This window comes from Pteropus vampyrus, unplaced genomic scaffold (genome assembly GCF_000151845.1).
Source record: "Pteropus vampyrus isolate Shadow unplaced genomic scaffold, Pvam_2.0 Scaffold137, whole genome shotgun sequence".
Taxonomy (NCBI): Eukaryota; Metazoa; Chordata; class Mammalia; order Chiroptera; family Pteropodidae; genus Pteropus; species Pteropus vampyrus.
In genome coordinates, this window is record NW_011888918.1 from 1,626,161 (window position 1) to 1,770,339 (window position 144,179).

General features: G+C 37.5%; 3 protein-coding genes, 2 non-coding genes and 3 pseudogenes across 8 annotated transcripts in view; 2 read left to right on the top strand and 6 right to left on the bottom strand.

The window, feature by feature from the left end:
* The window catches only part of ATP6V1E1 (ATPase H+ transporting V1 subunit E1), a 21,012-nt gene extending 6,273 nt beyond the window's left edge, over nucleotides 1-14,739 (top strand). The window contains exons 3-9 of the mRNA XM_011367789.2: nucleotides 1,265-1,374; nucleotides 1,745-1,811; nucleotides 7,632-7,721; nucleotides 8,399-8,467; nucleotides 10,503-10,597; nucleotides 12,931-13,018; nucleotides 14,168-14,739. Coding sequence (XP_011366091.1) covers nucleotides 1,265-1,374; nucleotides 1,745-1,811; nucleotides 7,632-7,721; nucleotides 8,399-8,467; nucleotides 10,503-10,597; nucleotides 12,931-13,018; nucleotides 14,168-14,230 — 582 coding nt within the window. The 3' untranslated portion in view covers nucleotides 14,231-14,739. The remainder of the gene's footprint in view (nucleotides 1-1,264; nucleotides 1,375-1,744; nucleotides 1,812-7,631; nucleotides 7,722-8,398; nucleotides 8,468-10,502; nucleotides 10,598-12,930; nucleotides 13,019-14,167) is intronic.
* Nucleotides 4,434-4,549, bottom strand: LOC111744593 (annotated as a pseudogene).
* Nucleotides 4,559-4,631, bottom strand: TRNAI-UAU. Its single transcript has one exon. It is a non-coding gene; the product is annotated as a tRNA-Ile (tRNA).
* Nucleotides 14,740-16,349: 1,610 nt separating the features above from the next.
* On the bottom strand, nucleotides 16,350-40,720 carry SLC25A18 (solute carrier family 25 member 18). The gene is made up of 9 exons (XM_023535192.1): nucleotides 40,569-40,720; nucleotides 23,109-23,300; nucleotides 22,882-22,937; nucleotides 21,803-21,893; nucleotides 20,545-20,663; nucleotides 18,542-18,713; nucleotides 17,625-17,779; nucleotides 16,919-16,994; nucleotides 16,350-16,491 (listed from the first exon to the last, which is right to left on the bottom strand). The coding sequence occupies exons 1-9, from the start codon at nucleotides 40,718-40,720 to the stop codon at nucleotides 16,350-16,352; spliced, it is 1,155 nt and encodes a 384-aa protein (XP_023390960.1).
* On the bottom strand, nucleotides 39,383-95,405 carry LOC105297244 (cat eye syndrome critical region protein 2). 4 transcript variants are annotated; one of them, XM_023535186.1, is made up of 18 exons: nucleotides 95,314-95,405; nucleotides 80,318-80,501; nucleotides 79,045-79,184; nucleotides 78,230-78,334; nucleotides 76,281-76,330; nucleotides 75,138-75,307; nucleotides 69,885-69,968; nucleotides 61,551-61,704; nucleotides 53,620-53,749; nucleotides 53,069-53,106; nucleotides 52,895-52,986; nucleotides 52,549-52,675; nucleotides 51,499-51,803; nucleotides 50,698-50,826; nucleotides 49,669-50,506; nucleotides 46,401-47,820; nucleotides 45,080-45,191; nucleotides 39,383-44,207 (listed from the first exon to the last, which is right to left on the bottom strand). In XM_023535186.1, the coding sequence occupies exons 3-18, from the start codon at nucleotides 79,098-79,100 to the stop codon at nucleotides 44,202-44,204; spliced, it is 3,816 nt and encodes a 1,271-aa protein (XP_023390954.1). In that variant the 5' UTR covers nucleotides 79,101-79,184; nucleotides 80,318-80,501; nucleotides 95,314-95,405; the 3' UTR covers nucleotides 39,383-44,201. The 4 variants fall into 4 exon arrangements, with proteins under 4 accessions (XP_023390954.1, XP_011366093.1, XP_023390952.1 ...); XM_011367791.2 differs by having other exon boundaries at nucleotides 51,415-51,803; XM_023535184.1 differs by lacking the exon at nucleotides 95,314-95,405 and having other exon boundaries at nucleotides 46,401-47,817; nucleotides 51,415-51,803; nucleotides 80,318-80,445.
* LOC111744565 lies at nucleotides 75,672-75,790 on the bottom strand (annotated as a pseudogene).
* Nucleotides 95,406-101,105: 5,700 nt separating the features above from the next.
* LOC111744559 lies at nucleotides 101,106-101,175 on the top strand (annotated as a pseudogene).
* Nucleotides 101,176-109,243: 8,068 nt separating this feature from the next.
* On the bottom strand, nucleotides 109,244-109,316 carry TRNAI-UAU. Its single transcript has one exon. It is a non-coding gene; the product is annotated as a tRNA-Ile (tRNA).
* Nucleotides 109,317-144,179: the final 34,863 nt, after the last annotated feature.

Sequence of the window (144,179 nt, forward strand, 5' to 3'; positions counted from 1 at the left end):
TGAGCCAGAAGAGGAGCTTGCACAGAAGGAAAAGATGTCCCAGGAGAAACTGAAGAAACAAAAACTTACGGTCCAGGAGTAGATTCATCAAATAAATGTTAATAAAAGTAAAAAAAAAAGGAAAAGGTAAAAATACTAGCTTTACAGTGCATAAAGAGAACTTAACCAAGTGTTCAAAGTTAATATCACCAGTGATGTGGATAATTCATGAGGTTACCCCTAAATATGCAGGATGAGGACACCACCTCTGTGGTATGCTTCCTCAAAACCCGTATTACCAGCCTAATTATTAAAAAAAAATCTGACAAACACAAATTAAGGGACATTCTACAGAATATCAGTACTCTTCAGAACTATCTAGGTCATGAAAAACAAGGAAAGACTGAAGAAACTGTCACAGTTCAGAGGAAATTTGAGGAAACACAATACCTAAATAAAATGTAACCTGGATAACATTTTGAAACAGAAAAAGATATTAAGTAGTAATAAGGGAAACAATAATGTAGGAGTTTTTGTTAATTGTAATATATCAGTGTTAATTTCTTAGTTTTGACAAATTGTGTGTAAGATAAGATATTTAAAAATGGGTAGAGATACAGTCTAATATTTTTGCAACTTTTCTGTAAGTCTAAAATTTTCCAAAATAAAATAGTGAAACATATTAAAAGTAAAAAATGAAATAAAGACAGTAGATTAATTTTTTTCATGGAATCCAGCATTCAGACATTAGCATCTATGGCTAACTGCAATAGTTGGTTAGGGGAGGGTACAGTATTTTGTTTTTTTTTTATTAATTTGTGATTTTGCAAAAAAATATATAGCTTGGAAGTATATAAGGTATAAAATTAAAGCTCCTGTTGTTACAAAGATGATAGTCAGTATTTAGAAATTGTATAGATATTTCTAGTTGCGCATTGTTTATACACAGAATATCACATTGTTCTTTCAGCAGTAACCCAGATTTTCTAAACTCCAAATTCTGTGTTCTTTTCATTAAGCCTCTAGTAAACAAATGGATTCAATTTAGAATACATAATAATTTTTTTCAGACATAGACTATTTTACCTGATTATATCCTTTGTAACTTTATTGCAAGGTACTATTATCCTGGATCAAATTTTAAGTAATCTTTGAAGACAAGTCATAATAAATTTCCTGTTTTAGATAAGGAATAAGGTGATTATAAGAAAGTACCTGTGGTCACTAGCTGCTTAAAATAAAACTGTTAAAATCAGATGTCCTGAATTAATTAATTCTCTGGTAGGCAGAAGAAGAGTTCAACATTGAGAAAGGTCGTCTTGTGCAAACCCAGAGACTGAAAATTATGGAATACTATGAGAAGAAAGAAAAGCAGATAGAGCAGCAGAAGAAAATGTAAGTAGATCCTGGAATCTTTACAAAGTCAGTCGTTCAAGAGGACAGCAGGTACTTTGGAGTCAAGCAAATATGGGTTCAAGTTTTAAAATGGATGACTTACTTATCTGATTTTGGGCAAGTTGCTTAACTTCTCTTTCCTCATTTGTGAAAATAGAAGCCTCACAGAATTATTGAAAGATTAAATTGAAATAACTGATATGAAATTGCTTGGCACTTGGTAGGCACTTAATAAATATTTCCTTGTCTTTGAAAATAGGTAGGAACTACTAAATGTATTTCAGTGGAGTTCTCTTTGTGTTATGTACAAAGAGAAGTATTTGTAGTTTTCTATGCTTACTGATACACTATTTTTTTATTCTGTTTGCAGTAAGATGTCCAATTTGATGAATCAAGCCAGGCTTAAAGTCCTCAGAGCGAGAGATGACCTTATTACAGTGAGTAATTAGCCCCTATTACAAAATTATAAAATATTTGTTTATTTGCCTATTTTCGAGAATTCACTAGTTAATATTAGCTAATTAAGGAGTTAATGATTTTTAGAGAGAGAAATGATTTGGTCAGCAAATCATTATGCTAGGTATTATAATATAAAAATGATTAAGGTATGTGCTCTGTCTCCAAGGACCCTCTGATTTAACAGCTCATAGATTCTCTTGGATCTTACAGAAAACCATGGGTGGATTATATACAGTATATAAGAGTGATAGGCAGTACAGAGGCTAGAATGGTTGGCTGAAGTTAACACAGGGGCCGTGAGTGCAGGCCAAAGAGTTTTCACCTATTTTCAATAGAAAGCCAGCAAAGTTTTTGTTTTATTTTATGGGGACTATCATAAATAAGGTTCATGTATGAGTGTAGGCTAAATTTAATAGAGAAGAGGTTAGACACAAAACTGGGCAGTATTGTCATCCTAGGAAGAGAGCAGAAACCTACAGAAACATACTGTCTACTTGAGAAAGCTCAGAGGTATTTTATATTCAGGAATTAAAGAATTCCTGCTGCTTCCACTGTTATTCATTGTTGCAGAGGCCTTGGATTCCTTATAAAATGGGGAAAAAAGAGGAAGAAATATTACCATTTTTGGAGATATATTCATCTACTCAGAAAATAACATCCAAAAAAAACCAATAAGAACTAGTAATTAGTTCAAAAGGTGACTGGCTACAAAGAGAACATACAGAAGTTACTAGTTTTCTATATGCCAACAATAACCAATTAGCAAATCAAGTAAAAAGATCTCTTTATAATAGCTACAAAAATTATTAAATTATTGGGAATAAATGTAAGTGAATAAAAGACCTCTCTGAAAAAGCCATAAAACGTGAATAATTGGAAAGTATACCATTTTCTTATATCATTAAAGAAACAAACTAATATTGTAAAATGTCAGTTCTTAGATGAATCTGACATGGTGTCACAGTGTTGACACATTTTATAGGAAGACATTTCAGACATTGACTACTGATCTTCCAAGTTCAGTGTTAAATACTGAACTTCAGACCTGGCTAATGAGGAAAATGATGGTTCCATTAACAAAAATGGGAAAGTAGAAGAAAAAGCTGTATTAAGAAAAATAACCAGCTCAGTTTTGGACATACTTTAAGGGGCCAAGAAATCTCCAGCTGGAAATGTCTATCAGAATGTTGTGAGGGACTGACATTCAGAAGTATAATTCCCATAATACTTCAAATTTTAGTGCTTTTAAGTTTTAGGAATGTGGAAAAATAGGAAATCTGTTGCTGATTTGCCTTGCCACATGAGAATAGTTTATTCTGTATAAAATACAAAAGGACTAGAGCTTTTGTGGAAATGTGAAAAGCTCAGGACAACTGTTACCTAGTATCTTCATTTAAATGTTGAATTTCAGTAATCAGTAGGTGCTTTCCTTCCAGGGGAACTCAGATTTCTTTAGCATCCTGAATTGATTGACCTAATTTATAAGCCGCTCTTGGAAAAATATTATAAGCTTAAGGAATGTAGTTTTTTTGTGGAAGAACTTGAGTTTAAGAGTCAGTTTTCAGTTTAAATTTCAACTCTGCCATGTTAATTTGAGTAAATGATTATTTTTGACCCTCAATTTCCTGTTTAGTATATTATGATAGTTCAGAGGGTTCTTATGAGGATTAAACGAGAGAACACATTTAAATCCTCTAGCTTAACACAAACATATAGTATTTAGGAAATGTGAGCTCCTTTCCCACACCATCTCCTCAGGTGGTAACTCTTCTCATAATAAGCCTGGGGGATTAAAATAGTCTCCCAGCCTATTGGTGCCAATGCTGAGAAAGCCCCTTGACCAAAAGTTGCTGCTTTCGATATTAATGCCCAGAGAAAAAAATAACTGACAGCTACTGCATAGATGCTATTAATTATACAGTTTAAGAGTTTAGAGGCATATAGCTTAAATGTCTCAGCAGCATTCCTAAATATGAGTACCAAAGATTATAACACATACTGTTAAATGTTATAAAATTGACCAATTATGCTGCCTTTTTGAAGAGTAATGATATTAAAAATGGAAAAGATCCTGAGAAAGATCACCTGATATACTATAGAAACACTTTTGATGATATAGTCTCTGATGGCATACCAGTGCACCAGATGTAACCAGATGTAAATAACCCAGCGCTTTAGTAGATCTGACCTCACTTTTAATTTTTTATTGTTTTTATTTTTTTTTGATACTTTTCACCTATTTTTTATATTTTATTATTTTTTCTAACTTTTAAAAAATTAAATTTTTTTGTTGGATATGTTTTTGGAAAATGCTTTAAGTCTTTTTAAATATATAAAGAATTACTAGTTTGGCTTTAAGAAGGAAATATTAGGTGTCATGAATAAAAAAACTTGATACCTAAAATTCAAATCAGTCATTTATTTACCAAATATTTAAATGCTTACTAAATGAAAAGCATGATTCTAAATAGTAGGGATGTAATAAAATCAAGTCCTTCATGGAACTTAATATCCTAGCTGGTTGAGTATGAGTTGTGTTTTTAAAAAACAACAAAAATATGGATTTTTTTCTTTTTTTAATTATGTATTATCATTATTTATACCTACAGCACCTGGTCTTCCTAGGTGGTCTCCCATCCAAGTACTAACCAGGCCCAACCCTGCTTAGCTTCCAAAATCAAACATTGGACTTGTTCAGGGTGGTGTGGCTGTAGACCATGGACTGTGGCTCCACTGGGGCATGAACCCAGGACCTTCTGTGTATAAAGCAGACGTGCTAACCACTACACTATGGATCCGATCTTTTTTTATTATTATTATTTTTTTTATTTTTTACTTTTTCAATACCAGTGCTTTTCAACTTTTCTACTCTCCAGAATATTCACACAATTGTTTTACGTTTTAGTAACATCTCATCATTCACAGTGATTTTCAGATTTTTGAGGGAGAGGATATAGAAGGTGTGGTTGTATGGAATGAACATGTTTACATTTATAATTGGAATCAATCTGATATAATGGAGAGCTGTAGGAGATGAGGCCTGAGAGAGAAATTTAGGTTCAAGTAAAAGAACCTTGAATGCCTGCTGAAGAACAAGGAATTTATCCTTTGGCTAATTTTCAAAACTTAATGGGTATAAAAATGACCCGGAGGATGTTGTTAAAATGCAGACTCTCAGCTCCATTTCCAGAGATTTTTATGTTGCTGTCAGGAATTGGCATTTAAATATGTGGCCCAGAGCAATCTTGATGTAGGTGGTCTGGGAACACACTGAGAAATACTGCTGCAGGCTTAGATTTGTGTTAGAGAAGGAGAACTGGTGACAGCAAGGAGTGGAAACCAGGAGGTACTGCTTAACTTTCAAGTCTAGAAGTAGAAAGGCCTAAACCACCATAACAGCAAAAAAAGATGACAAAATGGCAAGAGCCTCATTCCAGAGATACTAAAAATGTAGAGCTCATAGGACTTGGTGACATACAGGTTGTGATGAGTGAATGGAAAGCAAGAGTCAAGAATGACTTAAGGGTTACAGGGTTATGCAACTGGGTAGATGGATGATAGGTTGAAAGTACAGGATGAGGAGCAGGTGATGGATGATGATAAATCTTGGAGTTTGAATTGCTGTGGGAATGCAAATGAACAGTTTTGAGTTGGGCTTAGGAGAGAGGTTGGGAAATAAACAGACAGCACATAGATCCCAGGTGGAGCAATCGATGTGGATATGTAGAATTAGAAGAAAAGAGGGCCAGGTAAACAAACTGAGGAGCATCAGATGTCATATGCAGGAAAAAAAAAAGATTGCTGAGAAAACATGGGGGAAAGCGGTCATATTGCGGGATAATAAGGAAAAGCCAAGGGAACAGAAAACCTGAAGAACAAAATAGTAATCTAATGTAACATCTAATGCTTCAAGGAATCAAAGTAGGAAGAGCACAGTGATCTTTAGATTTGGCAGTCAGGGTGTCATTTCTGACTTTTGCCAGAGTGGTTTCAGTGAATTGATAAAGGCAGAAAGCCAGATTATAATGGCTTGAAAAGTGAGAAATGAGTGTGCAATAAGAAACCAAAGGCAGTGTTCATGGCCTCTAAAGAAGCTGAGCTGTGTGAACTACTGGTGTTTTGATCTCTTGGAACGGATGTAAAGTATTCAATAGCATGGAGTTTGAAATCAGTATACAGCTGGAGCCTTAATTTTTCTAATGTATAATGAGAGTTTTGTGAAAATAAACATTTATATAATTTTAGTTCTAGAGATACTTGTTTCCTAGCCCTTTGCAGTCTAACTTCTTGCCATCCAGTAATTTACAGTTTGGCAAACCCATGGAGGGGTGATGAAACACTCTGAAATTATAGAAGAAACAGAGTTACCCATACATGAAAAGCACACATATGCTTTAAATGGATTTTGCCATTTTAAAAGATTTTATTTCCAGCTTAATCCACAGAGTAAAAAATTATGAAAGGAAGGTAAGTTGTCAAGCAGGTGGATGGAAAAGGATATTGACAAAAGATAGAAGGAAGGTGAAAAATAAGAGAACCAGGGTGAAAATGCAAAGGAAGTAGTCAAGCTTTTCTTCTACCAGATTTGGTCTTAGTTGCAGGCTGTTAGTTATTTTTCTCTATCCTTTTTCCTTGCCTGTCCAGATGCTTGCCAGGTTTAAGAGCTTTGGAATCCCTTTGAGGGTTGAAATTCTGTTTCACTACTATCAGCTGTTTGGTGGGCAAATTTTTTAGCCTCTTTGAACCTTCCATTTCCTATAAATGGGAAAAAAACATATACCTGAAGTTTACTTAGAATCACATTAGATGACCCAGGTAGAATGACTAGGGAAATGCCTAAAACAAAATAGGTGTTGGATAAATGATAGCTTTTTATCACTTCCCTAAATCTCACAATTTATGTTTGTTTTTTTTTTAAGGGAAATGAAAAACATTTAAATTCTGATTCATTGATCTTGAAATAGAGATTTCTAGTCTTGTGGTTTAAAGAGAGATGAAATAGAAATGTCTGATTTTTCCAACTAGACAAGACCCACATAGACATGACCTTGATGTTGACATCATAGTCGGCTTTTGATTTCCTGCTTTCCAGCACTAGAATCTTAATATTTTCAGACTCCTTAGAGGCTGTTAGGTTCATGTGGACAGAAAATGCCCTTGCAAACTTATAAAATACTGATAGGTAAGCTGACATGCCAACTGCAATAATTTATACATATCTCCTTGGAAAAGCTGCATGGGGAGCCGGATTATAATCAGAAAGTTGTTTAAATTTAGAATCAAAGATTGTCACTGGGATGTTAGTGATTTGTAACATTATTGATCATAATTTACCTTACAAATTAGCATAAAGAATGTTAAAATCGTTGTTAATCTAGCCTCCCAGAGGTAAACAAGGAGTATTTGTAGATAATTCATTGATGGTACTGTGATCTTTATCCAGACATATAGTTTTTTTTAATTAAAAATGGAATCATCTTGTATAACTGTCTTAATAACTTGCTTTTCAAATCTTTATCATGTAAATCCATGTTAGTTGTGTAGGTTTCTGAATTGATTGATAATCTGGGCTGTTCTTCTGGTGTGTGACCTCCCTGGGAGCCATGATGGTGCTTCCTGCTTCCTTGTATCAGTGTACTTAGCAAAGCATGTGATTCATCATAGATCTCAGAGACTGTTTAATGAAAACACAGCAATAAAATGTGAAGCAAGGGCATAAGCCAGTACTAGCCTCACAATGGGTTCTGTGCCAACTGCCCAGATGTGTAGATAACTTTTTTCTTTTCCATTCATTGTAGGACCTACTAAATGAAGCAAAACAGAGACTCGGCAAGGTGGTAAAAGATACAACCAGGTACCAAGTGCTGCTGGATGGACTGGTCCTCCAGGTACCCTTATAGGCCAGGTCTACTGTAGTCTATAGCCACAATTCTTTCAAAGTTAAGATAAATTAGAGGCCAGCTCTGTTTGTCCTGTTTTCTCATTTTAGCTTTTCTCCTTTTGTCCTTTTCCTCATCTAATAGAAATGTGTACTGCATGAGAGAACAGTAATGTTTCTCTGATTGGTTCAGAATTCTAGGCTTCCCTGTGTTTAAATTGTCTTGTTAATCCTTTGTAACTCAGGGGTCAGATTTGCTTACAACATTTAGTTTTAACTTTTAAAGCTTTAAATTAGCTTCCCTAATATGATTTCACCACTAAAATACTTGCTTTAGATATTAGGGTTTAGACCAAAAGCTATATACATTTTAACTCTTTACTGCTTTGCTATGAATTTTTATTTTACTCATGCTAATTACAGTAATATTTGACTTCAACTTAATTGATATAAGATAAGACTCCCATATAAATTTTGTTTCTACCACCAGAGCCCTGGGTATATTTATCTTGTTTGTGATATCAAGATCTTATTTCATGTTGTCACTGTATATGCTATCTTTTGGGGGAATTTATAAAGGGATATTTTTCAAAACTAGATGGAACTATCATAAAAACATTCTGTTTTGGCTTTGCTTTATTTTATAGTTAGCATTTCCTACTAATCATATCTGATTATGTCATACAGGGTTTGTACCAGTTGTTGGAGCCCCGGATGATTGTTCGTTGCCGGAAACAGGATTTCCCTCTGGTTAAGGTAAAAGAGCTTAGAGGAAGAGATATTTTCTTTTTTTAAGATCAAAAAGTTAAGAGATGAAATGTATGTTCTGATAGATGACAGCTCACCCATGGGAATTAGATGAGTTTTAACACATTGTAGATACTCATTTAAGTGACCTCAGCCTCTAATCTCTTTTCTTAAAGAAGTCAAATTGCCAGCTGAGCTAGTAACCCTCTCCCTTTCTAGAGACTTTGTAATGCTATAATCTTCTGAACACATACCCACAGAGGCAGCACCTACCGGATTGGAGCAAAGATAGGCAACACTATCTTAACGAGGCAGACTGGTCTCAGACTAGCAAGGCTTGGCTCTAACCTAATACATTCCTATACCTAGAGAAAGAATGTGGGTATCAGAAAAGAGGTTGATCAGCAGTGAAACATAGCTGTAGTCCCAGGGGCAAGTATTGAGGTGCTCCTCCATGTCCTATCTAAGCGAGAAGATTCCCTGGTCTAAGGGATGACCTGCTGGCCCCATGGCAGGTATATATAGGTTGTAGTAGTAGGTGGGTGCTCTGGACTAAAGGAGCCTGAGGCTGGTAAACCTTGAGTCATAGAATATCCTCCCCTAGCTCTGATTCTGTGGTATCAAGTAACTCTTCAGATTAAAATTTTCCATGTAGCTTCCTTTCAGGCAAGGATGTGTGTGCTTAGTTCCTTAGCAGTCACATTTCTCATAAATTAATACATTTATAATACATAATACATTTCCATTTTTATTATAATTTGTCTCCCCAAATAACTTGTCTTCTAGGAAAGAATTTGCCAGCTGGATTACTTAGGCATTCATTCCTTTTAGTTTCTACAACAAATTAGTAAATTGTGGTTCTTGTTTACCAACTCCGTCAGTAACGTGGATCTATGTTTGTGATGACGGCCTCATTTATGAACCTATATAACAGCTAGACATACAGAGAATTCACCAGAGCTATAATCCAAGCTGCCAGTTGGCCTTTTCAAGATGACATGATTGTATTGTTAGGTGTGTCAAGCAAATTTCTTCCTGAAACAGTACAGTGTCGGCATCCAGTAGAGAGCATGACTAGCTCTCACAGTGCTGCTAAATTAGATTTGAAGAGCAGGGAAGAGTTGAATATATGCATATAAATCTCTTCAACTAGTAATATTGTCAGAGAAAAATATGAAAGTTCCTTCAAGAAAATGTTATTTACATTTGTACTAAAGTGTGCATAATATTGTTCAAAGGTAGGACTTATCACTAATTATGTTTTATCACACTAATTGCACTATAGTAGTTAAAAACTCACTTGCATCTTTTTTCCCAATGAGCTCATTTCTTTTTAAAATTGGTAAAATGTATATAACATAAATTTAACCATTTTAAAGGTATACTTGCTCTAAGTACATGCACATCGTTGTGCAAACCATCACCACCATTCGTTTCCAAAACATTTTCATATTCCTGTTAAACACTAATTCTCCATTAAACACTATTTCTTCATTCCCTCCATCCATAGCCCCTGGCAACCACTATTCTTTCTGTCTCTGTGAATTTCACTACTCTAGGTACCTCATATACGTGAAATCATAAATATTTTTTGTGACTTAGTTCACTTAGCATAATGTCCTCAAGATTCATCTTGTGTTGTAGCATGTGTCAGAATTCCCTCCCTTTTTAAGGCTGAGTAACTGTCCATTATATGTACATACCACATTTTGTTTATCCATTCATCTGTCAAGAGACACTTAGGCTGTTGTGAATAATGCTATGAACATGGTGTACAAATAATCTGTTCAAGTATCTGCTTTTACTTATTTGGATGTACCCAGATGTAGAATTGTTGGATCATTTAGCAACTCTGTTTAATTTTGGGGGGAATTGCCATAGTTTTCCACAGTGGCTACACCATTTTACATTCCCACCAGCAATTCATCTATTCTCTTACTTGAAATAAATAGGAATATCTTTGCTTGTATAGTTTGTTGATTTTTTTTTTAATACCTGCTTCATAGTTTCTGCTAAAGCCTGTCATTATTTTCTGCTTTTCCAGGCTGCAGTGCAAAAAGCAATCCCTATGTACAAAATTGCCACCAAAAAAGATGTTGATGTCCAAATTGATCAGGAGGCCTACCTGCCTGAGGAAATGTAAGGAGTATTTCTGCTTTTAACATCTGGCTTTCTCTCACTGGGAGAACGTTCTTTATTCTGGGCCTTGTTTTCTCCAAGGCACTCATCGTCACAAGGATAGCATTATGTCTATATTCCACTTGCAGTGTTCCTTTGCAGTCTTTCCCTGGTGGCCGGGTAGATATACTCTATCTAAACCTCTATCTTCTGACGGTCAGTTCTTTATGCAGAGGAGGAGCACTAATTCTGTACCCAGAACTCAAAGCTGGGTCCACATCTCTGTATCACATGCTGAGGAATATAATCTCTATCTCTAAGTAGTTACTATTAAAAACAAGAGAAGTCATACGTAACTAACAGTTGGGTTCCTTGGATATAGAATTGCAAACATCAATGATACTTCTGTTGACGGTGAGAAAATGACAGATTTCTTCAGCATTCCTAGTAAACTTCATGCAATTGCGACTGGCAGCGGGAACTCCTGACAAGGGTAGAGCCAGGGTCATTTCTCTGTTGCACCTATCTGCTGCTGCCTAGGATCGCCACTGACTGACATTGCAGAGTCCTTGGGACACAGGAACTGAGTTGAAAGAGCACCAGACTTGAAGCTGTAAGACCTGTTGCCGGCCATAGGACTTTGAGGCTAACTTCTATCATCTGTAAAATGGAGTCTTTGATTTTGCTTTTTTGTTTCATAAAGTAAGGAAAGAGATGGAAATGCTTTTTAAACTGAGGAGGTTTGTAAGTAAGTGAAAAATGCTCGAGCATAACTGTTAAATTTAGGTTTGATTCTTGACTCAGCCATGTACTAACTAGCGAGGTAGTCTTAGACTAGTTATTTAATCTCACTTGATTTCCTCTTTCTAAATTGGGATAACAACACCTACCTCACAGAACTCTTGGAAGCTGAGATGAAATAATATCTGTATAGCACTTAACACAATGCCTGGTACATGCTCAGGGCTCAGTATACATAGTAGTTCAAATGATTATCTTGACGATTAAGCAGACGAGATGTAAAACACTTGGTTCATGCTCTGGTAAATAATAGGCTTCAGTCAAGACCACTGTTCCTGAAACTTTTGGGACCAGATGTTTTGAATTTCAGTGTTTAGAAAAGTTAATAAAGTACATATACCACATGTAACATAATATCCCCAACAGGGTGTGAAATAGCATCCCTGTAATCAAATATACTAATATTTCTGAATGGAAATATGAGGGATAAATAAATAAGTATAGATTTGTTAGTCACATACTGCGAAATGACTAGATGTCAATGCAGGTTTTGGTGTCACGTGAATTAAATTTTTTGTTTTCAGAGTTTTTTTAATTTCATGATTGCAGCTAAGGGACTGTGGGCTTATTCCAGTACAAATTTAAAGTGGAATTTTAAGTATTATTATTTTAGTCAATAAATTTGTAATTTTATTCAACCTTTTTAATCCTGTAAAATGGTGAGAATACCAAAACTCCCCGTAGAGTTACTGGGAAGACAGACGTTCTGGAAAGCTCAGGGTTTTATGTGAGTCCCTGACATACAGGAGGCGTTCTCCCATGGGGTTAGGATTTCAGCAAAGAACCAACTATGCCCTTATGAATGACAAAGTCTGTTAAGAGAAACCAAAGATAGGTGAAATGAAGAAATGGTGGGAGGAAGGATGAATAAGAAAACAATATTGTCATAGTCCATTAAAATTTTCCAAAGAAAATTGGCAAAACTTGACCCAGCATTTGTCTCATAGCCTGCTTATTTCAAGAAATATTTGATAAAATGAAATTATGTAGCAAAGGAATTTCATTCCTGAGGCTCTAAATAATAGAATTTTACCTATTTACCTAATGCCTCTAAGTGCTGAGAAACTGCGAGGAAAGAAATGATATAAGTGAGGTATGGCTAGAGGCAGGACTTTGTGAGCGGGAGTTTGGCACAAGGTTGCAGTGGAACCTTTTATCTGGTACACAACTTGGCCTTATCAATACCCTTGGTAATTAGCAGGATTGGACCTTGAGGAAACATTCAGATGAGGACTCTGTTGATTTGCAAACCTGGATCAAACCCCCACCCTTCTCATTTTGTTGGGGAGGTTGTTAGAATTAAATTAGGTGCTATAACAGAAAATCAAATTGGCAGAGCAATCACTTGGTAAATGACAGTTATCACCATACCTTAAATCCTAAGAAGCTTTCTGAATTAATTTTAAGCTTATTGCTTACGTTTATTGGTCCCTTGTAGTACTTAGACACTCCACATACCAAAATGGCTTTCCTCCAGGGAATAAAGTAATTGCAGCGTGTGTATCTGTCTTCTTCAAATCTATAAAAATTGTTATTTCCTCTGTTCTTTGTAGAGCTGGTGGAGTTGAGATCTATAATGGAGATCGTAAAATAAAGGTTTCCAATACCCTGGAAAGCCGGCTGGATCTCATAGCCCAGCAGGTGAGTGTGGGAACACTTCTCGTTAGTTGGTCTGTTACTCTGAAGTGATAAAGAGAACTCACATCCATTCACAAGTATTTGGGATTTGTTGCTCTCTTTCCACATTTTTTGACATTTTCTTTAAAGGAATGGGGGTTAGGTATTTAGTGGCATTTACTGAAGCAATGCCATTTACATGAGGGAAGATTTGGTGTCAGAACAAGTGTTTTGTTTATCTAGGATTTTATTGTATACATTTAGTACATGTGTTGCTGTCTGAAGTTCTTTTTCCAGCAAGAATGATGGGAACTAGCATACTTATTTAAAGTATTTTAAATAGGGCTGCTGGTTTTTCATATGTTCCCACATTTACACAAATAAACTCTAGGAAACAAGGCAGGAAAATTCAGTCGTTTAAAAGTACTGGACGTCTTCCAGTAGTGGTAGTTCACTGCTGCTACTTTGTCTTGAGCTAGAGCTAAAGCACTTTGTCATTGAGTATTAATCACCTCATAATTTAACTGTCGAGCTCTTGTGCCCTATAGAGTAGCCACTAGCTACAAATGGATATTTCAATTAAGTAAAGTAAAATTAAAAATTAAGTTCCTCAGTCTCAAGCCACAATTCAAATGCACAGTTACCACATGTGGCTAGTGGCTACTCTGTTAAACAGTGCAGCCTTAGAAGTTTTGAGATTAAACCCTAAGAATTTTTCAGTTGCCATAACGAGTGCCTTAGCACAAACTTGCATTATAAGTTTTGTGCTTGATACATAGTAGGCATTTAATAAATATTTGTTGAAAAAAGAATGTAGGTGATCAGAATATTATGATGAGGTAATATAAATATAGTTAATGGATTCTTCTCCCTACATCACAATATAACAAGCCTTAGATAGTAATGGCTTTAGTTTTTTTGGGTTTGTTTTTTCTTTGTCTTCTTTAAGCAGTTAGTCTTAACCCCAAATTTGTGATTGGTTAAGTTTCCTACCAAGGATTCCATAATAGTGTTTCAGATAAGTAAAGGAGAGATTTGATGCACTTAGCTTTGTGAATTCTTTCCTAGCCATAGAGGGGTTAATGACTTGCCACCTATGGTTCAGATGTGCAGTTCTTTCCAAGTTCTAACAGTTGACAACGCTTATTTATTAAAGATCTTATTTCTTCACAGATGATGCCAGAAGTACGGGGAGCCTTGTTTGGTGCAAACGCCAACAGGAAGTTTTTGGACTAAGCCTGTGGGAGGTGGAGTTCACGTACTGCTATGATGTGGAAGTTTCTGATATTTGAAGAAACAAGATTATCTGTGTAGCTTCCTTTTTGCTCTTCTAATATTCTGTATTTATCAGTGGATGCCCTTCTGTAGCTAATGCACTTAATATAATTGTTAACAATGAGAGGAAGTTTCGCTTAAAGTCAGGAAACCTACATTTAGCTTAAGGAACACAGTTTTCTATTGGTTCTGCAGCATGATAAGGAAATCAGGTGGCAGTTGCATGGACTTCACCCGGTCTTCTGCTCTCCCTCTGGTTCTAGTTATCTGTTCTAGAGGGTCATGTGTATGGTATTCTCTGCCATTATGTCTCTGCTCTTTAGGCTTAAAATGCATGTGGGGCATGCATTCTTTCTAGCTATAGTAGCTTCAGTGTTTCCTGTCTGGGCCTAGAGGTGTTCCTTATCTGTAAATGTGGTTTAAAATTTAAGCCATGATGCTCTATTTATTAAAACAAGGTTTACGTGAAATCCATTATAATTTATTATGCAAGGCACTGTAAGCTTATGGTTTGAGAGGATAAATGCTTACTAAAGTATCTAGAAGAAATGTCATTTTCCAAATCCCTGTAGCATTTGCTGGTTGACAGTTGTCAGTACTTGAAACCATTAACCCTCCCTGTGTCCTCTGGCACTTCCTGCTTATTTTTACCAGACCCTCACCCAGAAGTGTTCCTCCAGCCAGTTACGGTCTAACACACATGCCACACACAAGTATTCAATATTACCTGTCCTCTAGAAGTTTTGACAGCTTTATTGAGGAAATAGTTTTACTAGCTTTGGCAGAGTCAGAAAAAAAACTAGGGTTTTTTTTGTTTTGTTTTGTTTCTTGATGAAGGAGGAGGGGTTACTTTGTGTTAGGCCTAAACCCTTTCACAGATGTCCTTTTCTTCCTCCCACTCCTCATTCTTTTTTTCCTCAGGTAACTTCTAATAGCTGCCCAAGGTCTTGCAGGTAATAAGTGGAAGAGCTGGTATTTTAACTCCGGTCCATCTCTAGAGCCAGTACTCAAATGCAGTCCTCTTAATTAAGAAGGAGGCTAGTAAGGCTATTTTTTCATTAACATAAGTTTTATGTTAGGTAAGGACTAATGGAAATACCAACTCCTGGAAAGGTATTTTTTCTTAGGACTTGACCCCACATGTCTGATACCATTTCTCTTCTCTGTACATAGCAGTCTTATGGGGGAAGGATTGAGGTACATGGGAACTGTCACAGCATACTCAGTCCCTCAAGATGATGCAATTATGAAGTGATAGGTAGAAGCAAGACTTAAAACCCAGTGTAACTCATAAAGTAGCCACCTTGTGGCTGTTCTCTACCCTTTTGAGTAATAATTTGAAGAGTGAGTGATAGAAACGTGTAGCAGTGCACATTTTCATGTCCTTTGGTTCTGAAATGGACAGAAAAGTAGATGACAGATTATTCATTGCAGCCTGTCTGCTTTTCTCACTAATTACTAGATGAGATTTTGACTAGTCGACCTTATTTCAGTGTTCCATAGACATTGGTCTCTAAGAGCCCGTGTTCCAGACGGAGGATATAAGGCAGGGTGGCTGCCCTGACTTTGCCCAGGCTGCTCAGTTTGAGTTGGCCTTACCCCTCAGCCATCTACAATTTGAAAGGATTTGCTTGATTTCAAATTAGGTGCTTACTTTTAGGGCTTTCACGGTCCCTTGATCCTCCTTTTTTCCAAAACGAGTGCCAGGACCAACTAAGTTATTTAATACAAAGAATTAACAAAACAATCCTCCAACTGACTCACGTATGCTGAGTTTGAGTGAAATGTAAAATGTAGAAACAACTCTTCCATCTTTGCTGTCTGTTAAGGCCCTACAATTAATACAGCCAAAGCATTTATTGTTTTTGTAGAAAAGTTGGTGATTAGGGGCTGCTGAAGGGAGGACAGGACTGTAGTCAGCTTGCTTATTAGAAAAAGTTTGTTTCTTCTGAGACTGAGGTAGCGCTACAAGTTAGAGGACAAAATATAACATGATAGGTCAGCTTGCTTTCCCCCTCTAGTCTAAGTAGATTGGGCTAGCAGATGGCAGCCAGTGAAGGGACTTGAGCTCCAGCTATATCTACTCAAAACACTTTAAGATACGTTCTCCAATACCAATGAAGTAGACACCTTGGGCAATCCCAAAGAGCGGGGCTATGACGAGGGCTCGACAGCCTGCTCCCCTCACAAAGGCAGATGGTCCCTCCTGGATCCAGAGTTTCCTGGGAGAAAGAAGAAGCTTGTGATTGTACAGAAGCCCCACTGCAAGTGGTACTCAGTGATGTGCTCTCCAACATTGTATGTCTTCTTTGAGAGCATGTGTCACTTCCCACAGCAATAGCAGGACCCTGGGTGTCTGGGAGCTATACCTCCATTGTACATATGTGTTTGGTTATTAAGCAGTTGGGTTCTGGGTGTGGATAATTGGCTCAGTTTGCTAGACTCTGGGAGAAAGATCCCATAGGGATTCAAAGAAGAAAAAAGCTCCCAGTACAACCTGATTCTGTTGACAGGTGAGGGAAAAGAAAAGATTTCAAAGCAATCCAGAGCCCAGCGTAGTCCAGCGATAACCTTGTTTTCTAGACGGGTGTAGGTGGACAGCAAAGCAAGGGGAACTGTCCTAGGCGCACCTCTGTAAAGGGCTCTCACCTGGCACAGTCAGTGATCCCACTGTAGCTGTCCTCACCCAGGCCTTTCTTGAGGGTTTGGATTCGAGTTTTCAAAACTAAATCAAGCAAAAGTTAAAATAAGTAGGGAACATTTGCTTTTGGTGTTCTTCCTCAACATGAAATGGTCCTGTTTCCTTTTAGAACCAACCAGTATACAAAAAACTGAATCCTGAGGCCAGCTTTTTCATTGTGGGATTTGTAATTGAAGATCTTCCCCTCTTTAGGCCTCATTTAAATAAGATGAAGGAATTAGAAACCACATGATTCCCCAGGTCACGCATGCTATGGAGAGGTCTAGCTGTGCTAGAGGAGCTGGCTGTAACCCTAAAGGTAGGGGAAGCATTATCTTATGCTATTTAGCTCCTGCCTTTAGCACTGAGTTTTAAAATACCAGCACTCATTTATAACTGATGCTCACAACTTGACTAGGGGGTAAAACTAATGAAATCAGCACCTAGAAGTTGAGGATTTGTCAGTGATAAGAAATAGGGTGAAAAAAATAGAATGAAGGTCTCCGGCTCCACTTTACGTGGGAGGATCTTTGATGGGTTTCTGAGTTCTCAAGTTGGGGCTGTTTCCTCTATCCTAAAAGTGCAAAATTACTATTCATCCTATAACGACTATACAGGTGCCTAATTTGTAAAGCAAGTCAACACTTGAAACCCGTACATCTCCAATGCACTTACCATCCAGGGGTGTTACTGTGACAGCAGCTATGGAACCTGCAACACAGCCTGACAAAAAGGAATGAGCAAAGGAAGCCTTCCCAGTAAGCTCGTTGAACCCAAGGCTGTTAAGGTTGGCAAACAGTGGGAAGTAGATGATGGAGAAGGGAATATCTCTGCAGAAGAAGAAGAAACACCGAGCTACGTGCTACTCTGGGGCTTCTACCCAAGGTCATACAGTCAGCCCATGAACTAGAGGGCCCACCAGATGCATCAGAGACAAGCCTAAAATTCTGTATTCCTGCCTTAGCGCCCCATGATAATGCAGGGTGACAGACGGCATAAGCAGTAAGATCAATTTGCTTTCTCCTACCCTTCCAGCTCATTCTGTCCTCCCAGCACCTGCAGCTTCTTAATGAGCCAGATGCAAATTCAAAGACTGTTGACGTGTTCTATAAAAGTGGGTAGGCAGGCTAAGGGAAGAGTTAATAAGTAGAGTAAGTGGCTGGTAAAGAGCTAGCTATAAGCTAAGTGTTGAGAGGGTGAGATGGACAGGAAGGCGAAGTTCATTCATCTATTGCCCAAGTGGTAGAAAATTGTCCAGGGCCTTAGACACTTCTACTTTAAGCATTTTGGCCAAGTAGCAAAGTAAAATGGGGAGTATATCCACTCATTTACTTACAGATGATCCACAGTCCTTTGTACACAGGGCATTTTACCTGCGTTTGGGCCATAGAACGCCCAATACTCATGAGCTTGGCCACTGGAGAAGGCCTAAAACTAATCTTCCAGGTACCCTGCCCAATTCTGAGAAAAATCAGAAACAGTTTGAGTATTCTAGGAAGAACAGGCAAGTTGAGAAAGCAGTCTCTCTGGCCCTCTGTTCCCACTCCCTTTTCATTGGTGCCCTTCTGTGTCCCAAGTTCAGGAAGCCTCACCTGAGGAGAGTGGCACCAAGGCCCTTATAGAGACCAGGCAGGCCCTGAGTGTGAAGCAGCTCCCAGGCAATGAGGGTGGCAGATGGGCGCTTGTGTGTGGAAGCCTCGCAAGCCGAGCCAATAGCGTAGGACCTGGAGGAGGAAGGTACTGAGGCCGAACCCTGATGGACTGCTGAAAGGGAAAGAACAGACCCCATCACAACCCAGGCCTCACTAGACACTGCAAAAACACTCGCAAGAGTATGATTCCCAGTTCCTATCTCTGGGATAACTCAGACAAGGTGGACACTCCTACTAGAATTCTGAGGATTGTCCTAATTTTAGAACATTTATTTTTGACTCCAAGAAAACCTTTATAAGATCTATATTGTCTAACGAGCTGTCCCCACTGCATCGGATGGTTCCCCAGGGCACAGCCATTCCCTGCCTGGTTCTCTTTCTCATAGGAAGCTATAGTAGTGACCCTACTCCCCAGTTCCTTATCATCTTGTGAAAACTGATCTGTCTTCCATTTATAAACCGTCTCTGAACCTATTTCATAGTTCCATCCTATTAGCTCTTTGGGACATAGGAATCCCATATATCTTGTCTCTGATGTGTAAAGCAGCAAATTATTTTTGTTAAGAACTATCTGCTTCAGACCTATGGAGCCTCCTTTCTCTAGTATTCCAAGATTAGGTGAACATGCACTTTTTACCCTTCACTGTTTTACGGAATTTGATTCTTGAGATGTCAGCCCATTTTAGTTGAATAATTCAGAGCTCATAATATGAGCTCATTAATAAATAGAATAGATTTTTTTCCCCTGAGCATATTAAATACAAGCATGTCAAATGTGGATGAGTCCTGTTAATGACCACAAAATTCAATGCACTGAAATTGTGTGAAAATCAATTTTCTTAATTGAGAAAATTGATTTGAGAAGTGTTTGAGAAGCTTTGCCTAGATTATAAGTTCCTGCTGAAAGGAAGCTATTTCATGTTCCAATTTCGTTTGTTATCTAGCAGGGCAGCATTTCATACTAAGAAGCTTTTCTTACGGTAGTAATCTAGGCTTTGTGGGCTTCAAGCGATTAGCTTTAATCAATGAATGTTACTCTCCCCGTGTCTTCTTTAGATGCACATAATTCACCCATATCCTAACTTTCACTTTTTAAATGTTTTACGAATAGTAAAACTCACCCAGGTTGAAAAACAAAATGTTACAGAGCTTTTTACTCTTTGCAGATCAAAACAGTGCAGACTTTCCAGTGCCTGAACGTCATTCTTTCTGCAGTTTTATTTGCTTCAGGCTAATCTGATCCAACTGAGAAATCTTACGCGTACTTGGTCTGAGGAGGGGTGAGGGCACCCACATTTACTGAGGACCTCACCAAATGGTGTGCTCTATTAGGCACACCACACATTGGCTTATTAAATTCAGATATTGTGACTTAGCCCCGAGGAGAAGCCTTCTGTCCCGCCCCCCCCCCAGGGCTGGCCTTCTCCTACTAGACAGCCTTCACTGTTAGCATATGCTTTGGAACCTACACCACTCTGTATTTTTGAGAGGGTCAGGAATAAGCAAAGTGCCAAACTTCTCTTCCAGAGAAAACCAGAGAAGTAAGAATGGTTCTCTTCTCCATTTTTATGCCTTTCCACTAAAGCCCAGCTTCTGCAGAATAATATAGCAGAATAAAGCTTCTATAGACTGAAGTGTTCATGAGCAGGTGATTGACATTTCTTAAGATCTTTAAGAAATCAAGCCTAAACGTCAAGACAATATGATAGAGGTGTAAGGGTGAGTATTCTCTGTCCCTCCTGGATCAAGATTCTCATTTCTGCTATTTGTTCTAGAGCTGGAAGTGTTGGAATCTAGAATGATAATCATAAAATAAAGACATGTGCTGGCTGGTCTTGAAAGTTGATGGGGTCACACAGTCTGGCAAATGAGTATAGATTTGGGGAAATCTATTTTGATCACAGTCCTTTATTGATTCCATGTGAAGTTGGGATAGGCCTCACCCAAACGCCCAGCATCCTGCAGCTGAATCTTGAGCATTTCCATGGGACAGGTAACTACCACCTGGCACATTCCAGCTCCACATCCAGCTATCATCTCCATCTTCAGATTCTGCTGCTTCCTGTGGGAACAGGAGTCAAGATGATCCTTCAGTCACAGGCCAGCCCTGTTGTCCCACCTTGTCCCACCTACTCTTCCTTAGTAGTTGGGACTTTCCAGGCATGGTATTTAGCCTCATTCCCATTGTCTGCTACTCACCCAGCTCAGTAAATAATTACCTTGCCCTCAGGCTCTCCAAGATGTGACAGTAAATTTAAAACGGGCTGCCAGGGAGGTAGCATATGCATAGAAGTTGAAACTAGTACACTGAAACCACTCATTGCAGGAATTTGTTCCTGATCCCTTAAGTAATATCATTAAGGAAGTGGGATGCACAGAGAGAACTAGAAAGTAAATGCTGGCAAGGGTATGGAGAGAAGGGAATCCTCATGCACTATTGGTGGGAATATAGTATGGAGGGTCCTTCAAAAAATTAAAACTACAACTATCCTATGATCCAGCAATTTCACTTCTGAGTATTTATCCGAAGGAAATGAAATCACTATATTGAACAGATATCTGCACCTCTATGTTCATTGTAGCATTATTTACAATAGCAAAGACTTGAAAACAAAATAAAAAAGATCAAGTTTGTGGTTATAGGGTAGGGGGAAAGGAGTTGTGTAAAGGTGATCAAAGGTACAAACTTCCAGTTACACAATAATAAGTCCTGGGGATGTGATGTGCAGCATGGTGACTACAGTTAATACTGTACTGTATATTTGAAAGTCACTAAAGTTCTCATCACAAGGAAAAGAAATTTTTTGTAACTCTGAGAGGATGGTTGTTAACATTGTAATCATTTCACAATATATGTGTGTCAAGTCATGCTGTGTACCTTAAACTTATACAATGTTGTATGTCAATTATATCTCAAAACTGAAAAAAATTCATCAGCTAGTTGATGAATATATATGTATGTATATATATTCTGTCAGTCTGTCTGTCTATCTAGAACTTCCAAATTACACCAGCTCATTTTCTCCCTTCACTTTTTGTCTGCCAAAACACATACTAACCCTCAGCCATTTGTGTGCACATATTTATATACATGCGGACAGGTAAACTGAGGCAGAGTTACAATCCTCTCCCTGTCACCTTCCAAAAAAAAGTAGATATATAGTAAAAGATTTCCGTACCCCACCCAGCACCTGGCCATACCCATCTTCCATGAGCAGCTGCCGGAAGAAGTCATTGGCTGCCAGCTTGATGGCCTTTTCTGGAGTGACCAAAGTGAGGTTCACTGCAGCCCCTGGAAGTAAACAATGAAGATAAGTTAAAGGCCATCTCAGATGTAACAATGCCCTGAGTCTACTACTCACATAGACAACCTACTCTCAGCCCAGGCAGGTAAGTTTCTTGGAGTAAATGGAGTCTTGGGGTTGGGGGGTCAAGGAGAGTTTTTCTGCCTATTTTATTGAAACAAATTTTCTTTTATCTCCCTACTTCAACTCTCCTCCCACCACATTTTCCTTTTTATGTATGTGTTGCCTTTGTGGGCTCAGTAGTGCAGTTATTAGGAAGTTATTTTCGTCCTTGCTAGCGCTATCCATCTCAGATGATAAATGAACAGTTCCCCAAATTAAACCCCAATAATAAGACCCTGGGGGACAGGGATTGGTTTCAGTTACCCTGTACTGTGCTAGCTCAGGCCCTCTGGCAGCTCTGTTTTTACTTTATTTCTAGGATACTAGCATACCATCTTCTTCTCAAACTCAGCTTTGTATCAGTTTCCCAAGGCATAATCATGGTTGTACCACCCTGGATGGGGACACTGCTGGAGACGGGGATAGCAAGAGCTGTGTCAGGGAAGAGCCACCAGGAAGAGCCACCTTCCAGAAGCTCAAAACACTTTGCATTCTCTGTCCCTGTCAGCTTCTCCCTCTTCTATTATTGGTGGCTGGGTCCCCTGACAGTCCTGAGACAGGAGGAGAGGCTTCCAATATTGCATAGTGAGGTACTGGTGATGCCAGGATGGAGCCCAGGACTCTTGAGCTCCTCAGTGTGTTCATCAATGCCCCACCCCTAACCTCACCATAACTACGTATCTATCAAAGAACTAGAGGACTGTGAAAAGCAATGTGGTAGCACAGGCCCCTCCCAGGAGTTCCCTGGGCAGAAAGAACACCAATCTTCAGTGTCCTATAAACTTCCACAGTTCGACACCCTTGTGCCACACCACATCCTCTGTCCTCACTTGTCCCAAGCCAGGCCACCCCTGGGACACCTGGAAAGCCCACCTCGGTACATGCCCAGAAAGCCCTCCACCTTCACCGTCTTCATCAGGCAATCTATCCTAAAAGCGAAAGCCAGAAAAGGAAATCAGTGGTGAACAGGAGGCCGCTCCACAGCCCCTTTCCCCCACACCCTAATCTACACACTCCCTTAAGAAATTGGAAGGAATGAGGCCCCATGTCCCTCCTCTGGGAGCCCCGTCTCCCTACTCACTCCCCTCGCCAATACCTACATTCCCTTGTAGATATCTTTTCCATGCTGGTTCTGAAGTCGAGTCTTGGCCAAGTCGATGGGGAACACACAGGTCACCCCCACGAGCCCTGCCACACCTCCATTGATGAGTTTTGCTGTGACACTAGACCATGGGAAGGAGGAAGGCACAGAATGAAGGAGGCTGGCTGCAGAGAGCTGCACACAGTGAGGACTGGATAGGGAAATGTAGAGAAAAGGGCAGGAGGGCAGGAGGGCAGGAATGGAGTAGAGCAAGGGTAGGAATGGCAGCTCTGAGGACTTCAGCCCCACAGGTGTCCAGAGACTCCTCTCTTTAGCCTCCTACCAACCCCAGCAGCCCCTCTGGCTGACCCGGTGTGCCTCCCTCCCCAGGTCCAACGCCAGAGACAGGTTAGGGGCCAGGAGCCATGAGGGCCTGGCAACTTCCTTCAGGGGCACTGCCCTCACCAGAGCTGAAGCTTTTTGCCCTAACCCTAGCAGGAAACGCTCATGAAAGCTAGGATGCTGAAAGTGTTTCTGAGAAGGAGGCCAGAGTGCCAGTTATGTCCTCTGGGGCCCCACCGGGGTGCAGAATGCTCTTAGCTGGGCTTTAGAGCATTCCCTTCAGAGCTTCCACTGAAGACCTGTTTTCTGTCTTGTCCCCACTCTTGGAGACTCATGTGGATAAATTTTCAAACACGCTGAAATTTTATTTCGGACTTAAGGTCAGTCAGAATCCTGGCTATGCTGTTAGTTAAGCAAGTTACCTCACTTCTCTGATCCTTTGTTTTCCTCTCTGTAAAATTAAGTTAATGCATTTGGTAAATGACAGCTATTATTAATAATAAGAGAACATACTTTTCTGACAATGAGGGTTTTAATCAGCACAAGATAACCAGGGTTAAACTATTGAGATTATCTGATTCTGGCCAAAAGTAGTCTCACTTTATATGTGGGCCCCCTCATCCAGGAGAAGTTTTTAAAGTCTGGAAATAGAAAATAAAGCTTCTTCAGACTCGTTGGAACCTGGTAAAATTTTCTTATTTTTCTAGCCAGAGGCAGACTGTGAGCAAAATATTTGGAGGCAGATTAGCTGGAAGCGGTAAGAGTAGATAATAAACTTAAATTTTACAATCTGAGGAGATGCAGTCCAATTATAAATTATAAATACACATATGTGTGTATAAAAAATATACATATTTTTTGTGTACAGGAAAACGGGTCTCTCTCGCTATTCTCCAGGACTCAGCTTATACTTCAGGAACCTGGAAGAGCAGCTGAGGATGTGTCATTACACAGCAACTCGTCCCCTAGACCTGGCCCAGAGATGAGGGATGTCTCAGCCACAGTTTACCTCAAATCCTGTTTAGACATTCTGCAGGGGGCCGAGGACTCTGGTGGGTCCCAGGACACAAGGCTGTTTGTTTGCTGCTCAGAAGACCGGCTGAAGCAGAAGTGGTGTTCGTATCTTTGACTCTAGCCAGCAACTGCCGAATGGATAAAGTGCAGGTGTCGGTGGAGAGTGGCCCGAGCCACCTTCACAGCAAGTCACAAACTCCTTGGGCTACGGTTTCCTCCTCTATAAAGCAGTCAGAACGACCCTCACTTCATGGTGTGAGAACCATGTCTGTGATGGGACAGAACATTATTCATGTATTAACACTGCCAACTTGATCTGTGATCTTCCCTCCCTAGACCTTTGGGACTTTGGGAATTGAGATTAGAAGGAAGAGGATAAGAGAGAAGGAAAATGGACCAAACTAAGGCCTGGGCTAAGGTGTTCTGAGGCATTTTGGAGAGAGGCCTGGGAGCAGACATGAGGGAAGCGGATGGGATCCCAAAAAAGGGATTTTAAGGAGCTGCCGTGGACTCGGAATCCCTCACGATGTCCAAGAACTAACAGTAAAACACTTGAGATGTTCTGAAGCTACTCTTTTGGCTTTTAAAATGTGTTTTCTTAAACTTCCTGTGATCCTGTAGAAAGACTGGGCTGCATTAAGTCTCTGGATTTATTCATAACTGATGCATATGGAAAGCACCAGGGATAGTGTCAGAAAGTCAAAGCTACGATAACAATAGTTGTTACAGCTTCTGAGGAGGGTTCCCAGTTTAACCCCAGAGAGGCAGGGGCAAGAAAAGTTCTGATGCTCCAGTGGAGGCTGGAGTGAGCTCTGGGGTGGGGGTGGGGGGGTGTCTCTTCTCTACAGACTCCCTTCAAGTCGCTCTAGTGTTCCCTCTTTTTCCATGCTCCTTGTCGTTCCCTGGGGCTGCCAGCAATTCTTTGCTGTCTCCAGGTATTTTGTTTTGGGGAAGAAAAGAGAGATCAGACTTTTCCTGGTATATATTGATTCACTCAGAAAAAATTTCTTGAGTACCAGGCAATGACTATTGCAGGTCTAGGGATATATCAGTGCACAAAAGATGAACATTGTAGTTCTCGGGGACAATAAATGAAATAAGTAAATCCTAAGGATACCAGATAGTGATAAATACTCCAGAGAAAAACATTCAGAAGGGAAAGAAGATAGGAAGTGTCAGTGGGGGTGGAGGTGATGGTGACTTCACCAAGAAAGGATCCATCGAGGTAACTTGAGGATCCAAAAGAAGTAAGGGAGTGAGCCATGCAGGTGTCTAGGGGAAAAGCATTCAAAGCAGAGCAGAGGAGCTGAGAGCAGCAAGACTAGGAAACTAGAGGAACAGCAAGGTGACCAGTGAAGAGTGAACATGGGATGAGCAGTGAAGACAAAGTCATAGAGATAATGGGGTGGAGGCCTGACCAGGTATGGCTCATAAGGCCTTTGCCTCTTATCCTGAATAAAAAGAGACATATTGGGGCAGTTTTCAGCATAGAAGTGACATGCTCTTGACAGGACCATTTGGCTGCTGTGTTAATAGCAGACAGCAGAAGGTCAAAGGTAAAAGCAGAAAGACCATAACTATGGGAGGTGAACACGCAATGTAAATATATATATGCCTTACAGTTAAAATGTTTGGCTGAAACTTACTGGATTTCGTTAACCAATGTCACCATTAAAAAAAAAAAAAAATCCTGTAAAATTTACATAGTTTTTAATGAGAAAAATTTGAGAAAGTTTGAATTCATCTGTAAATTTTTAAATTATTAAGAACTCTTTGATTTAAAGCTACCTAACTAAAGCTATTATAGTATGAAAATCATATAGAAGGGATCTCTGCACTCAAAACAAAAATTCTGTTTGTAGGATATTGGGAAGTTAGAAATCCCCTGAGTAAAAACATCAGAGACGTTTTTGACTAATAAAGGAGTAACAGACAATAAAAAAAATTTTTTTAAAAAAGGCAGAAAGACCAGTTAAATTATTGTAGTGATCTAGGCAAGAGATGATGGTTGCCTGTCGTGGGTATGGTAGGGGTTGGTGGTGAGAAGTGGTTTAATAATGGATATAAGTTGAAGGGAAGACAAACAGGATTTCCTGATGGTCCAGCTATGAGAGAGAGGAGTAGTTAAGAGAACACCAAAGTTTTTGGTGAGAACTTGAAAAATGGGCTTGTAACATGGTGTTTGGCCCTAGAATATGTAAAACTTGGATCTGTTGGAAAAACAGGAAGCTGGTCTGAAGAGAAAGAAAAGTGAAGCAAGCATATCTGTAGGAGAAATAAAAGAGGAAATATTCCTAATGTTTAAATTCCTGCTTCACTGAATACCAGTCACATTCCTGTCCTTGGATTCTGTCCTGTCAATAAATTAGGTTGTTATTGATTAACTTGCTAGACTTGGTTTCTGATACTCCCAACCAAAAGAGTCTTAACTATCCGAAAATTAGCAAACAGAGTGAGAATTTGCAAATTGCAGACCCCAAAATATACGACTGGCTGAGAGAAAGTAGGGCAAAGGCTGGATGAACCCCTAGACTGGGTGGGGAAGCTGGCAGGTCTTGTGCAATATCATCTGTCATCTCTTGAGACACCAGCCATTCGCCTCCAAAAGGTGGAGTTTAGTGGCAAAATGTCAAGAAATTAAAGTGCGTTGGCTATTCTTTGAGACATTTAATAAGTTGTTATGAAAGAAAGACACACTGTAATTCCAGATAACTGCCTTAAAAGTTGATAGGAAACAACAGGACATGTAGGAAACCCGTTCTGTCCATAGATTCAAATAATTGAGAATCTTACAGTCATATTCCCTGCTTTTTCTACAACTGAATTCCTATTTTATAAATTGTGGTTCACTGGCTATTGGAATAGGGGTATTTAAGGGAAGCCAGAGAAATTAGGAATATCTCGATCCCAAGGCCACTCCCTAGCACCTCCACTAGACAGATGTGCATTTGCTGGTGGGGTGTGTGCGTACATCTCAGAGCCTCGGCCTCACCACCCCGAGACCGTGCCAAGCCGCTGTTAAGTAGTCCCAGGCTTGGCAGTTCTCTTTAACAGATTTAGTATTCAAAGACTATGACTTGACAAGGTTTCTGGAATAGGTAAATGTATTAGTACAGAGTCAACAAAGAGGAAACTGACAGTCAGCCAGCCAAGGTTTTAAAGGAGTCGTATCACCACGAAAATCCAAAACTTGGCAACAGGGCCTATATTTGCTCAGTCCCTAAGGCAGGCCACTGAACCAAGTGTTAGTCATTCTACAAATATTTTTTGAGTGCCTACTGTGTGCCAGTTGCAGTTCTAGGTGGCAGGGAGATAGCTGAAAACAAAAACAAGGTCCTTGCCTTCATGAATTTAAATTCTTTGGTTCCAACACTGACAGGAATAGGCTTCTAAAGTGACAGCCTGCTCTCCCACCGGGTATTCCTTTACACTGTTCTCTGAAAACAAGGGAAATTCTTCCAGCAAGCAGACCATATTGCCTGACCAAGGAGCTCACTACACTGCCCCAAATTTAGTAAACAAAGGACACTCATTAAATTATCTAGTCTTATCACTTAGGGTATGCTTCATGCTTTAGACTATTGGCCAAGAGATAATATTTTCCCTACTTTCTTTTCTAAATGGAATTTGGGAAAAAGTATTTTGTGAGTACGGGGGTAGTAAAACTAAGTTCTGGGAAGCAGAATTACAAGGAGCTACATCTGGAACTCTTTGGGACCAAAGGGGAGAAGGACTGGATATATATGAAAAAACAATCTTGACAAGGATAACAGAGGGTCTGTGTCATTGCTTCTGGATACAGTATCTGGTCATGACATTTAGTTGCCTCACACTGGGAAGACAGACAAGTGCATTTACATTTTTACAGGTGGTAACTGAACCATTGGTAACTGAACCATATTAGGAGGCAGAAATTTGGAAATAGTGTTTGCACGTCCTCAGGCATGAAAAAGTGGAATGGAGTAGACAACTGTTGTATCTCTTCATTACCCCATTTCCAGGATTCCCTCTTTCCCTTTCAACATTGCATCTGGTTGCAGTGGGAACTGCCATATTCCTAAAAGGTGACGCTGTTCCCTGGGTAATGTTGATTGTCTGAGTATGGGTGCCTGACTTAAGGTAGGTTATGCAATCTCCATCACAGGAATTTTAAAAGTGAAAAATTGTGTAGCTTCTTTTGAGTTTTTTTTCTTTCTATAATATATAAAATGTGGGCCCCAATCAGCAGTCCTGTTTACTGTCATGTGATCTGGGAAACAGAGAGATGATTTTTAGAGCGATGAATAAAGCAGAACCACAAAGATAAAGATGGACAAGTGAGAGTTCTGGTGGTATTTAAAACCCTGATTACAGTACCAAAGGTACTAAAGGGATATTCCACTATTCTAATAAACTGACTTACTGTCTTAAGTAAGTTAGTTTTGGTAACCAGAGTCCTTAAGTTATATACAAAAAATTTAAAAAAAACTTCACATTTCATTTAATAGTAATTGAGCTGCTTAGACAATGAGGGTTCATAAATGCGAGAGATCAGTATAGGCTGGTTTGCAGAAGGAGCTAGAAGTGACCTTAAGAAATAAGGGAGTCTATGGCCATGCTACTCTGAACAAGCCTGATCCTGCCTAATCTGGGAAGCTAAGCAGGGTCAGCCGTAGTTAGTACTTGGATAGGAGATCACCTAGGAAGACCAGGTGCTGTAGGTGTACAAAATAAAAAAATAACGGATTGTAAGCTGCTGACAAGGTCCTTGCAACCTGTGAGGTCAACCAAGGGTTGCCTCACCTAAAAAAAAAAAAAGGTAATAAAAAACATAAAAAATAAAAAAAGGGAAAGTTTATAAGAGGAAGGAGTGTGCAGCCTGGATGTGAGCACTGTGTGAGCACAGGTGGGGCCAAACAAAGGTTCGGGGGGCACAGTATGCCCCCTTGTTTACTCAGTAGGAGAACTGAGGAAAAGAAGCTGCAGAGGCCTGGAGAAGGCCAGTGTGGACCTTGGGATTGTCAGGTATGGTGCGTGTCTCCCAGCACCCAAATTAAGTAACTTTTTACAAATTTTGTCTTGTAGACAGTAACAAAACACTGAATCCTTTTAAGGGGAAAACTACCACGTTGAATGTGGTATGAAGACAATAATTCTGGAAGAATAGGTTGAGAAAAGGAAATTTCAGGTGAGAGGCCAGTTAGGGGGCCATTATGGTAAAGCAATGAAGGGGAGAAGAAAGGATTAGGTTAGGAGAGAGAGTGCAGAGTAAAAGGCTTGGCTGGGAGAGAACTTTTTTAAAAATAAAGGGCCTGGACTTGGTAACTGAGCAGGGCTGAAGGAGAAGGAAGAATTGGGGAACTGTTGGAGGTCTGAAACCTGAGGGGCTGAGGAATGAGAAAGGCATGCAAGGAGGGAGGGAACATTCCCGGGCACTTCCGGAAGTCATACCTGGCTTGGCAGGCAGAATATGTCAACTGTGGACACCATTCTGCTAGTGTGTGGTCTGGGGCTGGTCCCTCAATCCACAGGTGCCCAGTTTCCGAGAGTGCTGCTGCTGCTGGTGGGTGGGTGTGTGTGCGCGCGCGCGTGTGTGTGTGTGTGTGTGTGTGTGTACACAAAGGGTTGCTTGCCCCTCCCCCCACTACTGAGGCTCTATTTCGCAAACAAGGAGCTGGCTAAGAACAGTCCTAGACAGTTAGAAGCAGACAGGTCCTGGTGGGGCTGGGAGGAAGCGTGTGTGTCGGGGCCCAGCTATCTTACCCTCAGTCTCCTCACACTGAGGGCAGCATTCCAGGGGCTGCTCAGGTTCCTGGACCCAGATGGGCCCACTCCCCTAATACCAACACTACTCTGTGACTCACCCTGTCTGCTTCCCTAGGAGATAGCTAGTTAACAGATAGATTTAAATTTGTTCTATTTCTTAAAGTACTTAGAGTAATAGAAAAAACTTAGAAAACTCAGAAAGCACAAAAAACTGTAAAGTAATTCTTAATGCGTTGTTTCTCAGGACCATATTTTGAACAAGCTGTGCAGAAACAAATTTAGAGAAATGATTCTTAGTGATCCTCTACAGGGACCAGAGCAGGCCAGGGTTTTGTGAGCTGCTCAGATTACAACACTTTTCATTCTCTCCGTATTAAAACATTCTATTCCCTTGAATTCTGTGACTCCTCGAGTTCTCTCCAGTGGCTCCTCTGCCTCCTGTGACTGGGGCCCTTGGTCACTGGTGCCCACAGAATCCTGCTGATGGGCCTTGACTCCCTCCCCTCCACACACCAATCTGGAACAAGCCCGCCTTCTTCTGGGCTTTGGTTATTGTCTGCTCGGTCATGATTCTCAGGTCTGTCCAGCTCAGACTCTCTGCCCTGAGCCCCACACCATCATCTTAACTGTCTTCTGCTCATTCCCACCTTAGTGGCCCAGCCACACGCAACATGTCCAACATTTCTCCTATTGCTACTTGCACCCACTCCTCCAGATCTGCTGCATCTCCTGGCTCCCTAGCTCTTAAACGGCATCCAGGCCAAATCTGTGCACCATCCTTAACTCGCCCTTTCCCTGTTCTGAACCCAATTAATCAGTCATGTTCTGGCAGCTCTCTCTTCTTAACGTTGGTGCTGCTCAGGGGTGTATGGCTCAGTGCCAGTCTGACGATTTCAGAAATTGAGAATAAGTGTTCAGAAAATTTTATGGCAACTGGAGTAACATTATGTTTTAGACTCTATTAATGAAAATGTGGACTTATATTTTTAAAAAATGTTTTCCTAGTAATCCACTTTAATAGTATTTTACAAAACCATTGGTCCATAATGGACTGGGAGAAAAAAACAGGGCCTTCATCTTGGGTGGAAAAACTCTCTCCTAAGTCTCTCATGGCCACTAGCCACTGCTGTCACAGGGGCCTCATCCACTGCCCAGGGCACCTGCCAGCCTCCTAACTCTGCTCCCTGCTTTTAGCCTGGCTCTCCTCAAATCTGTTCTCTATAACAAGGCCAAGTGAGTAAAAGGGCACGTTTCCAGCCTGCCATTTAAGCACTTTCCTGCCTAAAGAGCTTTGCAACTTTCCCCCACTTTTAGGATAGTTTCCCAACTCCTCTCCCTGACCTGGCCCCTTTCCTACTGGCTGCATCTCCCAAATCACTCTACCCTTCTCCTTACCAGCCACTCTGAACTCTCATTTCCAGGAATATGGCACAGTCTCTTGCATCTGAGCCCTGTACATACTGTCCCCTTGCCTAGAATACTCATTTCTACCCGATGAATTACAAATTGTTCTTTGGGATCTAGCTTCCGTAAGCCCTTCCCAAGTCCCTCAAATCCTGGCTAGGAGCCTCTCCTGTGATTCCATTTAACACCTAGATTTAGCACTTACCACATTTGTATTACAAGTTTGTTTATTGGCCTGCATCTCCATCAAAATGATAAATCACTTGAGAGTCTCAGTGCTGTATCCTGGAGCCTGGTGCAGAGGCATTCCATACAGATGCTTGAATGAATGGATGAACCATGAGGGTGGCCGGTGCCTTCAACTTTGCAGTCAGTCTTATCATGACAGTCTTCCACTCTTCAGCTGCCATTATTTCTTCACGTTATGAGGAGCCGCTCCGGGAAGAGGACCATAGCCTCATCCCGCCCCACCCCCCCCACCCCCCCGCAACTAGCAGGGCAAGGAGAGCACTCCTGGGACGAGCCCTTTATAGCAGCAGTGCCAAGGAAATAACCTGCTTCCTGACTTAGGCGCTGCAAAGGTACCCATCGTTAGGCAGCGGCTGCTTCCTCTTGCTTACCCCTCCTCCCACTTGGTGTAGCAAAGGAGAGAGGAGGCTCTTTCCCATTGGTTTCTCTGACCTCTCCCCAACTATCTGCTAGAAGGTCTTCTCCTACCAACTGTAAGCTTGATACCAACAGACACACTTACCTGCTTTCAGTTAAGAAATGTTTGCCTTTTCTGGATGCCAAGATATAGGCTGGATTACGGCTGATGGGCAAGAAGGTTTGATTTACAGTTCTTGTTTGGTCAGTGGCCTCTCTCTTCACACCCACAGCAGGCCTTTCACCCTCAAACAGGTTGGGTTTGAATGGAACCCCAAAGAGACCCAGGCCAGCCCTTCCACCCCAGGTGGCAGCAGGTGGCTGTTGACTAAGCTGCTAGTATGACTGGGACAAAAATTCAGGCTAGGAAAAGATTTGCTTAAGGCAGTATTGGTGGGGGAAGGGTGTAATGGGAGACTCATCACCCACTGAGACCTGGAGGTCAGGGAGGAGGACAAACAACAGAAAATCAATGCACTGTAAACACTTCTGGCAGAAATTTGGTGCCAAAAGCTAACCTCAGCTTCAGCTTCTCAGACTCACACTTTTCTAATAGTGGGTTGCTGACTAGTGCAACCAATCTGTACTTTCAGTGGTCTATAAGGCCACTTTAGGGATGTCTTTTGTTCATCTGGCATGGGTTTCTCGGGGGAGCTGTGTTCAGCAGTGGGAGGGGTGCAGGTAGCTTTGGAGCATTCCCTGCACTTGGAATGTTGTATCTGAGGTCTTGCTTAGAGATTTCGGATAGGCAGCAGTAATTGATTTGGGGCTTGAAGACCAGAGGTGGGGGGTAAAACTGAAATCCAGCTTCCCCTCAGGAGCCAACTCTCTCATCTGGAGCATAGGATGAGGCTAGGTAGGAGGAGAATAAAGCTGGCAAGCCATTTTGGGTCTGCATAGTACAGGATCTTATTGTCTGGCCAAGGATTTGAAAGAGAGACTTTGGTGTCAGAGACCCAGGCTCAAATTCCAGCTCCCAAGTTAATAACTGTATCTTTTTAGGCAAGTTACTTTAGTGCTTTTTCTTCATCAAGGGGATTGAGATATCTACTTCATAGGATTGCTGAGGATCACATGAAGCAGTACATCATTGTGGCTAAGAATAGGCTTGGAGTGAGACTGCTTTTGAGCTGGTTTGAGTTCCAGTTTACCACTTACTAGCTGTGTGACCTTAAACAAGTTATTACTTCTCTGTGCCTGCTTCCTCATCTATAAAATGAAACTCAGAAGTAGAACACTTAGTATAGTGCCTGGCACATAAAAGCTGTTCACTAAATGATAATTATTTCCTTTCCTTCCTGGTGGGCAATGGGAAGCTGATACAGGATGTGGATGAAGTAGGGGCACAGAAGTTTACGGTAGCAAAGTGGTTTGGACAGGCCAGGGAGGTTACAATAATCCAGGCAAGACATAAAAATGAGAACATACACACAGGAGGGAAGTGATGTCATTTCTATGAAGAATCAATAGGGCTTGGTTGCTGATTAAATATACCAGGAACAGATAACAGACCTGAAACACAGATCAGCAGGAGAAAGCTATGTCATCACCCTCATTAGGAGGAGCAGGATTGGATATGTAAGGAAAGAGGGGAGGGAATAAGTTTGGCTGTTGACATGATTTTAAAGTGGCAGCCACGAAAGTGGACAGCAATGTGTACAAGACAGAGTGGTAGAATGGCATCACCTCGCAGCAGTGGTATTACCAAAAAGCAGAAAACATGTGCCAGTGAGGACGTGGAGGAATTAGAGCTCTTGTGTATTGCTGATGGGAATGTAAATGGTACAGTGGCTGTGGAATGGTACAGCAGTGTATGGCAGGTTTTCAAAAATTAAAAAGTAGAATTACTATGATTCAGCAATTCTACTTCTGGCTATATACCCAGAATTGAAAGCAGGGTCTCAAGCAGATATTTGTACACCCATGTTCATCTAGCCCAAAGGGAGAAACCACCCAAATGTTTGTCAACAGATTAACAGATGAACAAACTGTGGTACACCCATACAACGGACTATTTTTCAGCCGTAAAGAGGAAGAAAACTGATACACACTACAATGTGGATAAACCTTGAGGACATTATGCTAAGTCACAAAAGGACAAGTAGTGTACAATTCCATTTACTTGAGGTACCCAGAGTAGTCAGACTCATTGAGACAGAAAGTAAAAAAGTGATTACCAGGGTCTGGAGGGAAGTATGTTGAATGGGGATAGTTTTGTATGGGATAAAAGTTCTGGAGATGGATGGTAGTCACAGTTGCAGTATGTGAATGTAGTTAATGCAACTAAAGTGCACAATTAAAAATGGTTGAAATGGTAAATCTTTTGTGTATTTTACTACAGTAAAAAGGAGAGGTGAGCACCAAAGCTAGTATATTACATTTAAACAAATAGATGGCATTGGAGGGAGAGGGGATGGTGTCGGTATTAATGTGAATTACGATAAAATCATTAAGAAAGGATTTAAAAAATAGGCAAAGTGTAGGAAATAAAGTCTGGAAATAAAATTACAAACCATCTTAGTAATAAAAAAATTTAAACAGTGGTAAACAAAAACATGGGTGGATGCCAGTGTCCAGCAGGAATTTGGAAAGGGAGACGAGTGTGTCCAACACTGGTCTGAACTGAAGATGGAAGCGTGAGGCAACTGCAGAGAGAAGAAACAGACCAAGTGTCAGTCAGAAAGAGCATGCCTTTGAGAAGCAAGAGGTAAACCAGAGGACAAGGATGTGGGAGACCTGGGCGAGTGTGGGTCATGGCACCAACAAGAACCAGTTCCAAGGGGGGTTGATCCAACTGCCAGAGGTTACACAGAGATCTAAATGGCTGTGAAATGGAGCTAAGGCTCTATGTAGGGCAGTAGCTCTAAGAAAGTAGGGAGGAAGCCAAATTGCAGTGGGGTTGGCAGTAGAAAAAAAGAAAAAAAAAAAACAGGTTCAATCGTAGAGTTTGGACGAAGGTAGAGAAATAGAGGAAACTGGAGCAACATTTTATAGGGAGGGGAGAGGCTAATCGGGATTTGGTCAGGACAAAAGTAGAAGAGGTTGAAAACCACAGTACAAGAGCAAGTCAGCTTTGCTGAGGGGACATTACAGGCAGAAGAGAAAAAAGAGTGAAGATGTGGAAAAGCACATGAAAAATAGAGGACTATGTGAAGTGGCCTTCCTCCTTAAATAACGTGTTGGAAGGGAAGGATGAGTTTGAGGTCTACTACTACTCACTGCTGTCCTGCAACAAGCTAGTTAAAACTGCAGAATCTAGGGACCCACTCCAGACCTAGTGAACCAGCATCTGATTTTAACAGGATTACCAAGTCGATTCAGGTGCATGTTAATGGTTTGCAAACAACTGGTTTTGAAGAGTTTTCGATGTTGACTGCCCAACAAAATTACTTGGAATGATTCAGAAAATCCTGAGGCGCAGGCTGCATCCCAGACCAGTGAAAAACTCCCTGAGAGTAGAGCCCAGGTTTTTAAACCCCTCATGGGCAGTCTAGATTGGCAATCACTGGTTTAGGGCATTACAAAGCCAAACATAAGCTCACTAAAATTTGTTCAATAAATCACAATGCTAGCTGCAGATGTCACCAGGAATAAACAGGAGACTGTTAAACAGCAGGGAGGCCCTAATTATGACTGAATACCACCGACGCCAGCATAGCAGTGCTCTGTTGGGTTTAGACTCTCGCAAACACCCTATGTCCAGAAGATGGGACAGGAAACAAAGACTGAGAGATTTGATGGAGGAAGGTGAGAGAAGCAGGATTCAAGGAATGCAGGGCCAGGTTGGGGGGCAGGGAAGAGAATTTCCCCTTTGCAATCCTTCTAACTCTGCAACCTTTCCCTTAGCTTGGAATAGAGGAACACCCAGTCTTTATTGATGTTAACCAGCAGTGTGTGGGGCAAATTTCTGGCAGCTCATTAAGAGAGTGCTATGATACGCACCTGGTTTGAATGAGATATTCAGCTTGAATTAGGTGTGCCTCAGGGCTAAAATGTCAATGCTGGGGCCATTCCTGTGTCAGTGTTCTCAAACATCAGTATGCATCAGAACCTCCAGGAGAGCTTGTTAGGATAGCCAAAACTCACTTTCAGTGATTCAGTAGGTCTGAGATGGAAAGCCAGAATGTGCCTTTCTAACCCATTCCTAGGTGATGCTGGTGCCGATTTTCCAGACTGCAGAGATCATGTGACCACAAGATGATAGATTACTATGGAGACAGTGGGGACATGCTGTGGCCCAGGAAATGTCCCTTTGGTGTTGCACTGCAGTTAATTACTGCACTGTGTCATTTTAGCCTAGTGAGAGTAGAACTGGGGTGATAGGGGAGAGGAATTCCAGCTGGAACAAGGACTCGGGAAAATAGGTAGAGCCTACTGACATGAACGAACTATTAAACTAAAGGTTCCCAACTGACAAGGCCCTAGCTTTCAGTATCTGGCTTGTGTTTAAGTCTGTCCAAATTACACAGCTGAGAACCCATCCTCCTGCAGATTAAATTACAGGGAGGGGAAAAAAAAAATCTCAATCTACTGCTTAAACTACCAGTGTATTCTAACAGTCCAGTTTTTCTCCCTTTATTATGAAGTTTGAGCAGAGGGAGCTTTTTTCCTTATTAACTAGGCAAAGTGCTAGACACACAGTGGGCATTTAATACACTTACTGAGAGCCTGACTGCGTGTTAGTCAATCTTTACCTCGGGGCACACAGGCCAGCCATCTCTTGGGTATGTCTTTGCTTTCCTACTGTACTCAATTTCCTTCCCAGAGCAAAAACCTTGGATATAATCCAGGGAACTCCACTGCTTTAAAAAGAATTCTGTCCAGCTCTAACTGGCTAGAATAGGGCTACTCCACTCTTGTCATTTGCTGTCCAGAACGAGGTTCAAGTCCAAGCTTCTAGGAACTGGTTGTGCTTTCCCAAACCTGAGGACTCCAGGGCACCTAAATTTACATGCATGTCACAAATGCAGAAGGGGGTGGGTTTCAGGACACAACAGCCAAATCTGGGGACTTTCCAGCTGCCTTTGTGGCAAGGATTTCACAGTACATTTTGAACTGATGGTTTTTGCTACAATTAGGTGAGCCTTGGTGGCAGAAAGGGGATTACAATATACGCGCAGATGTTCTCCTTTTAAAAATCCAAGGGATAATCATGAGACCAGTGAAACAGATCTGCTGGGCCATCTGCAGAAAATCCAGTGTGGGGGAGGGGACAGCAGCCTGGACACTGAGGAGGAAGGTCCAATGGCAACTCTTGCCTAACAATTTAATGACATAGGCCATTCACCTCTCCAGGAAGATTTCAGGGTGAAGGTCAGCCTACAAAAGCACCAACCCTGGGTCATTTTCTCAATTCACTCTCAGAGAATGCAGAGATTACGGCAAAACTGAGCCCCTAGAGAGACTACTTGTTTATAAAATTAAGATATCTTTCCTCGCAATGACAGGAATTGGAGCCAGAAGACATTAATGTTGAACACGAGAAGCACCTTTGGATGCTTCCAAATGTCAAAATGTGAAGTTTCAGAATTTTGAAACTAATACCCACTGACAAATTCTTTTTCCTAAATATTGCCCTACTAGCTTTTTTATGCTCTTTGAGTACGTAATTTTTGTGTAAGGTATGTTACCCTCGGGGCTTAACAAGTGTAAATAATTCCAAAACTAGAGCTAGATTAATATTGCCTACTGCATCACGTTTGGAGACAAGAGCTGACCAGTGGAAGATACTTTGTCTTGGTCCCAAGCAGATAAATCTGGCAACACCAAGGTACTCAGATAAGAGCTAAATTCCTATTTTTTTAAAAAAGTTAAACCCTATTTGATAAAACTGTCAAAAAATTTTAGCTTTTGATAAGAAATTCACATCACAGGAGGAGAAGTTGCAGTTGAGCATCCAAAAGTTAGACATCAATTTTTGCATATATTCTAAGGGTGCGAAACTAATATGCACAGGAAGTGGATTTGGTGCCAACCGTAGCAGTGTCACACCTCGCCATGACAGTAAAGGAAGCCAGGTCAAAACAGTGTCCCACCCACCTTATCCCCTAGGGGAAGAGACATTGAGTCAAGTGAGATGAGCAATCTGACAAGCCATCACATCAAACATGGGGCTTACTAGTGATGTTCACTTTACAGTTAATTTTTTTTTCTCCAAAAATTATATGGAAATGCAACTCCTAAACTAGAAAATGTGATCGACACAATGTTTTACAGGAAAAATGCTTTCTATGGGAGAATGAACTGTGAACAGTTTTAAAAGAGCGACAGGATAAAAGCTCAAAAATGTTAGCAAATAATAATGTATCAATGGGGATAATTTGACTCCAAACAACTGGAGATCAAGATGGAAAGATTGGTCATTGCCCTAGAAATGGATAAACCTGAGTGAACAATAGATTTGGAAATTGTTATTGCCTATGGCAGAATTTCTACTGAATGCAATTACTTTACTAGGTGAATTATTTAAGGTTAAACCAGGCCAGGACATTTGGTGTCTTAAGACCAGCTGACTGATAATAAGGTGGCTACCTTTTATCTATTCTCTTCCTCCCCCAACAACAAAAACCTTCCCATGAACTAGAAATAAAAAAGAAATGAAATGGGCAGGTAGGAAACTACCTGCTTAAACTTGCGTCTCTGACTCTGGCCATGTGTAATTCACAGATGGCTCCAGACTGGGGCTGCCTCCTGTTCCTCCATTATCAACTATACTCTTTACCCACCAGGCCCCCAGTCCACCATAGGTTTTGGAAGGAGATCAAAATTAGTGTATTACAGATGTGTTTTAGATGGTGTACCAAGGACAGGGATGTATGGGTGGTGGAGGATGCGAGTTAAGAAGAGTTATTTTATCCCTGACATTATGTAGAATTGCCACTCAGCTTTATTATTGTTCTGAAATTCTCTACAGAGCACACACACTATGACCTGCACCAAGTCCCTCTGCTGCCACCACTGACCCCGACACCATCCGCCTTGGCTAATGGGGTTGCGATGTGAGTGTGCCCTGATGATAAAGGTGACACACACACGGATACATACAACTCACACATAACAGAGCCTTGCTATTTTAAGAATGTACTTTATACAAAATAACCAGTTCATATGGAAATAAATCTACAGACCTCCAAGGATCAAAAAGCTTTTTAAAAAGTTCTTTTAAAAAATTATCCAACACACAATATTGAACTAACTATTGAGGTAAGTATCGCTCTCAGTGAAACAGGGAATCAGCAGACCACGACAAAATATACACAATATAAAAATAAATAGCAGTCCCCTTTCCAGTACTGGCCAGTAAATTCACACAGCTTTTGCAGCAGGAGCAAAGAATCCCTGATCTTGTGTGTCATAGGCTGGTGGACACTGGCCTGGGCTCCCAGGTGCTGTGAGCAAGGCAGGAGGGTGAGGTACCCAAACCCCTGCTAGGGAAAAGGAGTCCCACAGAGTGTCTCAATGGGGTCAGCATCAGTGACTGACTTAATATCCACACCCCCGTTTCCAACTTTACCCAACCCCACCTTTTTCAAAAACACATGCAGGACAATTAGTTGGTTATCAGGCATTTCTACATAAAGGTTCTGTGAGTCTCCTGGTACAGAATGAGAGAAAGACTAGTCAGTTAAGCAAAGGCCTACAAAGCAGAGAGGGCTAAACACGCAGCCTGGAGACACAGCTTCATATGAGATAGGATAGAGAAGTGTTCACTCAAGTCCTGTTTTCCCAAAAGGAAAGCTGGATGAAGTGCAGTGTCCTAAGGCTGGCTGCATGGTGCTGAGTCCAATTCACGAAAAGAGAAAAAGGGGGGACCTGGTTTCTTCTCATAAAGTAAGCCACAATCACAGTCTTAGTTTCTAAACAGTGATGTGAGCCCAGGAGTAAAAGCCTCTGCAAAATTCCAAGTACCTTCACCGAAGTGTTGAACAGAGGGACACTGTATCCCAGAAAGCCCTCGACTCTCATGCACAGGGAACCAACTTCCGCAATGGGGGGGGTCCATGCAGAATCTGGCAGGGGGTGAACTGACAGGCACAAAGGAGGGTAATAATCCTCGAAAACTCTAAGCCTTTTGTTTCCTTGAAAACAGCTCCTCTGAAAGAATGTCAGGGTCAGGGTTCTGATACCATGCAACTGTCCCTGCCTTGGGGCTGCTGGGTTAACGAGGCTTCCTGTGACGTTTCAAATTAGCCTAAAGAGCAGTACGTTATGTATAGATTTGAACGTCCATTAAAAAAAGAAAAAGAAAAAAGTTCAACCAAGTGGTTGTTTCTGATATGGTATCTGTGATGACTGTCAACACTGGGGTTTTGTTTTGGACAACACCTACCATACACTGACTCCAGGAGCAATTAGCATGGATAACAATTCCGCAGATGAATGCCATGTCAGGATGAGCACCTCCAAGGCCTGAGGGCTACGGCAGGGTGAATAGACACTTACAAAGTTGAGGTTTGACTGAATAAGGAGCACAAACGACATGTCTTAAGGCTTCCAATAATCATAAAAATGAAGATGAGCATGGAAAAGTTTGCCCTCTGACAGCAACCAGACTGGGCTCACTGAGAATAGACTGTTAAGAAGCTCATGTGCACTATCAGAAGAACTAAGCCAACCTGGTTAAGGAGAAGAGGAGTGGCTTTTTAAAAAGTAGTATGGAAAAAATTATTTAAGAATATGCATATTTTTGTCCTTATTTATTATCCACATGCATCAAATGTAATAAACTTTAGCCAACAGCTACTTTTTAAATGAAGAGACTTTGAGGGGGAAAAAACCCCAAACCAGAAACCTTACAAGAGTTTTTCCTTTTCTTTCTGGATCTTTCATTTCTCTTGGGTCTTGGGGAAAGAGCTTCTAACTTATAAAAACTCTAATAAAGGTTAGCCATTACAGTAAAAATCAAATAGGTGTGAAACTATTTCTCATTATCCACGGAGTGTGTTGCCTCTCCTGGGGACCGCTGAGTCGGCACTCTGACCAGGCTGCAGTTATCCACAGGGTGCAAGTCGTTCTAGCCTGGGAGCACATCTCCTTCGGATCTCCTTATACGCTACTGTACATCACACAACTGTCTTTCACTAATGGAGAAGATGGCAAATGCATCTGCTTAAGACACTTGGAAAGAGAGTTCTAGAGGAGAAAGAAAAGAGAGAGAAAAGAGAGAAAAAAAGAGCCTGCTTGGAGAATGACTAAATTACCAATTTACAGCAATCCGCTGTCACGTGTTCCTACAATCTTGCAGCTCCTGACGGCTTCTAGCAGATCTGTACTTCAAGACCAGTAAAAGTTCAGGATGTACCAGACAAGGGCTAAAGCACTGATACCTGTAATGCATAACCAAATCTCCACACGGGATGCAACAAGGCTGACAATGTTTCTGTTGCCCTCGTTCACAGTGTTATAATACAGTAGTTCAATTTATTTTCTTCCTTATTTTCTCACCTCTCTACATACCAAGAAGGGAGATTAGGAAAAAAGAATTTACTAATTTTTTCCTATATTGTTCACAGCTTCTCTCTAACAACAGGTAATGGGGGTAAAAGGGTCGGGAGAGTGAGGAGAAAGGGTTATCTTGAGCAGTGTGTACACAGCTGCTCAAATGCCACCATGGTGGAAGGAAAGGGTACAGATCAACCAACTACAGCTTCTGGCCCACTCCTACTCACATCCCAGGGTGTTCAGCACAAAACAACCCATACAGCTTTAGCACCAGGGAAGAGGCCCTACAGTTACTGTGCTCTTAGTTGAGGAAGGAGCCCGGGGCCTCACTCTAACCAGCTTTAATGTGAAAAGAGAAAGGCTGTCAGTGGCAGAATGCTCTGGGCCTAGATAAGGTCTAGCTAGGCCCAAACTAGCTGTAAAGACCAGTGGTCTTTTCCTCCTCCCTGCATTTGCACATATACAAAAACAGAAGTAGTAATGCTTCCATCATGTTAGCTTACACTAACTAGCTCAAGGGCTGACTGAGATCTGTCCACAACCCTTTTAATTTGTTCTTCCTGCAGGGATAAACTGACTTCTTCACTCTTGTAAACCAAATTATGCCCATGATAGGTTTCTAACAAGAATGAGAATCAAATGAGAACATAGCCTCAAAACTCATTCCACTTAAAAGCACACCAAATTTAAAGTGTGTTAGAGAAAAATTCGTATCGTTGTGCATCATATCTTAGAGACATCGGTGTTCTCTACCCAATTCTCAGTCCTGCCTGAGCTGTGAGGCACACTGCCAGCTCAACAAGCCCTCACTTGCATGTATGAATTTCTATTATACTGGAGCTGGTAAGTCTTGGGGTCCATTTGTATAACATGAATGTTTCCAATTTGTTTCTTTTCCTACCGATAGCATGTGTTTAGCAAACTCTAAACATGACAGTTCCACATTTCATCAAGGATGCTGGAACTGGAGGGGAAGGTTCTACTGGCCCCTCGCACAGTTGAATTTATAAGTAACTAGAACAGATTAATAAAATATGGTAGCTTTTCTACTATCCCAAAGGCATGCTTAAAAGTATGCTATTCTTTACAAAAACCTGCAATTTTAGGGCATTTTCTTTGCTTTCTTTTCTTCTTTGTGGGATATTCACGAGTCCTAACTTTGGTGGCATCTCAGCTAAAATAAAATACAGAATGTTAAACAGGGCGAATCCAGTGTAATTTACTTCTAAACCTGTAAAAAAGTAATTTAATACTGTGAGATTGCTTCCTATCACATATACAACGAATGATTCCCGAGAACTTGTTCTTGACAGCTATTTTAAATCACCATGACTTATTTTCCTATGATTCACTTAAAATGAATAAAAACTATATATACCGAAATATTCCTAAATTCAAACTGTAAATCTATAGATTACATTTTCCTATTCAAAACTGTGCAATTTCTTTATTGATACTAACATATACAAACCTGAGTAGTCACTTCCACAAAATGTGATTTGTGCCAGAAAGCTGTGATTCCGTCCAGATCACAGTCCTGGCAGGTCTGTGAAGAGGACGATTCATTTTACCTTCTAATAAGCAAAACACTCTAGTGATTCCAATTCCTGATATTGGTTTACGACTATCTGGTAGGGCTGGTGGCAAATCAGGAAGGGCACTGCTCTCAGTCCAGAATCTGGGCCACCAGCTGAGAGGGCAGTCTGTCTTCTGGGCTGAAACTTTTGGAAGGTCATGAGAACACATTCTCTGAACTGAGAAACTAAAAACTAAACAGTCAGCAGGGCAGTGTGATGGTGCTCTCTTGGGGTGACTGGAAAGGACTTTAACTCTTAAAGGACAGCTGGCCACTGAGGAAATGCAGTGACATAAGAGTAAACCTTTCCTACCCTTTTCTCCAGCTCCAAAAGTGTTCAGTGTGATGAGACTGTAAACAGATAAGGATCACTCTGGTGCTGTGTGCCCACCAGTTAGGACTTCTGCTTCTTCTAGATCCCCACTTACCCTTTCCAGTCTATGTACAATACATTCACCACCAACAACAAAAATTATTTTAAAAGGCAACATGAAAATTCTGTAAACTGGACCCAGCTCCGAACACATTAATACTACAAGTAGTCCCTTCCCCAAATATATACCTGAGTTTAGCTGCTCATGAAAGTTTACAAGCACCGCCCCATTCTTAAGTATGCCCCTCCCCCAAGTTTTAGATGCTTTTTCCTGAACAAGGGTCTCAGGACTTGAAAAGCCATTACTAATTCCAATTCATTTGTTCTTGATTATTAGTTATGCAAGAGATCCCCAACCCAGGACCCTTGCAAGCTCTATGTTAGTTATCTATGGAGTGTGCTTCTGGGGCTCCGGAAATGGCTCGGCTCCTGGATGGCATAAAGCGGTGCACTTTGAAGGGGTGCGGCGGGTGACAGGGATAGAGATGGGTGAGGATCATTCACCCAATTTCTCCATGTTCCAGTCTTCATGTGCAGCTATCCGTTTCCTTGGGGGTTATTTCCTCCTTGGACTAGCTCTGAGAAAGGCAAAACATGGATGATTTAAATAAAATTCACATTTGTGTTAACTGTTAAAAAAATTAAATTAGTCAAAGAGCTTATAGTACATGGTTCCTCTCATCTGGGAATATGGCTTGATTTTGTTTAATCAGCCACAGTTTCCTTCCAGAGTGTGAACTCTACAGTTTTGGATCTCCCAAGTCAAACCTCAGCCCCATCACTCAGTAGCTGTAGGACTTCTTGCATGTGAAGGAATGATAATGCTGCTGCTGACAATTACTTCACGGAGGATGAGGAAAAAACTGAATAAGATACTGCATGTAGCAGCTCTTTAGCACAGTGCTTGGCACAGAAGCTGCATTCAAAAGCTCTTATTATTTTAAAATCCTGACTATCTAGTCTCCCTAAAACGAAATAGGTGGGAAGTATAAAAACAGACAAAGGATTGTATCAAATAAAAGATTTAAATAATTCCCAAACAGCTGGTTATCCTAAGAATGAGAAAAAGAAATGTGTGGCAATACTAGAGAAGCCACCTCCAGGCCTTATCTCTTGAGCTTTCCCGCTGCTGAATGAGCTGGGAGCACAAGGCCCGAGGGGCCCTTTTTACCCGACAGCCTGTAGGACATGAAGCATTTTCCAGGAAAAGTTCCTGCATAAACGGGACACCGTACAGATGTCCCCAGAACAGCAATGGAATCATATACAATTGTGACCCGTGAGCAACAAGGTGGTCAAGGCCACCAACCCATGATGCAGTCGAAAATGCACGTGTGGCTGAAGCTGGCTCTCCACATGCATGGATTCCCAACCACGCATCGAGACTACATATACTTATTTCCTACCACCCAGAGGAACAAAAGGAGCTGTAATTTTTGGTAATTTTTACCTGATCAAGAGAAAGTGTTGGGGGCTTATGTGGTGGCAGCTCTTCCTGTGATGCTGCTGGTGCTGGGGTCTTTGGGAAAGAGGGCTGTGACTGGACTGGACGCATCTGCATTCTACAGCCGCAAGGGACGGACAGGTAAGAATTAATGAAGACATATTAATTAGAAAGAAAAAAGATACTTCACTCATGAAAATCTCAGGCAGAAACCGCCTTCATTAGCCAGGTTATCAAACCTGGAATCATCGATATTTTGTCCCAACAAAACTGACATTATGTGCCTCTAGGTATGATGCAGTAAGTACACGACAACACCTACTATTTAGTGTTCTTGAAAAGTGTTTAGCTTGACTCAAACATGAAGAAACAATGAGAAGAATTCCAGAATTTGGGACACTACATGAGAACTGCCTGGACTCTTTGGAAAACAAATACAAAGAAAACAATACAATGATGGGGTGAAATGTTGTAAATTAAGAGACTAGACAGATAGAACAAGCAAATATAACTACATGAACCATAACTGGATCCTGGATGAGGCAAAAAAAAAAAAAAAAAAAAAAAAAAAAAAAAAATCAAAATAAAACAAAGAATATAGCTATAAAAGACATTTTGGGGACAAACAGAGAAATTAGGACTCTGTTAGATACTATTAATATTATTTTCTTGGGTGTGATAAAAAGTTTGGAGAATGTCCTTATTCTTAGGAGATGCATGCTGTAGTATTCAGGTGTAAAGGTCACAATCTACAATTTACTTTCCAATGGTAAGGAAAAAAGGCAAAGAAAAGAAATAAAACAAGCATTTACAGAGGTAGAAAACAAATATGACAATGTTAGATGGGGGGAGTGTTTGGAGGTAGGGTCTCCTTAGACTGGCACTGGGGAGGGGGACACACTGATGGTATTAGTTTTATGATTAGGCTTCATAATTTGATGAGGAACAAAACCTGAATATAATCTCCTATGTCCCCAGGGTTTGAGGGACCTATTTTACTTTGCCCTCAGCAGAAATGCTGAAGCCTCTGCCACCATCCCACAAACGGTGGCTATAGTGTTTCCAATACCAAAAGCTAATTAAAGTCGTTTAAATGACAATTTCCATTTGCCTTGGTGAGGGCAATACCAGAGGGGGTGGAAAAATGCCAAAGATAAAAATCAGACTCCAAGGCTAAATACATTTCCATTAAGTCTCCAATATTGATTCACAGGCTTTTCTTGGTCCTAGACCACTCAAGTTTATCTTTACTCCTGAGGACATTTTTCTTTTTAAAACTAACATCTATTTTTTTTCCCCCAGGGAAAAAAAATTAATGCAATCTTACCCTGATGGTCTGTATATTTCCTGGAAAGATCCCCTTATTCCACTTCCAGTGCCAATTTGTTCCATCATTACAGCCTGAAAGTGGCCCAGGCCCTCTTCCTGGCAGCGGTAGATGGGGCCCTCCTGAGAGAGGCCGTTGGGCTGGGCAGCCACTGGATGGTGAGGTGGGTGAGCAGCCACAGGGGAAGAATATGCCCTGGGCTGGAAATGACTGGCTGGCTGCTGAGGTGTATAAGGAGGCCCTGTTTGTAGCATCACACCATGAGGTGGGAAAGCAGATGAACCAAACCCCACCCCTGAACTCAGAGGAGGAGGAGTTCCATAGAGATACTCGTTGGCTGTCAATGAACTCTGTTGCTTGGTGGCTGCATTATGGTTGTCCAGGTCTAAAAATTCTTTGGGACTCTCTGGCCTCTCCATAGATTCATCCAGATTCTCTTCCTCTGGACCAGGATTCTGCCCGTCAGCTGAGACGACCTTAGCGGCCACCGCGTCCATTCGGGTTGGGGAAGTTAAGGCAGCATGCAGTGTCTCACAGCCTTGTAGATTAGCCACAGCATTCTTATCTGAGAAGAGGGGCCTTGGAGGAGTAGGCTGACTAGGTGGGGGCCCACCTGGGCTTCCTGGGGGATGGAGATGTCTCTGCCAGTCAGAAAAGCCCTGTGGACATGTGTAATAAGGAGTTCGCTGATAGTGATGGTAGGAAGGCTGAGGTGGTGGCTGGTAGGAATACCTCATGCCTTGGTGAGGGCGATACCGGGGAAAGACTCCAGAATGAGGGTTGTTAGAATGAAAGCTCCTAGGGGAAAAATGCTGAGGATGTGATACTGAGGGTTTACCTCCCATCACAGGACCCAAACCTTGCAGGCCTGGGTTGATGTGGTAATGTGTAGCTGAATTTGGGTATTCCAGGCTAGGCATGTACAAGGGAGAAAACTGGCTGACAGTGCCTCCCATCAAATTAGGGTCAGGATTGGGAGGCATAGCTGGGGTCTGTCCTGTACATGTCATTGTTTCCTGCAGTGTTTTGCCTCTGGGGCAGAGCAGCTTTTCTGTACCACTACCACCAAGGCCCTTCCCTTCTGATCCACAAGTGGGTGTTTCCATAATCACACCATTTTCCGGGAGAGCCCCTCTATTTGCCAGAGTGGAGAGGTCCCTCATACATCCCTGGGCTGCTGGGCTGGTGTAGCTGCTCTCCGAGGGCCAGGTATTCTTGCCCTGTATTGCCTGACAGTTGTCACCAGATGCTGAGGAGTCACTTTTGAGCTCTGTATGCTCTGCTTCTCTTTCTTGTGGCGAGCTCTGCCTGGTACAGTTGGTCTGCAGGGGAGGCGTAGGGTGAGGTAGTTGTTTGAGGTACACCCCCTCTGAAGCACCAACGCTTGGTGGCTTCTCCTCAAGCCCAGGCAAGGGATCTGCTGCAAGAAAAATGGAGAACAAAGTAACAATTTAGTAGGTGAAATGACAATACTGATGGAGGTGGCAATGAAAAGAACATAATAAGCTGCCAGATAAGGGGAGTCAGGGTTAAGGTAGATGTGTGGTCATTTATGCCTTGGCTAGAAAATTTGAGGGTCCCTGAAAGCGGTCAAGATGTCAAGGCCCTTGTACACTTACTTTCATAGACCAAGAGGTAAAACCTAGTACCTCTATAGCTACTCATAAGGTTTGCCAAAGAATGGAGATATCTTTGCCTCCCTCTTCCTGTGTTGTCACTTTCAGTTAGTGAGAGGGTGTGAAATGATTCATGGCTCACAGACTATAAGCAGATGCATGTGGAGTATGGCAGGAAGGTATGGTTGTCACTAGGATTGCAGACCAGGCTGGGAGGCTCTAAAACTTGACACAATGAGGAGACCAGGGCATGATGGGTATAGGAAGGCCGGTTCCCTGACTTGTGCCCCATCACAACATAAGCTCCACAGAAGCAGGGACTTTGTTTTGTCCCACAGCACACCCTCAATAACTGCCCAAAATGAGAAACAGATATTTGTTGAATGAAAACATTCATCTTGTCTGAATGTCTTGAAAACAAGATGCCTAGAACATAAAACTCAAAAACCATCTTTTACCTATTAGAGAAATTTAATAAATCCAATGAAATTAAATTACTAGACTCAAATGCTTAATTATAACCTCAGTCTTATTATTATATTCTTTCTAGTAGGACAGAGTAATTGTCCAGGTGTGGTCAAAATATAATTTTGGTAATAGATCTTAAGGACAAGATTAAGGATTCACAACAACTTTTAAAGATCTACTCTACTAGGATCCCAGGCTACTGATAAACTATAATTGGCTATAAAGATCAAAGGTGCGAGTTGACAATGAAAATTAAAATCTGCACTTTTTATCATTCATTCAACATAAAACACGGCAACTAACAAATCGCCTTTTCCAAGGTGTCATCAGTGGAACTCCACTGCTAGAGCCGATGTTCATAAAGTAGGCCTTTCCTCCAAAGAAACACTAAAAAGTCAGCTTGAGTTCTAGATGTACTGCCAACTTTATATGAAACCTTCATCCTATTTTATAAAAGTCCAGTCTCTATTCTTTAGTCATGTGCTGAAGAAAATTACATCCAATACATGCCAGGCATCTATCCTAGAAATAAACACTAATTACACATAGATGATTCTTCTCATCTTTTCTTCCAGATTCAGGTTTACTCTCTTGAATGGTATTTCTAAGAAATTCCTTAAAGATTTGCTAGATCTCACTGTTCTTCATTCTTAGTAGATACTGATATATATCCAAGGAATAAAAAGATAGAAATGATCAGACTTCAGGTGATATACTCTAAACTTACAACTTGCAAGGTAGGAAATTTTAAAGGCAGTTTGATGATACAGTGGTTAACAACAGGGATGCCGGATCCAGTCTGTCTGGGTTCAAACCTCAATTCCACCATTTACTAGGTAGATAAGGGCAAATAATCTAATATTTTTGTGTCTTGTATTTTCCATCTGTAAAAACAAGGCTAATAATAGTAGCTACCTCAAAGGCTTGTTCCAAGAATTAAATGAGTTAATATATGTAAGAGCCTCAAAAAAGAGTGCCTGGCATAGTTCTACATCTGTGTGGCAATTACTGTCACCAGAAATCCTTCTGGATCTTTGGACCAAAAACATCACCATGCTTGGACCACCCCTGAGTAGTTCAAGAAAGAGGCTAGAAATCAGTTTACATTTGGCTTGTGTAAAAAGATTATTCAGCAATGAAGCTTCAAGGGCTAGAAGTCATATAAAAGTAACAGTATAAATTACCTCGGTCATTCTCAGGCTCTTGTGTTTCACTGTTATCCTGTGTCCTCCCAGGGTTCCCCAAGGCAGGCTTGGGAGCTGGTACACTTGCTGATGTCGAGTGAGCTACCTGTGGAAAAGGGCCAGGTAAATGGGGAGGAGTAGGCTGTTGGGGGTGGTAAGGCACACCTGGCGGGCAAACACGGGAGGAGAGCTGCTGCATGGCGATCATCTCTGGGCTGTCCATCATGGAGTCCCCTCCTTGCACCCCTCGCAGAACCTGGGACGGTGCTCCAAATAGAGGACTTGGTGCTAGAGGTGGCTGTAACCGATGTCCACCAGATTTACAGGGTGTTCGCATATACCCTGAAGAAGGAACTCCATGAGGTAGAAAGCTTGACTGTTCAGTCCACTGGTTTGGAGGAAGAGGTGGTCTCATCACTCGGGAATCCATCATGTGACCAAGAGTACGAGTCTGAGAAGGCCCTGGCCCCATAGGGGGCTTCTCATCTGACCCTAAGGGTCCTGGGTTTGCAGCACCATGGTTTCCATTCCAGACAGCAGGGTGTACTCGATTCAGGTATTTGTATGATCGGTACATGTGGCTGGGAGGAATTTCTGAGCTTCCAGGAAAGTCTGGGGACCGGGCCGGAACCCCTCCGTGCCTGGGAGGAATAAATCCTGGTTGGAACTGAGTTGGTGGATACATATTTCCATCCTGACTGGGGCCACTTATCTGCCCAAGAGGCAAGGATCCAGGATGTGAGCCCATGTTAGAAAGGTGCATCAGCCCCCCACGCACTTGCTTCTCTTCGGGTGTGCCTAGCCTGGGTCCTCGGTGGCTGTTAATTCCAGCTGGAGCCTGGCAACAAGAAAAGACAGCAGCATTCATTAAAGCCAAAGCATAAGGTTTACCTTGTTATGTCTTTCATCTAAGTAACAGACTCTACAGAATAGGAGATGATGAATGAAATTTAACCTGGGAATAGACTGTACTGCTGAAATTTACCTGTGCAACCCTTTGTACCTCCACATTCTGAGTAGGCTGCTTACCTGCATGGCAAAAGGCTGATGCTGCTGTACAGGATCTCCGGGGTGTGGTTCTGGGACTCTAGAGGAGACATATAAGTTGGCAGGATCTGATCCTCGAAGGGGGCCAAAAGTTCCTGGTACTGTCGGCCTCTGTAGGGTATTGAGTAAAGACAAGGAGGAGGAGGAAAAAAAAAGAATGAAAATGAGGACTTTCCTGAAGATGAACATAACATAGACCACTAACACTCAGCAAAGAGTGCCAAAAAAAGGAAGACTGCTAGCACAGGGGCTCACCTGGATCAGGAATGACTTCCGAGCCCAAAGCAATCTCCTTCTCCAGGAGAGACAAACTGGTGTTTACCTCTCATTATTGCTCTCTGATCACCAAGAGCCTTTTTAGCCAATTTTTTCCCTTCATTGCCCCCCACCATGAAAATTTAAAACCACAGATACGTTGTATATCTTACGTATTGTAGGTACCTCTGTGCTTTATACATAAAAAGACTTGAGATTTTTTTAATCCCAATTTTTGCCCACATCGAGAATGTGCGGTTCAAATGACTAAGAGAAAGGAGGATTTAAAATAAAGGAAGAATAAAGGAAGGACAGATGAAGGGAGAAAAAAAAAATCATCTACACACAGTGCAATTATTATGGAAGAGGAACCAATTGAAGGCTTTACTTTCCTTTGAATTCACCAACTAGGGGAACCTCAGCAGAATTTCAGCTATCCCTTACCATCTGGTTTAAAAGGGGTGCCTGGTTAGGCATCCCACCATAATGCAGGGGACGAGGAAGGCCTCGGCCATTTGAGGAGCCCACCTCCCGAGGGAGTTGCATGGAGCTGCTGCTCTGATCATCCCCAGAAGAGGAAGCTCGGCGTGCAGGTGGCAATGACTTTCCTCCATTCTCCACGGGCTGCTGTTTCCTGCTGGGTCCTTCAGAGTCCCTAGACCGGGTCCAGACGTGGCTTCCACCACTTCGCCCAGTCCGACTCCGTCTCTTCTCCCGCTTTTCATCCTCTCTGATCCAAAATTCTTCATCTGTGTCTCCATCTTCGCCAGGAAAATGCTTCATCATCGCCCGATGGAAACATCTCTCTAAATTATCTGACATCTTGGTATACTCTATAGGAAGATATAAGGATTGACCTCCATGTATAGCTTTTACAGGCATCAAAAGACAATTATACTACTACTAAACAAAAGATGCTATCGGGGTAAACTCTTGAGCTTAATTCAACTTGAGTGCATATTATGTTGCAGAGCTATGTACACAAGATGAAGACATGGCTTCTGTCCTAAAAGGTTTCCAGGCTGTATGGCAGGGACAGTGACTCTAGGACCATTACCCTAAATCAGTAAAAATTTAATTAAGCTTCAAAATATTAAATATAACCACTGAATCTGCTTAGGTTTTAAACTAAGGCATTCAGAGTTCACACACAAATAGCTCCCAGTTTCTCTATCTGGAGCCACATATACTTTGTTATAGAGAGCTACTCTGGTATATACTTCTCAAGATGATTTAAGAATCAGCTCCATCTAGATTCAGTTTCACCTGTGGTTAACTGTCTGTATTAAGGAGGCACAGCACAAACTGGACCCAGACTGGTCTAATGGATGAGAAATAAACTGAGCAGTATGCCACAAGCTGCACTTTCCTGTTGTGTGGGATACAGGAGAGAGTCCTGGCACATACTGTATAAGTGGTTAGAATGGCCAATCCCATGGCTTTTAATACACATTCTTTTTATAGTCCTAAAGAAAAGTCTGAATCAATAGAGTGTATATTTCTAAAAACAGAAGGTATTTTACTCTTGGTTCTAATGGTACAGCCCATGTGCACGCACAACAACCCCTTCCCACGTACCACTACTTTCTCCATTATATTTTCGACAATTCCTGAACATAGTCTTCATGTCATTTACAAATTCCTCCTTGGTACAGTATAAACCTCCATTCAGTTTCTTCTCCATGCTTGAAATATCCATAGGAACCTAAAACAGGATTCATTGAATCACGATATGCTAGAGCAAATGTCTCATAGTCATTATGAGGCAAGGGAATCATGCTGTTACGAGCTGCTCAAAAGCCTGGTATATAACCAGCAATTCTGACTCTCAAGGAACAATGGATGAACTTAAAACAAAAAACAACAAAAAGCAAGAGAGCAAAATACACTCTGGTAGGTTTAACTGCATAGTAGGTATAACTACCTTAATAATCTGGTAATAGTTTGGGGCATACGATTCATCCACAGGTTCCAAAAAGGGCCAGGAATCCTTGTGAGCCTTTACCACATCTAGAACTGAGAGCCGAAGAGGAGAGCTTAACACACTCACATAGAAGTACTTTTACCAGAAACACGACAGTTGAGAATGGGAACTGACCTTTATACATGGCAGTGAAATCATCATCCAACTCAAAGCTGTAAATAACAACATAAGAAATTAATAATAACTTTGACCACCTTTTTCTTTAGCTCTCTTAATTCAAACATAGACACGGCTGATTACACCCAGTTTTAGAACAGTCCCAATAATTTTTTAAAGGATACATTTGTAACACTGATAACACTTCAGAAAATTATTAAAATGAGAGCACATTTCGGCAAAAAAGGGAATACCACTTTTCTCATCTATAAAATGATGGTGGTAGCTTAGATGATCCAGAACTTAATTTATGACCCTATAATGGTTATTTAATAGAGCATTCTTTTCCAGGTTTTATTTCACTCCAATGTCTATTTTTGTGATATAAAGAATAACAATCCCAAAGAGCACAGAGTAGAACAAGAAGCTCATGAACACTATTAGCTACCATACAGGGTTGTTTTAAGAATTAAATGAGGAAAGTACTATTAGCACAATTAGTACTATTAGCACAATGCCCGAATGCTTAATAAATGTTACAGGTTGCTACTGTATTATTAAATACTCACAGGTCTTTAGTCTTTTTTTCTTCTCTTATGGGGGAATTAGGGTCCAGATGGGAAAGTTCTGGGGGGAGCTCCTTCCCTTGAGCCAGCAGCCATGCCCTTTCTTCCCTGAGCTTTCTCCTCTTGGCTCGATCTACAATTAACACAAAGGATTACAGTACAAGTGAGTTAAGTACTCTCTACTTAACTAGACGCTGAGTAAATCTCCTTAGCAATTGTAATTGTGAGAGAAATCAAAGTAGTATCATGAAATTACTTGTGCTTCCTTTGCGAGCCTCTTTTCTGGTAATTAGGATAATTCCTATAGATGAATGCTTTATGAAACTCGTTTATAAAAACGAGTGGGATTGTTTCCTCTCAGTCATACTGAGTTCAACTTGGGGGATGAAGGCAGTAGGGTAGGCATTAGGATCGGGGGAGAGAAAGAGCAAGGCTGAAGAAAAATGGAATTAGAAGAAAAAAGAAAAAATATAAGATTAAATGAGGATTATCCTTTTTTGACTACTGGAGGCCTTTCCTTCCTTCTCTTTCAAAAAAGCAACACACATTTTTAGGACCAGCCTCTCAATCTAAACATACAGGACTTTATATGCATATCCAAGCTCTCAAGGTTCTGGATTTATAAAAGCATCCATGCACATCAATTGTCTTTGCTCTCCATCCCACCCCCACACTAGCAGCTGGCCCCTACCAAGCCAGTGGCAGTAATAAGTCTGGCTGGGAACAAGGCAAAGATGCCAGCTGGAACTGGAATGGAGCTGGAAGGCAGGGATGATTTTTTTCTGGCTCACAGCCACACCCATTACACACACTTGCCATTCTACTACTAACCTGATGGGGCACTCAATGCCAGTAGGGAACAGGAAGTTCAGGAGTAAAGATAAAAGGCAGGGAGATGAAGAACAGGTAAGACACAACGAAGGGAGAAGCTAGGAGAGACCTTGTTTTCTTTTCCTAAGGGATAGGTCCTGTGTTTTCCACTGCTATGAGCATATGATTCTGCACTGCTATGAGCATATGATTCTGCAAACTGTTTTCCCTGTCAAATTCCATTTGACTTTTTTATGTTTCTAGATTATTTTCATTTATAAATTTAGAGTAATCTATATCTGCTTTAACTAATCAAAAGCACTTTGCTATACACTTTATAAATTTTTTAAAAAGAGAACTATTAGCTTAAAGAAAATTATGACTAAATATCGTGTATCTACCAAATTGTCAAAGCTTAACATTTAAAGTTTTTAAAGTTTCTGCATTTTTTTGCATTTTGTAAACATGATAATGACCATTCTTTTAACATGTCTTCTTGTACATATGTGTGAAAGTCCTCTAAAATACAAACCCAGCAGTGGAACTGCCAGATAGAGTATATATGTTAACTTTATCGGGCATCGTCAACGTGATTTCCAAAGCGTTATAAGCCATGCTTTCAACAGTGATGAGTTACCTCACCCTTGCTTGGTATGATAAAATGTTAGCATTCTGCCAAACTGATAGGTATGACATGGAATTCTGATGATTTCGTTTTCATTTTCCTGATTGGAGTGAAAAATGAATACATTTTCAATTTACTGGCCATTCAGCATCCTCTTCTGTGAATTTCCTGTTATACACTTTGCCTTTTTTCCCCGTGGGCTTTGGATTTCTTACTAATTTGGAGAAGTGCTTTAAATAATGCTTGTTGATTATGTGTTAAAGTTATCTTTTTCTACCTGATGATTTAAAAATTTGTTTATGGTGTTTTTGCCACGTTTTTCAACAATTAATGTAGTAGAATACATCAATCTCTTTCCCCTTATAGTTTCAACTCTTTGTTCTTAAATTTTTTAAAATTTCAGTATCTTGAAGATAGTCACCCGTATTTTCTTCAAAAAAGTTTTGGCCTTTAGTCTATCTAGAACTTATTATCCGAGAAGCAAGAGATGTTATTTTTTTTACCCCTATCAGTAAGCAGTTGTACTGGCACCATTACTGAAGAATCCGCATTCTCCCCCAAGGTCTGTTTCTAGGTATTCTATTTAACTGCTCTCATCATCTACTCCATATGCCGATACCATGCTTTCATTCACTGTAACTTTTATTTTATCTGTTAGAATGAGTGTTCCCACCATATTGTTTTTGGAAATTATCTTAGCTATCCTTAGCCCTCTGCTTTTCTGTATAAATTTTAGGAACTTAAAATGACTAATTATCAAACACTGACTCAGGGTCCGATTTCTCACATTCAATATTTTTTTTTAGAAGTTGGTTTATTCGAAACAAATCCAGAAAGGTTCATACACTGCACGTGGTTGACACGTTTCTTAAATATAGTTGAATTTCTAACAGTGCTCCCCCCACCTCCAGTTTATATGCGGGAGAAACGTCATTTTGTCTTTATAGAATTTTCCACATTATGGATTTAGCTGATGGCATCCTTATTGTGGTGTTAATGTGTTCTTGTAAAACTGGCAGTTTTATCTAGAGGCTCTGGTCTGACAAACAGGTTTGATTATTTGAGGGGGAGCAATATTATTTCACAGATGATGCTGTATACTTTTTCATTATATCAGGAGACATAATTATCTGGTTATCTTCCTGTGATGTTAAATTAAATCAGTGTTAACCTGATCCTTCCCTTTCAGTCTTTAACCTAAAGATTAACAGAATTCCAAGACAGAATTAAGCTGCAGAGAACATTATTTGTGTGACTGTTTTCTCAATAATTCCAATGTATATATCTAGTACCTCTAAGGATGCACAGGAGAGAAGTTAATTCATTGCATGCAACAGATGCCTTAGGGCAGGGGTTTGCAAAACAGCCAACTACAGAATGTAGCACAACTAGCTGACTGCTTTCATAATAATGAAGTTTTATGAGAGCGCAACCCTGTATGGCCTCCAAGCCTAAAATATTTACTATCTGGCCCTTTACAGAAGTTAGCACATCTCTACTTTATGGCATTTAGGCTTAATAGTGCCCAGAAATAGCTTTGCTTAGACCCACTTTTTAATCATTTGTTATTCTATTTTTCCTGCTACATTCATTAAACAAATCCTTATTTTCCTCGGCAATTATTTGCATATTCTGAAATACCGTCTGTAAAGAAAACAAAACTGCTTCTTTCCTTCTATTTTATCAATTTTTAAAATACCAAGTTATCCCATTTAACTAAAATGATTGCTGATTTTTTAAAAAATACTACCATTATGAACTTATAAATTTGTTTACTTGATATTTTTTAAATCTATTGAGGTTTTATTTTTTCAACGCTCAAAATGTCTCGTTTTGGCAAGTGAAAGTCCCTTACAGTTGGCTTCTGTGTTTTTAAATACAACTTCCAGTAGTCTTTTATGTTTCCATGTTTTCTGTTTAAGGGTCTAAGTTCATTTTATATTTTTACTGCTAAAGTACTGGAATCAGTCATTTCTCCAGAGACTTGGTTCCTTCTGGAGGGGAATTATATTTAGAGACTACCATCTGAATGTTACAAATTCTCCTTGCTATGGGTTGTGCTATCTTTTTAAAACAATACATTTATACACATACATCTTTTTCCTTTCTAGAGAAGAAATCCTTACAGAACAATACAATGTGGAACAGAAGGAAAGACAGAGGAAATCTTTGCTTTCTTCTGGACTTTGAAAGGGAATAGTTCTTATGTCTCCCCATTAGATAGAATGTCTACTTAGATTTTTTTCTTACAGATCCTGGTTAAGGAAATCCCCTTCTCAGTTTTTAGAAATCACCACAGCCCAAGGAATGCCAGGCATCACAAGAAGCTGGAAGAGGCAAGGAAGGATTCTGCCTGAGCCTTCAGAGAGTGTGACCTTGTCAACATCTGGATTTCAAGTTTCTAGCCTCCAGAACTGTCAGTGAATAAATTTCTGCTGTTTTAAAACACCTACTTATGGTCATTTGTTATGGTAGCCCGAGGAAACTAATGAAGAATCCAATCACATTTTCTCCAGAATCCTATTGTTGCTTCTGACAAGTCTGCTATCCTCTCAAGGAAATGTCTTTTCCAAGCTGGTTATTTTAAATACCTGCGGCCATATGTTCTAAAATTCAGTACACCATGTATCTACACGTAATTTATATCTAGTTTACATCTTGTTTTCTAAATCTGAGAATTTGTTTTTCATCTAATCAAGAAAATTCTGAACTATTATGTCTGATTATTTTCTCTGCCCTATTTTTTTGATTCTTTCATTTTAAAACTTATAGTAGATCCACATTGGATCATTCATGCTACACACCACCTGAGTCCATTATTAAGCTATTTCCATCAGTTCCAAATCCATCATTTCTCCATTCTCTGCCGGTTCCATATAGTCTGTCAGAAGTAGGTACTAGAGGGAGAGTGGGAGGCCAGATGAGAGCAGAAGAGATTTCTTTCTTGTTCACTTGCTGTTGCTGTTTAGTAACATGCCAGCAATAAATACCAGTATCTTCATCGGAGGACACACAGTTGACCCTGATGACCAGGTTCTTTTTGTTAGTCTCAGACCCAGGCTTGATGCCTGCCTTCAGAGCTACCAGCAATGCCCCATCTTCCAATGTCTGGGATCCAACTCTGCAGAGCCTTTCCTCAACTTCTAGGTTCTGATGACTCCAATCCCCTTCCCTTTGTTCTCCTTGCTTTAGGGGGTGTTAACTCCCTTTCAACATTTTTCTCTAACTCCATTTAACCAAAGACTTTAGTTTTGTTTTCATGACTAGACACTGAATGATTAAAGCAAAAGTAACTTCTTTCATCACATCCATCTTTATCTCAGGGGATGTGTACCTAAGTTGTTTAATCCAGTTATTGAGTTGTTATTCCAATAAACATACTTTACATTTCTAGGAATGCTGTGTGTTTCTCTTGAATCTGCCTGTTATTTTCAAAGTTATTTTTTATGTTTACAATTCTTTTTAATATCTGATAATGCTAAATATATTTATTTCTTGTCTAGTACATGTACCAACTATTGTTCACAGTAGTGCTTCCTTGTGTGCTTTCAAAGTCTAATTTTCTATTCATCTTTTGCAGAGATTTATGTATGGTTATCATTCCTGGGGAGAGGTAGAGAATCCCTAGATTGACCGCAATTCAACCTAATAGTCTGTCCACTAACTTACTGTTGTTTTTAGTCTCCCTAAAAATAGTTCCTGACAAATTTCCTTCCTTGGTTAAGATTTCAGATGTATTCTTTAAAAGAGTATTTACACAATATTAGATAAAATATTATAACATACAGACAATATATTACAAAAAGAACCACCATGTATTTGATGCAAGAAGTTTTAGATTATGTATCAACCATACTGAGAATAAGAAAGTCTCAATAATGTCCATTTCCATATTGACTTAGCATGAATATTTGTTATAATCTAGTCTTGTGACATCCTTTTTATACAAAGATAATACTAATAAATAGCAGTATGTTTGGCCTTTCCTTTTAAAAAAAATTTAGTAAAAAATACGTAAACCTCTTGAACTATTTTAAGTGTACAATTAAGTGGCACTGGGTACATTCAAAATATTGTGCAATCATTATTACCATTATCCATTTCCAGAATTTTTATCATCCCAAACAGAAACTGTGTACCCATTTAATAGTATCTCCTTATTTCTCTCTCCTCTTGGCTTGTAGTATGTATCAGAATTTCATTCCTTTTTAAGGCTAAATAACCATCCATTTAAGGCTAAATAAAAACGTTGTATATACTTTTTGTGAGACGAACATGATAACCACTACACTTATGGAAATGTGGTACCATTCATTGTATGTTTATCCATTCATCTACTGACAGATATCTGAGTTGTTTCCACCCTTGTGATTCTTTCTACTTTTCTTAATCCATTTCCCTCCTTTCAAATTTCTTTAAACAAATGAAAAGCTGTGAGCCCTCTCCTTTGAAATATGTGCTTATATGTCACAACATTAGTTTTGTCAGCAATTTCAGGGAACCCCTATACTAGTGACTGACTGCCAGCACTGCATAGAAGCATATAACCAAACAAAATTAGTTCATAAGTTGTTTGCTTCCTTTATACAGACAATAAATGACAATATGAAAAAAGTTCTGATTCACTCTCACAAATATTAGTCATTATGGTAAAAAGACCCACATAATGAAATCCTCTTAGAATTTAATGTCTCAAAAAGTTTGTTTCTCTGTTAGCTGTTTTAAACATTAAAATTCTCCTATCAACACATAACTTATTATTTCCCTTTACTGAAACTTAGCTGCCAAGGAGTCAGGAAAGTTTATTGTCATAACCATTTTATACCTTGTAAAAATTCCCTCCACATTTCCTCCATGGAAACTATCATTTGTGAGCTTGCTGTGTGCCAGAGACTATCCCTTTTTTCATTTAATCCTTCTAACAAACAAGGTCGGCACAGCACTATGCAATATGACCCCTGGCTTACCTCTATGAACTCATTTATTGCCAGTCTTCTACCTGCTTTGCTCACTTTTGATCCAGGCATACTGGCCTTCTTGCTGCATATTCCTAATCTCAGTGCATTGCACTTGTTATTCCCTCTGCCTACAATGCTGTTCCCCATCAGATATTCATGCAGCGCCCTCACTCATTTCATTATTAAATGTCACATTTTCAGAAAGGGCTCTCTTGACAATCTTACTTAAATGCCACTTTTTATCTCTAAAGCAGTTTTATTTTTCTTCAGATCACTTACCACTATCTATGATTTGTTTACTCTCTGTCTTCCCACTATTAGAAGGTAAATTAGATAAAAGAAGTAACTTATTTTATTTAATACTATATTTCTACAGTAGTGCCTGGCACACAATGGGTGCTCAAAACTATTTTTTGATTTGAAGAACAATCTCTAACATAGGTATTATTAATCTTACAGGTACAGAAACTGAGCCACAAAAATAAGTTTTGGACCTGTCTGTATAAATTGAAGGTCAAACTGACAATAGTGTACCCAATAATAACTCCACTGAAAATTATAGAATCCCACTGAAAAATATAAATGAATAAGAGTTATAATTACTACGTTGAGGAATTTAAATCTAACATAGGAAATAAAACACAAGCAAAATTTTACAACTTGGATATGTTACATAATGTGGCACAGGCTAAATCTGCATATTAAATATGCTAAGGGATTTTAGAATGAAGAAATGATCAAAGTAGGAAGAGTGTTAACCTATTAAGAAACAGAAGTCACAGCTCAGGAATGGAAGTAAAAATGCACAGAGTAAGACTAGAGTACTTTAAATTTTATAGCCAAAATTTACTTAAATTTTTCATTGAAACACTGCATAATAATCAAAACCACATCATGCTATTTTATTAAAAAAAATTAAAAGTTCAATACATTTATTTAAAAGAAAATAAATATTGGTTGATATGCAACCAAGCCAAATGACCTGTTATCACAGGACATATTAGGTTCGGCTTATAAATATAACTGCTACCTAAGAACCAGAGATAGTTATTCTTTGCTATAACTACAAATGAAAGAAAAATCCCATTACACAAAGAGTAGGACCTGGATGGACCTAAACCTGAAAAAACTACTTGCCCTCTTAATATTAATTATAATATTCTAGATTTATATTGTACCATACTTGAAAAAAATCTCTAAGATTTTCTTAAGAAAATTTCATTTGTGTTTAAAATTATTCATGAAATTAGTTGTCATTAATAAGACCTCCCTCCATTCTATGCAAGGGACATAGGAGAGATAAGAACAACAAGCAAGAGACTGAAAGATCCAAAATGACAAATAAAAGTGTTGTAGTAGGAATGCAATGGCAATGAGATTGGATCCAGCTGAATAAACAAGACAGAATACAATTTATAAGAGAAAAATTGTCAGAAAAACCTTAGATAATGACAGAATCCAGTTTGATGTAGCCTTGGCTATAGGAGGGCTATTCCCATACCACATGTACCTTTCCTGACTATGTAGGAAAGACCACATACCTTCCACTGCCTTGACCTTTTCTTCCAACTCTCGTTTCCTTTCTTCCTTTAGCATCTGCTCTTGCTCCTTCTTCTGCACCGCGAGAAGAATTTGACGTTCTTCTTCCTCTTCTTTGCGCTTCTGTTTTTCTATTCTGGTAAGCACAGGCGTCTCCTGTGAGGAGCCAATAAGTGTACAGAGTCAATATACAACAATGTAAGATCAGTTCTTCGCTCTGAGTTAAGATTCAATTTTTACTGGATTCAATCTATTTAATATTAGATAACTAAGGAATTTACATCTTAACTATAAACTCATTTTATCATCTAAAGAATACATGTATGAATGTAAATGTAAACACTGACATTAAAACAGTGAAAATTGAAAACATGGTAAAAGTTTCAGGCCCAATGATTTACACAAATTGTAGTCTTTGGAAGATAATCCAATCCTATGAATATATTTAACCAGAGCAACTGAGGCAGTTGGGAGATTTAATATTTGCTATAAGGGAAATCTTAAAAAGTACCCCTATCTAAGTAAACTAAAATGATGAAAGACAGCTGCTAGACAGAATACAGGCTCACAATTTCAACAATGTGCATCATTTTGAAACCCTTAACTTTTATATTTTTCTTTACTAATAAAGTAATGAATAAATTGGGGGTTTGGTGGAAAGGGCCACCGTTTGCCTTAAATACACTGGGAATTTGCCTAAGAAATCTAAGAAAAGGTACACAAAAGAAACAGGACTATTATCATAATTTATGAAAGTTTTATTCTATATATTTTCCAGTATAACTAATTCTGAACCATTCTGTAGCCAGAACACTGTAGATATAACTGCAAATTGTTTATTTTCAATTTCTGCCCTTGACTTTTGTGATGTGAAAGCTAAAACCTTTTATTTTTTAAACTGTTATTGAAGAAGTAATAACTATTGCCTGCAAGAGAATGTATAAAAGTTGAAACTTAATCAGGAATGTGAAACTTTTCTTATAGGATCTTTTTAATAGGAAGACCTAAGAATCTTTAAGTTAGATAAATTTTTAAAAGTTTCATACTGGGAAAATTGCTCAAATGGTTTGTGGGGAGAAAAAAGGTGAATGCAGACTGCCATTTACCCAAGTCATTAAATACCGAAACGGCTCTGATAAAAATTTTATGTTATTTTCTTTATAATCCTTAAAACCAATTTAGATTCTCATTCGACTCAAATTTTAGAAGCTGTCTTGCCTAGATAGTAAACCTTTTCAAAGTCCTTTTTAATTATTCAAATTCTATAAGCCTGACTAAATAATTTGCTACCTAGAAGGTAAAATCTGGAACGAAAGAGATGAAAATGAAACAAAAATAACCATTATTACTGTATATATTACTGTACTCAAAGGAGCTTCAATAGCCCAAGTAGAACTAAAGTTCCCTAAAATCTGTATCCTATAATCAGAGCAGGCAGTTGGATATGTTAGATATTGTTTCTGAAATGGGAATGCTCCTGGCATTAAAGCAACAACAATTCTTCTGAAAAATACACCTGTAACTATGGCCTCCTAAATGCCAGTTAAGCACCTCTGCAATTTATAAGTACCACCCCCTCTAGCCTCCCCCACCCTCCAGGTCCTTACTTATTCCAACTTTTTGGCAACATCTTACTCGGTTGAGAAGTTATGATGGAACTACAGTTAACAAACCAAACATTATGCCTTTGTTCTTTGCAGCTGTATATTGACTCCACGCAGATAGCTTTAACATATCGATTCATAGGGTAGGGGAAAAAGGAGGAGATAGAGGAAAACTAAAGCCTTGTCGAAAGAATTATTGCATTCAAAGAAAACTGCAGTACTTTCTATAGGTTAGACACAATGAAAGAGAAGAGATAAAGTAGATGTGTATATATAACAACCAAAAGTTATTTACATATACGTAATGATGGTGTGTGTGTATTCTGCCCCTCTATGACAAAGGATAGCAGGTGAAAACATGAAATATTCTTCCTTCATTCAAACAGTAGAAGGGGATATTAAATAGAATCAGCATTTAGTGAAGACTAAAGAAATGAAAGCCAATGACTCGTGAACAGAAATATTAAGTCATCAAACAGTCATCTGGAAAACAAACATGGAGAAACATATTACTCAAGAAGTCAATGTAAGGAGAGGAAAAAGAAAAAGTAATTACATAAATCTTTAAAATATAAAAATATATAAATATTTTCATAACAAATATAATTGTTCTTAGTATGTAAAGATGTCTTACAAATCAATTAAAAGTAGCCCCTCACACAAAACAAATGATACGAATACAAAGTTCACAGTAGATAAAACACATCAGTAATCAAAAGCAAGAGCAAAAAAAGCCTTAAACTTTACAGATTATTGATGATAAAAAGTGATACATTTGTGAAGACGTGGTAAAATAAATGCTATTAATCTGCTGGGACACAAGTCTTCTGGTAGACAATTTGGATATATGTATCAGGAACCCTGAACAGAGTAATTACACTTCTGTGACTTTATCTTAAAAGTGAGATAGGCGAAATTTTTTCTACAAGTAGATTAAAGTTAACATTATTAAAAATAGCAAAAAGCTGGAAATATCCTAAATGTTTAATAATAGGTGAAATTACATAATCATCAATATGTGGTCAATAAAAATTTTATTTGAGTACTATTTAACAAAATATGAAAATTCTCAATATTAAATGAAAAGCACAGGTCACGAGTTAATATTCAATGATCCCAGTTTTATAATAAATGCACAGAGAAAGGTCCCAAAACAAATACATAAAAATGAAAATAGTGTTGAGTCCTGAATTGTGAGATTACTATGTATTCTATAGTTTTCTAAAAGTAGTCTCCCAAGTTTTCTATAAAAACATGTAAATTCTTTTGGACTCAGAACAACTCCTTCTCAAACAAACCGGGACAATCAACTGGTATTACACGTTCTAATAAGATCTAATTTTTATTAACTTTTTACTTCCTCCACTATGTGATCCCTTTTAAAAGTCTAAAGTTAAATTATGTTGAAGTACCAAAAGGTTAGAATTTGCAGATTTTTAACATGATTTATTAAAAATGGACCATAAACAGTTTAAGTATATTGGTAACAATGAAACAGGACTTTTAAAACTTAGGAAAATTACAGATGTAAATGATTACTGCTAAATGAGAGGCTCTACATCATTTAAACAAATATGCAAAAGATTCCTCACAGTTTTTTTTTTTACTTTAGTGAAATTCACATAACAATTTTAATGTGTACAATTCAGTGCTATTTAGTACATTCGCAATGTCATATAACCACCACCTGTGTTTAGTTGCAAACATTTTTAGCATACCAAGAGAAAATCCTGTACCCATTAGGTGGCCACTTTCCATTCTGCCTTCCGCCAGCATGGCAGCTGCCAATCTGCTCTGTCTCTATGGATCTACTCTCTCTGGATATTTCACATACAGAAATCACACAATATGTCTACTTAATTAGTTTGTTTAAATACACTAATATGTATGCTAAGTACATAAGATGTACTAATTGAGTTACTTGAATTTACAGCATCTTAAAAAAACAACATCCTGAATCTCACAATTCAGGAGAAAAACTGAATCACAAAATGGGTAGGAGAACTGAATAGACATTTTTCCAAAGACATACAGATGGCCAACAGGTATAACAAAAGGTACTCAACATCACTAATCATTAGAGAAATGCAAATCAAAGTCAAAATGAAGTATTATTACCTCACACCTGATAGAATGGTTATTATCAAAAAGACACGATATATGTGCTGGCGAGAATGTGGTTGGAATATAAACTGGTGCAGCCACTACAGAAAACAGTATGGAGGTTCCTCAAAAAATTAAAAATACAACTACCATATAATCCAGCAATTCCACTTCTGGGTATTTACCTGAAGTAAATGAAAACACTCATCAAAAAGATATCAGTATCCCATTATTCGGTGCAGCATTATTTACCATAGCCAAGACATAAAAGCAACCTAAGTGCCCTACAACAGATAAATGAATAAAGAAAATGTGGTATACATATAAATATTGCTTAGCCATAAAAAAGGAAATTCTGCCATTTGCAACACATGGACCCTAAAGGTATTATGCTAAGTGAAATAAGTCAGAGAAAGACAAATACTGTATAACCTCACTTATATGAGGAAGCTTAAAAACAAAACAAACAAAAAAAACAAAACAAACCCAAACTTATAAATAAGTCATGGGGATGTAATGCACAGCATGGTGACTATAGTGAGTAACACCATATAGTGACTATAGTGAGTAACACCATATATTTCAAAGTTTTTAAGAGAGGAGATATTAGAAGTTCCCATCACAAGGAAAAAAAACTTGTAATAGTGATGATGTTAGACTTATTCTGGTGAGCATACATACACATATACGTACACATACACATTTACACATACACACACATATATACACATACATATATGTACAAAAATATACATATACAAACATACTATATATACAAATATCAAGTCATTATGTTATATACCTGAAACAATTAATTATATTCCCCCCCCCAAAAAATAATAATAAGATTTGAAGAATTAGGAAAACTCAAAACAAGAACAAAAAAACAATTTTAAGGTCCCAGAATGCCCAGTAAGAAAAAAGGTCAAGAACCTAAACTGGCATTGGTTTGACAGCTTTTGCCCACTGTGACCCTTTCTTCTGGTGTTTTGATCCCTACCCTCTATTTTTTATTCCACCTATTTACTGGTCACTTTCTCCAGTCTCTCCCCTGTCATTTGAAAACCCCTCTTCTTAGTTGGGAACCTCTTTTTCTCACATCTCTCAAGCCCTTTCCTCTTTCATCATGTATAATAATTCAGCAGCTGCCACCTGATGAATTCCCGACAATATTGTTTTAAATAAAATGTATTAATCTATGGCCATGCCACCCTGAACACGCCTGATCTCATCCGATCTCAGAAGCTAAGGAGGGATGGGCGACCACCTAGGAAAACTGGGTGCTATAGGCATTAAAAACAAACAAACAAACAAACAAACAAGTATTGTACACATCTGAAAAAAACCATCTATGTTGTGCATCAAGAGTGTTTTAGAATTCCTGTGCTAATTTAATTTTCAGCAGTACACCACCCCAAGGTAAAGTAGGTGCTAATGAAAATATCACTAAAGGACAGGACTGGACTCAACCACCTGAAGACATTTTTGGTAGCGCTTTAAACTTTAGAAGTCTAACATAGTTTAAACTTTAATATAAAGAACAATATTGCTCTTTAATATAAAGAGCAATCAATGAACAACCCCCACCCAAAAACTGAACGTTAAAAATATCTGTTCTGTATTGTAATTTCTCTTTAAAAGGGGTCAGTTGCAAATGGGGTAGGGGCTGTTGTTTAAATGCTTTATAGATAAAAAAGAGGCCTGCTAGAATCAAGGAGAGAGTTTAATGAGAAGCTAATTAGAAACACTGCTTTATAATCCTCTGAAAGATTATAAATAGAATCTCTGGGTGAAGTAGTACCCAGGACTCCCCTTCCCAAAGGCAGCTTACCGGACTCCCTGGAACCCTTGCCATCTTCAGCAGAACACTTGCCACGAGGCCACCACAAAGAGCTTCCTAGCAATGACAATGTCTAGAGTTTCCTAACAAAAATAACCACTGCAGCCCTAATCTGAGAGTTCAGAGACAGTTTCCCTTCACTAATATTTATCCCAGGAGTCACAATTAAAATACTTTTTGAGGCAATAAGACTGAGCTCCCACCAACATAGGTCATAAACCCTGCCTGTAAGACTTTAAAGGCCTGAATGTCTTCTGCTGTTTAAAAAAAACACAAAACTCACGGCACAATTAAGGTTTTTTTCCAGTACATTTGGTACCATAACAGATATTCAGAATCTCTACAATACCATGGTTATCTGTACTAAAACTAAAAGGCAGAATTAAAAAAAAACAACCCACTGCCAAGAAAACTTAAAAGAAATTTTACTGTTAGAATCTAAGGTTTTGCTTGCAGCAATGAAGAGTCTTTACATCTGTAGTAAGACTACCATGCAATCTGAAATGTAAATGAAGGCATCTGGAACTCAGCCCAGGACACTCAAGAGAAAATAAGAAAGAGAGCTTTTAAGAAGGTGTTAACTGTCAAGGTAATAAAGATAGTGGAGAAGACCCAGCAAGGCAAGATGAACTAGAAAGCCACTTGAGAACAATGGCTAGATACCAATTACCACAGGCCATTCCAAAACTAATGACTGCTAGGGGAAAGAGGAAACTGGGGAGATCAGAAGTCAGTCATTATAGAATTGGCGTTTCAAAGGTAATCAAATGTTAGGTAATTAACTCTTGGCCAGAACACATCCATGAGCTGAAAAAGAGATAAAGGATAAATCCAAATATACTGAAGTAAATAAAAGATTATAAATCAGTTTTTTCCTTTCCATGGCTCAAGGTAGAATATACTTAATGACAAGATCTCTATAATGTACTATCATGTGTTACTTCAATTTAAGAGTCATGAAAATATTGCTGCAAGGCAGTGAGAAGACGTCATACCGTAACAGGCTAGTCAAAGACAGGGTCTGAAGTAAAATGCACTGTCTCCTAAGGTACAACTTTCTATAACCAATAAATTGTTTAAATATTCAATGAAACATGTTAAAAGGAGATAAATGGTTAAAAAGTGGACAGAATATGAGAACTGACTATCACTTAGGCTTGAGAGTTAGATTAGCAGACAATGGTGAAAACCTCTAGTAAAAGAAACGAGTGAGCAGATGGGAGTCTTAGAGATAGATGCCAGCCACAAGCACAGGGGACCTTCACAGAATGAGAAGATGGAGAAATTGGCTTTCTGGACACTTTTACTGCCTCTTCCTGGTTTCCTCCTTCCTTCCACTTTCCTATTTAACTTCCATCATCAAATACATCTTTATCAGTGCTCTAGGTTCCTTAGGCCACTCTCAACTTGACAATGTTTAAATCTTAGTAAACAGAAACAACAATTTTGTCCCTTCCTACAAGTGTGACGCCATAGTTATTTAGCTACTCTAAACCATGTTACATAATGAAAATACCCGAACATGTTGGCTCCTGAATGCTGCTTGAAAACTCTTTCATTAATACATAGTTGTTGCCCCAAACATTCTCTCTTCATCAAACATTCTGTCTCAACTTGCACCTGATACTCATCTGTCTTCAGAAGACAGAGGGAACATTCGACATGAACTCCTAACATTTTCCTGCACCTCGAAAGTTTAACTTAGCATAAGCAAGAGCAACTCTACTCCATGGCAGAGGCCTGCCTCAGAGGCACTTCATCTTCCCAGAGAGTCAGCAACATCAATGGACAATCTTTCATGTCCATGTTTTATCTTCAATTTAAAAATCAAACAGGAACCTGCACCATGCTTTCCTCAACTCTGCTTCCTCTTTACTTTTCATTTCTTTCATTATTATACTTCTCAAAACCACAAATAACATGGTAACTCACAAGAACTCATCTTTAATTCACTACTCCACCTCTTGCAAGTTGACCGTCAGACATATTTCTAATGAACCCTCCCCCAAACGTTTTTCATCTTCTCTCCCATTCTAGACCTCCATTTCCAATAGCTGGGATTCTACTGCTATTTCTTGATAGAACTATTGCTCACTGATTTCTTACCTTTCAGTTCTTCCTTACAAAATTATTTATCATGGTGTGAACAGAGAAATATCCTTCTAAAACAAAGCTCTAATAACATAATGTACCTTCCTACAGCCTACTTATAAAAGATATAATAAGAATATTAATCATAGGACTCCAAAATCTGATTCTTTCAGTATTTTCTTCCACTGTATATTATATGTCAGCTACATCCAAATATACACTGTTCTCTGACCACATTACATACCATTCTGGCTCTGTACTTTTTAAAAATATGACTCCCCCAACCCTACTGTCTACCATCAAAATATTAGCCACACTACAAGTTTCAGGTGAAAGACAGTTCTCTCTGCCCCAATTCTCCCTTTGCCCAGAACTAATTCTTTCCATCTTTCATTCGTAAACTTCTATTACACACACACACACACACACACACACACACACACAAAATAGTATTTATTATTCTCATCTGCATTAAATATAGATATAATATGTTAAGACCCAAGAGTTCGAACTCATGCCCTATTTTTATAATTCCTTCTCTTTCTAGAAATGCATCTTATGTGTAAGAATGTTCCATAAGGTTTGAAATTTTTAAAAATGACATAAAAGTTAATAAAGATAGAAAGGAGTAAATAAAATAAGATGGAACAATCCTTTTGAACGCTTAAAATTCCTTCCCTCTATTCTCATACACTCACCTCTTGCTTGATGGATTTGATGGACAGGTGGTCAGACATCCACCTAGGTTGCAACTCTGCCTTTGTGTGCTGTGGACGCGTTCCCTATGGTTAGAAGTGAGGAAAATAAAGGAAAAGATAGATTAGGATGTTCTCAGCTACTGCTACTGCTGCCAATAGAAGAATGGCCTTTAAGGCACACAAGTAATGGCTTTACTAAGATGAGGATCAAAGGTATCCTTAGGATATTCAGTAAAAACAATCATTGAGTTCCACAAGGTACCAAGCCAATTTCTTCTTTAAAAAAAAAAAAAAAAACAAAAAAAACAACAACCAAAAAACTTCCAGACACCAAGTGTCTACTTTGTTACTGGCAAGAAACTTCTCTAAGTGTTTGATTAAACATCTGAAAAAATGTAAATTTCAAATTTATTAAAGGAAAGCCCCGTTTTATCACCTTTAGGTGACAGGAATGGCTCTGAAAGAGGCCATTATGAGCAGCTGGAGGCAGATCTCCTATTAAAGGCAATTCAGTGGCAGTAGTGAGAAGAGTAGCCTGGAACTAAAGCAGTAAAGACAGTATGCGGAAGACTCAGGACTAGGAATCAGAGAGCTTCCCAGAGAAGAGTAGAGCTCTAAGAAAATTTAAGAGGCTTGAAAGTGATTGTTATAGGAAATTTCAAAGAAGGAGTTTGGAGAACTCTGAAGGTAGGTAAATATTTTGAAGGCCAACATAAGGTTTAGAACTTTTATGGAATGAGCTGCATAGTGTCACTGTTAGACTAGTAAGAGGTGGTAAACCAACGCCTTGCAGCTAAGATGAGTAACTTCTGTGGCTTCAGTATCAATATCAGTATCATCCAGGTTTGCTTTTGGCACCACTTAATAGAAAATCCTGAGACCTGGAGGCATCAACAAGGTAAAGGAACAAAGGGTGGAATAAACTCAATGACAATACAATTTAAACACACTGTAGTGGTGGTCGATTTAATGAGATGGAAGCTTTAGAAAGCATTTCTGAGAAGGACTAGGCCTCAGTGCAATGCAATCCCAACTGTCAAAGGGTGTCACGCCCCTCTTTTCCACAGAAACTACTCAGCAGTTTCCTCAAGTATGCCTATGAACAACTCCTTTATATGCTTCAAGACTCCAGGAGGAAGAGCTCTTGAACTTTAAATATAGGTAAAAACTTACTATGGAACTCTCAAAGGAATTGTGGCAGTTTATCTGCTAATAACTATAGAGGCCAATAACAGTTTGACTCCAAATCTGCCAAATTAGATAAAAGTTACTAATGAGGAAAGTGGTATTCTTGATACAGAAGGTGAACTTATTTCCCTACATCCTTTGCTATCATCTTTTGCATGCATTATCTGTACCTTTAGTCAAACTGTTTGTTAAAGACCTAACGTTTATGAGCCATCAAAAATCACTGTTTGCACCAGCAAAAATACTTTTAGTAGTCTGCATTTAAAACTTACCATAAAAGTTTAACTTTTATATGATCAAAGCGGGCCTTATCTTCTGATTTATTATTTCAAAGTTTACAAGGCTACCATTCTCCCAGTTTTCTCCCATCTGCCTTATCTCTCTTCTGACTTGCAATTATTTTAAGAAATGTGGATTTTGTTTTCTACCAAAATTGCCCATCAGTTATCCACCATCATAAACAATGGAAAGAACCAAGTGCCTACTAATTGCTAAGTACTATTGTAGCTACACTGATATGGGTCCTTTTGTTTAATTTCCACAAAAGCTTATATGAAGTTATAGCATTTCAATTTACTAATAAGAAATTTGAAATTCAGAGATATCAAGTAACTTATCCAAAAGGAAAGCTTGATGGTGGCAGCAGCATAATTCAAATAAGTTCAAAGAAAGGCTTATGACTACCACTCTAACACCTAATCTTTTGTCACTGTCCCAGATGTTCTGTGCCTCCTTTACATACTATATTTTAATACTGAATGGTGTCTATCTGTAAGCAACACATTCTGTTTACCGATGTATGTTTCAATTTCACATCTGAAGCACAGGCATTTTAAATTATTAGAATAAATCTCTTTAGGCCAATACAATTAGGATGCGTAGTGGTAGTTTAACACAGTTAATCAAAGCAAAGAATTTAAAAAACATATATACTTTAAGCACTTATTTTAATTTAATGTATAAATATATTGCCATTCACCAATCATTTGATGTGGGGCCCCACTAAAAGGGGTTTCCTATGATTCTTTCATATAAAACACCCTCTTAAGACTTCCACCTGCTCTTCTAGTTTTTTTTTTTTTTTAAGTGAAAGTGAGATGTTAAGGACATCTGCAATCCAAATACATAAAACCTTAAGCTAATTTTACATTCACCTTTTTAGAAGCAATTCATCTTGAATGATTTTAATAAAACCTTTTAATAAACATTTTATGCTTATATTTTATTGGTCTCATAATATTTAATTGCATAAATTCAGTAAAAAGTAAAATGAATACAAACTAGTTTGTAAAAATATTACAGCTAACTACTGATGAACATATAACTCAACAGTTGAATGCTAAAATTGAGCAAAGATTATGAAGAGATGATATATCTGTATTGCCCTGAGCAAATCATTTATGACAGTTTGGTTATTAAATGGAGGTCCCTTGAGAACGCTTCTAATGTGATTTATGTGATAATACATGGTAGGGCAAGGCATACCATTGTTCCTGCCTTACAATATTTACATTAACCTGTTATTTTGATAGCAAATTTTTACTACGCTGGAATTTGGCTGAGGTTATAATAAATTTCAATTTATCTTGGTGAATGCTGGCTTGTACATTTACTCTTCCATTCAGAAACAAAGAAGTCTTAACAGATTTACACGCGACTTTAAAAATATGTATCCCTATCCACGAATCATTTTGTAGCTTTTTCTTATTGACTATGTACAGTTCTAATTAGGGTCATACCAAAATTTGTTTTATTGCTGCAATAAATGGGTTTATTTTCAGTGGGTTTTAAACTTTAGGATGCACAAGAATCACCTGAACAGCTTCTACAACTAAAGAATACACATCACCTCCAACGGTTCTGACGGGGATCGGGAATGGTACATGGGCGGGAATCTAAACTTTTAATAAGCATGCCAGGTGATTCTGATGCAGGAAGCCTTAGTTATCACTAAATTCTAATTAATAGACTTTATAAGCAGATTTATATTCCTCCAGGCAAAACATGAAAAAAAAAAATCTTCCTCTTCTTTTTTATGTTATATTATACTATACAAAACCTACAAGACAAAAATATGAGCATTACAGAATTTAGGCTTAACTCTGATAGGTTACAAGGTATTTTTGGTGAACGGATAGCTTGTATTTGTTAGTATTAAGGACTTAACATTTATATTACTGAACAAAGATAGTGTATTTAAGATATTTACAGCTGAACGAACAAGGTACCCAAACCATTTCTTTCTTCACTGTTGAAATGTTTGGAAATTACCTTTTCTTGAAGGTTTAGAAAATTGCACCTACGACTAAATCCAAATGATTCCGGAGCTTTTGATGGGATCCTTTTGTGAAAAATATCTTTCTTAATTACTTGGTCTGCTAAGGTTTTCTACTGAACAGTTTAGATGCTCTTATTTTTGCGATTGACAACTCAGTTTACTGAAGTTTGCATATTTAGAACTGATATTTCTTTGGAAATACCAAATTTGTTATTTTTTATTTTGGTTCCTAATTTTATGGTTCTTAAAAATTATATTTATTTTAATTTTTTCTTTTCTTAATTTAATTTTTTAATTTAATTAATTTAATTAAAAATTATTTTAATTTTTTCATCTCTTAGCAATTTTTGTTTCAAAACCATCAATTTTATGCTTGTATATTTTCTTAGTTCCTCTGACCCACAAAATCTTAGGTTGAATATTATAGTATAAATGAAGAAATTATAAAAGCCAATTAGATATGTCTTATGATTTAATGTACCACCATTAGTCATATCAATAGTCACATACAAGGTCATGTAAGGTTATAAAACCATCACTGCATTATAGCTATTTTAAGAAAATTACATTATGTATTAAAAATTCCTGGATAAACTGTCAGTGAGTTCCAGATGACAAAAACTAAATGTAATTATAGTATGAGGAATTAAGTATATCGATGGGGAAATGCAGACTCTTTTGCTCATCCATGAAAATGTTATTCCTGAGAAACTCTAAGTTCCTGCTATTAGCAAAAGGTGACTTACTAGAATTTTCCCTAGAGCATCAACCTGCTTAAAGGTTAGAAACATCATTAAATTCACAACAAATTAAGTAATTTATTTGTAATTCTGTACTTCCCTGGAGATACTACAGAAATAATTTATAAATATTTTCTCTTCAGATTTCATTGGCAGATAGACAAATTTTTCTGTCTTCTTCACATGTATTGGATTTATGGAAATGAAATAAGCAAACTAAATTATTATTGAGCATCCACCACAGAAAAGGCATTACATTAGGTGCTGTGGAAGTTAAAACAATGAGTAAGACATGGTCATTTATCTGAAAAGCTTAAACAACTCACAATGGAAAGAAGTAAGGAATGAAGAAACATGTTAGAGAAGACAATCCTGAGACTGAGAGAAATAAGGGACAGCTCATGGAGATAATGACTTCTAGGTAAGGCTTTTGAAAAAGTAGTGTTTTAATGGGTAGAGAAGTAGAGGAATAAAGATGTTTGAAGAAGTCATGAATTAGAAAGTATATACTTGTAAACAGGATGTGGAACTACAAGTTGTCTTGAAGTTGGAGTAAAGGGCAAACTGAGCTCAGGTGGGAAAAGAGCTGGCACTGGAGCTAAAAAGACAAATACTATTCAGAGCTAGTTGCTTAATGGGTAAGAGACAGACAGTAAGATGATGATAAAAATATCTGTGTGTAGAGGGGAGAGAAGAGGAGAGAGGCAGGCACAGGGTGACATGAGACACAACTTGGGGGCTCAGGGAACGTTTTGTGAGTATTATGGGAGAAGGAAAGCTAGTAGCAGACTGTGAAGAGCCACTGGAAGTACTGGGGTGTGGGGAGCCCTGAGAACTTCTTAGGTAAGAAGAACTCAATTATGTGGCCTGTAGTGAAGCAGAATGAGTGGGGTGAGGTCCCATTTTAATACTCCAGATGAGAGAGGAGGAAGACTGTACCACTTTCAGGAGACAATAAATGTATTCAACAACTAATGAATAATCCTTAAATAATACAGCTTTACACCTAATACAGAGGGTAGTAATCACCCCTTTGCATTTGCATACCTTCTGGGCAATCATGTTGCAGATCTCAGGCAGGAAGTCCTCGCTGAGGAGCTTATAGAGCTGCCGTTCTCGAAGGGAGGTCCTCTCCCGAAAACTCTCAGTGACCTGTCTCCATTCTTCCTCTGTTTGGCACAGGAGCCACCAAGTACCTTGACCTGGCCCCTGGGACCCTGGAAAAGAAAGGAATGGTTTCATCAAACAATTTAAGACCTTTTCCCCAATTTTTTTCATTTTTACCCTGGGTCATGACCAAAACCAGGGATCAGAAAAAAAAAGACCTATTACTTTTAAGGTTGACAATACATACTTCTGATTATCCTGTTACTATCAACTGTTTACAAGTAATAGTGAACACTGACTAAAGGTTATACAAATAAAACTATTATGACTTTCATAAGACAGACATGAACATCCTAAAAATGGTTAAATGTATTTTATTTTTATTTATTTATTTTTTAGGCGAGGCAACCCTTGGTTGACCTCACAGACTGCAAGGACCTTGTCAGCTTACAATCCTTATTTTTTTATTTTTTACGCCTACAGCACCTGGTCTTCCTAAGTAGTCTCCCATCCAAGTACTAACGAGGCCCGACCCTGCTTAGCTTCCGAGATCAGACGGGATCGGGCTTGTTTAGGGTGGCACGGCCGTAGACAGGTTAAATGTATTTACTTTTCTATGCAGACAGTTTTCATCTGAGCTTTCGAAGTCTTCCTCATTTCACTGACACTGAGATACTATGAACCGACATCTGCCACCCCTCAAATTATGTAACTGAGATTACATAATTGAAATCTAGATAGGAAATCAGTATACTCCCTTATGTAGTAAAGCATTTTACACTGACAAGATAGCTCTCTGAGAAGTTGCTATCATCCAAATGTTTGGGTATCTATTATAATATGGCCAGGTAACAAATCTCTAGTGAAAAGACCTACTCCTGATCTCAAGTTATCAGGTCAGAAGAAGAGTAGGCACAGGATAAAGTGCAAGGAAGAGAGAACTGACGAAGGGCAAGGAGGCTAGTTAGACTGCCACTGCAATAATCTTAACTGCTGTATAACTGGAAAATGACAGTCACTACCATGATGTAAATCAATTGCATTTACATAATCCTTTCCAAAAACTCCAGCAGAGGTCATTACCATTTCTTGTCTGTAGCTCAGATGCCAAGGAAATTTCTTCCTGTTTTTCACTGAAACACAGGAAAAGGAGGTAACAATTAAAGACATGTCCAAAATTGTCTCATGTTTCCCCCATAAGGGAGACCCAACTAACTTAATAATACAAGGAGTGTGTGTATGGAGAAGGCAATGTTAGACAGGATGACTCTATTGAAAAAAAGGAACACTAGGTTGCAGGTGTGTTGGTATAGAGGGAAAACTGATACATGGAACCCACTGTTATGGTAACATCACCAATCATAGGAAAATACTAACTTGTAAAACATGTTTTTTAAATCAGAGGAGTTAAGTGTTAACAGTTAAATGCCAAGGAAAAAAAGACAGTAGAGATTCCAAAGTCTTCATCCCTGATTCAGAGCTATGCTGAAGATAGGTGTACTTAATATAACCTCACAGAAGGTACAGGTTAAGAACACAAGTTAAGAACAAGACTTGCTACTTACCTTATGACCTCAGGAACGTTAATTAACAGTCCCATAAAATGGAGCTATTAATGATGCTTACCTCACAGGTATGTTGGGGAATAAATTATAAAACACAGACATGCTCAGCACAATAGTGTTAAGGATCATTGTCATTTGTATTCCTGAATCATTCTTGACATTCTCTGTAATCAATTACTTAAAGCAGTATTGTTCCAAAGAACTTTCTGTGAGAATAAAAAATGTTCTATGTTGTTGCTGTCCAATATGGTAGCCACAAGCCACATGCGGCTAATGAGCACTTGAAATGTGGCTGGTGTGACTGAGGAACTGGATTTTAAATTTTATCTAATTTAAAAATATTTAAATATTGTATTGAATACAGAGCTCTAAAGAATAAAATCACCAGTAGAGGGTAGCACAAGTCCACGTATGCTTGTTAAAATGATTCTATATTCTCAACACTACAGTACTTTAATTTCACTTACAGGGAAATGGAGATAGGTATAAAATAGCTTTTTGAATATATAAGGAGGTATAGATTGCTAACAAAATCTAGAAACACATGTTGTGTGTACAGACATTATTTTAAGGTATTTCTCTCAAACACTGGTTAAAAGAAAGCTACAATGTGTAGTCAATTTTCTGGAAAGTGGAACGTTGATTCTTAAGCATAAAAAATATCAATTCTGATTGTAGAGAGAAGCAGCAGTTTGGCCTCTGTTATTAGAATTTTTAAGAATGACCTATCTTCCATAGGTGTAAAATGACAGATCTGATCCTTAAGTAAAAGTATATTTATATAGTATAGGTCAGATTCTGAAAACTCTTCTATTAAGATTCACATGATGGAATTTCCTAAAAGGTAATGACATATAGAATAAAATCTCTCAAATGCAACATAATCTTTTTCTTTACTAAAATTAAATATAAAGACTTTTAAAATGTTTAAGATCTTGCCTTTACTTTAGGAAATTGTATTCTAAACAAAATAAAGTATGTTTGCTACTGAAATTTCCCTAACAGCAAAGAATTAACTCTTAAACTCATCTATGATATATAATTCGTTTAAAATGATGATAATTAGTCAACAATCACAGAATTAACTTGCTCCGCGCTATGAAAAAATGTGTAGCATAACAAATTTTAAAAGTTAATACATACTGAGTGAGCACATGCATAGTTTTCAGTCTGTTACACTATCACATTCACTATCTTGGTTCAATTTAATCATCATTACTATTAGTATCTCCACTGTCCAATAAAAAAACAGGTATTTGCTAGAGGCTATGCAGCTAGGGCTTCCTGATTCCCTAGTGCACACCTGGTAATTTCATTAGCTTTCTAATCCAGGTCTCCATAATATAAGTCCCATGTCTTTTCCATGCCCATGAGTGAAAATTAAGGATGAAGGAGCAAGTGAAATTAAAGTCCCCTCTTTCAGCAAAGGGGGTCTATGACTGTCACAGACTAACAACATTTTCTTACTTTACTATAATCTCCTCCTGTAGTTTCTTCCGTTTTGGGGGTCTTCCTCTTCTTTTTCCTGTTTTCCCAGGAACATTTGAGATATTTTTTTGTCCTTCACTTTCCCTAAGAAATAGTATATTAAATAGAAATGTTCTGTTATAAGATTGACATATATAAGCAGTTTATCTGGCCATGGGGATACTGAAAAGGATTAAATGCAGCAGTCACAGGGAAAGAGCAGGGTGACTTACTGTCTTTCATAATTAGAGTATAGAACCAAGAAAAACCAACATTTGACAATATTGAAATATGAGTAAGACCTAACACTTTCCTGAGAGTACTGCTCCCAGCAATAAAATCTACATAAAACAAGATAGTGGGCTGCTATGAAAAGGAGGACTCTTCCTCATTTAGGGAGAGTTTATTAAGGCTTATGTTTCAGACATTCTTTAAGTTCCTTCTTGTCTTATGCTGATGGAGATTATCAACTCTAATGAAAAAAAGTTCTCAAAAATTGAGTATGAAAGACGAAAACTGTGGCAGTGAAACGACCACACTGCTAAGAAGAATCTGCTGTGTGGAACAGTCCAGGCTAAAAGGAGCGGTGCTCCTTGGGAACCTCACAGCAAAACAGAATCTCTCGCTGTTTTGCTAGCGGAGGCGACAGTTCAATTCTTTTTTATTTTTGTATGAAATAACTCCTTGGCATTCTTTACAGTTATAGCTAATTCCTTCATACAGAAAAAGTAATTTGTGCTGTAGAATTGATGAATTTCATTTTAATTACATTTTTTGTACAGTAACTATTATAGCCCTGACCTTAAAGAATGTACCTGCTCAAAGAGAGTTCTCTGTTGGATTTTCCTTGTACCGGATCCTCCTTGTACATTCGAGTTCCATAGAAATACCAATACAGTGCCCCAGAATTGTCTTCACCTAATGGCTCCACGCGGAGGCTGTCAGCATCCAGACCCTAGGGTCCAAGAACAGGGAAAAAGAGGTTTGGGGAAATGGGGAACAAAACAGGAGAAGACTAAAATGAGGGTTCGAAATTTATACTTAGATATACCTCATATTTAAAGATGCCTAAGCATCACATGTAATTTTTAATCAGGGCATATGAAACACAGAATAAGCAGCCGTGCCTTCTTTAATGAACAGGATATGGACATATTTCAAATGCTTCCCATCCCCATCACAGTCCTCAATTCACCAAGAAAAGAGAAACCAAAGGGAATTTTGATGAACATATTATATATTTGGTTTGAATTTATTATTATTTTATGTGTGTATCCATGAAAGGAAAGACAATTACAACACGGTGGAATGTGTTGTTATGAAAGCTTTGTCCCAGGTGATCCTCTATTGTAGCTTCATCATAACCTACAGCAACCTCTTATTCCAGCTGAGATCCAGCAATATAGCTCCCAGTTTACCCCAGGGTCCGACCTGGTTTGGCCTTCCTACTGCTATTAAAGTCCTTGAGTTCTCAGCAAAGACTGTGCTAAATTGTGCAATGATTTTTATACTGTGTCCATGAGTAGGGCTGAACTGAGAAGTCATCACACATTTAATAATTTCTGACTGAACCTCCCTATGAGTGAAAAGCAATAGCTCAAACCCTCCGAGATAGACTTCTAAAATAGATAATAACACCTTCCTTCTCCGGCACATTTTTTGTAATGTGTATGTTTGGGTATAGTAAAAATGAACTTCACTGGCATATATGGGTTAAAGTCCTTGGAGTTTTCAATAAATATTTAAATTATGCTGAATCAAATTTGGGAAACAAATTCAGTGGCTAATTTAGTTGCAATCTGGTCGATGACAGGGAAACTATATAGGTGACTCTGATTGTTCTCTTGTTATCAGCTGGGACTCAGCACATATTAAGGAAGACTAAACCAAAATAACATAGTTGTATAAATGAATGGCTTGGATTACTTTGGCTACAGAGGTTTTGTTTTATATACATTGTTACTGTTGATCAAGAGTCCCAACACTAGTAACACAAGCCAAACTCTGGTTTCTCTTAATAGCTTCAGATTTTACAACCTGGATTGCTGGTCTTTTTTGCTCTAAGAGAACAGCTTGCCAGTTAAGCACCTTGAGAAGATCAAAGACATCATCCGCATCTAGCCGATAATCACAGAGGCGGTGCAGGATTTCTACACGGGTACGGAGAGGCAGGTCTTGGAAACTGGATTCTCTTAGAGGGTTGGGTTTCCCTTCTTCCAGCTCCCAGCGGTAGTTTATGATGTCCTCTAGGTAGCTGTGGAATGTCTGAGGCCTAACCAAATGGCCCCAAACACAAAAATACATTAATGTAAAGCATACAGGATGGGTGGGATAGGAGGAGAGAAAACTGATGGTTTGACAGCTGACAAATCTTAAAGAGAAAGCAGAAAATGAAAAAACAGTAATAGGAAGGATCTGAAAGCCCCTTAGTGAAGCTTCATTGTTATTATACTATCTACTTGGACCTTATATTTTCAAATCCCTAAGAAGATAAATACGTTAGTTTTTCACAGAATAGATTGTTTTACTTTAAATCACAAACACCACATTCTGGTGAAATAAATAAAAGTTTTACTAATCAATGGAATACATTATGAAATTGAGGCAATAAGTCTTACCTTTGCTCATACAGTTAAAAAGAGACTACACAGTTCAGGTGGACAGTCACTTCAAAATTAAACCCACAACTTAGATGGCAAACAAAAAAGAAATTCAATATCTGCCTAGCCCAATTAATTTACGTTTCAAGTTAAAATGCAAAGGAAAAAAATTCCTGCAGAACAAGTGTCCATTCCAATGAGCAACTATACTTTTATATTGTTTTGCATAAATTTTAGGGCAGATTACGAAATACTATATTCTAAATTTTGAAGATAGATTTTCTTAGGAAACACTTAAGACAATCTGATGGCAACTTAATTTTTTTTTGGTTAGTTTGACAATTCTACAACTGCATTTTGATTAGTACCTAAATGTGCTTTGTATATAATAATAAAGTGTTTAATTGTTTAATAGTTGTTCTATATCTCAATTATTAAAGAACCTGGACATAATTTCACCTAATGCTTGATTTAAAATTTTTTTTCTCACTAAGCAAACAGGTCTTACAGGAGATATATGCCGATATGTCAATATAAGTCAAGATTTTTAAAAAAGGCATGCTACTATGTTGATTTATAATCTATAGCAGTTATATTGATAGAAAAAGTCAGAGGAAATATTCATGGAAAAAGATCAAAAGGGCCTTAGGCAAACAAGAAGTTAAACACTGTGCTTTTTCAAAGAGAGTAGAAATTCTATTTCCTTACTATTGATACCTCAATTGGGGAAAACGTGGATGTATTTGCTTATCAAAATGCAGCATAATACCTCTAAATATCAAGGCTCTCACAATCTGATTTGATTGCAGCATTCACATTCAAAGCATGAGCACTGGCACATGAATACCTGCTTGGACCTTAGTGGGTTTGGACTGGCTTCCTCTCTCCATTGCCTGTGAAGCTGGTGCTGCCCCTTCAGGAGGGAGGAGTTGGGCAAAGAGCAGATCAAACTGGTGGTAAAAAGCAGATAGTGTGGCAATGGTGAATTTGAAAATAAAAAGGGGTGTTTTTTTCAAACTTGTCTTTTACTAGTGAGGAGCATGAATATGACAATCTCTTTGGTAATAAATTCCTTTACCTACCACATACTTTCTAGAATTTCTAATGTACACCAAGTGCCCCAAATAACAAGGCGTGTTTTTCCTGCAGTAAAATAAAATATTGAATTTATGACACTGAGGTCATCATTTAACCAGAAAATGATCCACTTTTGCTGGAGGATGCGCCAGGAGACAGGCTGGGTCAGACTAGGGAGAACTTTCTTATTCTAATGAGAGGCGAAGGAAGCACAAGCATACCAACCCAGCAAACACTGTATGTGTACAGTGTTGTTTTTTTGTGCCTACAATATGCCTGAAAGCCCCTACTTGTCTCAGAATTGCACGTTTGAGATTCCTTTCCAATTGCCCCTATTATCCTATTCAGTTTCAATTACGTCACTTTTGCTAACAGTTTTCTTAAGGCATCTCCATACCACCTTACCAAGGGGATACTTGAGGGCTTAAATTTCAAGATAATTCATTTTCTTTGTATATTAACTTCTTACATAAATCTGTATCCCTTTCTTTAAAGAATAGCTAAAATTCGAGGGGGAAAAAAACTTTTGAAGGCAACATGGCCAAGGGTATTTGAAACAGAAAGCCTTCAGGAAGGCAAAAATCAAGCTAATGCTTTCTATTTAGTGGTTCTTCATCTTCTATAAGACATAAAGCTCTTCAAGAATCTAATAAGATGATATACTCTTAGGAAAGTAAGCACGCACACACAATTTTGTGTGAACTTTCATGATTTTACTACTTAAAGGAAGAAGAATATAGTGATACTATACTGCTAAATACTGATAAAATGTTTTAAATTTCACAGGCTGCAGTTCTAGAGTTTAAATTGCCTGGAATATTCACTGATCCACTTACCTCAGTGCAATTTTCTCTTAATGATTTAAAACACCTCTTATCTTTCTGAAATTACTCAGAAGTACAATGAAACATTTAAATAGAACATGGTAACAGAACCAACTGGAAGTTCTGAGCACAACCAGGTCTCTTTTGTCTGAAAAAGGTTCCAAATGCTCTTAAATACCCCCTTTTCCTTAGAGTAGTTCATGGTGGGGGGGTGGGGGGAGATAGAAAATGAATGAGAATGAATCACCTTTCCACACTCTCAGAATTAGCCATTTCTTAGAACCCCCCAGAAAATTTCTCACTGTGCCTCAGACAGAACATGCTCTGGGAGACCAATGCTGACAGAATGGCATGACCCAAGTAGAGTATGTTAACACAAGACTCAGCTGGCTGAAGCTGGCAGAACTCTTGACTATTCAGGGCAACAAACTTTAATATCTGCAAACTGTTTTAGAAGATCATAGATAAAAAAAGAAGGCTCTTGAGTTCTGAGACATGGAAGGGTATGTACTCATAATCTATTTGCAGGGGAGCAATTAAGGCATGGTATCATGGGCAGCACAATGGAGACCAAATGGAAAAAACAACACCCTCCTATTTGTTATAGCTATTTGTGAAGCAAATGATACATGTATGCATAGTTAAGCCATATTTAACATGAGTACTGAAATGAGATAAAGATTTTTGTTCCAAGTGAAGCAGTAAGTAAAAGGATCTATAAGGACATTCAATAAAGTGTTTGTTCTTAACGATCACAAGAAGACCCAAAATAATTTAAATAATATCTCTTCTCTAGGGTTGTAGAGTGGCTGCCATGTCAATATCCTAAAGTCAATATGATAGCCAGGAAAAGTTAAAAATTACACCTTCAAAGTTATCAACTAAGATACAAAAAAAAGACTAATTAGGAAACATGAATGTAATATAGGTTTTACTTGTGCTTATGAATGTTTATGTAAGGTAACAAAGAAAAGTATTTTAAGTCAAGTGGAAATCAACATGTACTAATCTTTAAAAAGACAAAGGACTCTTTTTAACATAAACCAGGTGGGACCCTAAATACTATCTGTATGACTTGGAAGCCTGAAGTGTCAAGTGTTAAGGTTTGAGCAGGTACAGTAAGAATTGTCTGAATAGCTTCTGGATTTACGGATGCATACTGCTAATCCTCTAAAACACACACAGAAAGCCAACAGAGGAAATAAAGTGAAATACTTAACAAAAACAACCCAAAAGAAAGTGATGAAGGACCAAGAGATGAACAAAAATCAGAAAGGAGCAAATGGAAAGGTGCTCAACATGTCAATTGGGAAATGCAAACCATTACCACAATGAAATATCACTTTACACACACCAAGGATAGCTAAAAACATTAAAAAAATACAATAAATGCTGACCAGGAAGTGGAGAAACTAGAACCCGTATAAACTGATGGTGGAAATGTAAAATGGTGTAGCCACTATGGAAAAGTTTAGCCAAGTTGCTCAAAAAGTTAAACACAGAATTACTGTGTGATGCAATCATTCCATTTCTATGTACAGACCCAAGAGAAATGAATACATCCACACAAGAGTATACACAAATATTCATACACAGCAGCATAATTCATAAAAGTTGAAACAATGCAACTTTCCATTTATAAGAGGTACCCAGAATAGTCAAAACTACAGAAATAGTAAGCACATTATTAGTTGCCCAGGATTGGGGACTGGAGGTATGAGTCCCAGGCCTCGTTGGTCCCAGGTCTGGCTGTGATCCAGGCTCACGGCTAGGAATAAGAAGACCCCAGACTTAGAATGTTACATTAGTGTAGTAGGGCGCCTCTGCCTAAAATATGTAAACATACTTTAGCTTACTGTATCACACATGTGTGGCTGAACACCACCATTGTGCTCTGATATGTGTGGAACCCATATGGTCCCCTGGGGAGCAGAAGGGGAACAGAAGCAGAAGCATGCTCCCCGCAATAGAATTGCACTTCCCGCAATAAAGTTAGTGCTTGCCGTTTCATTCTAATGTCGGCCCCTTGTGCAATCTTCCAACTAGGTGTCTCACCATCAAAAACTTCCCTTCTCGATCAGCTTGGCACTGACAAGAGGAAATAAAGAGTGACTGCTAATGAGTTTGAGGTGTCTTTGGGGTGATAAAAATGTTGTAGAATTAGATAGTGGTGATGGCTTCACGATTTTGTGAACATACTAAAAAACAATGGATTGTACACTTAAAAACAACCTCAGAAGAACGAGTGGAAAACCAATCCTATTAATAACTGCATTACATGTAAAGGAAATAAACATCCCAACTGAAAGGCAGAAACTGTCAAGCTGAGTGAAAGAAAAAGCAAGAACCCGACTATAAGATATCATCTTATATATAAATATATGACATGATTTAAATACAAAACTTAAGGTACAATTTAAATATAAAAATACAAACAGTAAAAGGATAGAAAATGACAGACCAGGCAGAATGAGCATAAGAAAACTGAATGGCTTTATTTAATACCAAAGCAGGCCTGAAGACAAAGAGCTAATTCATCAGAAATGCATAACAATGTATGTATCTAATATTAGGACACCAAACTCATGAAACAAAAACTGACAAAACTAAAAGGAGAAGCAGACAAACCCACAAGCATAGCCCGAGATTTTTAACATCTTTGTCATTAATTAATATACCAACTAGACAAAAGAGTCAATGAGGATACAGTTCTCAAAAATACTACCAACCCGACATAATTGATATTTACAGAATACTATAAACAAATACTGCAGAACACATACATTTTAAGTGCATATGACACATTCCCTAAGATAAATCATATGCTGGGACATAAAATGCATCTCAATAAGCTTCAAAACATTGAAATTTCATAAAGTATCTTATTTGAACGATGGAATTAAATTAGGAATCACTAACACTATAAGATATCCAGAAATTAAATAACCTACTTTTAATAACCCATGGATCATAGAAGAAATAAAATAAATTAGAACATGTTTTGAATGATACAGAAACCACAGTATATCAAAATTTGTGGGATGCAGCCAAGCTCTGCTTAGAAGGAAATGTATAGCTTTATATGCCTATATTGAAAAGAAAAAAGGCTCAAACAGTACTATAACTTATAAAGAAAGAAGAGTAAACTAAAACCAAAGTAAATAATAAAGATGAGAAATCAATAAAATAGAAGAAATCAGTAAAACAGAACAGGCAAACAGTAGGTAAGGTAAAAAGTTGGTTCTTTAGTAAACATTTGAAAAAGTTGATAAACCTGTATAGAAAGAATGAAGGAGATGAAACAAATTACAATACCAGGAATGAAAGATATGACTGTAGATCACACAGATATTAAAAGGATGAAAATATTATGAATAGCATTATGGAAATAAATTCAAAAACTTAAGTAATAGACAAATTCCTTGAAAAATGCCAAAAATGACTTACCAAAAATGACTTAAATAGAACACACAAACAACCTTAATCTGTTAAAGAAAGCGAATCAATAATAATCAAAAATTTGCACAAAGAAAATTACAAACCCAAAGGCTTTCAGTGGTGAATTTTTCCAAATATTAAAGAAAAGGTCTGAAAGAAATTACACAAATTCTTTCAGTCAACAGGAGGGAACACTTTTCAACCTCTGTACCAAAACATGACAAAGATTTATAAGGAAATAAAATTAGAAAACAATATTCCTCATAAACATATATGCAAAAATCCTCAATAAAATATCAGCAAAACCAATTCAGCAATATACAAAAGGGACGTTTCATCACACTTAATGATGAAAGACTGAGTACTTTCCTTCTAAGATCAGGAAAAATATATTGAGTCTTAGGCAACACAGTTAAGATAGGAGTAGTCGTATAAAGAATACGGAATTGAATGAAGAAGCAAAGCTGTTTTTAATTACAGACTGCATAAAAAAATCCTCAAGAATCTGTAACAAAACCAGTAAATTCAGGAAGACTATAGAAACATGGTCAATATGCAAAAATCAATTCTATTTTATATATACTAACAATGAATAGCTAAAAAATAAAAATTTTTAAATAATTCCATTTACGATATCATCAAAAAATATAATACCCAGGAATAAATAGAAAGATATCCAATACCTTTACAATGAAAACTATAAAATATTGCTAAAATTAAAGATGATAAACAAATGAAGAAATACATATCATGTTCAAGGGCTGAAAAATTCAATATTGCTCATGTCCATTCTCTCTTAGCAGGCTTTTTATTTTTTAGAGAAATTCTGGAGGAAAAAAAGCTGACTGAGAAATTTATATGAAAATGCAAAGAACTTACGAGTAGTCAGAACAAGGAAAAAAAAAAACAGCAGTGGCGAACTTATACCATTCAATTTCAAGACAATTTGGTACTTGCATAAATACGACACATAGAGATCAATGGAAGAAGGCAGAAGAGTCCAGAAATAAACTGAACAAAAATGCTATTTGTAAGGAAGAAAATGAATACCGATCTTCTACTTCACACCATATGCAAATACTAACATCATAATGCCAACTGCAAAAACCTAAATCTATAAAACTAAAATAAAACCTCGATGAAAATCGGCAGTGAGGTAGGTCCTGATGTCTCAAATAGAAAATAAAAGTCTGAAACATACTAGAAAAAAGTGATTAATTGGTACTTCGACGAAATTAAAACTTACCATTCTTTAAAATACACCATCAAACAGAAAGACAAGCTACACATCAGGAGAAAATATTAATAACTCATTATATATTTAGTCATCATGGAAACGCAATTTAATTGCAAATTAAAACCATAATGAGTTACACATAATAGAATGAGTACAATTTAAAACTGGGTAAAATTAAGAACAACAAATATTGGCAAAGATAGAGGACAACTAGACTGTTCATATGTTGCTAGTATAAGTATAAATGTTGCAACTGCTTAGAAAAGAGTTTGGTAGTTTCTTAAAGTTAAACATACTCTTACCATATGACCCAGTAATTCCCAAGAGATATGAAAACATATGTCTACAAAAACATTTGTATGCAAATGTTCATAGCTGCTTTATTTGTTAACAGCCCCCAAATGGAAGATAAATTGTGATATTTTTTTAAATATTGAAATACAATTTAGGTCCTCCTCCTCCCAAAAGAACAAACTACTGACACAAATAGCAGTATCAAGGAATATCATACAAATATTATGCTGACTTAAAGAAGGTGGCTACAAGAGTACATACTTTATACTTCCAATCATAGGAAATTCTAGAATAAGGTAAAACATCTATAGTAATAAAAGTCAGGTCAGAGATTGCCTGGGGTGCAGTTTGGGGGTGGTGGTAAACTTATTTCAAGGGTGCTTTCTGAGGTGATGGAAATGTCCTATTATCTCAGGTAGGTGGTGACTACACGGTGTATTCATTTGTAAAAAAAAAATCAGCCTGTACACTTAAATTTGGTATTTTATTGTATCTAAATTATATCTAAATAAAGATAAGTTTAAATGAACACATTTAACAGAAACATTATAATTTCCAAAAAGGTATATTTCTACAAAAAGCTGATGGGACTCCAAAAAAAATGTTTGTTTTTAAGTGACTTTAGTTTAGAGACTCTATTATAAGAGTGTTAGATATATAATTAACCCTTTCTCAGCACAGATGCTTTCCTCAAAGCAACAAGGAGAGTTGTGATAGCAAGATGGACTCTTATGTAATGTAACATAATCAAAGAAGTGACACATACCATCACCGCTATCATCTATTGGTTGTGAACAGGTCCTGCCCACATTTCCAGGGAAGGGGGTCACACAAAGGTACAGAGGACCCAACAGGATCATGGTGCCTCCTCAGAGTGCAACTGCTACACCCATTAAGACATCACTTTCTTGGTAACAAAATGAACATATTCTTGAAAAAGTTTTGAACTAAGATTGTATTCTAATTGTCTCTCAGTCACAACAAGTTCCTCAACAAAATAAGTGAAACCAAGCCAAATCTAGTATTTGCCATTGAATCCAACTGCACTACTCAGAAAATTTTAGACATATGTGAGATTGAGCATCACGACTGAGTACAGTGGAACATGGATGGAAACGGGAATCAGATGACCTGGGTACTTACACCAGTTTTGCTACTTAACTTAGTTTTCTCACAGGTAAATAAACAAATTGCATTAGGTATCTAAAGTTCCTTTCACTTCTAAAACACTTATTCTGTAGTGCAGACTCATTTGAGATTTGAAAAACCTTTTAAAGCAGAGGTCCACAGATACAATTTAGGTGGTCCATGAACTTGGCTGAGAAAATATTTTCACCTAACCTGTAATTGAAATTTCATACTCCATTCAATTATGATGTAGCCTCAAAATACAGTAATTTTAGTAGTATGTGTATTTTTCATCAAGCAGCAGATATTTTCATATCACATTACAGATATTGTAAATAGCTTCAAATAACATTTACAATCATCAATACATGATTAAGACAGTAATCTTGAGAAATTAGGGTCTCTGCTAGTGCATGTCATTTAATGAGTTAATAAAGAGGCACACTATATCAAAATTTTATTTCTTTAATATTTTACTAACTATATTTCAGTATAATTGGGTTCTGTCGTAATGTAGTTTATGATTGCAAACTATATTTTTAGGTGGGGTCCACAGACTGCATTATACTGTCAAAGATGTACACAGCACACACACAAAAATTCTCATTTTAGAAGAAAACCTTTTTAACATCTCTTTTAATTTATTTACAGCATGAGGCTGTGGTTAAGGAATGGAAATCTAGGGGTTAGACTGCTAGGGGCCAAGTTTGTCCTGTATCAATTACCAGCTGTGTGACCTTGAGCAAGTTATTTAACCCTTTTGTACCTCAAATGCCTTATCTTTTATAACACTTTATATGTTAGAGAGTTGTTATATGGATTAACTGAGTTCCTGAATACATTTAGAGCAGTGCCTACGACAGTAAAGACACGGTTAGTATTTTTTCCACAAGCAAACACAGTATTATGTTGTCCTATAAGGGCACACAAATCTGTCTGGAGAATACAATTAAAAAGAAATGTGGGTTTCACATGCCAGTTTAAAAGTTAGACTGAGTTAGTAGAACTAGAATAATAACTTACTTAATTTTTTAAAAACAGGGGCTAACAAACTATGGCCCATAGGCCAAATCCAGCCTGAATGTGTACCTTTTTTTACAGTAAGAATATAAAAATCATTTTTTTTTTTAAATGGTGGTAGTGGGGGGGACACTATTTCATGACATGTGAAAGTGATTTAAAATTCAAATTTTAATGTCCATAAATCTCTAAGAAAACACAGCCATTGGCAGTCATTTAAGTATTGCCCATTGCTGCTTTTGCACTACGATGACAGAGATGAGTAGCTATAATAGATCGTATAACCCACACAAAGTCTAACATATTTATTCTCTGGCCCCTTACAGAAAAAGTTTGCTCATCCCAGTTTTGAAACGTGTAAACCACTGTAGCAAAGACATGAAAAGTTTCTTGAGTCAATGTATACTTTCTATTCGGGATGTAGAAATTACATACACTGATTTAATAAACTGGTATTTATTAAAAGCTCAACTATTCTAAGACTTTTCATAAATTATTTCATTTAATCCTCACAATAACTTAATGGGTATTGTTATTCCCATTATACGAGGTGGCAAGTAATGCACAAAGACATTCATTAAGTAACTTTCTTAGCTCCGCATAATAGGTAAGTCTTAGAACCAGAGAATTTGTCCAAATTTCTTTCTTTAGGATGGGATAAAAGTAAAACTTCAGAGAATAATGAGCATGTATTCACTCTAAATGCATGTCAATACCATTGGTGGGATAAAATATCACTTTGGGCAATTCCTTTCAATGGAAAAAGTAAAATCCACTATGTATTGGTTTCCTGTCTGGGTGCTTATTACACAGGTATATTCAGATTGTAAAAATTCATTGAGCTGTATAATTAAGTGCACTTTTCTGTGTATATTACACATCAACAATAAGAAGTTTTTTAAAGCATAAATAAAGCCTGAGCCTCACCCCAGACCAATTAATTAAAAATGTTGGTGCTACCAGTTCCCAAACTCATTTGATCATTCAGAAATATTTTGTTCCCTGTGTGCTTAACTTTTTTTAACATGTAAAAATTACTTGTTAAAGTATGAGAAATGCTAGAACAATCACTTACCTCCCTGCCCCAGAACCAAAGAGCAGGTTCTGTCTTTTATGGAAGAACTCTTCATCACTAGTGGCAGGACCTGCGCTGCCATACCACTCACCCCACAACCCACACAAAAGGATAATAGAGAACACTGGGCTCCCTGGGCTCTTTTTGCTTTTCTATACTTCACATTTTCCTTCAATAGCAGAAAAGTCAAAGGAACACCGGCAGGCAAAGGGAAGGGAAAAAAACTCCATTCTCTCCTCCCCATTACAGCAAGCACTGAAATCTTTTGACATTTGATTAGTTTTTTTAAAGAGAAGTTATCTCCTCATTTCAAAAGAAATCATTTAGGAGTAAGTGACACAGTGCTGTGATAAGGGGAAAACTGGTATTTATAAGAGCTGTTATAATTCAGCATGGTGGAAGGGAAGCAGGCAATCTCTGCAACCTCTCCCAAATATGGGCCTCTGAGCAGTCTACAAAGGTAGAAGTTGTAGAAAGGACAGAGAAGAAAAAACAAATGACAGAATGAAACAGGACATCTGCATGTAACTGATAAGCCAACATAGTTTTGATGAGACTGATACATTCTGAAATATCTATTTTTACCTCTAGCTATTCATATACCTATGAAAAAAAGAAACCCAGGCAGTACATACACCTCATTCTGTGTCCCATCTTCAAGGAGGAAATGAGAATTTCTGCTCTATACCATACTAGGTGATTTTTAAAATTTTCTTTTTATCCTGACAAAACACATTAATGTTAAGAAGAGAGAACCTGAGAGTGTCTGAGTTATAGGCCTAAAATTCAGATTCTATGACTCATTCTTTCAATTCTTCATATTATCTTGCCTTAAGGACATGATGATGTGGGAATTTTTCATCTTCTAACTGGCTACTTGACCTGATAAGTTTTTGACTGTGTTTCGTTCTCTATCAAATTGAGATCTTATTAATCTATGAGATGACCTCCTGTCATCTCTTCTTCATCACCTCATAAAACTGAAAAAATGAAATGAACCCAAGCGAAAATATAATGAATGATGGAAAAAAGTTCCAACTAAGCTAAAAATATTCTGCAGAGGCAGAACATCATTTTCAAATTAGTTGTTTTTATAGAAAATGTTATCAAAGTAGGTATATACTTTTTCTATAATTTATAGTAGAGACTAATGGTAAATATGGGAGGAATAAAATTATACTAAGTACAAGTTAGTTATAGCCATTTACCCAAAGGGGCAAACCAAAACCTCTTGTTGATAATTCTATCTACATGTAATTACCCAAAAATGAACTGGTTCTTGTCCAAAGCCTATCAAAATACACAGAATTTATAATACATTGTTAATAACTAAGTAAATGTGATTAGACACAAACTTAAAACTTAACCAATATTATTTAGCTCTGTACTGGAAGATACAGTAATTATAATAAAAGTATGTATAGCAGGCAGCTTTGAAGAGACTCCCAAAATGATTTCTGCCTCCTGGTAGTCATTCTCTTGTTCAATCCCTACCCCTGTATGAGGCAGAACTTGCCTGTGGCTTACTTTTAGTCAACAGACTATGTCAAAGGGATGTCACTCCCATGATTACACATGTCATATAAAACTATCCTGGCAGACTAGAGGTTTTTCCTGCTAGCTGTGAAGATACAATAGCCATGTTGTGAGAGGGCCACGTGGTATGACTTCAGCTCTTCAGGTATGACTTTAGATCTTCCATCAGACTGCCTACTTCCACTCTCACCATCACACACAAAAGACTCTAAGCTCCATAAGGGATAGGAGACACTTTTGTCCTGTCAGTACACCTAGAGCTGCAGAGGGTAGAGGAACATTCTCAAGCAAGACTAATACAGAATTACCTTTGAGAAGGGAAGCCTGGCAAATTTTAAATGGACATTTCTTTTGTCTATCTTCAACCAACACACCAATATAAGAAATGATCCAAGTATATAATGAAAAATTCAAGTATACAAAAATTACAAACATGTGCAATAAACCTAAGAGATGTTGAATGTGAAGAATGATCAACAAAACAGCTTTTTACCTATCAAATTTGTCAAGGTGAGAGACACCAGGTCTAGTCAATTTTACCTTCTTAATATAGTCCTTCTCTCTGTCCAATTCTCTCCTCTCTCATCTGATTAATTAATTAGCTCCTACCTGATGTTGTTTCCTCTTTTGCTCCTAAATGCTTATTTAAAAACACAAATATCACCACTCCCCCACTCTTCTTGTGTTTAGGATTATACCCCCAAATTCTTAACCCAGTGTACAAGGCTGGTTAGGCTCCAGTTCCTATTATGCTGTGGCTGTATTGAATTCCTTGAACTGAAATGCATGCAGGAGACAAACAGGTAAAGAAAATAAGTGAAGTGGGCCCAAGTGAACATGATAGTTGATAAGGAACAATTAGCCTCAGCATGGGAGAGTAATAAGGAATGCTGGGGACTGAGGCAGACCAGAGCACACCATCTAATAGTGTCAGACCATAAGATGGTTTCTAAAAAAATACGAATTGGGATTTTAAATATGAAATCTCATTTTAGATGTTAGCAACAAATCAAAATTTTAACACTCAAGAGGTCAAGACTGTGAAACTCAAATCGTGTTTCTGAACCACATGAGATCTATTACTCTATAACCTCTAGGCTCTGTTCTAGGGTATCAAACCCTAGACAATCACTCTTACTACCTGCAATTCTTTGGTTGGTTCATTCACTCATTCACTTATTTATTAGGTTTTATAATATAGAGACACTGGCCTAAGAAAGCTTATATGTGAAGGCTCGGTTCACACTATCATCTTCTCACACCATGGTATATGCTCTGTTGACTTCAGAGCCCTTATCGCAGTGACTGTACAATTTACAATCACAGTAGTAATTTCTATAATTATTACAGTATAGGACTGTAAATTCTGTGAAGGCTCTGAGGGTGTCTGTTCTACTAGTACCTGCTGGCCAGCATACAGTGGACAAGATTTAGGCAAACAGATACCCTCGTGCACTGATGGTAAAATGGAGCAACCTCTGTGGTGGGCAGCCTGGCAATTTATCTAAAAAATTTTAAATAGGCATTTCTTTTGACTGAGTGACTACATTTCCAGAAATTTAAACTAAGGAGATAATTCACTAGGTGTACAAACTTTTATGTCCAAGGCTATGAATTTTAACATGTTTATATAAGAGTTAAAAGCTAGACACAAATATCTACCAAATTGGATTTTTTGAGAATCTCATTTAAAGAAGATGGTTATAAGAAAAATAATCAGTATAATAAAAAAATGCAAGACATGAAAATGTAAAATTATATAAACAATATGACTACAACTGTGCTTAAAAACCACATAAGCCCCCAAGTTACATCATTATCATGCATGAGTGGTAAGACGATAGATGACTTTCTCTTTTTATTTCTACTTGTTTAGAACAACCACCTGGGTATTCTGGGGCAAGGGAGGATCATTATGTTAACTGTGAGTCCAGGTATTCTGGGGCAAGGGAGGATCATTATGTTAACTGTAATTCTCACTTAAAGAATAGAGATGTCCACCCTGAAAAAAAAAGGCATTTCAGCAATTTCTAACTCACTTTGTAATTACAAGTTTACTGCACATTAGTATCCAACCTAGTTTCCCAGCCCTAACAGACACCCAAGAGTGGATTAAATAGAATGGAAGTATTTCAGATACCATATTTAACTCTGAAAAACATAAAACCATAGCATACCAAACCCTTGCATAAATTGGAAGGCCAGAGCCTGGGAAACCCACTGTGTCTCAGCTTTTTCAGAGTGGCCCTATAGTTCTGTTCTGTGTCAAAATGTAGTAGCAAAGAAAATGTGTACCAAGTTAGGGTCAAAACAAGGGAGAAGGCCATATCAGAAAGATCTTTTATTTGTCTACGTAGATAAAATTTTGCTCCAAATTTCTACATATCTCAAATGTATTGGAGAGCTGTTTATTTGCCAGCTGTGGCATGAGGGAGTCTAGAAGCTCCATGTTAAGAATTAAACTACTGTTTATGAGACCAACAGAAGATACTCGAGAGGCAGAAATACGGTAAAATCTAGTTTTAATGTGTTAGGCAACATTTTACAAATACTATAAATAAAAATCAGAAAGAAAGGCATATGCTGAGAAGAAATTCTACATTTGAATGTTAGCTGGTGGGTCCAAGACTAACAGACAGATGTGTGAGAGTCAAGTCAAGTCAAAGAGTATAATAAAATTAAAACTCAACTTCAGAAAAAGCCAAACACAGGGCTTGGGAATCCATTTGTAAATACTTGTTCTACATTGTTATGTAAAATTGGCTAATGATTAGTTTTGGTTATAGGAGACATGAAAACACCACTGGTTGACTGGTCTTCTCTACAAAAAACTTAGTAAGATCAGAATTACTTACGTGATATCCCTTCGCTGATAGCAGCCCTGAAGCAAGCAGGCAATCAAGTCACTGATAAACTCTACATCATCTCGGTGAAGAGCAGCTTCTAACTCCTGAAAAGGAGAGAAAGAGACTGAGAGATCAAACATATAGAGATTAAAAAAAATCCATCTCCTCTCCTCCCCATACCCGCAACCCACCCACAACTGAATGATCAGTGTAAAAGTGCTTGTCAAGGATCAACTCTGTCCGCCCATCCTTCCCCACAATTACTCTAGAAGAGCAACTAGAGTTCAACTTTTCGCTTTTCCTGGGGTTTATTTCTTGCATTGCTCCTTACACCAAGCTCCATTCCTTTTATCTACATACTATAAGAAATACACATATACTTCTTTTTATAAACCAATGCTAGCATATAGAGTTTAACTTGCATAAATATGTTGTAATACCTTATATTTTAATGGCAAGAGAATAAGGAAATTGGGAAGTATTCTTCATTTACTTAACAGTTTCAACAGGTAAACCATCTGCAATAGCTTTAAAGAACCACTATATTTTGAAAAAAGCATTGGTAGTAAGCCATTTGGCAGCTTTTAATTTTTAAAGACGCTATACCCACATGACTGGTGATAGAGGATTGCTAGAATTGAGATTAATATTACATCATCTAGAGACAAGTGAGGTAATGTCTATGTTAATGGTCTAATCCTATATAAGATGTATCTGCTTTCCCTGGAGTTCAGCGAGACAATGCCAAAACGTGTTGTAGCATAGTATTCTAAACAAAGATTAGCTGAAAGGAGTTACAGGGTCAAAAAGTGATGGTGTAGAATTTTAGGAGATTATATTTCTCTTTTCAATCTCCCATAATAAACCATTATTTCCTGCGTTGATGGAATATGTTCTAAGTCATCAACTCTTGCGATGCAAAGTCTGCCTGCTTTCTTTAAACCAAGATGCTATCTTAGGCATGCAAACAATTTTCCAAGGGCCTACTGTGCTTACGGTTTTGATCAACTGATAACCAGATCTTTATCCTGATCTGTACAGCAAACTTTCAAGAATCTTATCAATGGTTCTGAAAGCACTAAGTGTGCGTAAGATGCAATTTCTGATCTTAACATTAATTGCATGGCAGTGTATACTAAAGAGGATAATCTGCTTCTACTATGAAAACAGTAAATTTCTTTTATGAACTATTTTAATTGTTCCATGTATTATTTTTTAAAATTCCTAAGTTTGTAAATACTCATTCTAAAAACGCCGCAAGACAAAAAATTGTTAAGCATACTAACTGATGCAAATAAACAAAATACAAAATACCCTGAGGTAGTTCAGCTAAAAAGGAAGGTATCCTATAGTGCCTTGAAAGCCTAGGTGAATGAAACTCAAAATTCAAAGATAAGGCTCCAGCTTGAAAATATTTCGCTTCCCTTAAATACAAATTTGGGAATTATACATCTATAGCAATGGTTCTTATTCTTATATTATTAGCTTATTAATTCTTCTGGGCAGAGTTCTTTTCTTAGTGATTATTCAGAAAAATAAGAAACACTACCAATCAGATAACAAGGATGTGAACTATAATCAATCAGGATTCATCCATTTAACAAATATTTACTGGGCATCCGCCCTATGTAAGATAATAGGGTACTCCCTAAGCACGAGGAGTTAATTTAGTTAAGAGAGATAAGGCAGTACAAAAAAAAGACAAAGTAACAGCACTATTAGGTACAGAAAAGGCACTACAGGTGCTAGGGGAGTTAAGAAAAGGATTACTTCTGGCTGTGGGAAGCCTGAGAGATTTCATGGAGACAGTGGCACCTGAGATGAGAAAACTGTGACCATGTTTGACAATGGGGGAGAGGCAGGGCATAACCAGGTGCAGGGAACAACAGGAGCAGGGGCACCAAGAGGATATTAGGTTTAGTTTAACTATTCTGTAGATTATGTGAGGAGAGTAACATGAGCTAAGATTGATAGCTGATACCAAGTCTGCTCTTTCTTTGGAAGACAATGGAGATCCACTACAGTTATTTTTATAGAAGAGGCACAGTGAGATTAATCTAGCTGTTGTGTATAAAAGGTAAATTCTAGGGAATAGGGTGTGAGATGAGGCAATGTTAAGCACAGCAACAGCCCAGGAGAAAGATTCTGAAGGACTTACCAAATGAAATAGAGCAGGAAAGGAGAAACATGAATTCAAGATCTGACTTAAGTAAATGAGAGGGAAAAGGAAGATCTGAATGGCTCATATTTTAAGTCTGGTCCCTGGGCAGGACTCTCGAGTAAACTGCAATTATCAAACTGCAATTTTATTTTTTATTTATTTTTTAAAAATTTTTACACCTAAAGCACCTGGTCTTCCTAGGTGGTCTCCATCCAAGTACCAACCAGGCCTGACTCTGCTTAGCTTCCGAGATAAAACTTCAATTTTAACAGATGCTGAACCCTAAAGCAAAAAGTCCCAGGCCATCTCATCTGATAGGTAAGTCAGAATTACTAAATGCTAGAGCTGGAAGGTAAATCACAGATCATATTATTTCAATTCCCTCAATTTAAAGACAAACTAGGTCTAGAAAGGTTAACTGACTTCTCCAATTACAATCAACAAATCACTGCCAAGTGAAACCAGGGTCACCCCGTCCAGAGCTCTTCCCACTGGCTCATGCTCTGTATTCTAGAAAGGCCTGATGGTTTTTTATTATTAAAAATTATTAGAAAAAATAAAAATTAACAATTATTGGGGGTGACACTAACAAAATCAAATAAGTTCGATTCAATAGTAAGTCATATATATACATATATATATACATATATATACATATATATATATATGTATATATATATATATATATATAGTATTATATGTTCACCACCCAAAGTTAGATTTGAGGCCTGATGGTTTAAAAAGCTACAATAACCACCCCATCATTCCTTTCTCCAAGCACTCACATGTACCATTCTCACTATATAGAAATCCCTTCCCTTCTCCCTTCTGTCAAGCCATTCTGTAGTCCTTTACATGAAAAACTATTACCTACACAATTTTCCTGAGTTCCATTTTGATGGTTCCTCCAGCAACTCCTTCATCACTGTATATGTTTAGATACTGTTACACATTTCTATTGGTGTTCTTTCCTTTTCCCCATCAGTGTAAATCAAGAGCACAATGTGATTCTTGATTAAAGTGCCATAGTCTGTACTAACTCATGCTTCTTTAGTGTTTTTAAGCAACAGAAGTACCAAATTAAACTATGATAAAGGCCACATTTGAAGACGTAAAAACTGTAACAGCTTTACCAAGGAGGGGACAGCAAGAAGTTTGCCACAGATCAGTGTGGAGGTGTGCCAGGATTCCTAGAAGTCACAAGATACATGTGGGATCACTTCTATTCTGTAGTAAATAATTTAAAATGTTAATTTTATAAAACAATCATACTACAGAGCACAATACAAAATCTACATTAATTTTTTTAGCTACGATTCCTTTAAAAAAGAAAAAGGCACTCCCGTAGGAACAAGTCCAAGCTGTAACACTAATTCTCTTTTCCATCTCCTGCCTCCCACCCACAGACATTCTCTTCCAGCTTAGGAACGAACTCTTAATAAGGACCCTTAATAAGGACATTTCCTTTCTTATCAGTCAGTACCACTTTCTCCAGAGGCAAGTTCTAGTTGTTCTGTTTCTACCTATTTTATATATTGTCCTCTGAGGCGGCAAAAATAAAATGCTATAGCTACAGTGTCACTGAATGCCCTTCTTTTATGTTCCTTAAAAATAAAACATTAGTGTTACTTTCATTCACCTCCTCTTCCATAAGCTGCTTATGGAAAATGAACATTCCTGTTTTCTTCTCTGGGGCCCTACCTGTAACGTAAGCAAAGAGGTTAGCTAATAGGCGGTCAAATTAACTAACCACCCCCCCACACACACAAAAATATAGGTATAAAATTTCTTCTACTATATGCCAGATAACAGATACACAAAGGTGAGTAAGAAAATCACAGTATGTTTATGGATGGATGAGAGGAAGGGAGGGAATGAAGAAGAGTTCGAATGCAAGTCAAATGGGACGTTTTATTTTTTGAGTTCATTGCTCTATCTCCAACAACTAGAACAGAGTAGGTGGTCAAATATTTTCTTGACTTGATAGCAAAGAATTAAGAGACAAAGTAATAAATGCTACTTTAAAATTGGGAGAGTGATATGGGGAAAATGAGAAAAACTAGAGAAACTGAGGATTGTAAAATAAGACTTTGCCGAGCAGGTAAGATTTGCATAGGGCTTTGACAGGGAAACTTACGTGGCAGATGTACAGTGAGGAAGAGTATGTGAAAGTTTAAGGCACTTGTTAAGAATTACCAATTGCTCTCCCAAAAGTGGAGATGGTGATTAGAGAATGGTAGACAGGAAAGGCCTATTCCTTGAGGACCTTCTCTGAAAACCACACAAACAAGTGTGGATTTTACCTCCATACGCAATTGAGTCTGAAGAAGCAGAGAAAAAGATCAGATCTCTGTCTCAGAAAAACAGTTCTGAGGACAGTATGCAGAATGACTACGAGGGGTATTAGAGGTGGGGACCATGGTGGCAGCTTCAGCATCACCTGGAAGTTTGCTGGAATCACAGCACCTCAAGCCTCACAACAGATTTACAGAAACCAGCATCTGCATTTTAATAAGAGTCCCAAGATTTGTATGCATATATAGTATGGGAGGTGCTCCTCTAGAAGATAAAAGATAAAAAATAAAGCAACATCTGTGGAAACATAGAAGAGAAGGACTTGAGAACATGTGGAAGATGAATAAATGATTGTATAATGAATGGAAGACATATAGTTATCCACAGAAATGAAATGATATAGACCTAAAATAGTCTAAAATGTGAGAACTCTCAAAAATAAACTTCATATCTGACATAAGGACTCTGAATTAAGTCTTTACATTGTAACCACAAACTGAAATGATAAAAGAACAGCCAAAGCCCTTTGTTTATCTATAAACGCTAGCATTAATGTATGATTATAATCAAATTATGCAATTGAAGTTTGGTTACCACTATCACTGGAATTTACAGTTCCTGCCTCTAGCTATGAAACTTGTTGAAATGTACTGAGGAATTACCTGTAATCCAAATATACAAGTAAACCACTAAACAATCTAAAGGTAAAATTAGTTGTCACCGGTGAGAAGAGTGGGTCATTTGCTTACAGAAGAATGTCATTTCTACCAATAAATTTATTTAAAAATCAGTAAGAATGTAAAAACATATCATGAAATTTCTGGTTCAAGTGTTCTCTAAACAATATCAACTGCCACTATCTTTTTATTATTGTTCCCCAAAACAGTCATCACGTAGAATTACAGATAACTGGAGTGGAGCAAGACTGTCAATGACAAAATAGAAGCTAAGACCTGCAAAGATTAAGAGTGACATAGCCAAAGATAAAATGTCGTTAAATCCACATTTCACTTATGAATTTTAAGTCTGAAATTACTAACATTTTGTTAACCTTTGGCAGCTGGCAGAAATCAAAATTAGAAAACCAATTGTATGTAAATAAATTCAAAGTCTAAGAGCTATTTATCTTAAAATACATGTCCAATAGTTGAATTATTAAGTTGCATGGTAAATCTATATTCTCTTCAATAAATCTAAGGTAACTTTTTAGTCAATTATCTGGATTTTTTTCAAAATTCCCAAGGGTGCTGGGAGGCAGAAGATGGATACTATCTAGTTCTGTTTGGATGCTACTTTCACAGATGGTGGTATTACTTATAAATGAAGGAATAAAGTGAAACATACATAGACCAATGATAAAAATGTGTTATGAGCCAAGAATTATGACTAATAAGATCTGTGGATCTGAGGTTTAAAAGACAGAAAAAGTTGTTGCTCTACATTTTATGCCTGCCTCAGTACCGAGGCTCCACTGGTAATTCAACCATAGTTGTCCTTAAATTATCAGCAGAAACTAGGCATTAACATCCTCATCTTAATTTGAAAACAAAAAAAATTATAAATGATCTTGTTTTACCCAACTGTTGGGACAAGCTAAATGGGATTGGTAAAAATTTCTACCCGGTGAACCTGGGCTTGCTTTTTCTAGCACAACTGTGATCTAGTGCATTAGCAGCTAGGGAAGGCTGTTACATAGAAGGGATGTTGGATCAGCTCTTCCAAGGAGAACTGAGCAGGCTTCAACTGTCTCTCAAAAGACACAAGTACTGAGAGGAAGTCTGTGTCATTTATAAATATAATTCAACCCCTTGCCCTCACCTACCAATTAACTGATGGAATATAGAAACTCATACCATCAGTAAGTAGATGGGTCTCAAAATCTAAACTGCTTTTAAAATGTATTTCTACAATATTATGCTTCATCAATCAAAAGTTACCTAGATAACCCACCAAAAAAACATGCAGGCCCATGGTAACTTGTGAGGTGACAAAGTTACCAGTGAACTTTACCCCTTTAGCTCAACAGAACATAAAATGCATAACCTATAAAGATTAGAATGAAGACTAGGTAATGAACTGCCTAGACAGCAAAAGCCTTTTCTCTCTCCCCTTAGTAACTGTTAACCCTAGGAGGCTGTATGGAATGGATAAATCAAGGCACTCTATCACTGGCCTCAGTTTTCACCAAGGTATAGATTAAGAATGTTACAGAAAGACGGCAAAGAATAGAAATGGGAAAACAATCTTAGTCCTGCTGAAAAAAAGAACTGGCTTATCAGTTTAAAATTTTTCGCTTAAATGGGTACAGACTCAGATTTGCAAGACAGAAAATTTCAATAGTGTTAAATATATTACAGTATAAGTTTCACTATACTGTAATATATTTAACACTATTGAATTGTGCACTTAAAAATGGTGAAGATAGCAAATTTCATGTCGTGTGTTTTTTACCACAATTTGGGGCGGGGGAAACTCATATTAAAAGCATCTACCTCCAAAGGTTGTTTTAATGATTAAATGACGCAATGCTTTATAAAAGCCACCCCAAACTGGCACACAGTAAATGCTCTATAACACATTAATATTATAATTATTTCATCTTCCTCCTCACAATCATAGTGTGTGAGGAAAAAAAGCAATGACTTAAGAGATAGAAAGTGTTCTTTTCAAAATTCAGATGTTTCTAAATAGTAATTCGTATTCTTTTAATACATGGCCTACCATGTTCATGAGCCAATAAAACTATCTCCAAAGAACTAGTTGGAAATCCACGTTATTCAAAGCCTTACTACTTATGACTTATACCCAGAGCTTAAGTCTTAGACTAAGGCAATAAGGAATACCCTTCTAAAAATCCCCACCTCCACCGTGCCCCCCCTCACTTTCTCTCCTCCCCTTTTGTATTTCCTTTTCACTGTGAGCATTGAGCTGTGAGCACAGAAATCTGAACTTTGCCAAGAAGCTCTGGGACGGGGGTGGGGTGGCCCACATGGCAGAGAAATCAGCAAATCAGCACTGAGAAGGGAGATGTGCTCCTACCACTGCTCTGCAGCTTCAGAGAGTAGGTGGAGGGAGTAACAGGATTTGCCCTAGTTGCAGCTGGCGTCACAGCTCATTAGGGACAAGTCTGTTTAACATCCGCCCACCTCCTTCACCCTCAAGAAAAAGCAGTGGCTGCTGGGAAAACTCAGGCTGAGCAAAGGGAAGCAACTCCAAACTGACAGGCAATGGGAGAAAAAGAATGCAACCCTTAGCATATGTCTTGAAAAAACATTTACAATTCTTCACTTTAAAAATTCCCACCTGCCTAATAAACAAAGATAATTTCCAGACTGGAGACAAATGACACAAATAGTATATTAGTAAGTTCTTTAATGTACAACAACCACCCACTTTAACACCTTTTCTTAAATAACATTACAGAAACTTATTGTTTAACACACTCCTAATCCCTGCAGAAATTTTCTTTATCTTTTGCTAAAGATGATGGAGAGAAATTTTCTTCAATTTCCAAGTAAGGATAAAGATCACAGATTGGCACTACCGACATTCAGGCATAATAATTCCTTTGAGTTAATTTAAAGAGAGAAAAAAAGGCCTAAAGAAAGTCATATATGTTGTATTTGATTGATTTCAGAAGGTTACAAATCTTAATTTATATGAAGACCAACTACCATGTAGCGAGCGTCTCAGTCAAAGCTGCGGGCTTCTGTGTAGGACCCAGAACCTCGCTTACACAAAGGAGATGCAAAGCAGGCCCTCTTGAAGGACATCCCAGCTGTTATCCAAGAGAGAATGCCTGGAGTGTGGGCTTAGAATACATGAAGAAATAAGCACAGTAGTCTCCAGAAGGCACCCCTGACTTTGGCAGCTGATGCTTTCTAACTTGGTAGAAATTAATTTAATCCCAAAGGCCTGCCCCAAGCCAATTTAGACTGTAAAGTATAAATCAGCTCAAGTGGGTATAATGGTGAGAGACTTTCAGTTGGCCAAGCCATTTATCCCAGTAGTCCCCAAAGGCCAGCAGGTCTGTACTGCTGCCCTGCTGCAACCAGGCCATTCCTTTCAACCTGGATCCATCCATGAAACAGCTGTGTCACTGGCTATACTGTTGGGTAAGAACAGAAAGGAAATCAAAATAGCTCCTCTTTTCAAGTACAACTGCTACCCTAAAAATATCGGGTTAATTGGAAAATACTAATTATACCAACACGTGTAAACCTAGAAAAATATGATTTTCTAAAAAGGTATAAATTACCAAAACTCGCTCGAGAATTAATAAAAATCTTAGAAGTTTCATGGATCTTCTCCCACAAGAAAATAACCACGATACGTTAACAGTTCCTGAGCACTGAAAAAGGTGGAAAACAACTCCGCATGTTCTATGAGGCTAGTACTGGACAAGCATGGACATGTAGAGAAGAAATCTGGAAAAGCAGGTTCTTGGCAAACCATACGGTCTTAGATACCAGGTTCAACGGTCTAGACTTCATCACTCAGACCAGGGCTTTCCAATAAGGGTATGTGTGTTCCTCAGGCTTTATAGCGTATGGCCAGAATATAAGAAACCACAAGGTAAAAATGGCACAACATCTTAGAGTGTTGGTTTTACTTTGATCTTTTGTTGTCATTGTTGTTGCTTGCGAAGTATTTTTAACTTAAACATTTGTGTGGATTTAAAAATCGAAACACTTCATCAGCACCTTCAGACTCTCACTCTAGATCTGAGATATTATGCAGTCTTCACTCTCTGTCATCAAGAACTCACTACTGAATTAGTTGGGAATTATTTAGGTACTTGGGGAACCACTAAAGAGCAAGGAATGCTTTTGAATGGAGAAAAGAAAGAATAATCAAACCTGGAAGGTTAATCTGGATATGATTTGTAGGACACATTGTTAGGGAGAGAGACAAGAGGATGAAAAGATCCCTGATCTAGTCCAAGGAAGAAGTAATAGGGCCAAGACTAGAATGATGACAGTGGAAATGGGAAGGGTGATATAAAAGGAGAGAATTTCAGAAGCAGAGTCAACAATATTTTGCAAGTATGTGTTGAAAAAAAGGACAAGGACATTTTAGGTAAGAAGTTTAATTCTACCCTCCCCACCCCCCCCAAAGATTGTAGTATCTTTAACTAATAAAGAGAAATTAAGGATGACAAAAGTTGAATGGAGACACGTGAAGGGGTGAAGGGGTTGGGGAGATAGAGACAATAAAGACTTGATGCTTCTAAATAAAGTACTAAAAGTTTAAAGTGGGAAATAATTTTGCAACATCTCCCAAATCCTGTGTTCATATCTGAATGTGTCCCAGTCTCCTGTATGAGAATAACAAAAATGTATACACAGAAAATTCCACATATAGCTCCAATGTGTATTAGGGGGTAGGGGTCCTTCTAACTGGATCGATTTGATCGGTTCACCATATTATAGACATGTAACAGTGGGATGTCACACAAGTGAAAAGGCAATCCTGGCATCTGAAGACATACTATATGCCAGGCTATGTGTTAAGTACTGGGGTTGTAAAGAGAATGACATCCCTACCCTCAAGTAGCATAAAGATGTAGAAGAGGGTTCAGGCAAAAAAAAAATAATAATAATTTTAACTCACTGTTATGATTAGCACAGGGTGAAAGATGAGTAGGAAGATGATAAAACCTTTGTAAAATGCAGGTTACCTCTAAGAATGAAATGTTAAAAAAAATGACAACTTGATGACCTATGCCAAAACCCTTGGTAATGCCCAGTGCCTCTATAGAGGAGTCATGGAATATACACAGAAAAAAAAAAAAAAAAGAAAGAAATTAGCCATTGGGAACAAATTTAACAGAGGAATGTGATTCGAGATTTTCAGAAATGCCAGAAGTACAAACAAGAAAAGAAATCTTGAAAGGCAGGACAAACTAGGAATGACCAAGGTATGATTATAACTAAGAAAACAGTATGACTCATTGAAAAAAAAATGTTATAACCAAAAAGAGATAATTGATATGCTATCTATTATGGGAAAGATGTCCCAAGGTAAAGAATTTGGCAGTGTTTATTTATCCTGCCCTATCCTGAGGGAGAGACTCCTGATGATACTCTGTTGTGGGGTAGAAATATTTCATCAGGCCTGGAAGAAATTATTCCCTCAAGACTAATTCATTCTCTTCTGATTCATAGCTCTTTGATGAGAAAGTGGGTCTTGGTTTTAGGAAGGTGGTATGTGGAATGGCAGATGTGAATATAATAACCATAGAAGGTTACTCACTCAATTTTAAATAAATAAAAAATTCTGAGACTCTAAGGCTAATGACATTAAGTTTTTTGAACCTACAAAGCTGAGGACAAGAACTGTTCATATGAAAGCACTCACAATAGAGCATGAAGCAGGTTAAAGAGGAATGAGAGTGCATGGATCAGTGTAGTAAGGAAATACCTTAGAAGTCCAACTGGCAAACAAACAGGTATGGGGTTTTGTTGAGCTAAAGCAAAGATTTTTCAGCAAATTCTCACAAAATAGTTAATTCGAACATAAATATTTCCTCTATTAAAAGATATTCATCCAACGGTTTTATTTTTAGGTAACAAAAATTAAAGAAGAGACAACAGTCTGAAACGTATTCAATCAAATGCCAGTTTTAGATGCTTACCGATGTCATATGAATCCACTTTACAAGGAGGCAAAAAACAAAAACAAAAACAAAAACGAAACCCCACTACAGTGATTCAGTAATTGCTTTGTGGTATAACATGATGACATTCAACATATAATTGATAAAAATCACTGTAAATAAAAATATGCATTTATGTTGTATTGATCATGAATATGACACCTATGGCGCAATCGAAAAACCCAACTATTCTATTAAATGAATAGGTACTTGTGACAAATTTTCAGAAAACACATCAAAAGCAGATTCGAACTTAAGATAGAAGTGAGGCTGAAGTATTCTAGAAAAATGTACTTGAATTGTTCAAAAGTGGTTCCCATGATGATGAAGAAAGTATTTCTAGAAATAAAGACAGGGAAAAAAAACGATTATTCCTAAATTTAAAAATTCAAATGTTTATGTAAAATCTCTAAAATAAAATTTCCAAATAGAAATCTGAATATTTCATCTCTGTCATTAAAAGTTTATTATACATACTATGATATAGGTCAATATTCCTGAAAAGTTTAACAGAATTATCTCATTAAGAAAATGGGGTATTACCTAAATTTAAGTATATGAGGTAACTTTAATATATTACTACTACTAGAAAAGTAACTTTTATGGTAGTAGTAATATGTAAAAGTTTTCATTAACTCATGCTCTTTCCACACACCAAAGGGAATCACACCTCATAAAGGAAGAGACCATAAAAGTCTGGAAAGGAGAAAAGGTACAGAGAATAATATTTTACAATGATCCCACTTCCTCTAAAATGTAGCCTGTGTTCATTATATTCAACTTCCAAACTGGTAAGAATCACACCACCTACACCACATCCTTTTACCCACTCTCATCCAATATTCCATTTACCATCCTAGTTAGTAATACATATCCTTCTGGTTCATTAGGCCCCAAACTACAAGACATCTTTATAATCACCAGATCTCTCCTATTTGTCTCCCCTTCATCCTCCTCCATCTTCCACATAAAAAAAAATTTTTTTTTTTAATCAAGTTGACTAGTAAAACAAATAATCCAGTATTTTCTCATTAGGTTTTATTATCGTCTGTAGTAGGAGTGTCAACTTCATAGCAGGAAGGAGTTGAAAGAAAAAACAAAAACAAAAAAAGCAGGTGAGGGTCCTTCCGTATTAGAGGTAGAGGATTTTGGATTTGAGTAAAGAACCTGATGCAAACAACGTGGAGGACAGAAGAATAATTTAATAGAAGATAAGAAGGCAGATTATTGATATGAAAAGAAAATCAAGAAACAAGGCTATCAGGTATTAAAACAAAAATATTATACTTTGTAGAATACTGCAATATTCTGATGACATTATAGAAGAGACCGATATCTCTAGGATAAGCCAGACATTTAAAACAATATTGGAAAACACTGTTTCACCCATCCATATTAAGACACTTATTTCTCAAAAGTGTAATGAGCATAAAATAAATGCTGGTAGCTGCCAAAATTAACCGAAATTGAGCAAGGTAAAAAGGAACTGCAGAGCAATGACATCTCTTCAAGTAGATGTAGCAGAGTTATCAACTGAAATATATGGTCACTTCTCTAACAACTTAAATTAAAAAAGATATTACATAGACATGCTGAACCTAAAAGCAGCATTTAAATTAGTTGATTATTTCTGCCATCTTAAAACTCTTTTCTTAACTTCAGAACACTTACCTCACTGGTATTCCTTTTCAATCTTCTTTGCTGCTTTTCCCCATCTCTAATTCTCAATGTTGAGAGAACAGCTCTGGGGGGCTCAGCCTCTGAACTCCCTCTATTCAATTCATTGTCTTTTTTGGTCTATACCCCCTGCCTTGATGAATCAATAACACTCCCTCATTTGTACCTCCATACCTCTCCTCGGAATTCCAAAGTCAGCTTACCCAACTGGGTACATCATATCACCCCTGAGTGTTGAACAGGCGTAACAAATTTAACATTAATCCAAACCGAATTTTTAATTTCACCACCTTAAATTTGCTTCCACTCAGACCTTCCCAATCTCAGTAAATGGCATCTTCTTCCAGTTGCTCCGGCAGAACACTTTTCAGTCATTCTTGACTCAGATTCTCTTTTTAATCTCATTTCACATCTAATCCGTTAACCCATCTCGTTGCTTCTACCTTCGAACCAGATACAGAAACCAACCTCTCTTCTCACTACTTTCTCCTGTCAAAGCATAAACTATTTAATAGCCTCCTAACTGAACTCCCTGCTTCTGTCCTTGTCTGTTCATATCAACACCCAGTGAACCTTCTAAACTTTTGTCAAAGCCTCCTACAGGATAAAATCCAAAGTTTACACTATGGTCTTTAAGATCTTACCTTGTAGAGCCTCCTGTTGACATTCTATCATTTCTTACTACCCTCATTCTTGCTTACTCCACTGATCACACCAGCCTCTTACCTGCATCTCAAAATATCCTCAGCCTGCTCTTGCCTCAGGCCTTTGCACTTGTTCTTCCTGTCTACAGGACTTCTATCCTTAGTACCTGCATGGCATTCCCTCTCGCTTCCTGTGCATCCCCATTATTCTCTAGTCCATTTATTGTGCTTTATTTTTCTAATTAACTTATCACCTATCATATGCTCTTTATTTTCTTTCTTTCACCGTTACTGTGTAAACCCCTTGAGGAGCTTTGTTTGCCGCTGTTGTCCCACAGCCCACAGTATTTAGTAAACATTTTATCATTATTATTATTTATGCTTACAGAAACTGGTCTTCCTAGGTGGTCTCGCATCCAAGTACTAACCAGGCCTGGTCGTGCTTAGCTTCCGAGATCAGACACTGGGCTTGTTCAGAGTGGCATGGCCATACACCATGGACCGTGGCTCCAGTGGGGAATGAACCCAGGACCTTCTGCGTATAAAGCAGACGTGCTAACCGCTACACTATGGAACCACATCTAGTAAACATTTTTTGAAAGAAGTCAGCCAGCACCCGTAAGCCACAATTCTAAATTTAAGTCTATATCCCAGTAAGAAAAACCTAAATTCCATCCATTATATGAGATAATTACTAAAAATATGAATACTGAGAAGCGCATTATGAAAATAAAGCATCTGAAATGTTTTATGATTATTCTGACATTTGGTATAAGATCATTTAACCATTCCCTAGATCTGTGAAAATAATCTTCTCTAAAAATTAAATGTAAAAGTATTCACTAACAGCAAATACAGGTGTTGCTCTGAGGGAAAATTAAGCTTACCTAAAGATTTCAGACAGAAGCTGTAGAGAAACACTTCTTTGGGTCTAAGCAATGTTGAAGGGTACTGGATGATGAATAAGAGCTCCACGCCACTGCTCTAATATGGGACACGCCTCACCTAGACTTCCTAACTGGTCTCCCACTTCCAACACATACTAATATAACCTGCTGCCATGTAAAATTTGCTCAAATTCAATTATCATGTCACTTGTTTAAAAGCCTCCAGACTCTACACAGCTCACCAAACAGAGCATGCACTCAAACTCCTAAGCTCACCATTCAAAGCCCTTCTGAAATGACCTCAACTTATCTTTTCAATATTCTCTCCCATTAAGAGAGAGAGTTCTTGGAGAAGTAACCAGTTCTATTTTCCAAAAACAACAACTACTTCCCAACTTTTACTCCTGTCATTTTTTCTTGTTAGAATAAAAATCCTTCTTTCACTTATATCCAATCCAATCACAGGAGATAAAGGTAGCAAACATCTGAAAGGAAGACTGATTTTTCTGCATATTCTTGTATGCAGAGGATTGCCCGTGAGAAAGGCCAGCCTGAGTTATAAGTCGGTATGAGATGACAGATTTCTAACAGATTTCTGGTAACTGGAGATTGCTGTTTTCATCTGGACAAACTGGTCTATTTATAATGAAAGGCCCCAAACTCTTGTACCCAGGAGATTCAAAAGAAAGGATGAGTCTCCTCAATGATGGTAAATTAAAATGAGAGCCCTAACCCAAAACAGGAAGTATGTAAGTAGAGGAGGAGTATAGGGAATATGCTATCTTTAATTTTCTGCCTGAGGCACCCATGAGCTAGGAGTGCTTGAAAAGGAAAAGAGGCTTGAAAAATACTGTCTCAACAGACAATACTTAAAAAAGGGTCAGGAAATGATTTTTTAAAAACTCATCATTGGTTTTAGGATTACTGGGAATCAAAACTAATGTCAATAAGTTGTCCAGCAAAATAAGTTGCTTTAGAGAAAAAGAATAAACTCCAACCCAACAGAGAAAGAGAAGAAAAGCTTTCCTCATATATGCAGACCTTCTGCATAAACACAATTTTCTGCTTCTGCAGATAAATAACAGTATTGTAACCAGCAGAGGATTTGAAATCCATCCTGGTAATGGGTGTTTCCTTAATGTTAGGAATTGAGAAAGCAACAATACTGAAGACTTTCAAAACGGCTGGAGAGTGCACACTGGCCTTCAATCATGAAGAAGTTTAAAGTTTGAAAAGATGCCATCAAGAGGAAATTATAATTATTTTGATTTTATGTGCCTTTTGTTTTTCTCCTTTCTACTTCCTTTTTCCTACATTTTTGGTAGTGGGAAATTGCATCTTTGTTCTGAATCTTTTTCTAAACTATAAACCTTAGGGTGACCCTGGCGGAATCTTAGGGGGTCTTGTGTCATACAGCTCTGATGGATTTTACCATAGCTGCCAGTATCCAATGGAAAACTTAAATCATAAAATGTTTAAGTCTAGTTAGCAACCTTGAGTCCCCTGTAACACTTCTGTGAAACTCACTAACTGGGAGAGATAAATGTGCTTAGGGTGAGAGAGGATGGTTCTTTTTTTCAAGTTTAAGTTGGTTTCTTTTAAAATGGTAATGCGGAGTTAATGACATTTTCATAAAGCTACAGTTCGCTACTATTCATATGTGCTAGTCTCCTCCCAATTTTTTAAAGCTCTTTGAGTTTTTTTTTGTTTGTTCCTTTGAAAGCTGTTTTAAAACTAAGTACCTAAAGTTGGGTCAGGTAAATAAAGAACAATATAAACTGGAACCTAAATAAATCTGTTCCTTAATAAAAGAACACATGTAAACTATTACATCCTTTAATCACTGCTTTCAAAGAATATTTTCATAATAATAAACCTGTAGCTTTAATTCTTCTGTGCATCATTGGGATGTGCCTAAACTTCATTTTTAAAGCTTTTTATTTTGAAATAATTACAGGTTTATAAAAAGTTGCAAAAAACTACACAGGGAGGTCTTGTATACTCTTCATCTAAGTTCCTCCCCATGGTAACACCTTACAAACTATAATATCAAAATTAGGAAACTGCCATTGGTGTAACCATATCACTCACCATTAGAAGCCTCCAGACTCCACACAGCTCACCACACTGGTTTCTTCAATTTTACACGCACTCATTTGGACACATATACACAGTTCGCTCCTTTTTACTGCTGAGTAGTATTCCAGTGTATTACTAGCTATATCACAGTTTTATTAACCATTCGCCCGTTGAAGGACATCTGGGTTATTTACAGTTTGGGGGCTAGAACAAAACTGCTATATATGTTATGTTTTTCTCTGGGCTAAATGTCCAAGAGTGCTATTACTGGGTCATATGGTAAATATGTTTATATTGATTCTGTTGTTGTTTAAAGAAATGTTTATTGAGCACTTATATGCCAAGTACTATTCTAAGTGCTGAGGAAACAATGAATGAAATAGCTCAAAATCCCTGACTTCATGAAGTTTATGCTTCAATGAATATGTCCTGGCAAGAAAAACATAATATATTTAAAAAAAAATTTTTTTTTTACTACAAAACCACAGAATTTTACAAATGAAAGGGGCTTATGAATGAATTATTCAAATATCACATGTAAGGAAACGGAACTGGACTAGATTCCAAGACCCTATTAGTACAGAGCTACACAAAGTAAACAAGATACTTTTAAAAAATTCCAATTAAAGAATGTGACTAGATAGAAAGCAAATTATTAATGAGGTTTAAATATGCATTACAGGAACTGTTATATTACTTTTATTCCAGAATGTATTAGAAAGGTTTTTGCTTATTTGTTTTTTGTTTTGTTTTGTTTTTTAAAATCTGGAAGAGTGCCACTTACAATCTGTTTTCCACATGGTGGTAACAGCATGGCCCTCAGATGTAGAAGAGTAAAGGTTACCTATATCACAATAACGTTTCTGTTAAGAGTATTTATTCTGAAAGAAATTTCATTCAGTTCATATCCGAATTGCTGCTATAATAAATGAAGGCAATTTTGCCCAAGGCTAAGACAGAGTAAGCTAGTTATCTTTAGCTGAAAACAGTGTTTGGAAAGGTTGCTACTTTATTTTTAACAAGGGGCATTTCAGAATATTTCCTAAGGAAAATAGAAATTTCTCGACATTTTTCAATACACAACTGCCATATTTTCTGAAATTATAAAGAGAAATTTGTAGTTTTCACTGTAGAACAAAACCACTTATTAATATGGTTAATTTTAGGGTTCCTTGCAGATCAAAACTCTAAATCTACATTGTTTTAAGCTATAAATGACAAAATATTAGGGAATTAAAAAAAACTGAACGCTTTGACAAAAAGCAAAATTTATTCAAACAAATTTAATGTTATATATTGCCATGTTTCACCTCTTAGGAGAATGTCTGACTGAAATTTGAAAAAGAATAAGAGGAACTAATGTGGCCAGATAATAAAGCATATTATAAAATCATAATAAATGTGTGACATTGGCATTAGATAAAATGGAAAAGAACGAATAATCCAAAAGCAAACTCAGCTTTACATAAAATTTTAGAATAAAGGCAGTGTTTTTATCCATGGTAAACAGTAGGCTATTCAATATGCTGCAATAATTGGACAAAAAATTAGAAGGGAGGTTGATTTCTACTATATATCATAGGGAGTAAAGAGTTAAATACTTACACCAGAAGAAAATATGGGCATCACATATATCATAAGGGAATGAAGAGAAATGCAATATAAGATTGCTGGGTGATATTAATAGCTCACCTGAATTAGTGGTGATAAATTTAAGACCAGTTAAGTGTGGCTGTGTATTTCGTCAGTCATATTCAGTTTGCAGCAGGTGCACACATATATAGAGCAGGAAAAACTGGATTTAACCAGGGCTGGATAGGAATGAGAGAGAGAGGTAGGAAAACTTCAAAATCCGCCCCCATTTCCTCCAAGTGACCCTGCCTCTTAGTACTCGAGCTCTGTGTAATCTCTCCCTTCCATGTGAGTTGGACATGTGACTTGCTTCTGACCAGTACACCAAAGGTCACAAGATGACACTTCTGTGATTACGTTCCCACTGCAATGTCTGTCTTGCTGAGAAACTCTCTCCCTAGCTAGCTTTGATAAGGCAAGCAGCCATACTGGGAGGCTCATGAGGTGAGGAACTGAGGGGCAGTCTCTTGCTAAGCAAAGCTCTGAGGTCTTCAATCTTAAAACCTCCACACAACCAGGTGAACTTGGTTCCTTCCTCAGCTGAGCCTTGAAATGAGACCAAAGCCCTAGCTAATACCTTGATTGCAGTTAAGTTGTACATGAACTCCTAGCCCATTTAAACTGTTAAGTGATGAATATGTGTTTTTTTAAGGTGCCAACTTTACATCCAATACGCATTGTTACGCATCAGTAGATCATAACGGACCATGTTTAAGGGAGGGGTTATAATGACTAACCATGAAATCAGAAGTTAGTAAGGAAGGTAGGAAAGACAGGAATTTATGGACAGAGAAAAGGTGAAGAATCCAATGTATGTAAACCCTGGGGAGGTGAAGATTGCCAGAGCCAAGGTTCCAGCAGTAAGCGGGTAATAGAGTGGAAATTAAAGTTTTGGAGGTTTTGTAGCTGTTGGTAAATGACGAGGTCTACGCTTTTTCTCATTGTGTCACACACAGAAGATACTAAAATGTACTTGTACAGCCTTCTCAGGGACTATAGACCTGTTTTTTCCTGCTGACTCAAGCCAGCCCAGCTGCGGGAGTTGGGGAGTGAGGGCTGGAGGATCAATTTCTCAGCCCAACTGTTCATTCATGACATCCCGCCTGGCGAGCTCTGGTCTGGAATATGAACATGTGAATGAGTGGCTAAAAAAGGAAAAAGGAAACAAGTTCAAAGGAAGAGAGGAGGGCAACAAACTGAGAGGCTAGAGTGTGTTGGAATGGAGTATTGTAGATATTGACATAACTAAGGAGTATGATAGTGAATATTCAAGTAATAAGGGAGAGTAACAGAAAGGTATATAGATGACTATAATAAGGAAAAAATACAGTGATCATGAATTCAAAATGTGAAGTGGAGGAGGTTATGGACTAAGAAGGTAGAGAGGTCTGGAAGTGGCAATGAGTAAATAGGACACCAACTCCACTTCCAGGCGCAGTGGTAAGAGGGCTGTAATGCAGAAAATAGCCACCACTGAGAGTGGTATAAGGAAGCAGTGTCTTCATGAGAAAACTAGTTTTAGAACAAAAAGTGTAGGAAACATTAAAAAGAGACTGACATAAGGAATTCTGCTTATGACTGATGGTGAATTACAGAGGACACAGTGGATATTTCAAGGATTCAGGAAGTATATAAATCAATGTATTATTCCTTCCATGAGAAAATTATTATGAAAAAAAGTCAGCTGAACTAATAGTTATACTTAGTGACCTAAATGGTTTATGTTCTGGTGAAAACTCCTTATCTGCCTGTATGTAGACAGGGGACCATGCTTTCAGTAGCACTGGTCTAGGAGATGAGGGATGGTCTAGGAGTCTTAACGTGACTGAGATAAATAGGAATAAAGGCTCTAATCGAATAGCTCAGCTCAAAAAGACTAAATGAACAGATAGTAAGTTGAGTTTTGCGGGGAAAGAGGGGTGTAGGTCTAGCCCAGGAATATGGTTCTGTGAACCCTTTCCTCCTCCCAATGTACTATGGAAGCAGTAAAGGGGGTGGGGAGGGGTGGGTTTGTATATCCCTAACTCTCCAAATGCCAGTAGCACTCTCCAATTATTGTTAAAATCAAAACCATGTTCCCCAAGAGTAGCAGTGCCACATGCTGATGAGAATCACTACCCTAGACCCTAGAAGTGTGGGTTCACGTTTTTCTGCACCTATCCTTCTCGAACTACTCCAAAAAACTGACAAGGAAGGAACACTTCCAAACTCATTCTACGATGCCAGCATTACCCTGTTACCAAAACCAGACAAACCACAAAAAAAGAAAAAAGAAAAAGAAAAAAAATAGATACAAAGATCCTCAACAAAATATTAGCAAACCAAATTTGACAATACATTAGAAAGATCACACACTATGAACAAGTGGGATTTATTCCAGGGATACGATTGCGAATCAATCATAGAAATACACATTAACAAAGGATAAAAATCTGATGATCATGTCAAAAGACACAGATAAGGTATATGACAAAATATAACATCCATTTAGGACAAAAAACTCTCAACAAAGTGAGGATAGAGGGAACATACCTCAACATAATAAAGGCCACATATGACAAACCCACAGCTAATATACTAAATGGTGAAAAGCTTTCTCCTGAAATCAGAAACTAGACAAGGATGCCCACTCTCACCACTTCTATTCAATGTCCTAACCACAGCAATCAGATAAGAAAAAGAAATAAAAATAATCTAACTTGGAAAGAAAGTAAAACTCGCTATTTTCAGATGATATATTACATATAGAAAACCTTAAAGAATCCATCAAAAAAACTATTACAACTAATAAATTCAGTAAAGTTGCAGGATACAAAATTAGCATACAGAAATCAGTGGTGTTTTTATACACGAATACAGTTTGAAATCAGAAAGTGTGATGCCTCCAGCTTTGTTTCTTCTTTAGCACTGGTTATTTGGAATCTTCTGTGGTTCTATACAAATTTTAGGACTGTCTGTTCTATTTCCGTAAAAAATGCCTGGAATTCTGGGATTTTTATAAGGACTGCACTGAATCTGTAGATCACTTTGGGTAGTATGGACATGTGAACAATATTAATTCTTCCAATTCATGGGCATAGAATATCTTTCCATTCATTTGTGTCTTCTTCAATTTCTTTCATCAATCTATTAGTTTTTAGTACACAGAAAATTCACATCCTTGGTTAAATTTATTCCTATTTTATTCTTTTTGATGCAATTGTAAATGAGGTTGTTTTATTAATTTTTTTTGACAGTTTGTTAGTATACAGAAACGCAACTGATTTTTGTATATTGATTTTGTATCCTGGAGTTTTATTGAATTAGTTTATTAATTCTAAAAGTTTTTTGATGAAGTCGTTAGGGTTTTCTACATAATATGTCATGTGCATACAGAAAAAATTTTACTTCTTCCATTCCAATTGAAATGTCTTTTAATTCTTTTTCTTGCCTAACTGGCCAGGACTTTTAGTACTATGTTGAATAAAAAAAAGAAAATAAAAAATTCATACGACTCTTTTCCTACAAATTATCTAAATTGCTTGCATATACATTTAAAACTTAAGACTATTCAGATTCCATGTAAGAAAACAAGAAATTCTGGCCACTAAGTTCAAAGAATCCTACGTCCTATTGTTCTCATACCTTAAATGTAGAGTGTTTCTCACATAAGTCCCTGCATCTAAGGGACTTATTCATGTCCCTTAGTTTATTCATGTTCATTTACCTGTCATAGTGCTGAAGATGCAGTGCTGACCGAAACATGATCCTTGTTGTCAAGGAACCTCGTCTATTAGGAATGCGGTTATGTAAAAAAATAATCAAAATGAAGTACCACTGACAGCACTGTGCTTCTAGACTGGGGTGGCTGATACTGCCCAGGCTGGGAAACTTACCAAACCACTGAAATTGTCCAGGCAAGAAATCTTTACATATCAAACAAGAAACAGATCAAAAACAGTTGAGGGAAGCTGGGGAATGGGTGAAAATGGGGAAAGGATTACAATGTACAAATAGTCAGTTATAATAACAGTCACAAGGATGTAAAGTACAGCACTGAGAATATAGTCAATAATACTGTAATAACTATGTATGGTATCAGCTTCTCACTACACTTATCAGGGTGATTACTTCCTAAGTTATATAAATGTCTAATCATTATGTCATACACCTGAAACTAATAAAATACTATATGTCAATTGTAATTGAAAAATTAAAATTTTTTTTAGTGTTAGTAGTAAGAACTGTTTACCAATTAAATGTGTGGGACGATGGAAAATGCAAGAACTGAGGAAAACTTCTAAAATTCTGTCTTAATTAGATAGATGGTAGTGTCATTTAACTAGGACAAGGGAGACAGGTGAAACGGTAGGTTTGAGGGTTAGGGAAAACGAATTCACTGTAGTATGCTGAGTCTGAAATGTCTGATGAACAAACAGGCCAGGCCATCAGTAAAGGAGCGTAGAGCTCAGGAGATGGAGTTCATATTCTAACCCCTGTCTTTTGCTACTGTTTCAGAGATTTTACCACCCTGGACAGAAAAGAGAATATTGACATTTAAATGTTGGGTGAAAGAGAAGGAACTTAAAATGGAGAAAAGGAAGGCTGATAGTGGTGTTAAGAGGGGGGCATCTGGGAAGCCAGGAAAGAGGAAATAAAAGTGCTATGGAGCTCAAAATGAAAAGCAACTGATTTGGTATTAAGAGTCAATAGCCATAAAAGGCAGCTGGCTCAAGCTGGGTAAAGAAAGATAGCAATGGATGGGGGCGAGGATCAAGAGTAGAACTATTTAGTCCTATAGCGTGAATATATTGTTGATGTTAGCTGTCTCTTACTAAAACACTGCTCGGTACAGGTAATGTTTTAGAGTACTTTACATACATTATTTCATTTAATTCTCAGCAATATTATGAGATATGTAATATTACCGACTGCAAAAATAAGAGATTCAAAAGGAAAAACTAAAGGTCAACAAAGCTAGTTAAATGTAAGAAAAGACTGCTATTTGATGAAGCTACCTTTCATTATACTACTTCCTTCAATGTATCAAACACAATTAATTGTATTAATTACACTTATAAAAATCTAAATGATATAAAAATTATAACAAAGGTGGATATTACATCAACTAATCTAACTAATCTAACTTGATTTTTCATATCAGCACAACTTTTTAATTACTTGCCTAAAGTAGTCATGTATGACCAGCTTTTTAAGAGTTATGGCCACGTACTATCTCTCACTTTTTTTGTCTTATGACCTGATTACATATAGCAAAAGTATAATAGATTAGTTTGATGTGAAAAGGGAGTTTCAACCTAAATATCGATGCTTTTGCACATAAAATATAGATGCTTTTACTCATCTCCTAGTCTTTGAATGTCTGTCTGTACTTTCCTCCAGGAAACAATTTATAAGAATAGTATAAATCAATTCCCTAAAATTAAAACTCTAAAAATTATGTTATCCAGAAAGCTCTCAAAGTCTTAAGACAGAATTTTATGATGATGGATCTCTATCTGTTCTCTATTTGCACTGGCCAGTACAGCAGCTACTAGCCACGTGTGGCTATTAAACACTTGAATGGGCTACTGTGACCCATTTTAAATTTTTATTTGATTTGAAGCAATGTAAATTTACAAAGCCACACATGGCTAGGGGCTACTGTATTCAACAGTGTAGCCCTGGAACAATGGTTCTCAACCTTAGCTGCCCAATAAAACCACCTAGCAGAATTTTTAAAATCATAATGCCTAGACCAAAGCCTATTAAAAACAAAAAAGTCTCTAGAAATGGGACCTAGGCATAATATATTTTTAAAGGCAGGTGATTTTCAAATGTAGCCAAAGTAGAAAACCACTGTTCTGGAAAAGTGCTTCTAAAACTTAGCATGCATATAAATCACCATGAGAACGTAAAATGCAGATTTAATTCATCTAAGTCTGGAGCAAGGCATTTACAACAACGAACTCCCAGGTGATGCCGATGCTGTTGATACAAGCTCTAGAACTTCTGTTGAAATTAAAATCTATAGATCTTAGGCCATAAGGTATAATGCTTCCCTAATATATGACATAAAAGACTTGTAACTTAATATTAGGTATATGAATAATCTAATAAATCCAAGTAGTTAATATGTAGAATTCTAAAGCATTTAAAAAGATTAAAGTAGCAAGAGAAAAATAAAATTCTACCTATTTGAAAAATTAAAGATCAAACCACTTTTTCAACAAGAAATCGTGATATACCGTTTTTCATTTTAAGTAAGAATACTTCGTGTGTTTTTTAAAAATATTCTTTTTAGAGCACCTATTAGATTATCATCTGCATCATCTTCCTAGGAATGTATTTCTATCTTGACATTAATACAGTAAATTCAGGTGCCCTCTTACTGAGAGTTTTCACTAACTCTTTAATTTTGCATAGAAGGAAAGCATCTCTTATTGGTTAAACTCCTTCAAAGTGTAGTTCTAGGCAGAATTTAGAGGACATTATTGTTTTTCATTTTATATAACTTCTATGGGAAATCTTATGATAATGATGTGGTAGTAGTTCAAAGGTACTCCTTATCAGCCTGAAAACCTGAAAGAGTTGCTTATTTCATGAGTAACTCAGAGCTTTAGATGCCAGCTGAGGAGTTAACATTATCTCTATTAGCCAGCAACAATTTCACTGCTTGCATTCAACTATGGAAGTTAAACTGAGGAAAAACCACCACCAAGGCCCGAAGGAAAGAGTGATAAGAAAGGAATGGAAAGAACTCAGCTCTATGGGAGACCATCTATACAGAGGCAGAAATGCACCGCTGGTCCATAATATAAGGGCACCAGAAAAGCATATGTATGAGTGCTTACACATGTGGGCATGCAGGAGATGATTTTGAAGCCTCTAAAGGGTTTAACCCAGTCTTTAGGTAGATCAAAAGAGAAGCAGATGAATTATCCAAACAACTTTGCTTTTCATCATCAAATTCTCCTTCTTCACAGTACAGCTGTACCATTTTTGTTCTCTCTTGTCCCACATTTCAAAATGTTATCCTAGCCTGAATCTTTGTGCCTCTATCAACTTTTTATAATTTGCTCCTATGCTCAGCTTGTCAGCTAAGAATCTCCCATTTTATGACTTACACACCTAAATGACTCCAGGGGTCAGAGAGGAACCCTAAAAAGCTGAAGCAGGCTAAACCAGGAAGGAGACAGGGAAGAGTGGGGAGTCAGTCATCCAGAGTCTATAAAGAGAACAGAGTTGCACAGAATTGCTAGGAAGGTGCTTAATTATAAAAACTTAAGTTGCTGAAAAGTTTCTTCAGCTATGACATTTTTTTTTTTCTTCTTCTGGGTCAAAATCAGAAATGAGTAAACACTTGGGGTAGAATATCTTTCATCTTCCCTATTGGTGCCGCCTTTCCACCATCAGCCCTAGGCTCCCAGGCAGTCTTTAAAAGACTCTTGTTCCTTAAAGTGACTTTACCTTCTTCCTTTCTGAACCTCTCAAGATTAATTTCAAAGATAATAAACCATTTAAAATATAATTACAATTACTAACAACTTACAGCCAAGTAGAATTTTAATAGGGAAATTACTCTGTGGAACACTATCAGGTAGTAAAATTAAACGTGTAAAACTAACCTAAAAGCATGCCAGTTCTATCTGAAAGTCCAACTTTCTACCTGCTTTGTTTTGTATGTATTACAGATATAAGGGTTTGTAGAATGGCTGTGTGAGTTTTGTTTGATTTTTAAGAAAACAAGCCAGAAGAGCTCAGAGGCACGGCGCAAAGATATATACCATGAAGCAAGATTGGACAGCAATTAAATGGATCCCAATTAAAGAATGGAAAAGAGGTTCTTTAAAAAAAAAAGAGATTTTTCATGATAAAATTAAAACAAAAAACAAAAAACAAAAAAAAACCCTTAAAGAATATCAGCAAAATCCCATAACAATTATGATTCATTCTGTTGTTAAGCAAAAATTTTAGTGATTCTATGGAATCGTGTGAATTACTATCTAGTAATTTCTTAAACACACCATTCATAACTTCTATAAACAAATTCAAACATGAAAATGTGACTATACCATGCAAAGAATATCAAGTAAATATCACGACACTAAAATCTCCTATCATTATAATTTAATCAGTGTAGTGTTGGCCTAAGAATATGCATAAATCAATGGGATAGACATATATGTACCTCATGATGGCATTTCAATTCAGTAGAAAAAAGATTAATCAATAAATGGTTCTGGCATAACTGATTAATTATCTAGAAAATGTTAAGATTCCTATTTCATACCATACACCAGAATAAAATTCCTACGAATTAAAGAAATTCATTAAAATCATAAAAACTAACACACTGAAATGAGAAAGGTCTTTCTAACCATTTAATCCAAAGAAGAAATTTTGACAGGCCTGCCACAAGTAAAATGCAAAGACAAATAACTAATAAGTAAACCACTGCAACAAAGGACAAATGGCTGTCTGGTATATAAGAAGCTCTTTAAATCCAATATGAAAAATAAATCCTAATATCCAATAATAAAATGCAAAAGACAATCATAAAACAAATGCTGTGAAAAAAATTGCTGCCATTCATCACAAGTATTAAAGGAAAAAAAGTTCCATTTTTGCCTATTAAAATGGAAAAATAGTAGCTCATATTATTGATATTGTCCCCACATTTTTCAAATAAGAAAATGTTACCTTTATGAACAAAACTTATTAAAATGAACGAGATGGATTTTATTAATATCAAGAGAGTTGGGTTACCACGAAGTACTGCACTGACTACTTTTGTGACTTTAAGCCATCTTTGCCTCTCTAGTTTATAAACCTGTTATTGTCCAAGGCCACATTATTTAATTGACCACTCTCCTTTTCAGAATGCTCATAAAACGTAAAGACATTAATTTAAGCAATGTTTTAGAGGAACATATTGTAATACATGGTCTATGAACCTGAATCATCTCACATGGTGTGCTAATTAAAAATGCAAATTGAAGAATCTCCTACTGATCAAAATATCTTGGATAAGACCCAGTGATCTGCACTTTCAACAAACTTCCCTCACCATATAGTTCACACGAACATCAACATATGCAGTATTAAAGGGGGACCAAATTGTGAAATTTTATAGAATTCTTCCAAGTATATATAACATATTGTTTCGGGGTTCTTTTTCTAACTGCCCTTCACTTCTGTATCTTCGGAATTCAATTAATTGCCTACACTTGTATAATTTTAAAGAGATAACAGTTTGAGTCTAGGTAGATGATATTCACTGAAATTAAGGTCAACAGGCCTGCCATCCTCCTTCTGCAGAGAAATAGATTTATAGCAGTGGTCCCCAACCTTTCTGGCACCAGGGACCGGTGCTCCTATGAGAATCTGATTCCTGATGATCTAAGGTGATGCTGGCTCTGGGGAGCAGCTGCAAACAGAGATGAAGCTTCACTTGCTCACCCACCACTCAGCTCACCTCCTGCTGTGCGGCTGGGTTCCTAACAGGCCACAGACTGATACTAGCCCATGGTCCGGGGGTTGGGGAACCCTGGTTTAGAGGATCTAAATTTTTTCCTTTCTTTTTGATAGACAAACTAACATGTTTGGTCACAACAGATGGCCTGGCATGATATTCTTTTGGAATTTTTCTTTTATACTTAAATATATTCTATAAAATTCTTACCTCATGGTGAGTTATATCACCTCTGTAAAGTTTTCTTTCATAAAGCACTTTAACGAAACAATTATTTATCATCTATCTTAATCTTGTTTCCATGTACAATTCCCTCAACCTAGAAACAGATCATCTTATTAAAACCAAAAAATAAACCGTTCATAGATCTGGGACTGAGGACTCCATCTAACTTATCTGGCAATATCATCAAAAACAAGAACATTAAAAAAAAAAAAGGGGGGGTGTCACAGAATAAGACACAGAGAAACCATTAAACCCTTGATGAATCTCCCCAGGCAACTCTTTAAAAGAAAGCTTTCATCAGGTTTAAATAAATGATGTATTATTCTATACAAAAAGTGGTAATTGGTTTAAAATAGCAATAATGCAGCACAAATATGATTGAAATGAAATTCAGTGGCTTTGTGTATTAAAATTACCATCGAAATACACTATCACACTTGTGCCTTCCACCATGTTCCTCGTTTTCTGCCAAGAGGAAAAGTCTAAGGCATCCAGCATCAACCCAGACAGATGCCAACAATCAGTACTTACTACCTCGATACATACCATTTCCATGTGTTAATATGACCTGATAACCCTCTGAATAACTATAGAACTAGAATCATATTCATCAACAATGACATAAGGTACTAATTTCTTGGATATTAGATTACCAAATAAATGCTAGAAAATACAAGGTAAACCTCCAATGACAGTATAATTGTCATGCTGAGTAGCTTTGTTTTTTTCAAAGCTTATTCAACATACAAACATAGTAGACAGTGGCCAAGGAAGATTAGAAGTGCATAAAAACCTACCTGCTAAATCCTCTAGCCCTGGAAATTAATGTTTAGTGAATAATAGAGGCCACAGCCAACCTTGACTTCTCGGTCTCAGACTGAGAGAGTGGAGGGGGTGGTTGTAACAGGGTGGTTATTCCATTCTTAATAAATCTGTTGAGAGACAACTGAAATAAACATGTTCTTTTTCTCTGTAACATTCCTTTTTGTTTCTCCCAAAGAAAGCCACATTCTGTTATACAATCAGGTACCAGATCAGTAATCAAGAGAAGCACCTAAGTCAAGAGAGAAAGATTAAAACATGGTATATAGTGTGAAGTATAAGGATCGACCTAGATTAAATTCAAATGTTAGTTCCATCAGTTACTAGTTGTATGACCTAGAGTCATCATTTCTCTAGGGCGTTTCCAGTTTTTGAGTAAAGTTTTTGTGCCCACTCCTCAAAAGAACAAAACAAAAACAAAACACAAGGAGAAGATTTCAATTTTTCAGCCAACAGGGCAAATGGGACAAGTAATTAGAGATGTACAATAAAGATGAGGGTCTCTTAAGACATCAAGTTTGAGAGCTAGTAAGCCTTTTGTCAAATCACTAGAGTTGTAAAGCTTGAGTGACTGTGTTCATTTTTCCTTTCAAAGAACTGTAAACGAATATATACATTCATACATATACACGCAGTTTACAAAAATTCAAAAGGCAATCATATTATTCATTCTGAGGGTTTTATGTATACAACTTTTTTACTCTTTTCTTTACCTCCTACATCAGTAACTGATATATCCATGTTAAAAATCAAGTACGTATATATCCTATTTTGTTTTTCTCGGTACACATAAAATCACAGGTATGGTTCATACATATACGCTTGGATATGTACACATAAACATCGGAGGGTTGGCCCTATCTTAATAGATCAGTATTACCCATACTTCTCTGCATGTTGCTTCTCTCATTATTTTGTGCAAATCCCTCCACGTAAAGGGGTATAGCTCCAATTCATTCTTTGAAAGGCTACCTAATAATATTCCAGGGTATGGAGATAACATATTCTATTCATCCACTTCCACACTGATGGGCTTTCATTTTGTTTTCCATTTTTGCCACTTAGAACCAGGTTGCAATGAACTTCCTTGTGCCCTCGTTGTTCTGTATTTATGGAACCCCAGGAGGATAAAAGACTAAACGTTTTTCAACTAAGATCAGAAACAAAGCAAGGGTGCTCACTTTCACTACTTCCACTGAACACAGTACTGGAAGTTCAAACTGGAAGGGAGGGGAAAGAAAAGGAAAAGGCAAAGAAAAAGGAAGAAGAGAAGGCAATCCAAATTGGAAAGGAAGAAGTAAAATTAGCTCTTTCACAGATGACATATTTTTACATTTAGAAAATCCTAAAAGCTATATTTAAAAACTATTATAATAAATTTAGGGAAGTAGCATGATACAACACAAAATCGTGTGCCCTGCCTTACATGAACAATTGAAAAGTTACAATGATAATTTCATTTACAACAGCATCAAAAATAAAATACTTAGGAATTAACCAAGGAGGTGAAAGATTTGCACAATAAAAGCTACAAAACTCTGCTAAAAGAAATTAAAGACATCAATTGAAACATCCCACATTCATGGCTTTGAAGACAATATTGTTAAAATGGCAATAATACCCAAAGTGACCTACATTCAATGCAATCCCTATAAAAATCTCAATGATGTTTTTTTTTTGCAGAAATAGAAACATCCATTATAAAATTCATAAGGAATCTTAAGAGACCCCGAATAGCCAAGACAATCTGAAAAAGAATAAAGCTGGAGGACAGGCACTTATTTCAAAACTTACTGCAAAGCTACAGTAATGAAATCACTGTGGTACTGGCAGAATGACAGAACAATGGAAGAGATTACAGAACTCAGAAACATATCTTTGCATACAAAGGCAAATGATTTCTGACAGGTGTGCCAAGACCATACAATGGAAAAAGAATAGTCTTTTCACCAAATGGTACTGGAAAAACTGAATATCATATGTAAAAAAAAATGAACTTGGACTCTTACCATATACAAAAATTAACGCAAAATGCATTAAAGACCAAAATGTAAGAACTAAAATTATAAAACTCTTAAAAGAAAACATAGAGCAAATCTTCATAACATTAGATTTGGCAATAACTTCTTGGATATGACACCAAAGGCACAGGTAACGACAACAACAAAAGACAGGACTTTTAAAAAGTTTACACATCAAAATTATTATCAAAAGAGTAAAAAGGCAACTCACAAATGAGAAAATATTTGTAAATCATGTATCTGATAAGACATTAATATCCGGAATATATGGAGAACTCCTAAAACTTAACAAAAAAACCCAATGACCCAAATATAAAATGGGTAAAGGACCTGAATAGACCTAAATTTTTCCAAAGAAGAAATATAAATGGCCATTAAACACATGAAAAAATACTCAATATCACTAATCATTGAGGAAATGCAAATCAAAACTACAATGGGATATCACCTCATACCCATTAGAATGGCTATTATCCAAAATAACTCAGAAATTAAGTATTGGTGAGGATGTGGAGAAATTAGAACCCTTGTACACTGTGTAAAATGGAAGAGCCACTGTGGAAAATAGTATGGCAGGCTCTTGAAAAAATTAAAAAACAGAATTAATTACCATACGATCCAGCATTCCACTGGGTATATATCCAAAAGAATTGAAAGCAGGGTCTTAAAGAGATATTTACACACCTATATTCATAGCAGCATTATTCACAGTAACTAACATGTGGAAGCAATCCAAGTGTCCATCAATGCATGAATAGATAAGCAAAATGTGGTATATACATACAATGGAGTATTATTCAGCCTTAAAAAGGACATTCTGAAATGTACTACAACTGTTTGAATAGAGGTAATTATGATAGATGAAATAAGCCAGTCACAGAAGGGTAGACAGTATGATTCCACTTATATCAGGTACTCAGAGTGGTCAAAAGCATAGAGACAAAGTAGTATGGTAGTCACCAGTGACGAGGAGACTGGTGGGTGGGGGGAGGGGTAGGGGCGGAGACTAGAGTTATTATTTAACAGACATAGTTTCAATTTTATATGATGAAAAGAGTTCTGGAGAAAGATGGATGGCGATGCCTGCACAATATTATGAATGTATTTAATACTAATGAACTGTACACTTAAAATGGTTAGTTAATATGATGTTTTGTTATGTGTATTTACAATTTTAAAAAATGAAAAAAATTAAATTAAATAAAACCACAATGAAATATCATACCTCCTCCCCCACCAAATCCCAGGGGCTGCATTTCTGGGACAAAGAAAATACATACATTTATGTAGTTTTAGTTTTAACAGATGTCAGATTACTTTTCAAGAAGGTAGCATCAATCTTATTTTCTATTAGGAATATATAAGAGTACCCTTTTGTCTTCCAATAGACATCACCACCCTTAAAATCTGTGCCAGTCAGAAGAGCATCTTTTAAGATATTTATCGGCCATTTAGATTTGTTCTATGACCTGCCTCTTCATATCCTTTGCCCATCATTTCACTGAGATGTATGTATATTAACAGTATTGACTCTTTGTAATCGCTTTGCCAATACTTGTTTCTTAAAACTCTTGTCTATAACTCTGTGGTATATTTTGTTACACAAATTTTTTAAAAAACTGTTAATGTCCTACTGTTTGTCTTTCTTTTACAGCTCAGAAGAGAGGTCAGGAAACTATGGTCTGGTATTTGTTGCTATAAATAAAGCTTTATTGACCCCCAGACTTGCCCAAACATTTACATAGCAGAGTCGAGGATCGGCAAATTTTCTGGCCGCCTTTTACAGAAAAACTCACCAACCCTTGCCGAAGAATGTCAAGAAAACTGTGTGACTGTTTTGTCTCCCCCACAGAATTCAAGCTCCGAGAGAATGTTTCCATGTTTTGTTCATTCCTTTACTCCGACTGCCTAAAATAGTATCCAGTAAATAGTACACAATAAATTTTCAGAATTATGAAGGTCTGTTTGCTTTCCTATTCTTAATTTGAAATATAGCTAAGTATTAGTGATATTGAAATAGTACTAATATCCTTGTTATTAGCAATGTACAATCTTAAGTTTTATTGTGAAACTCAGTAAGAAACAACACACTACGATTTTACAGCTGACATATATCCCTAAAATAAGGACATATCTTAGGGAAAAACATTTTGAACTCGCTTTTATGTTAAAAGTCACAATACTCCAAGACAATTTAGTGCTCACTATAAACTTTTTCAGTTGACAGTCTGATCAAATGACCATTCTCAACCTAAAATATCTGATGAGAAGGGAGAACATTTTCCCCACTAAACTTGATTAGCAACAATACTCAACTTTAGGGTCTGGGCTCAGCTTGTCTACCAGGTTCATTTAAGAATTCAGACCGTTTTTAGCACATATCATCTGAGGTCTTTTTTTCTCATTATTTTGCTTCCAAGCGTAACTTTACAATGCATTATGAGATTACTGTGTGTTCTATTCAGCTTGGCAAAGAAAAAAAAATGTTTAAGCCCAAAATATAATGTTTAATTAATATCTTCAACCTTTCTGTTCATTTGTAAGTTTTCATAATAAAATATTGGGGGGGAATATTCCAGGATCGCAGAAAAAAATTCTCATAACCCTCATTGCATTATAGTCAGATTTCTATTACCCCACAAAACAAACACTGTCCTTCTAAACTATTAAATTATAGTAAGCAATATCCATCTTTCAAAGTCATGGTCAGTGAACACTGGTTAACATTCACGCTACATCCTTAAATCTAAGCACATTTTTCCTTTTCCTTTTTAAAATACTTTGGATAACTTGCATAACTTAAGCAATAATATTCACCTTTAACTGAAGTTTGACAAACTTAAAAAATATATATATATTTTTTACTCCTATCCTATTTATATATTCCTATTCATTGGGAAGTATGACATCAGAAAAAAGGACACCTGGATAACGAAAAACATATCCAAAAATATGTCTTATAAAAGTAGGAACTCCCACTTACTAAATCAATCCATAATGACCCACCACTAGGAAAGAGATGGGGTAGTAATGAAGGAAGAACAGAAAATGGACAAGGAATAACCAAGAGAAAGAGAATAAAAATCTATTTCCAGATCTTTAATGACTAGGGGTAAAATAGGGGTAAAAAAGTAAAAAGAAAAACAAACAAAAACCTTTCAGGATTGCATACATATCTAGAAATGTATGTGTGTGAATACAGGGTGATTACAGTTCCAATAAGCTGGAATTTTAAAATAAAAGATCGAAGTAGCAGTGCAAGTAGATGAAAGGGGGCCCCTTTAACATTTGCTCCTGGAGTCCAGCAACTCCCAGCAGTTGGCTGGAGACTAAGCTGGATGATCCTGTGGAGCTCCAACAAAGGGACGAAACAAACTCAGGTCCCCAGGGCCCCCCTCCCGACAACGCGTGAAACAACTTGATAAATGATTGCTCTGTCAGGGGATGAAGAGATGGAGACGTCTGGGAGCAGAGGGGAGAATGTATCTAATTTAGAAGGCAAGGGGGCGGCGGGGGGGCGGGGAGGAGGATGCAGAATGGCAGACAAGAACAAGCCACCTTATAACAACCAAAGAACCTAGAAGCGAACACCACAAAACCCAACAGAATCTCTAACAACTGAAGTCACTAGGGTATAACAAGAGACCTCTCAGTCTAGTTCCTCCCAAGTCACTAGGATTCTGTGGCAGAGAGTTTTCATTTTCCATAACCCATTTTCTAGCCTCAAGTCCAAGCCTAAAAAAACACTGCTCTCATGTTACCTCATTCGTTTGGGGATGATGACATGAAATACAAACTCCATTCCCCCCACTCCCTAGCCCATTGCTTAAAGGTACTGATTCAGACCTGAAAGCCAGAAGCACAAGAGCCCCAAGTTTAGTTTAATCCAAGGAAACATTAATTACCCTAAAACAAAAACAGAAGAGGAGCTCACATCTGGGGCCCAACACTTAAATTCTCCTTCTTCCCCTCCTCCAGAGTGTGTGCACAGCTATTTATACAAACTCCTCTTGACCGAGGACTAATATTGGTCCCATAGGACTTCTGTTTAGGGAAAATTCAGTGGTGACAAACTCAGTCAACATCAAGAGTAGGCAGACAAAGCAACTCGAGAAAAAGGTTTTGGACTTAGTGGTAAAAATATAGGTTTTTCAAAATCAATTACCCAAAGAGTAATTAATTAATTCAAAAGAGACATTAGTTATTCAAAAGGGACATTACTTATTCAAAGGAACACAGCCTAAGCATCTGATGAAAGATCATTAAGCAAATTTACTAAAATACATGTCAGAGGCAGGACCGACCAAGCAGCATGTAAAGAATTCTTAATTGACATAAGTCTTTCTTAAACCACTCCAATTTTTTATGTGATGAACTAGAAACAGGTAATATATAATTACTGTACATTCTATTATTGTATATAAAACTGTACCTAAAGGCCAAATTCAGCTTTGACTATAATTAAACATAATTAAAATTAATAGCAAACTATTCCAAGAAAGTGAAGAAGTTAGGGAATTTACCTTTTCTGATGCCCGGTACCTAATCCTTGGAGGATTACTGATAATTCATATTTTATGTCTCAAATTTGTTACTGTATTTCAGAACACGTGACATACTAATTAATTATTAGGAGACATCATATTATTGTGTTTAAGAGGACAAGATAACCGTGAGAAAATACCATTTAAGTGGACTAAGTCAGAGGGTCCTGCTCCCATGAAGTTTAATTTTTCTGGGGTCGGGGTATAAGGAGATCCAGTGAGTCTACTCTAGACTAAATGTGTTTATGGTATGTCCAAAATTTTCACTGGAATTAAACAAAAATAGATGTTCTGTGATCAATCTCACTTGTTAATTCCCCAGAAATCTGCCTTATTAGGCTACATAGCTCTAAAGGGGTCCTAGGGTTTCCTAAATTTAGAATTGAGAGAAGAGGCACTGAACCATGAATCTCACTTTGAGACAGTTCACAAAGATATCATCTTGCAATTATACAACACTCTCTCTAAATTCTACCTTGCCATATAATCTTGCTGCCAAGGTCTGGGTCTTAGAAATAAGTAAATTCTCATTTGTGGGCTGTCTGCTTTAATCACATTACTTGAAAGATTTAATGAGTCGACTAGTCAAAGTTTTATCTGATACATAAGGGACTGCACACTGGTGGTGTACAGAAATATTTGTTTTGGTCTGTAGTTTTGTTTTTATTGTCCTAAACTGGTTGTTTGGTTTATTTTAATCTGGGAGAGTTTACATAAAAATCTGGACATCTCACTTCTTTTGAAAAATCAAGAGATGTGATTCTGATTCTGGCCCACCCTCTCATTAAATTACTCTGTAAGTACTGGAATTTTGACATTCACCTCTACAACTTCAATGAGTGCTGATTTAGCCTGTACTTGGACAATGCCCAGTATGTGTTCTTTTCCAAGTTGAACATTCATGTTTTGTTTTTTTTTTTAAATCAGTCTCAGATAATGCTAGTCTCTCTTCTCTTCAAGTTCTCCTTGACTTGACACTATCCTTTCACCGGTAGCATCCAGGATTTAACACAATATCCTCTGATGAATTGAGAAGACGAGATAACATTGCCTTTATTTTGAACAGCAGCAGGTAAAGGATCTATCACCCTTAATGGCTGCTAAAGAAAATATATACCAACAACATAATCAAATCAGGAAGGCAAGAAACAGTGACAGCTTGGCTGGGGTTAAAAAAATGAACGGGGCAGGGGTTCTAATCCATGGTTCGGAGAATTTATTTCTAGGCTACTGGAAAAGGGACAAAAGGCAACAGCCTAGTGGGTTAATGTCCACAAACTAAGGTCAGACTAGTGTATGATCCTGAAAAATTATTACTGCCACCATTTAACAGAGCATTTCCCAAAACAAAGTTCTTAGACTACCTGCAACAGAATTTCCGGAACTCAAACCCAAATCATATTATCTGGGGTTGGGTTTCAGAAGTGGGATTTTAAACAAGCAATCTAGTGGTTCTAAAATATACTGAGGTTTGAAAAATAACTAAAATCTATTGCAGCTGCCTAGAAAGGTGGGTCAAGACTTAGAGCTTACACACAATATTCCTTCTGGACCCTTCCCTGTTTCTCCCAAGCTGCCTTATATGGCCCTTCCTCTGTTTTCTCCCACTCATCTTGAATATACCTCATCAACTGAATCAATAATCACTCCATGTTTAACTATATGTAAGACCTCTCCCAAGAGAAGCAAAGGGTCTTTTCATTTTCTATCCTGCACAGTAGAATGCTTGGCACACAGCAGGTACTCATTTATTCAAGTAAGTTATTTCACTTCATTTCCTTATTTAAACACTGTACAATGAGATATTCTGACTATATGATCTCTAATGATCTAATATTCTAGCATCTCTGTTTTATGCAGTAAAAAAGTGTTTCTCAACCTGTTTTGCATCATCATGCCTGTAAGGAACCTTTTTAGATCTTTTTCCCAATTGTCCCAAACCATGAAATTTTAGTATCATAGATATACTATGTATCACTTTATGTACTATGGCCCTATGAGGCCACAGAACACAATAACTAGCTAAAGATTTTTTTCACTTCATACCTAAAAGAACCAATTTTCACCGCCTCTGGGGCAATATCGCCCCCTTCAGAATGCATTCAATAGTTTAAATTTTTAAAAATAATGAAATGACATGCGGAGAATGTCAGTGTAATGCTTAACTAGTTAGTTTTAACTTCTCTGACCAAACCAACACATGATTAGAGTTGATATATGTTACTGACAAAGTTTAAAATACTTTCGGCAGTTCTACACATAAACTTACTCGTGTGTACTATACCAACAGCATTCCTATTAAAATCTATCAAGTATTATTGAAACAGACGACATATGAAAAGTGTTTCTAAAGATTTAGATATAGCAATACCAGACCTTCACAAACATAGATTTTAACCAGTAAGGACTATCACTCATATCGGTTGTACAAATTAACCCTCCAGTTTGCTAGTGATGTTAACTGTCCCATTCCCCAAAACAGTGCAGCACTTGGGGAATTAGAATTACCAGGAAAAACCCCAGGCAGAATATGTCACATTTACTGACATCGCCCAAGCATCTATCATCCAAGCCTATATGTAAAAGTCTATGAACGTTATAAGAAGATAGAAAGATAAAAACAAGTGTTGATGAGGATGTGGAGAGACTGAAACCCTCAAACACTTCTGGTGGGACCAGAAAATGGTACAACAACAAAAACATATACGAATGTTCATAGCAGCATTATTCACAACAGCCCAAAGTGGAAACAACCCACATCAACTGAAGAATGAATAAACAAAATGGGGTATAGTCATACAATGAAATATTACTTGTCAGTCAAAGAGTGAAGTACTAATATCTGTATAACATGGATGAAGCTTAAGAACATTATGCTACGTGAAAGAAGCCAGTCTCAAAAGGTCATATTTTGTATGATCCTACTTATAGGAAATGCTCAGAACAGGCAAACCCAGAAGCAGAAAGTATATTAGTGGTTTCTAAACAACAGGGTGGGGAAAGAAGAGTAGAGGGTGACTGCCAGAAGGTCTGGGGTTTCATTTAGGGGTGATGAAAAATGTTCTAAAACTGATTTGTGGTGACTGCTGCACAACTCTATGAATATATTAAAACCACTGCACTGTATACTTTAAATGGGTGAATTGTATGGTTTGTGAGTATCTCAATGGACTGTTCCAGGGTGTGTGACGGAGTCTTTGAAAAAATACTAGGAAAGGTAGTCTGAATTTTGTGCCTGTGGTTGGTTTTCATTTTAATGTAATGATCCAATGATACCATTCAAAATGGATATATGGGGTTTTTTTAATGATCGTATTTAATTTACTGAATTCAGGATGAACAGTAAAGAAAGTACTGATGGCAGTTATTCAAAATCTATACACAAATAATTTCATGCTGTGACTCAAGATGAAATGAACTATCCTTAGAGATGAACAAGTTCAAGCAAAAGCTAGCATGTTTAGGAAGATGTTCTAAGACCATAAATTTACTGAGAACAGGAAAGATGTCTGTTCTAATAATTTCAGCAGCAACCACTATGCTTGTCGCTTTACATATATACTATTTGTAATCCTCCCGACAATCTTACAAGGTAGGTATTACTGTCTTCCTTTGAAATAACTTAAAACCAAATACCCTCAAGACCAAAAGAGAACAGTTCAATTAATTTAAGCTCAAGTTTCCTGATCTGTGAAAGAGACGTCGCCTATATCAGAGTTGTTCTAAGAGCTAAATAAAAAATAAGGTATATTAAGAGCCTGATATTAAAGTCACTTGTTTCTGTGTTTTTCACTGCAGCTTCAGCAAAAACTGATGTGGCATTTAGAAAACTAGCAAATGTATATAAGTGATCACAGCTATGATCAATACTCAAAGATCATAAATACTGTTACGTTCACCAGGATTCTGTATAAGTTGTGACCACTTAATCATGCTATATAAGCCACAAACTATAGAAACAAAGCATTTACAAACAGAGGTTACTGTACTGGTCAAATAAACTAACAGAGTTAATAGCATATATTTAATGATGTGCATTATCATGATTTTGCTAATTAAATACAAAGTGGGAAGTGACTGTCTATAACTACTATAACTTACATAGGCAAAGTAATTGTTTCTAGGGTCATCTGAGACCCTAGTAGTGAGCTGTTTTTAAAACCAACAAAAACCACCGCAGGCACAGCCCATGGGAATGATGCAAGCTTGCACTTCTCTTCCCCAGTGGTTATTTTCAAAGCTCAGGCTGGACGTTGAAAAACAAGTCAGACTGCACAAAGTACAACTTAGGCTCAAAGTGGAACACTTCTTTCCCCAGGATTAAAATCTGACAAGCATGCATGCATGGCCTAGAGAGAAAGCTGGTAAGAAAGGAAAGGAAATCAATCACAGCCTGAGACAGAAGCGGTGGGGTGTTTGTTAGGGGTATAGGAGGGAGAAGGTTAGAGATAATTGAGTGTGATGAACTACAAAGGCTGATGGAGGATAAATTGGCTGATATAACATCTTGGAGAATTAGGGCGCAAAATAAGAGTGACAGATGGAATGATGGCCAAGGGACATGTGGGAAGTGAGGCAGACATAGGGTACAGAAAGGTAGGACCTGAGCACAGATTATGTGCATTTATCATGTATCACCATACTGGGAAGTCTGACTAGTTAAATAGGGCCAGCCTATGAAAAATATAATGTAGATAAAATGACAATAAAACATAGATCTCAGTGGTTGTCTGACATGAAGCGAACCAGAAACACTCTTTTAAAAAGCTAGCACTAGAGGACACCCCCAAACTTAAGTGTGGGGCTAATAAAGTTAGGAGCAAAGACATATACAGCTCAACAGAAATGAAATTAACTGTGCTACAGTGCAGTACAGACATAGGATGGACAATTACTGGGACTAGATAAAAGTAATCCCATACACTATATTAGGCTGGGAAGGACATAAAATACATATTGTATGATTCTATTTATTTTCTAAGACAGGCAACTCTAATCTGTAGTGACAGAAATCAGATCAACAACTACATGGAACAGAGTATAAATACATGGGACAGAGTATATATGTGTTGGGAGGCAGATATGACTTTCAAAATGGTCTGTATATTGTTCGGGGAAGTGGTTACGAAGGTGTATAAAGTTGATGAAGTCACTTGTTTGAAGTGTATGAATTACACTTCAATAAAGTTGATTTTTTAAAAAAGCTGAGAAGTATGATACGCTCTCCATCAAGATTTCTTCTCCATCAAGATTTCTTCTCAACATTAAAAGTTTAAACCATCAAGTGGTAAACAGTGGTAAATTCTGCAATATCAGGAATCTCAGCTACCCAGAAACTCTGCTTCCAACGAAATGCCAAAGCCATAATTTTACCTTTCACCCTAAGCAGAGATTGTAGCAATAACACTTTGCATCCTAACATTTTTTCCTTACTTTTTGCAAAACTTGACCAGTGATTTCACCAATAACAGTGCTTTCCACTAACTACAACTTATTAAGTTGCTGTATTTCTTCTTCCATTAAATTAAAAGTAATTATTGCCTAAGAATCAAGTACAACACAGAAAATTTCCCATTTTATAAGGCAAAACAATTATCAAGAAGTGATCCTCAGAGAAAACATAATGCCAGTCAACTGCTGTTGCTGGGCGTATATTTAAATTTATCTAAATGCTATTTCTACCAAAATGCATACAACAGAAACTTGTTGAATGAATGTAATAAAGCCCATCAAAAATCAAGTCTCTCAAGAATTAGCAAGAGTAAAACACTCAATAAACTTCTATGTAATAAAGCTATTTTAAATTCTTAAAAGATAAATAATGTTCCTGTTGTGTATCAAGAGACTTTCAAAAGATTCATTACTTTGCCACTTTTAAGAATTTATCATAGGGAAAGAATCATAAATGTGCATTTGCTATCCACTGGTACTTTATTTGAAAAAAAAAAAAAAAGCAAAGCACTAAAACAACTGAAGGGTTCAAATAGGAGGAATAATTAGATAAATCATGATACATTCATAGGATGACCAAGGCTTGAATCCAGGCAGCTTAGATTTATAACCTAAACTCTTTAACATACTATACTGACTTTACCCATTTTGTTATTCAGAGAACAAATGAGGAGGAAGGAATTTACCAATATTTGACAGCCAAGGAAACAAAAAACTGGTAAGAGACAATAAAGGTCAGGAAAAGAAAACAATTTTAAAAGATGATATAGCAGTCCATCTTCTTGACCCACAAAATTAAAAAATTCTTAACTCAGTACTAGTAATCATTTATAATAATTATTTTAAAATCACTTGTTTCTCTAGCTTTATTACCCTTTGACTCTACACATACACTTAGCTGCCTAGGTCCAAATATTTTACATAAAATTAGTCACTATTAAGGGAACTGTATTCAAAGGTATTTCAGTAAACAGGACACGCAACTCCCTTGGCACTAACTTATGGCTTCATAATTTCACCATTTCAACCCTCTCCAACACAGAATGGACAAGGTCTGGAAACATTAAAAGCAATCCTAAAAACAATTTCTTCCCAGAAATCAATATACTGGGAAACTTGGGCCTCCGGAAGTAGTGAAATCTCCAGTGAAAAAAGTTAAATTGAAGAAAGTCTCTTCCCAGTGGATGTTACAGACGGATGATTGATCAACAGATTTTTTTTAAAAATACCTTCAAATTATTTGAGAATACAACAAGAAATATTTACATGAACTGAAATTGCTAAGACCAACATTTTCAAACTCCAAATTCTCACTCACTTGTAAACACAAGCCCTTCATCTCATGAAGATATGCTACCAGGAAGGCCTAAAGCAAAAATGAGAATAACTGTTAATCCACCACAACCCAGACTGAAATTTTCCAGACTGTTTTACACAACTTTAAGACATCTCTTCATTTTATACTACATATGGTATACATTTCATCTGTTAAAAGATACAGCAATTTAAATGAACTATAATCGAACAGTATACTTAGGTACTGCTCTATTGAGAATATAGTTGACTAAATAATCTCATTCTAACACTCACAAATATAGAGGTATGAATTCTTCAGTTGTGCAGAAACGACCTGTAAAAGAATTTATCGATAGGATTAATGTAGAAGCTGTGCTGCATACTAATGGACTATAGACATAGAAGGAGAAAACAATCTAATACATTTGAAGTGCAAATTTCTTTTCCCAAGAAAAGCAAATAAACTTTAGATACAAACTTAATATCGGGCAATGCAGATGACCTATAATGAAATTCTGAATGCTCTCATGTGTCTGTTTTCACCTTGTCTAAGTCATTTATTAGTGCTATTTTCTGGTGGTATCACTAAGGTTAACCCACACCACCTTGCTTTTGGCTTGAGGTTATCATAAATTAGATATGAAATTAAAAGTAGAAAAACTTTGAGATAATCACAACTGAATACAGTATCTGACTTCTAAATTGCATTACATAAAATGGCAAATATATCAAGAATGGCAAGTTATACTCTCCCATTGAGTTAAGATGTACCACAATATGTAAATGTTAGCAAGCCAAACAGTTCTAATACATGCGCTCTACCAATCTACCAACAAACTATATTACAGTAAAAATCTCTTTGTATGCCTTGTGGATTTTCTGGAAAACAAAATGCTGGATTTTCAGATTTTTACTATACTTGGATGTATTACAGGTCGCAGTGTTTCCAAGAGTTCAAGTATATCTGGCCACTAATTATTTCATTTCAACTGCTGCCCAAGATATTTCACACATGGCACTAAATGATAATACCATCTGTACACTAGCACACCTAGGAGAGAAGACAAGAAAATCTAACTCATCTTGTATAAAGTACGAACCTTTCACTTTCCCTTCTCCCTAGTTCATGGCAAAAGGAGCCATGAACTAGAGAGAAGGGAAAGTGAAAGGTTCGTACTTTATACAAGTACTATACAGATACGGTAAAGTACTTCAGTGTTGTGCCTTGCATCCTTTTTTAAAAAATCTTATTCTTAAGGTGAATTAAAATTTTACCTTGAATGTCTTGAGTTTCACACCACGAAATAACTGGAGAGCTGTAATCTTGTAAAACTGGGGATTGTACATTACTACCCTAGAATCATTCAAAAAATGCTGTTCATCTATGGGTATTTTGAGGTGGGGAGGAACGTATAAAATATAAAACTATAGGCCGTATCATACTGCCAGTGCTCTAATGAATTATACCCAAAATACCAGCCATATACCAGTTTACATCTGAATTAGTGTAAAATTCTTTATTTCAAATATACACCAGAAAGCAGTTCACCTAATATTCCTACTTCGGCAGCACAGTGAATGAAAAAACTGGGCCAAAAAGACAAGGCAGAACACGGAATCAGGAAGGGAAGAAAATGATACTAAAATCAATATCTTGGACTAAAAAAGCCAAGAGTCTGTTAATAGGTAAGGTTCAATAGTGAAAACAATTCTTATTTATTCATTCATTCATTCATTCAAATACTGAGGAACACACATTAGGCACTGTAGGCACCAATACAAATGGCTTCTAAGTGAATTAAGTCACCACATTACACACATATCTACCTTCCATGTAAGAGACAATTTAATAAAAAATATTTTAACATTCTGTACAGCCAATTCTCACTTTATAACCTACACCTCAGGAATTAATCACTGGTTGCAAATAGATGTCTTAAACATGCAAGCATGCCCCAATAGGCATATCACTAAGAAAGGATAAAGGTAAATTACATACTTTAGCCTGTCCTAGTTATAATCCATTCCAACTCCTTGCTCCAACAATGTTTTTTTCCCATCCTAAAGGGCATGTGAAAATATGAGTTACAATATTACAAGAATCTTGCATCTGCTCAAATGTTTTAGGTATATCAGTCGCACAATAAGAAAATTGACAATCAGTAACAAAGTACTTGCAATACACTTCAAAACTTTGTCATTATCAAGAATCTGTCTTCCAAGAGATCTAGAGTGATTCTAGAATCCATCTTCCAAACACACATGAAATGTGGACTAGCTTTAAACCACATATCCAGCTTAGCTTATAGAATCATTTGGGGAGAAGAGCATATCTGAAATGTCAAAATGCATACCAAATGAAAAAATAGACTTCAGGTCCTGTGAACAACATGACACCAAACAATTTGTTTTCCCTCCTGCTCAGATCCACAGATCTGAATAATGCCAAAGGAGGAAGCAAGCCTAGCAGCTGTAGTGATAGCTTGATTGATTAAATGGGGCAATCACAGCCTAGATAGACCAGTGTGTTAAGGTCATGCTTAAGAACAATTCTAAGCAACAGCATTAGAAAAAATAGACCTCAAAATCCAAAGTGTAACTCTAGATCTTGAAGAGTATTTGCCTGGAAACAAAACTTGCAAAGGAGTAAGTCATACACACTGCTTGAGTACACAAATTATCGCTGTCTCCCTTCACATTCTAGCTTCCAAGGTCAGAACTATATATAAACTTGCTCTGTCCTCCCCACAAGAATAATTTTCTGATTCCTATCCCTTTATAGGAGGTCCACAGTCATCACATATATCCTTCTCTAAAACTAGTCTCATAACTACAAGCACTGCAAAAGATCTAATAAGGCTCTACAAAATGTGTAATTCCAACAAGGTCAAAGAAAGGTCTGTGTGCCCCCAAGAGGGTGTGGAGGTTGAGGTCAGACACTCCACCTCAGAGAAATTTTAAAGAAGGGTGTCAGGCATTTCCTGAAGAAAATTCTAACAATGGCTAATCAAAAATCAGACTGCAGCCTATCTGCAAAAAGAACATCCTCCCCAAAAGACAGACTGTAGATGCACATATAGACTGCTATATCCAGAATGCCATGAGAAAGGAAGGCAGCTCTAGATGTCTCCTGAGAAGGCAGCTAGGTTCCATCCTCCCCCTTCCCCAAGGAAGTCCACCACCTGTCTCCATAAAATGACACACGACACCACTAATGGAGAATCAAACCATGTTTAAGCTTCACAAATGACTTCAAAGAGCCTTTATAGCTATACTGAGGGACTTCCACACACAATTTCCCCAGAGCCTCTGGGAAAAGGTTCATTACCTTTTCTCTGACTCCACAGCACTATTCTTCTATCAATTACTTTTGTTGAAAATAGGAGAGTCGAAATGGCGGTCAAATCCCTCCCCCGATGTGAAAATTAGCAAATTCTACAGAATTGTGAACTGGAAGCCAAAGGCTTTTTAGCCCTAAGAATGGAAGCTAAGACAAACCCAGGTCTGCTTCAAGCAGACTCACACACACAAACAAAAAGAAAGCAGCTAAAGAGTATGGGAGGTAGGCCAGGGAATTAAAATGTAAAGGAAAGCTAGAAACAGAAAATGAAGTGTAGCTACAAGAAAATAATAGGATGACTTTACTAACTGGATTTAATCACATTAAAACTCAATAGTAATACTACCTATTATCTTATTTTGCAGAACCAGACTGAATAAATAGAAATTACCCTTTCCCAATCATTTCTAGTTACAATACATAAGACCACCAGAACTGCAGCCACAACTATGAATCATCATTTATTTGACATGCAAACCAAATGAGGCAAGTTATTAGAACATAAGCCATGACAATCAAAAATCAAAAATATCAACTTTAAAAAACTGGTACAAAACCCTGAGCACAGAAATTCACTATTAATTTTATTCTAAGAAAAGAGTCATGTACACACATATACAAAGATACATCTTAGCACTGTTAGTTTATGTAAGATTGGGAAAAATCCAGATGTCCAACAATAGGGGAGTGGTTAAAAAAAAATAATGGCATAGCCATATCTGAAAAATGTTCATCACATATTACTTTTAAAGGGACTTAATACATATAATGTTATGACACTTCAAAATTGTGGCTGCATATATATAAACAGACTTGTATAGGCTCACAGATAATTATAACTAATTATAAACAACCATTTTATTTTCTTCTTTTTTCTTATCTCAATTTTCTTAAGATTTTACAATCGATTTTCTTTTGAGAGAAAAAGTATTGTTTTAAAATTCAACACTTGTTTTCTTTTTAACAAACAATAAAAAAATGAACCGAGGTGCCAAAACGGTCTGAATTTTACTAGATAAACGGAAAGAGAAGTCATATGTTAGAACCTACCTAAACCAAGTCTTCAGCTCTTTGTATCTTGTTCCTAACATTTCCAAGTCTACCCAACCTGACAATTATTTTCAGCAAAACCCAGCTTTTACATCCTACATCCATTACATCACATTCTTGTATTCAGGGGAGGCCCAGATGGATCTTTTACACTGGATTGGACAGAAGGAACTGATGGACTTGTTCCAAAGTGCTAGGCCACCATCTGCAGCCTTCTGTTAATCCTCTCCATTTCATCTGTCTCATTCCCAATTCTTTTTATATACCCATTGCACAAGTAATCACGATTTGCCCTCCAGGTGTCTTTTCCCATAAAGAAGGTAGAAATGTAATATTAAATTAATTCTCAAATAAAGCAAGACCTTCTCATTCTCTTAATCCAAAAATACTACTCTGTAGCTAAAACCTATGTAAGGTACTAAAAAAGTATAAAACATGGTCCCTGATTATAAAGAATATAAAAATCCAATTAATAAACAGAACTCAAATGCAAAACAATGAGAAAATGATTAAGTCTTTGCCTACTATTAACTGATACGCTTGGCTCTCTTGGTTATAATCCCAATTCAACCCACTACCTTATTGTATGACCTTGGGCAATCTCATCTGTAAAACTGAGTTAAATCTAAATTATCTCAAACATCCTATCCAGCTATAGTTCTAGAAACAACAAATCAGGGAAAGGAAAGATAAATGTGTGTTACAAATTACCTATGAGCAGACAACAAGGAAGATTAAAAACCAAGTGAATTTGGCAAAGGAAAAAAATCACCAATCATTAAGAAGCCTGTTATTATACAAGCAAGGGGATCAGAAAGTAAATAAAAGAATATTCCTCTCTTCCATTAAAGAAATCCTGAAAAGGGCTATTAATGTAAACAAATCTATTGTTAGTAGAGAAGAACAGTGACTTAGAAAAATATCAGATCTAGTGTTACTAAGTGTAAAGAAGCTCTTTACTAGGCACAGTTAAGAATACGAATATGCATAAAACACAGTCCCTGATTTTAGGAAGGGGACTATGTATACAGACAATTCCAGGTACTTGGAATTCAAAATTGAATAGGACAGACAATATCCCTGCTCCATGAAACTTATGGTGTGCATGTGTGGGGGGACACAGCAATAAAGTAAACAAGAGATAACTGCAGAAAAAGAAAATTGGAAAAAGTAATATGACAGTGAGAGGGTTGGGAAGAGAGGCAGGGTACTACTTTAAACTGAGTGATCATGAACAAGAGAATGTTAACTGTTGAAGCTAGGTGATGGAAATTTATTGTATTATTCTCTCTCTACAATTTTTTAAATTTCTAAAACAAGCCATAGATAAGATAATCATGGAAGATTTCACTGAGATGACATCTGAGCTGAGGTTTGACAACTAGTAACAGGGTTTGTTCCCTCATGCCTTCCACAGAGAGGAAAAAGCTGGTACTCTAAGAAGCTCAAAGATTTTATGGGGGAGGTAGGAAGCTGATGTGGCTAGAGCATGAGCCAGGTAGCAAATGATTCACAACAAGGCATGAAAGCAGAGATTCTGTGGAGATCCTACTACACATTGGTAAGGAATTCACAATTTATTCTAAATGCAAGAAGCCACTGGAAGGTTTGAAGCAGAAATGAGAATGTAGGAATACACCCGGTTTGGTTTTTTCTTAAATTATTATTATAAAGCAATACAAGTTAAGTGCTAAATTAGGTAAGCCAAAATATATTTATGTTTAATAATGGGATGAAGTTATACTTTGGAGTCATCTTTACTTATCTAATCACTTTGAGTTGAAACTAAAATTAGTTTCTAATTCCAAGCACATCAAGCCATGGACATTTAATTCAGTATCTGGAAAGGTGGCTCAGAAGCATCCTGGGTGAGAAAGAAATTAGTGTAGGTTTTTAAATTGTTACAGACGTCCAACAAAAATTCTAAGCAAACGAAATGTGGGCTGGAATTTCAGACTTTAAAGATCTCATTTAAAGAAGAAAGGCATTCTGGCTACTATAACAGCTATCATATAAATAAAGAGGAAACTGAGGCTTAGGACAAATGACTAACTTACCCAATCACACAGATAATAAATAAGAGAAATAACAAGGCAACTGGGATGTGAAGTCCACTCTCCAGACTTACCATCCAATGTTCCTTCCAAAGCATCACAAAAAAGGAAACGGAAAAATAATTAAGAATCCACAGAGACAGAAAACAGACTAGTGGTTACCAGGGGCTGAGGATAGAGTGAAATGGAGAGTGATTGTTTAATGGGTATAGGGTTTCCTTTTGGGGTGATAAAAATGTCTTGTAACTAGATAGAGATAATAGTTGTACAACATATTGAATTTACTACACACAAATTGTACTCTTTTAAATGGTTAATGGTTAATTTTAAATTATGTAATTTCGCCTAAGTTTTAATTTTATATTACATAAATTTCATCTAATTTAAAAAGTGAACTTGAAAAAATATTAAAAATAATAGTTTAGAGGTGATTACCAAAGGCTGATGACAAGATTATGTAAGTCATTGAAGTATAGAGTTTTGAAGATTCTAATCAAAATTCAAGATAAGTTGGATTTAGACCAGGATATCTTCTGCTCAACAGTAATGACATTTTGAGCCAGATGACTGTTTTGTTGGGGAGCT

Excerpts from the sequence above, each read along its gene's own strand:
- SLC25A18 (XM_023535192.1), bottom strand. The coding sequence starts at position 40,720 with ATGTCGTTTGTGCTCCTTATTCAGTCAAACCTCAACTTTGTAAGTGTC. Across the intron at positions 18,714-20,544 it reads GCAGGATGCTGGGCGTTTGG|CAGTCCATCAGGGTTCGGCC; the intron begins GTGAGGCCTATC and ends TTTCCCTTTCAG. Across the intron at positions 16,995-17,624 it reads CACAGTAACACCCCTGGATG|TTTTGAAAACTCGAATCCAA; the intron begins GTAAGTGCATTG and ends TGCTTGATTTAG.
- LOC105297244 (XM_011367791.2), bottom strand. The coding sequence starts at position 79,100 with ATGTACAAGGAGGATCCGGTACAAGGAAAATCCAACAGAGAACTCTCT. Across the intron at positions 61,705-69,884 it reads TCAAATCCATCAAGCAAGAG|GAGACGCCTGTGCTTACCAG; the intron begins GTGAGTGTATGA and ends GGCTCCTCACAG. Across the intron at positions 51,804-52,548 it reads ATATAATGGAGAAAGTAGTG|AGTATACCAAGATGTCAGAT; the intron begins GTACGTGGGAAG and ends ATCTTCCTATAG.